General features: G+C 39.5%; 4 protein-coding genes and 1 non-coding gene across 5 annotated transcripts in view; 1 reads left to right on the forward strand and 4 right to left on the reverse strand.

Moving 5' to 3' along the window:
• foxo3b (forkhead box O3b) overlaps window positions 1-33,327 on the reverse strand; it is a 62,403-nt gene extending 29,076 nt beyond the window's left edge. Inside the window, exons 1-2 of the mRNA XM_084737601.1 lie at window positions 32,878-33,327; window positions 31,874-32,585 (exon numbers count right to left, since the gene is read on the reverse strand). Coding sequence (XP_084593727.1) covers window positions 31,874-32,428 — 555 coding nt within the window. The 5' untranslated portion in view covers window positions 32,429-32,585; window positions 32,878-33,327. The remainder of the gene's footprint in view (window positions 1-31,873; window positions 32,586-32,877) is intronic.
• Window positions 33,328-42,582: 9,255 nt separating this feature from the next.
• On the reverse strand, window positions 42,583-86,151 carry afg1lb (AFG1 like ATPase b). Its single transcript, XM_084738036.1, has 13 exons — window positions 86,015-86,151; window positions 85,412-85,791; window positions 81,250-81,304; window positions 80,076-80,177; window positions 79,687-79,814; window positions 72,301-72,400; window positions 66,901-66,959; window positions 50,626-50,708; window positions 49,888-49,958; window positions 49,271-49,371; window positions 47,182-47,322; window positions 44,933-45,040; window positions 42,583-42,819 (listed from the first exon to the last, which is right to left on the reverse strand). Exons 1-13 carry the CDS (start codon window positions 86,127-86,129, stop codon window positions 42,673-42,675), a joined length of 1,590 nt encoding a protein of 529 aa, XP_084594162.1. The 5' UTR covers window positions 86,130-86,151; the 3' UTR covers window positions 42,583-42,672.
• A 1,213-nt stretch (window positions 86,152-87,364) lies between these two features.
• snx3 (sorting nexin 3) lies at window positions 87,365-106,810 on the forward strand. Its single transcript, XM_084737759.1, has 4 exons — window positions 87,365-87,572; window positions 100,799-100,894; window positions 101,478-101,602; window positions 105,923-106,810. Exons 1-4 carry the CDS (start codon window positions 87,411-87,413, stop codon window positions 106,026-106,028), a joined length of 489 nt encoding a protein of 162 aa, XP_084593885.1. The 5' UTR covers window positions 87,365-87,410; the 3' UTR covers window positions 106,029-106,810.
• A 2,906-nt stretch (window positions 106,811-109,716) lies between these two features.
• nr2e1 (nuclear receptor subfamily 2, group E, member 1) lies at window positions 109,717-121,412 on the reverse strand. The gene is made up of 9 exons (XM_084737598.1): window positions 120,728-121,412; window positions 117,916-118,061; window positions 116,892-116,979; window positions 116,138-116,373; window positions 114,442-114,588; window positions 113,092-113,188; window positions 112,837-112,986; window positions 112,047-112,152; window positions 109,717-110,815 (listed from the first exon to the last, which is right to left on the reverse strand). The coding sequence occupies exons 1-9, from the start codon at window positions 120,786-120,788 to the stop codon at window positions 110,653-110,655; spliced, it is 1,194 nt and encodes a 397-aa protein (XP_084593724.1). The 5' UTR covers window positions 120,789-121,412; the 3' UTR covers window positions 109,717-110,652.
• trnae-cuc (transfer RNA glutamic acid (anticodon CUC)) lies at window positions 114,069-114,140 on the reverse strand. Its single transcript has one exon. It is a non-coding gene; the product is annotated as a tRNA-Glu (tRNA).
• Window positions 121,413-128,565: the final 7,153 nt, after the last annotated feature.

Below are 128,565 nucleotides of genomic sequence, written 5' to 3' on the forward strand. Positions count from 1 at the left end.
CAAGATCGCAGATGCACTCTCATTCTTTCTCAAATAAATAGACCAAGGGAGGCCTCTTTGTATCGTTGTTTCAACTTTAATGCCACTGCGTTTTTTACCACATCCCCTGCTGCCTCCCAACACCACAGCCTGAACGCACTACCCCCTTCAAAATTAATGAGATAACTGTTTTTTTTTTTTTTGGCACAACGCCTGATTCTGTCTGAATGTGGCCTTATTGTATCTTGCTGAACTCAGTTTTTTAGACACTCTTTTAAAATACATTTTCAGTTGATGAAACAAAAATCAGACACATTTTACTTTACACAACTGGCTCAAGTGAATGATATACTTTTAACAGATTCTATAAAGGAGGCCCAGGTTTTAATATATCTGTCCCAGGAGCTTTTCTGATTGTTTCTCAACCTTTTTAACAGGAAATCATTGAGAGTACTTCCTTGACCCTGTGCTCCGTTTTTACATAGCTTTATTTTGCTGTATTCGGTTTACCATCTTTTTACCTCACCGTTTCAATCTCTTGTTTTCATAAAAGCTCTCCTAGGGATGACTGTTGTAAATTAAAACCTCCTATAACTGTTATGATACTTCCATTGGATAGTTGTTTACAGTTTATTTATGTATACTGTATCTGTCTCTATCAAATAGACCAGAAATAAATAAGCAGTGATGCAAATTAAACTCCATATTTATGTTCATATTCTGAAGGTCATCATTATTTTTCATTGCCTGGCTCAATCCACCCTCCACACACACGCACATACACACACACACACACACATACACCTCCTGTGTGTCCTCGCTGCTTGACGTGAGCTTCAATGCCATGGCGACTGTGGTGGAATTTCATTAGCAGTGTCCAAGCAGACTGTATGTTGTTATCAGGTCTCAGTATTTATTTTGAGCCTGACGGCGACGTGAACTTAAATATCTCCATGCTATAGGGGGTTATTTGGGGGTACGAGTATGGGCATCTGGGGCCCTCGTTTACCCCGAGCAGAGAAGGTTCAATGAGGACACAGGAGGCCCTCTGATGCCTTCTCTTTGTCCTAACTCTTTGAGGCGCTCACGGCTTACTGCTCATACATTACAATACACACACACACAAACACACTTATTACTCTTCACAGGCCGGGCTGGTATTTCCTTACACTCACTAGCATGTTGTCCACATCCTTGAGGACGCACACACACACAGTCAGGTGAACAGTGGCCTCTATTGAATCGCAGAGTGTCCCCTCCCTTCCCTCCTCACCACGTCACCTCAGCCTCCCTCCAGTCAAGCTCTTTTCCCCACACGCAGCACTTTGTATTTATATTACCTCGCTATTAATAGACCACTGGCAACCACACAGCCACCCCTTCTGTCTTCTGTAAGTGTGTATTTTGTGTATTTTTGCCACCCAAAGTCTTTTTTCAGCCCCCACTATGTTTAAGTTTTAGATTCAGAGGTTCCTCATTTTGACATGCACGCGCCTGCATTTGTGTTGGCACGACAGAAAACACTGGTCTCACAGAAGCAGGTAAGTGCCACATCTAAGCTGTCGGCGTTGCCCAAGATCCCCAGCTAGTGACACAGTGACATCAGTGCACTTCCCCTGACCTCAACGGGGGAGACAAAAAAGCTGCAGGGTGTGCCTAAGTGGAAGCCTGCATGTAAAATTAAGTGTTAAAGTTTCTTTGTGACCTTTTAGTGGAGCCTAAACTGGGCTTGAGGGAGTGTTCTGATACTCAAGATGTTTCAAACCCTCATAGTCTTGGTCTTGACTCGGCCTTGCTCTGCCTTGGTCTTGGTCTTGACTCAGTCTCAACCGCTCAAAGTCTTGGTCTTTCCCTGCATTAGTGTCAGTCTTGGCTTGGTTTCAATCCTTGAAAAAGTCTTGGTCTCGACTTGGGCTTGCCCTGCCTTGGTCTTGGTCTTGACTTGGTCTCAAGCCTTTAAAGTCTTCTTGACTTGTTCTCGATACACTCTGGTGTCGGTCATGAGTTGGTCTCAGTTTTGGTGGTCTTGACACACTGGTGACGGGGATTGTAAAGAAGGATGGAGGGATAGATAGAAGGGCAGAAGGGTGTAGCTTTGGCCTGATCTCTTTAATCTACTGTACAGGCCCATGAATGAGTCTCTATCATCTGGTCTAAAGCCTCCTCCCACTCCTCATTTTTCTCCTTTCTCATTATTTGTCTGTCCTCTCCCTTACAGCTGCCTTTTGTAATGATTTTTCCTCCCATTTTGCCCCCTTCTCCTCTTGCTCTGACGTTCTCTCATTGCCCGTTTTTCTGTATTTCTCTGTCATCTCCCACTCTTTTCTCTGCCTCTCTGAAAGGTCCTTTCTAAGTCAACTCTCCGCACAAAAGCTGTATGGCACTAGTTGGCCGTGGGCCAAAACCCTGCTCTCTGACTCTCTTTCTCCCTCTCTGTGTTGGTGAGCAGCAATCACTCAATCTGCCTCCCCCCCTCTCCTCCAACTCTCCTCTTTCCACCTCTCTTTTTGTTTTTCCTCCTCTACTTTCTTTTCTCTGAGTGGGTAGAAAGTGTGAGATCTCGAATGCTCTTGCTCAAATGTTCCCTTTCACACACACACACACACACACACACACACACACACGCACACTGTGAGGTGACTGAGGAGCTGTAGGGCTCAGTGCTTCTGAAAGGGGTGTGTCTGGTAATCCTTTGGAGCTTGTGTGCGAAGGCCTTGTAAACCGGAGAGGGGAAAAAAGAAAGAGGGGAGACGAGTGGAGGAGGAAAAAAAAATTAGAAAAAGAAAGCGCTGACAGGCTTTTCAGCCGAGCGAGCTGGCCTCTTTCTGATAGTAGCCTCAGCACCACAGCTTCAACATGCTAATAAAAAAAAAGCACACAAATGCACACATATGCTCACGCACCACGCTGACCTTAGAGTGTGTGAACCTTTCGAGGAGCCCTCCTCAGAGAAACCTCACCTCAAAGCTGATTGACAGAGCTCACAGTAATGAAAGACTTGCGCATGAAAGCTAGTCACGCAAAAGGTTCACACTGCTTAAGAGTCTACAAGGAAGTAGACCGAAGAGAAAGAGGGTGAAAGGGGGCACGATGACAACAAAAACTGGTGACTGGCAACACAGAACATACTGCAGCCTGTGCAAGTTTCAAGTGTCCAATATGCAAAATCCAACTTGTGACTTCTGTCCCTCTGAACTCACATGCTGACCTCACCCCAGTCAGTCACTACACAGCGTGGCACGAGCAGTCAGCAGCCGCCGCTGGCCTCAAACCGACTGAAATAACCATAGGAAAAGGGAAGTGGTGGTGTTACATTAGTTGGTCGGTCTGTCACTTGCTCGTCTTGTCACGAGATCAAGGTGGAAGAAAGAGCTGAACTGGCTCTAGCTGCTGCAGTTCTCCTGTGTTGTAACATAAAGAGCTCCAGTTTTCCTGAGTTGGATGATGTCTGTGTGTCTTTCTGTCTGTGAAATCATGAAATAATATATTCGGCGCCATTTCTATTGGTGAACAGCTGTGCTGCATAATGATCAGAGTGTGTTTAAGTTTCAAGGTGTGGTCACAGTCTATATATATATATTGCAAGCTTTGTGGGGCGTATGCATATTTGTAAGACTGTTTCTATATGCTGAACTATATCCTCTACACTTATGAGGGTGAAAGAAGTGGCTAGAAATTAAAGAAAAAATTCAACATTTTGGGAAATACTCTTATTTGCTTTCTTGCAGAGAAAACAGGAATGGACCAAAATCTGAATATGCAAATAATGCGATCAAAATGGATATTTCTTCTATTATTATTATTTCTCGCAAAACATCAGCTCCATGATTAAGGGTATTTTCATGTACTTATATCTTGTAGATATAAGTATATCTGTAGAGTTTCTGTCTCCAGTGCAGAAGCATTTTATTATTTTTTATTTTTTATTTTTTTTAGTTTCTGATTTTTCAGTGTTCCTCAGTTAAAAGGGAGGCAGCAGTGGGCTTCAGACAGTTCATAAAATTTGGTTTAGCTAAAAATAAAAAGAGAGAGAGACGACAAGTACAGCAGGAGAATATATTTCATAATTATTTACTTATATGCCAAAATTAAATAGTTTTATGCCCTTTTAGGCACAGCAGTTGTGTTGCCAATGAATACACAATTAGAAGAGTCAACATTTGCCTGATTTAACATGACTTCTCATGTAAATCCTCTGGTCTTCGATCTGAACACAGATACAGAGATAGATCATTTTGTTTGTTGAAAATAATGATGTCTCTGTGCATTTCTAAGAGAAAGATACCACTCTCATGTCTGAGCTGGAGACAGCAGCTGTTAAGCTTAGCTTAGCATAAAGACTGGAAACAGGAGGAAACAGCTAAGCCTGACTTTGACAAAATCTAAAAAAAAAAAAAAAATACCCACACCACTACCTCTAAAATTCACAAAGTAACACATTATTTTTAGTTTGTTAAATTTGTACAAAAATAGAAGGACAAAAACAACAATTTGTAGTTTTATAGGGGGTTATGTGCCAGACTTTTTTTTTGGCTGGGAGCAGTGACTTCCTGGAGAGTGCTTTGGTTGCCTGGCAACCTCAAAGTGAACACAAGACTCACAAGGAAGTCACTGCCAAGAAGAAACAGTCTGGTACATAACCACCCATTAAACCACAAATTGTTGTTTTTGCATTTTGAGTTTTGTACAGATTAAACAAACACAAAATTCACATACCTTAATGTATTGTTCATTTGATTAATTTGATTAAACTTTAAATATTGTTTACATTGTTTGCTATGTGTGGTCTCTCTCTTCCTCCAGGTATGCTGATGTGTCAAATGTTGACACCACTCGTCCAACCAGTATGGGACGTCTCGATGGCACCACAGCAGACTGTGCGTTCCATCGTCTGCATGATCAGACTCTGAGTAAGCATGTCCACTGTACGTGTGTGTGTGTGTCTGTCTGTCTGTGTGCGTGCATATATATGTGTTTGTGTATATGAGTATATGTGCATCTTTTGTTGTTTTTAGCTTAGTTTTCCCAGAGTGCCCTGGAGTAAAAAGCCTGCTGTCCGTCTGGTGCGTTACTCCACACTAAATGGGTCAGTGGCTGGCTGAGTAAGAGGGTAAAGTCAGGCTAAAGTCACTCAGCGTGAGTGTGTGTGTGTGTGTGTGTGCATGTGATTGTGGGTGGGTGGGGAAGAGTCGCCTTCATCCACCATAATAAGTTCAAAGCTGGGGCAGAGTGAGAAGAAGACAAGAGAGACAAGGCGAGATTTAAAAAAGGAAATAGAGAAAGCCAGACAGGCAGGAATGTGCTTTACCTCATGTGGGCCGGGCTACCTCTGAAATGCAATGAGCGCCGCTACTGTACGAAATGAGGGGTTTCTAATAAAAGAAAACGCAGGCGGGTGTAAAAGAGCGAGATGTGTAGATAGAGAGACAGACAGACATGGAAAGGGAGGGGATGCAGAGCACACAAACTGCTGCGGGGTGCTTTTAATGTGAAGTATGCAGACAGACATGGCTGCAGAGGGAGTAGTAAAGTGAAGTGTACAAGACTTTATTTTGTCTGCTTTTCACAGTCTGCTTGTCTGGGTTAGACTACTATGGGCAACGCCTAGGGACCACCACTTACGGGGGGTGCTTGAGTGTGTGTGTGTGTGTGTGTGTGTGTAGGAGCACTTAGGGGTAGAGTAAGCACTGTAGAAGAATTTGGGTTAGCGTGAATTATTCACTGGAGTAGCCGAGTACAGCAGCAGACATCTACCTCGGGCGGCACACTCACTTTAAGAGCTGGAATAGGACGCTGTAGCAGGATTGCTGTGCGTATCAATGGGTTTACTGTGTCCACAAAGTCACAACCCGGCAGATTAGATAACCAAACAAGCCTCTATCCGAGGCGCTTGTGGTCCACGACCCTGTGCAGAGTGTCTGGGTGGCGAACCAGCAGCTGAGAAACTCACAGGGTTTGAAATAGTAGAAAATAAAGCCCATTCTGTTTCCCCTTTTCTGTCTTTCGTGCCACTTTTTATTCATGATGCTCTTTCCCTTCTCTCCTTCATCTCTTCTCACATTCAAACAGAGAGAAAATAAACACCCTGAGCTGCTATATTCGCCAGGAGTCGTCTGTTTGGATAGTGTGTGTGTCTGACTGACTAACACACTGTACTATTGCACCGTAGAGTGCAACAGGGCACCCCATGTTAAATCATTCCCTCCCCCCACCTATGCTCCTCTGCCCTCTTCCTTCTCCTCCCCCCTCGCCTCTTCAACTTCCCTTCCTCTTTTAACCTCCCTGCTTTATTCCCCCTTTCCTCCCTTGCCTCAAGTCTCTCTGGGTTTGAAAGTTGGAACGTGGCCAATTAACACAACAGCCGGTTCACCAAACCGAGGTGGTGGAGGAGGGGAACAGAGCGAGAGAGGAGGCTCACATCGCTACACACTGACCTACATACACTTCCACCCAGCTGATTGAATCTTACGTTGAGGCCTGCGGCCAATCACGAGTGGGGGTGGAGTGCCAGCCAGCCAATGGCATGGGCCGCTCTCCGCGGAGCTCTTGCACTGTCTCCATACAGTTTTCAGTAATCATACAGGGGCAGAAAGAATGAGGGAGACAGGGAGAGAAAAGGGTGAGCTTGACAGATGAGAGTCACAGAAAATGAGCGAAAGAAAGAAAGAGACAGAAGGGGGTGAGGCTGAGAGAGAGAGAAGAAGTAAAAAGGCAAGAGCGCGGAGGCAAAATGTGGCTCAGACGGACAAAAATAAACGGTTGCTCCTTCCTCGTACGCTCTCCGCCTCACTGTCTCATGGCACTACAACTGCAGACAGATGAAGGCTAATACTGGCTAATGTTAAAGAGTGGATTAGTGCCCCATATTTGTCCTTGCTCCTTTCCCGGCCCGAGGCCCAGGCTGGCCTTTTCTGAGCCTGACCGGTCTGTGCTCCACCTCCTCGCTCAAAAATAGTCCCTTAATGTCATTAGGAGACACTCGCAAAAATATCAAAAGTGGCAGAATTTATTGCTGCAGTCTCTCCAAACATCTCGTGATTCAAAGTTTTGGTGATTTTCATGTTTTTGCTTGAACTTGACCTCTTGACTTATATGAAAGTCAGTCAAAACCTGTAATTAAACTCTGGGTTGGATAACTTGACAAATATATCGGCTATTGTAAATTAGCTGAGTCCATCCATGGTTGGTTTTTTTGGAGGAGTGATTTTTTGGGCTACTTTTGTCATTTTATTTGGCTTATTTAATGATGTACATGAGTGAGTGCTGCTGCTCAGCAACAACTCATTCAGCAGCACATATAATTCACATCCACTGAGCTGAAGGACGACAAGAAAGCAGCCTTTAAAGCCAGAAATATTTCACACCTAACACACTGAATTAAGGATTTATTTCAACCAAACTGCAGTTGGAGCAGCTGAAAGACTGACCAAGATGGTTTTGTTGAGTTTTACTTTGTTCTTCTGTTGAATTTGGATAAAGTGTGTTTTATAGTTTGCTAACAAGGTAATTAAACTTGTCTTAGTTCTGTTATTTTGTTTATTTATTGGGTGCAGCATATGTATATAGCACACATACTGTGGGGATCTCCCCACACACACACACAACTCCACAAACTGGGGCGACAGTAGCTGATAAAACTCATAATCCCTCGATAAAGACGGGAGCTGTTACTACATGAGATCTTCTGTTATTATCTGCACTTGGTTGTTACTCTTGTACATGTAAGAAAAAAAATGTGGACTTTGTGCCAGATAACACAATCAATAAAAGTGTACAAGATTTACTGTAGATGTCTGGGAGTGAGACTGACAAGAGAAAGACTGAGCTCATCTAAACACAGCCTGAAGACAGAGACGCTGAGATAACTCTCGCCCACAAACACACGCACCAAACTACACACATCGTGCACGTCCAACACACACACACAAACACCTTTGACAGCGTGATGCTACCACTGAGAGGATGAGGGCATCCCTGGCAACAAGCGAAATGGAAAGTTCAACCTGCAGCCAAGTAACGGCAGGCTCTCTGAGAAAACCTTACATAAGTGTTTATATTTAAGTCTAATGCGTTTCTCTTCTATTCTGTCCTGTTCTATGTGCAGTCGTTCTGCTGTGGTGGCAAAAAATTAGGAAGGAAGGAAAAGGAGTCGCACAAGCAAGACAATAAAAAAGCCAAGAAAGGCAAGCTGAAGGAAAAAGAGGGGGCAGCGTGAGGCACACTAACCCATATTTAAAGAGATGGAGGCTTATAGAGCTCCCACAACAGAGCCAACACTCTGGAAATGATGGATTATGGCAAAGAGAGAAAAGACAAAAAGCTATAATATGCTGCCCAGGGACAAGATGGGATTTGAATTATTGGGTGTGCAAAGACAAACACATTTTAAACATGTACACACATGCACGGTGTAGGTTAAGCACATATATATTCACGTGCAAAGACACTCTTGCACACCAGCAGATCTGTATCAGGTTCACACACACACACACACACACATGCAAACACACACTGTACATTAATCAGACTAAAAGCCTTTCAACCACACAGTGATGTCACCGCACAGCAATAATCCATCCCCGAGGATACAGTGGTCAGCACAGGTCTGTCTCACACTCGCCGTCCATACATGGCGTCCCACCCCCCATCCCCTGCGTGTCTCCGTCTTTTTCAGTGGACAGCTGAGCCAATCAGGGGTGATGGGTCTTCATGAATAATGCACACATTGACTCAAGAGCTCATATGAAAATGGATTCCTGACCAATATTGACCCGTCTACTTGAAGCAAAAGAACGAGCAGCACTCAAGGTGGAGTGAGGTGTCCGTGATAATTATACTGTATTGTGAAAGTGAGAGGGGCGGAGGGCTGCGGTGACCCTCCAGTCTGAACGCTGCACCGTAACAGAACACTCTCATGGCGAAACAAGAGGGTCGGACCATAGTGTTCACGTAGAGTGTGTGGGAGTTAATATGTTTCAAATGAAGTGATTGTTGGAATAACAAACCTCGTCTGAATTCAGCTGTGTCTGACAGTTAATGAAACTTTTGTGTGTTTTACATGTACTGGGATAGGAACCTACAAACTGATTTTTCATCCTTAAATTAGTAACTTCACTTTTCACAGTTAGCTTGGTACATACTGGTAATAGTATTTACCATTTGTTTTGCATGTAATGTTTTTTTTTTTGACATTTTGATAATCACCTCAGTGATAGATAACTGTTAACAATGTTAGCTAGCTAGCTAGCATTGTCATTTTCATTTCACAGAAACAAAACTCACCAAAAATGTCTTTTCACTTTTCCACTTTTTCAACAATCACCAACTCTTGTTTGGTCCAAAGAAACACTTAATTCACTGCATTAGATGTGAAAATATTCTGGCTGCATTTCTCCCCGCTGATTCTCTGATGTCCAACCAACGTCTCACTCCTAGCCTGATATTTTCACATCTAATGTTTAGTTTATATCAACCAAACCAGAGTTGGTGATTGTTGGAGCTTTGGTGAGACAAGCTAAGATGTTTTTGTTGAGTTTTATTTTCTTTCTGTTGAGTTTCAATGAAGAAGACGATGCTAGCTAGCTAACGTTGCTGTGATCTAAGACACTGATGTGATTAAAATGCTCAAAAAGTATTTACAAAGTGAATGGGAAACACTGTTAACAATATGTACCAAGCTAATTGTGAAAAGTGGTGAAGCTAACGTGTTTAGGCGAAAGTAATGTTATAGTTGGGTTGACAGGAAGTAAACAGACATGCAGCTTGTAACATTGATACATCGTATTAGATTGTGCAAGTAGAGAACTGGCAGTGTGTGGAGGTTAGAAAGTAAGCAGAGAGACTGTCTGAAAGTGTGCAATGTTATCTTCATTTGTAAAATTATCACGCCTGACCTCTCCTCTAGTTAGACTTTTGACCCCACCTTCAAGCGTGGACAGTTGGAGCAGCTTGCTCGGACAACACTTCTCACAATCACGAACTGAACTTCAACTAGTTCGTGTCAAGCACGGCCCAGCCTTAACAGATGACACTAAAAATGTATCAGGGCAAAATAAAGCAGCCAGCATATCAGAATGGCAGCTGCTGACAATGCACACTGGAGCTAGACCAATAAATGAGCCAAGCCAATACAACAGCTGATATCAGCATACTTTAGATATATCGCTATCACCATTTGTATCGGTCTCTCTGGTACATAGTTTGTCCAACTGGTCATAATTAAAAATCAAAACAAAAACAAATCTAAGGGGTCTGTATCAAGATTGTTTATGTTAAAAAACTTGTTATCTTCCGATTTATAGTCATCACATTTTTAAACTCTCAATATCAAAAATCTACTTTTGACTGGGCCCATCACTTAAATAGCACCACTGTCAGTGCAATATGTTAATTATTCGGTTAGTTATTTCCTACATTTCCCATAATCCATTTTGACACTCAAAACAGAATGCGCCTGAACTTTTCTCTTTCCCATGCAAGTGTAGATAGCAGTGCAATATTGATATCGATGAAGCAAAAAGAGTTGAGAGGAGGTGACCTTTGTTCAGAATGGCTGTGATGCATTCTGTTCTTGTTGCTGGACAAAAAAAAACTAAGAATAAAAGTCTCCTGTTTTGTGTTCTACAAGCTTTTATTATGAGGCAGTAGGATCAGGAAATGTTGTGTGTCCATCAGCAGTAACTCAATATGACTCTATCAGCTGGTAGCCAACATCAACCAGTTAACTAGAGCAGATACATGAAAGTATAAACAGAAACGCAGGAGAGAAACTAAACTTCAAAACACAGAGATTCAGTTAGACGCTTGAAAAGTACTGAGAGCTGAACACAGGGACTTTTAACAATCTCTGTCTCTCTCCTTTCCTGAGTTCAGTCTCAACTTTCTGGCGCATATCAGAAAAAAAAAAACAGACAGGGAAATGGATCTACTTGCAATGATTAAAAAAATGGTCAGCTGCCCACTTTTAGCAGGTTTAGCCGTCCTTAAAAAATATTTGTTTCTTCTACGATGGATCTCCTGTATGACTGTTAAACATACTACTCAAGATAACCAAATGCTGATGATTCAACTCTCAGGGACTCACAACAAAAAAAATCAAAATTTCCATGCATATTTTAGATAAATCACGTTTTCTCCATCCAAAAAGCTTGTTCTCAACAGGATCAAGAACAAAACACCACTAAGAGACTAAATACTCCCACAGATGTACAGTATATCAGTGTATAGCTGCTCATACACTGATAGTAACAGTGTAACAGGGTGGGACTGCTCATGCTGTCTGCTCACTTGACTCTCAAAGCCAGATCACATGAGCTCCAACACTGTACGTACCCTTCCCCCACCACCACCAACACGCTGAGGGAATGACAGAAGAAATGGAGGGAGATACAGAGGAAGAGGAGGAGGAGGAGAGGGCAGAGGGCGAGAGGCCCACTTTCTTCTTCTCCACTCTGTTGCTTTAAGTCGTAACGCATCACGGTGACCTGAAGGCTTCCTCCAGAAAGGAAAGCAGCAGAGAAAGTTGGCCGTGCAGGGAAAGTGAGGATCTCTCTGGGGGGGAATGTACAACAACAGATGAGGCCAGGGCTTTCCCCTGCATTAGCCCAGCCCCCTCTGAGTATAGTACTGTGCACACACACACACACACACACACACACACACACACACACACACACACACACACACACACACACACGTGCCTATATATTCAAAGTGAACACAAAGCCCTTACTATATGAGGGCCCCTCCATATTCAAATGCCTGGAGCAGAGCATGGAAATAAGAAATGTTCCCTTCCTCCTTTGCAATGTGTGCTACTCCAGTTTTATGCGTGTGTGTGTGCATATTGTATATACAGTATACTGGCACATGCTTGTTTCCCTCCAAATGTTCATGTGTGTTTATGTGAGTGTTCTGTCCTTGCTGCAGAGCCATTTTGAGACCCTCCAGGTCTTGAGGTCAGCGTCTCTGGGTATCAGTTACCCTCCTCAGCAGCACAGAGGGACTAAGTGATTGATGGACAGATGGCTCGCTGGTTGGGATGAAGGTCGCCGTGGGAACAGAGGGATGAGCTACAAGTTGAGAGGAATCACACATGCATGCGACCCATAATGCCAACAAAGACACCACCACACCACACAGGGTGAAGGAGACGAAGGAAGGGCTAAAACAGAGAGGAAGACTCTGTGTCTGGGTAGAGCGGTGCCCAATGTGCCTTGGGGCTTTGGAGCGATTTCATGCCCCCATAAGCAATGAAACACACAGACCCAGACACACACAAACACACACACACCCACACACACTCACTGCTGGGCATTCTCTCTGCCCAGCTACCCGCATCAGATGAAAAAAAAAGCATGGCACGTGGTGAGGGACAGAAGAACAAAGATAAGCAAAGAGACAAATCTGCTACAACATGGATTCACTAATGGCTGCAGCAGAGCACTCCGACTATTCATACAGCATTTGCCTTTCAGTGTTATTGGCTAAAGAGTGCATATTCAGCTTCCCTGGGTCAACGTGAAAAGTCTTGAGTAATTATTTCTGAGAAAGCAGTTTATGGGTTTTTTTTAACCGTTGCAAAGAAACTCTTGAAAACCTGCAAGCAACGGCTAGATTAGTCAGTCTGAGAGTTCAGTTTAGAGAACCAAATTTAATTTGTACAGCATAAAATTACGTACTGTATTTCTTAAAAGTTCCTATGAAGTCAAAATCAATGTTTAAGTGTTTTTATCACATATGTATTGCACTATATGTCACCTATCTGCTGGTATCTTGCCCAACAGTAGCAAAAAAGTTGTTTTGCAGATGTTATCAGGTATTCTTTCTGGTACTTCAAACTTTGTCTTTTCCTGGAAAACTTGCATCCGTTTGCATCCAATGAAATGCCTTCTCGCTCATGACGCAGTACAAAAGCACAACTTTAAAACTTTATTCACTGTTTTGGGTCTAACTGTGTCTTATTTTAAGGAGACAATGTTCTGGTCGTCCCTCTGAAGTCAGGGACTGGCAGCTCTCAGCCAAGAATCAGCCAATAGGACAGCTCTCTTTTCTAAATCCATCAACTATTTGCATGGCTTCACTGTCAAGTTCACAAAAATTAGTGGGTGAAGATGACCATCCTGAATTTATAAATACATTTTGGAAAATGGACTCTAGTGACTGCATGGATGTAGAGAGTATAATTTTGGTTTTAGAGCTTTCAAGCTCTCAAAGAACATGAAGAAAAAGACCTTTACACAATTCAGTGGGCTAGGCTATATCCCCAGTTTTCCACTGTTTCTCATATATGCCCAGCTGGTCCTGGGATTTGACCTGATGACCTTGGTCACATATCCTTAGTGTACCATCTATGTTTTAGACCTGGACATCAAATGCAACACTCTCTTGTTGAATTTCAACAGAGCAGCATATGCAGGAGAAGGTGGATGAGGTTCATTGCTTTCAGCTGTTGGTTTGTAGGTGAGACGTCCTACAGAAACCATTCTCTCTGGGTTATTGGACCAGCAGTCAAGTTTTGACCTTTCCCTTCGTCAGATTAAGGTAGATATGCCCCCGCCCACAACCCCGGAGTCAGATTTCACTAACTCCACACTCTCAAACTCAACCTTAAAAGAGCTGAATTCATTTGAAAGATCCTCCTGTCAGCTCTTCGGCTCTCAAGACTTTTCCTCAATAAAACAAACTTGTCCAAAAATTATTTGGCTAAAGGTCAAGTCAGTTTGTGCTCTGTCAGCAAACACATACAGGCATGCTTATTAGATTGACCTGTATCTGTTGCTGCTGCTGCTGCTCTGCAGGAATATCTGCCGCCTCTTATCAGCCCCCCACCCTCCCCCACTCTCTCTTATAAAACCCAGGTGTGCAAACACAACGGTTTACCTAGGCCTCATAAACGATAACAGATAAGACGAGAGGAGGGGAGAAATGAAAAGCTCCTCAGATCCACAGTGACCTCCTGATCTGGGTTGTGACTTGGCCTAGTTTTTTATCCCAAGATGACAAGGATCATAAAATCTGGAAGTTCTTACACAGATACAAGGTCGTTTATTGCCTCATCCTCTCTCATAGGTTGAAGTTATGATTATGGTGATAGGAGCTTGATCAGGTAAAAGAGGCGACAACCATCTGGTATCTACTTTGTCAGAAGGTCACAGACTGGAATAGAATCTAAGGAAGCAGATCAGCTAGTTCTCAACATGTCTTGGGTCATATTCAGACTGCTAGCCTAAATCCATTTTTTATATCAAGATTGATTTTTTAAAGTCTAGACAGCAAAAAAACTATATGACATGCATCTTTTACAAACTGGATGCAAGGCACATTTGGAGGTGGTTCTCTCTTTTGTGTCACTTGGAATGCATCAACAGCAACGTCAAATCCAGAGTGAGGGAAGTGCATCAATAGCGAGAGTTTGTCTGGTGCGATGGAGGAGTTCTGCAACCCAACTTGACCGCGCGATTGTTTGGAGGTTGAGATGATGGATGTTCATTTCTCACGCCACTGCATTGGAAAGCCGCGTCACCAGTGTACGAGGTTACCGACGGCTATGCTGTTACCACAGCAACCCATGCAAACAAATGTGTTTTGCCTGCAGTCTGAAAAAAAGTCTGAGTCTACAAAAGCTCGAGACTGTCAGGCTGTTCTTAAGAACAGTGGTGCTTTGAGCTAAATGCTAATGCTGAAAGTTAACCAAAGTCAATGTAATTCATCCAGTGGCGAACCTGAATGTCTGCACCGAATTGCAAGGTTGTTGAGATATTTCTCTCGTAAACATGTCAACCTCATGATGACGCCAGAGGAAAAGTCAGATCCATCACCTGTCAGTACCAAAAATCAACCAATTTGTATGTTGAGATATTTTACGGGATAACTGAAAAGTATGAAAAGTGTATGGCTTGACCGACCCAAAAGATGAGAAACAGTGAGTGGATGCAATAGATCTCCGTGTATAGGGCACCAGAGCAGATGGATTCCAGCCTTTTAAAGAGCGACTTGAGAAAGAAAAAATTGTCTAATTGATATTCTATCCCTTGCATGTTTTCTCTGTACCGTCTTGTGCAAGCAGGCGAAGAAAACCCTGAAAACGCTGACATCTACACATGTGATACATGTGGAGAACATAAATCACAAACAAACAAAAGGGATTTTCCTCTTTTGTGCTCATGTAAAACCTTTCAGCGTCTTCAGATGCACACATAAACACGCATGAACTCTTTGATGTAACTTCAGCTGCTGCCATCAGTGTTTCAGTGTTCGGTGGCTAAAGCGAGCTCAACAAAGGCTCGCCTTCATCCAAGAGTAACCCGCCTCCACACACTCACACATACACACACACACACACACACACACACACACACACACACACACACACACACACACACACACACACACACACACACACACACACATAATCTCTGAAGTCCATGGCCATAGTTGTGACTTCATGAAGAGTGGGATTAATGCTAAGAGGCTGGAGTGTGTGGGACCTTGGGGCCGACTAACACAATGGACTGTGAACCGCCGGCTACATGCAAACATCTGAGTAGGCCTTGAAAACACACACACACACACAAACAGACACAAAGAGGCTGTATTCTGTGCAGAGAAATCACCACAGGGACATTATGGGAACTATTATCAGATGCCCAGAAAGAACTGAAAACATCATTCCCTTGTTTTAATGGCGCATGGACGATGTGGAACATTGGAGCCCAGTGTGAGTACGGCAACACATCTTGAGCTATGTAATTCATACCAGAACCTGACACGCTTTGCATGTGTGACTCTGACCTATAGGATTTCACAGAGACAAGAGAATCCTGTGTGTCCTCATAGAAGGCCTGTGCGTTGAACAGGTGGCTGGCAGGCTGGCTGCTCGATGGCACTCTCAATCTTTGCTTATCAAATCTGGGAGTGCCGTCTCTGTGGTTGGAGAGCTTCCAGGGAGAATGTAAAACTGCACACTGGCTTCTGCACTGTGGGAATCAGTTTAAATGTCTATGAACACTTGTCGAGTTCTTGGAAAGCGACAACTTCCTGCAACAGCTTCTGATCATCAGTTAATGCTGGGGTTGGAAGTTTATTTTTGGCACCAGTGTGCAAAAGTTCCATAATAACTTTTAAGAATACTGTAATTCAAGTAGTTTGACAGAAAGCTCAAGGCCTCTTTGGCCAATCATAGGTAGGTAAAATGGTTAACTGTTGAGTCTCATTCCTGGGATGTCAGTATTTCACAGCCTGGGAAACACAACAATCCATGAACTTAAAGACACTAATCCAAAGTGTTAGTAATTCGACTGGAAATGAGACTCAACAATCAGTCTTTCTCCAGAACCACTTACTGTGTCTTAATTGGTTTAGGTAAGTCTTCAACCAAAGATTTGCTTGCAAATCTGAATAATTCCTGCCTTTCTGTGTCTCATGCAATAAAAATTTAACAATTTAAGGTTTTGGCGTAAACTAGAAATCAATCAATTATTCAGTTAGCTGATCTAAAGAAAATTAATCTGTGCATGTTGTTAACTTAACGACTGATCAATTGTTTTGAGTCATTTTTTGGGACTAGTGTGTAGGATTTAGTGGCACATTGTGGCGAGGTTACAGATTGCAAACATCTGGTGTCAACCTCTCCTTTCAAGCGTGTAGGAGAACCTACAGTGGCCGCAAAACTCAAAATATTTTGTGGTTCCAGATTATCAAATATGCAGATGTGGTGATTTTGTGCTGGTTGGACAAAAGACATTTCAACAAGTCTGGTTGGACTGAGATTGACATTCTTCACTATTTTATGACATTTTAATGACAAAACCATTTAAGGTTCAGTTAGTGGTTCTGGTTATTAAAGCTCATCTTGGTGCGGTAAAAGAAAAAAAATTTCAGAAGGTGATTGCAAAAATTAGATGTAAGAATATTTCCTTTCTTGACACTTTGTGAGTTCATTTTGTTTATTTATTGGAATGTTAAGGGATTTTTGCAATGAATGATGTTTGTAGCAAAATAAAATGTAATTTTTGAAGTAATAAAGCATATTACTGCTGTAAAATGAGTAAATATTTTTAAATTAATCATGCAAAATGTAATGATTCTTTGCTTTTTTCACAAAACAGACTAGCTGGAAACTATAATATATTAAGTAAATCTACACAGTGATAATATTTTAATGATGTCTGCTAAATAGACAAGTTAAAAGACTTTTTGGAGATAAGGAGAAATAATATACAGTTTTATTCCAGCAAGAAATTAGTATGTCCAGACTTTGCTAGTGTTGTCTGTACATCATCACTCCAGTGACTTTTGAAAGGAAAGTACCTAAACTATTGACAAGTGCTATAAAAGCAAATCTTTGTTATATCAGCAACACATCACTTTCCCCCCCACCCCACATTCACAACCTTTCTTCTTCTTCTGTCTCCCTCCTCCTCCGACGACACAGAAAGCTTTATTGTAGTCAATTAAATCTTAATCAGGAACAGTAGCTCAGCCCGTCCTTTGCAGACTCACTGATGCCAGATAGGTGGAGTGGTGTAATTGAAAGAGACAGGCTCAGAAGAAAACAAATTAAAGTTTAAAAGCTGAGAGTCGCATCGGCGAGCCAAATTCAGAGATGATCACTTCAAATCAGCTACACGCAGATGACTGTTGACAGAGTTCGAGTGACGATGACGGGGGGGAAGGAGAAGGAGGTGCTCACACACTCACCTGCCTCTACATCCCCCAAAATACACAGAAAACACTGACTCCTGCATCAAATAATGCATGCATCATTAATGAAAATATGCCTGTGCAACACACACACAGAGGGTGTGTGTATGGTGTGTGTGTGTGTGTGTGTGGTGGTGGAGAGAGTCGATTACAGAGGAGGAGGCGGCCGAGAGGCAAGGGGCCCACTTCAGCAATGTGGTTATCGGAGAAACTGAGAAGCAAGGCCAGAATGGGAGGTATGTGCAGTCTGACTGTGTGTGTGTGTGTGTGTGTGTGTGTGTGTGTGTGTGTGTATATAAGCTAAAGGGGAGGGGAGATGTGTTCAGTGGGTCAGTCTGTTATCAGCTGTCATTCAAACTGTGAGTCGTCCCCCCACCTGCTTGACAAGTTATCAGTTGCTATGGAGATAAACAAGTAACAGCCCCTCTCCCTTTCCTTGTCCACACATGTACGCATGCCTCTATGCATACACACATATATGTACACACATGCATAAAGTCGTCATTAACTGTACTCTTTGAAAGAATCTCCTTTTCTGCCCAGTGAAACGTCCGGCGCTCCGCTGCCCACTTCCTGCATAATATAAACAAAATATTTCCTTCACTGGATTCAATCCCACTGTTTTGTTTGCTGTATTGATACATAAATGGGTTGAATAGCAACTGGTGGAGGAGGACAGCAGACAAAGAAGGAAGAGAAAATACAGATGACATAATCGATGTAAGCCAACTATTGTTCTCTCCAAACTAACCATAAATCAGTCATTTTACCTCGCAGAAAACAGGAGTTGCTGGTCTACTGCTGCCTCAATCTGTTTGTTTCTGGTATTGTGCAATTTTGGGGAATGTGAACTATCCTTTTAAAATACCGAAGTCACACGATAACACATGTAAACTAGCCAATCAAAGCAGCAGTAGACCAGCAGCTCTGGATAAAATGAATGATTTCACCCATGGAGTTTTGGAGAGAGCGACATTTGGCTTTTATAATGGTGGTTTTACTCATAACACTGGATACTATGTTGCATTTTTTATAAAATAAAGTTTGAGATTAATTTAAGCCCTAACCTGGTTCTGCCCAAAGATAGACAAATCAAAATGCAAAAATAGAAAGTTGCTAGTTTATGAGGGTTATGTGCTTGTTTCTCAGACTGGAGAGGTCAAAAGTCCAGCAACAGGCCCATGTTGGCTTGTGGCCTACATCAAGGTCATGATGAGGACTAGAAACAGGGTAGGTGTTTCTGGGACAACTTCACCTACGTCCAAGGTCCAGTGGAGACCCTGACCAGCCACAAGCTGAAAGGCAATGGTCCAACAATAAAGTTGTTCTATATACTACAAGTGTTGCTGGACTTTTGACCTCTGAAGCCCTTTTTTCCTTCTCCATGCACCTTAAACCCCTATTCTGGACCATCGACTAAACCATGTTGGAGTCTCTGATGTTTGCTGGGTACCAGCCAAAAAATGTTCCGGTACATAATCTCCCATAAACCCACATCTTCTCATTTACAGACTAATGTTTTTGTACAGATTAAACAAATGAGATACAACATGTTAATTATTGAGCTTTAGAGGTGATAACAGGTGGATTTTGTTATCTTTCGACGAAGCCAAGCGAACTGTTTGCCCTTGTTTCCAGTCTTCACACTAAGCTCCATATGTGGCTCCACCAAAATGTCAACTATCAATATTTATACATTTTCTATAGGAGAAAGTCCGCAGCACTGAGTCCCTGGAGAACGTGAGCACTGATGGTAAAACATCCTACAGAAATTAGAGCTGCAACAATTAGTCGATTAATCAATTAGTTTTAAACTATCAGATTAATTGCCATTTTGATAATCGATTAATTAATTAAGTCTAAATTTTCTGATTTCAGCTTCTCACATTCATTACTTCTTCACATTTCTTTACTTTCCTCCTCGACAACAGTAACTGAATATCTCTGGGTTGTGGACAAAACAAGACATTTGAGGGCGTCATTTTGGGATCCTGTAATCAATATTTTTCATCATTTTATGACATTTTCTGGGCCAAACAACTAAATAAGAAGGTTGTCTACAGATTAATCGATAACAAAAATAATCATTGTTTGCAGCCCTAACAGACAACATGCTGGCCTCTTCAGTCACAGTTCAAACTGCCTGTAACTCTAAAATAAACTAAAATAAAATAACTTATATATATTTATACAGCAATGGTGATGTATCAATGTAATGCTCAGCAAATTCACTTTCACTTAAGTATGTGTGCAGGCATGTTAGGTGGCCACAAATGTTTGTTTAATAAATACTGGAGTTTTTTTTTTTTTTTTTAACCACAACTGACTGATATATACCTCAGACAAAAATACACTTCTGCAAATACAGCGTGAGCAGAAGTGTAACAGAGGTTTTTTTTTTTTTTTTGCCCATCAGCACTTTTATTTTGCATGTGTGTATTTGCAGAGATATCATATTTAGACAGAGCAAACAGGGCAAAAGGTGAGGTGTAAATGTTGGTTTACCTCCATGTTTCATTTATTTTTTCAGCAGCGGACACGTAGTAGGTCTCAGAGCGACATGTCCACAGCATGATTTTCCAGTCGGACTGGTGTTTCTGACATAACTAAAGGTCAAAGATCAACTACAGAACAGCAAGGCTGGAACTTGGAAGAACACAGTGACTTTAACCCTGGTGCTCCAGTTAAAGACTAGTCTCTAACCACCACACAAACCACTATAGTCCTCTACTCTGCCACACTGAGCTGGTATGTTTGTCCAAAGTGTTAAAAAGAGATACACACTTTCCGTGCATTCCCATTTTGTTTTGTGTTTCTGGGGAATTTCTGTCATTACCAAGCATTTCTTACCCACAGGTTTTCCCAGTCACCGGCTCTTGAAGAATTCTTGCGACTTCAGCTGTGCTCTTTGCTTTGGTTATCTGGCTGGAACACCAGTTTGGTGCACCAACAGTTGGAAAAGATCAGTGTAATCTGATGTTGTATAAACTGCTGAGCAATTGTTTTGCAGTGTGAGGGTGCTTTGATAGCGGGATCACAAATGTTGGTGGTTCAACAGGCCCTGGAAAGATACCGAAACACGATAGTTTTTACAGACCCAGTTTTCTACAGTAATGAATAAGTTTAAGTTAATCTTCTGGGAAAATTCCAGCTCTGATTTGTTATCATGCCGACTGCAGAAAAATACAGCATCAGCATGTGAGCAGTCAGGCTCACTATTACTAATAAATGGAGAAGGCCCATTACACAATGTGGTATTTTTCCTGCAGGACTGAAACGGGATTTGAACTGAAGCACAGAGATGAATAAAGCAGCTAATATACCTCATTACTGCCTCCAATGCTGTATCCAGTTCTCCTTTATAAATCCACGGTCATAGGCTATGATGCTTGCGGCTCTTTCTGACAGAACCTGTCAGTATGTTAACGGTTAGCTGTCATGCTGTAGAAAAAGTCTGCCTTTTCTAAAGAGCTCCAGGAGGTTCACTCCTTCCTTCATAAAGTACCCAGCAACGAAAATCCCCACATCCTGATCGTGCATACATAAGCACATACATGTGTGCGTGCAAGAACATGCAGTACACTTAAGGGTCACGGTTTGGGGGTTTGAAAACATAATCACCCTACACTACGCGAAAAGTTAGATGAGAAGATTGATACCACTTGCATGTTTGCACCATAAATATGCAGCTATACCCTCAACAGTCAGTTAGCTTAACTGGAAACGGAGGGGAAACAGCTCTGTTGAGACGCACATGCTCTTGTAAAACTACAATCTGCTGATGAGGACAGAGTCAAGCTTGCTGTTTCTCTATATTTCTGTTTCGTCTTCATGCTAAAATAAGCAAGCTAGGCTGTTTGCTGTGGCTTCAATTGGCAGCAAAGACATGAGAGTGATATCAATCTTCTCATGTAACTCTTGGTAAGAAAGCCAATATGCATATTTCCCCAAATTTAGAACTAATCCTTTAAGTTACTGTATATCCTACAAGAATTTACAGCAATTACAATAAAGGAACACCTTATCTTACTGTACATGAGGCTCCCACTTTTATCATGTAATCAGTGTGTGGGACACAAGTGTTTGTACATGCCCAGTTCTTGATAGCATCTAAAATGCAAACAACTGGTTTCTCTTTGGACCTGTGTCTTTTGAACACACTCAGACACACACTGCCCTTAACTATCATCATCATGTAGAGCAAGTGTCTAAAATCTGCCTCGATCTCCAGGATTTCTACACACAGCTCGGACCAGCTGGCCCATATCGAGGTTTTAGGACTTCTCATTTCTTTTACAATGTGCATATTTTCACAGCAACAACGACAGCGTGGCCATAATGTCTCAAGTGTCTCTACAGAAAACGTTGCGGAGCTGCCATGATGGCCACAAAAAGACGAGAAGGAGTCAAGGGAGTGTGGAGTGAAACACGAGCAGAGGCCCAAGATTTATCTCCATTCATTAGAGCCTACAACAGATTTCAAGAGTCGGGCTGCAGAGCAGCTGGAGGGGGACGGCTTGTTTTTGCTCACCACAGTGTTTTACATCCAGACAAATGAGGGAGCTGGCAGGAAAATAATGAGGGATGGCATGGGAGAAAAAGAGTGGAGCGAAAAAAGAGGAGTTAGAGACAGAAACTGTGAGAGAGGGTTAGCCTTTAGCCAAGAACAGGCTCTTAAAAATTAATACAGTGATCTGAATTCATCCCGAGCGCATTGAATAATTGAGAAGTGTCTTTGAGGAGAACAGATCGTGCCGAGTGTGACATGGTTGGGATGGTGAGGACGAGGAAAAATGACGGGAAAACCAATGAGAGAAACAAAAATCGACTTTTTTTTTTCCTCTTGCAGATACTTTCATACACAAACACACAGGAGACTTCAAAACAGAGTAGTCAACTAGATTATCATATGTCTGCAAGTTTCAAAGCCTGGACTGTTATGATAGAAGATTTCACCACATACTTATATAAACGTTTGTATGCCTTGAAAGTATATTCACTTCCTTTCTTGCAAAGAGTCAAATGTGGCGATTGATACCACTCACATGTCTGTACACTAAATATGAAGCTAACACCATCAGTTTGCTTACCTCTGTCATCAGTTATATATAGTTTTTATATAAGTTTTTCAAGGTTATAGCAAGGAAGTTATAGCAACTAGCAACTAGCTAGCAGGAAACGAACCTTACCTTAAATAAATTAACGATTTGTCTGCGTTTGAACTTACTTGAAACATTTGGGATAATCTCTGTACACAACTCAACAAAATATAAATAATAAGTCTAGTGTTTCTAGACGTTTTAATGTGGAAATGTTAAATATTATAGCTTCAGACAAATAAGATATAGTACGTAGGGTTGTTAGTTTTGTGTATTTTCTTGAACAGTTTTTTCTTCCCTCAATTGTTTTTTCTTAAGTTGAAGTTACTAAACAAAAACAAAGAAATGTCAAAATGACTAACATTTCTAGACTATTGCTAAATTAGCAATTAATACACTTTTGCATTGGGTTAAATTCTAATTAATTTGATTAATGATTTAACATTAACATCCCTAATGGCATGTTAATTACTGAGCTTTTTACCTTTGGACAAAGCCAGGCTGGCTGTTCTCCCCTGTTTCCAGTCTTTATGCTAAGCTAAGCTAAACTAACTGGCTGCTGGCAGTAGCTTCATGGTTAACATACAAACATTAGAGCAGTATTGATCCTCTTCCTAACTCCTGCAAAGAACAGTTTGCTCCCAACATTGTAGCAACAGTTTGGTAAGGAACCTTTCATGCTTCAACATGGCAGTGCCCCCGTGCATTAAGAGAGGTCCATACAGAAATGGTTTTCTACTCCACCTCAACCCTATCCAGCATCAGGCGTTATCATCCAACACCGTGGCCGACCCCGCTACAGCTTTTGGAGCTGAAAGGGAGAAAATCGCTGCAGCCAGGATCTCAAAAATCTCGTGGAAAGCCTTCAAAGAAGAGCGGAGACTGTTATAGCTGCACATTAACTGAGATGAGGTGTTTCACAGTCACATTAGAGCGTAATGCTAATGTGTCTACATACTTCTGACCACACGGAGTAATTTTCAGATGCAGTTAAACTCCTTGGGCATCCAAAGGAAATATGTGTCCATTGATTGGAAATGGAAGTAGAACGGAGCCTCGGGGGGTTGACTGCTCAGGGTGACACTATTCAGACTTGGAGGGGTGTCTGGAGCTGGTGGGTTCCCATAACCCATCGCCCCCTTTAGCCTCACACACCCACAATCCCCTCCATTGGGAATCACAGCCAGAGGGCAGTTGTAATACACCAATTTGGAGCAAAGCTTGTTAATTTACTCCCTCTGCTCCCCCACCTCCCTCCCTTCTCCTCCTTCTACTGTCTTCACGCGCCCCCCCCCCCCCCCCCCCCTCCCCTTTTTTATTGCCTTTTTGCTTCAGTTCCTTGCGCTTGGCACAGTGCCAGCTCCATCTGAGAGAGGGGCCTCCAGATTGTTTTCTGAGTACCTGAATGCTCTCACACACACACACACACACACACACACACACACACACACACACACACACACACACACACACACACACACACACACACACCCCTGTTTAGCGTTTTCTTCAGTACTATAGGAATTTCCTCACAAATCGCTCATCTAACACACAGTGAAGTGGGGTTGTATAAGGTACTTATTCATGGTGTCTTACCAGTTACCACCTAACAGTGTATTACCTACAGTATAAAATATAAAAAAAATCTATAAGCCAAATATCTCTCCATCCAAACCAACCACAGGCGAAATCAGTCATTTTACTTCACAGAACATGAGCGTTGCTGGTCTACCCTGTGTTAGTTTGTTGTGTTTGTTTGTTTGTTGTTCGTTGTGACTTATTTGTTACACACAAACAAACTAAGAGATCGAGGCGGTGGTGAGCCAGCAGCTCCTTTGTTCTGCGAGGTAAAATGGCTGATTTCGCATTTTGAGTTTGGCTGGTTTGGAGAGAGCGATATTTGGCTTATGTAACGGTGGTTTCCAGTCAGAAAAGGCTGTTTAACTTTGGTCCCGAGATGAGATCAATAATGGATTTGGACATTTTCTGGACTTTCTGGACCTGAACATTTATGGCCCTGAGACTTCATCATAAATTATGGACTGTTAAGTTATTGTTACCATAAATTCTGTCACTGGTTTTGCACTTTTTTGTTTGTCTGTTATGTTTTCTTTACTTTTAGTTGTTGTTTTCTCTTCCTTCCCTTATTTGCTCTTTTGCTTACTAGTCTTTTTTGTTTACTTGGGTGTGTGTGTGTGGGGGGGAGGATGAGGAACACGAGGAAACTCAGTGTACTCTGTTATGCTTATTTGTTTACATGTTTACGGTGCAGGTTTATGATACATTCTTTGGAAATAAAAAGATGTTTAAAAAAGTTAAGGCTTTCTGATGAGAAAGTTAAGTGGTGAAAATATTCTAAATAAAATGTAAACTCAAACTGATTCTGATTTTTTTAGTTTGACCTTTTGTGAGTGGCTAAAATACCTTTTGTTGCTGACCCCGTCCACAGCATCTACTGTAGGTAATAAACTGACTATAGATAAGAACCTCATACAACCCTCACACATCAAATAATACAAACTATCCCTTTAAAATACAGCCACTAGTGGCGATGTCTTGCAGGGATATTCATGTCTGACTCTGGGATCTTATCACACACATAATAAAGCTCAACACACACTCTGCATTGATTGACAGCCAATGAAAAGCTTAATGTTGTTTTTTCTTTCTTTTGGCAGCCCCTTCCCTTTTGTCAACCTCCGTCCCGCTCGGATAGGAACAATAAATAATTTCAACCCCAAAGAATCAACACTTTGAGCTTGCTAGGCCATTAAAATGATAATCAACATGCCCGGCAGGCTTATGAGGGCCTGTTTTCCATACGCCTCCAGACAAAGTCAGATGGGGGAATGTGCGGAGGGTGGCGCGGTAGCCTCTGTGTGCATGTATCTGCTAGTGTGAAGGTTGCGCCATGCACTAGAGCTTCAATGATTAGTGGAGTAATTGATTAGTTCTCAACTATTGAGCCCCTGCAGGATTTTGTTGCAACCTAAAATGGCAACTTTTATAAAAAGCTGTGATGAATCTTGGTTGTTTTTAGCCTTTTTTTGCAATTAAAGTGGGAGAGCAAGTGAAAATTGCACAAAAAAAAGGTTGTAATTTTTTTGTACGTTTCATTAAAAATCAAAGGCAACTTGTTTCAGTGAGAATAAAACTTCGCTCTGTTCTGAGTGTTCAAAGTAACCTTACCAAAAAGGCTCAAGATTATATATATTTTAACACAGTATAGGCCTAGTTTATTTGTAAATGAAGAAGTGAACCTGGAGGGTATTCCACAAAGAAGAAAAATCTTTCTGGAGTTCAAACTCAGCCAAAAATTAAGTATTAAAGACAATATTTGAGTAATTTTTTAAATCAAAAATATCTAAATTCTCTGATTTCTTCACTCAGCTTTTGGCAAACATTTTCACCACTATCTAACATTTTATTGACTAAACAACTAATTGATTAATCTACAATATAATTAACAGATTAATATATAATGAAAATAATCATTAGTTGCAGCCCCACCATGGATGAACCAATGCTTTTTGGCCTGTTTGTAAAGTGACACATCAAATGAGATGAGGTGTGTTTAACACTTGCGGTCATGACTCAGTGTTTGGTGGTTTGAGCCGAACATGAAGTACCTGCAAATAGCCGTCAATTAAACAGCGACATTAAGATTAATGTATGTGTTAAACAACAGCCTCGTGCTGACAACGATCACGTCTCGTTGCAACCCCAGGGGGTCTTACAGATTAATCTCATGAATGACTGAAGGCCCGTGTATAAATTAAGACCTGCAGCAGACACTCACAGCCAGTCTGAACCCTGGTGATAAGCCCGAACATGACCGGGCGAACGCTCCGTGTATGTCTGAGCATGTCTGTCTGTGCGGGAATGTATAGCAGGTTTAAAAACACACAAGCCGTCAGCTTTATCTGACATGTAAAGAACTGTATGTACAGTTAATGTGAGTATGTGTATGTGGCCGTTAAAACTTGTGTGAGACGCTGTGACATAACTGGGTCTGGGCCTGTGATGGGCAGCTGCTGGGAAGAGAGAGAGAGCCTGTTACAGCAGGGTTAAGTAACACTGGAGCACAAAGTTCACCGCAGCCAGGAATACATACTTACACACACACACACACACACACACACACACACACACAAATGCCTGCACACTTGCACTGAAATACACACAGGTGCACCTAATCTTTCGATTATGCAAAGACGCACAGGTGAAATACACACACACACACACACTGAGAGGGTTAGAGGCGTGTTTACAGGTGCTATTTTGGGATGCAGCCCGTCACTCCCTCACCACACCAAAGCTTCTCTTAGCACACATTTCAGCAGACCTGCCCCACAAGAACAAAACTCCTGCTGGAGAACTCTTTAGGACTTGTTTCTACCTCATTATTTTTATTTGTTTTCTTTTAAAATCTGACTTGTCTCTTTTAACTTGTTAACTTAGGACTATGAAATTATTAAAGGAGCTATTTGTAACAATTTAGCATCCAGAAATGAGCACAGCTGTCAAAAAAGTGAGTCATAGCCACTGAAAAGGTTGAAATCCTATTTAATATACAGTTTATGTTTTAAGCAAGTTGTTTCTCCCCACCCCCTGCTCCCCAGCCTTGAGGATGCTCAGGCAGGTTGCAGGAACGCTCCAGGAGCGCAAGACGAGCGCAACAAGTAATAACAAGTGACGACCAGTCATACACTGTAAGTTGATCAGCTGTTTATAACTGTCAATTGCCCACTGCTATGAAAATTCACACTCTAGACTTTGAGTTCAGTGGCTGTCTGCCTTACTGCCTGCCAAACTCCATTACTATTTTTCTCAATTTAACCGTTATAAACAACTACTCCTTCTTAAAGATTATTAATGATTTCTTACGACTCACAATCAGATACTCACTCATAATGCGAACATTCAGCATTAATTTTAACTCTAATTCAAATGTTAAATTCAATTTTAAAACGAGCCTGTATACAAGAACTTTGCCTTAATGAAACAGTCTAAATCATGAACTAGTATGATTACGAATGTGAGCAGACGTTTGATACCAGGTGACAGTACTGACTGAGCTCAGGTACAAATCATGGCTGACACACTGTATACCGAGGTGTTCGTTATGTAAGAACAAATAAAAGACCAAACATTGTGTTACTATTAAAAGCTCAGGCAGTGACTTCTATATGATAAAAGATTTCCTCATGTTATGCTCAGCTGAGTTAACCTACTTTTACCAGGGCTAATGGTTAACTGACAAAGATATGAAATAGAATGACGTAAGTGGGAACCTGGGAGAGAAACCCAGGGGGATTACTAGGATTTGCTCAGCAAATCTCCTCAACAAAGGTGCCCTGACTGCATGAAACTGTAGGTGTTCAGAGCCAGCTCTGCGTGGAGGTGAAACCTAAGAGTCTCTGAGAGTGAAATGGAGAGAGAATGGCCTCTGAAAACAGTCCTTATACAGAGGTAGTCCTCTGAACACCTGGCTCTGCAGGCTGTATTTGGTTTCACAGGCTTTTTACTAAAACCTAACTGCAGCTTGTGGCATGCTTGGGCCTTAAAGGGACAGTTCGGATTATTTGAAGTGGGGTTGTATGAGGTACTTAGTAATAATCAGTGTATTACCTACAGTAGATGGCGGCCGACACACCCCCAGTTTGGGAAAGCAGCAGGAGTACTGGTGTAAGAAGGTATGCTATGAACTACTATGGACAGGGTAAGCAGCAAAACATATTTTAGCAACTTAAAAAAATCTATTTACAGTATTTTTAAGGCTTTACCTTGTCATCACACAGGCTTTTCCAATGGGAAACTGCCATTATATAAGCCAAAAATTGCTCTCCCCAAACCTACCAGACTCCATTGGCAAAATCCATGATTTTATCTTGCAGAACATGGGAGTTAAATGTTCACAAGCTGCCTCAATCTGTAAATTTGTCTGTGTTATCATGTGACTTTGGTGTTTTAAAAGATGAGTCTAAATTCACCAAAGTCACACAATAACACAAACTAACTGCTCAACCTAGGCAGCGGTAGACCAGCAACACCTGTGTTCTGTGAGGTAAAAATCAAAGCTTTTGTCTATGGTGTTTGGTTGCTGAGGAGAGAGCAATATTTGGCTTAAATAACTGGAGCTTCTCACCAAAAAATGCTGTCAAAAAAAAAAAAACCTTCAAAAAACCTGAACTATCCCTTTAATGCTGAGAAACCTGCTCGTCAGTTTGGAGCTGCAGAGATCTGTCATCCTGCAGAAAGGTCTGTGTAACTTGTGCTTCAACTGAACTGTACTCGTTTGTGTTGCCACACCTCTGTGTTTGAAGAAGAAACAACTCAAGTGTGTAATGAAAAGAGTCTCTTATAAGAAAACTAAAAAAGGCATCGAGGCCGTGAGCTACAGCCCAGATTTATTGACAGACCACGGGTAACACTAAACCACCGACAGCCTGGCCCTCATGCCCGAAATTCCAGGAGTAACAGCCCTGCATGGTGACGGTGAACCCGGCCTTGACTTGGAGGGGCTACACACACACAACCTCCCTCTTTGCTCTTCACTGAAGCATATCACATAACAAAACTTGAGAAGGCCTGACAGAATATGGCCTATAGGCACTACGCCCCCATGGGACTGGTCCCTCAGCCTGTGACGGGTGTTAATCTCTGCTCTGTGACCTTCTGCGCCTCTCTGCGCGGGTCCCATATGTCTTTAGGGTGACCAGATAGCCACCTTTAAAAAAAAAAAAAGAAAAAAGAAAAGCTTTACCCTTAACAGCTCACCCAAACTCATGGCAACCCAGTGGTTATGTAATTCCCCCATGACAGGATCAGCAACCTTGGCAGTTGCCTACCTGACCCAAGAGACTGACAGATCCCTGCCAAGGTTTACATAACAAATGGCAAACAGGGCAATGCTGCTGTGGTTACAGTAGCATGACGGAAATTTTGCCTCTAAAGGTGGATTGCACCAACAAGCATTAATTTTTAAACCTGATTAAATCATGGTTTAACTTTACCTTCATGCTGCACCAAACTTGTAAAGTAAGAAAGATTAAATTTAAACATCAGTGTAGTTTTTACTCTATAAACCTAGATTAATTTAATTCTGTTCCACCAAACCTTTAATTTAAAACATGATCCAGTTTTAACTTTACAAGTTGCAAGTTACAACTGAGGAGGTTTAATTTTTAAAACGCCCTTCCTTTTTGAAGCATCTCTTCTCTCTTTCACTCCAGTTGATAATTCAGCCACAAGTTTTTCTCAAAGGAGCAGAAATTAGAGCTTCTCTGCTGTGTCATCATGAGTATGTTAACTAACTTTTAAGCTATAACATGTAGTTAGGCTAACTTTTTAGTTAGCTAGCGAATAATATAATGTTTAGTTCGCCTGAATCTTATAATGCTAATGCTAGCTATCTCAAACAATATAACATTTGTTAAGCCTAGCTTTTTAACTAGCTACCAAACAATAACATTACATTTTAGCAAGCTAGCAAACAATGTAACATTTCATTAACTTTTATTAATTAATTTCATTAACATTAGCTATCTACCAAACAATATAACTTACACTTAAAAACAAAACATTTTAGCTAGCTAGCAAACCATGTAAAGCTTGGTTAGCCTATCTTTTTAAGGTTGCTAACAAACAATATTTTTTTTAACTAGCTAGCAAATAATGTAACATTTCATTAACTTTTTGGCTAGCTAGCAAACAATATAACCAGTTTAAAAAAACATTTTATCTAGCTAGCAAACAATATGGCAGTTCTTTTAACTTTATAGATACCTAGCAGACAATATGATGTTTGGTTAGTTTAGCTCTTTAGCTAGCTAGAAAACAATACAAAGTTTAGTTAGCCAAACTTTTTAGCAAGCTAGCAAACATAAGCATTGTCTTTAATTTTTAGCTAGCTAGCTAGCACACAGTATAATGTTTGGTTAGCCTAACTTTTAAGCTAATTAGTAAACAATGTAACATTAAGGAATTCAGAGCAGTTGGAAGTTAACAGTTCCCTTCCTCTTTTATACTTACTGGTACCAAAAAGCACTTGAATTCATTTTTAATAGTTTTAATTTGGGTAAGCAAGCATCTCCACATTGATTAAACAATATTTGATTTTGGTTGACATTATGAAACTTGGATTTACTAAATGAAGATTCATTTTATTTGTGCAACAGACCACTGCTTAATTTCAAATCTGATTAAATTAATCTTTGTTGGTGCAACACACTCTAAATATCAAAACACAAAGTGATAAAACCATATTGTGGCAGTAATCTCATTGTTCACATCCACAGAAAGACTCAATGACCTCATGAATTCAGCTTACAGTGGAGGTTAGATGCCTTCAGATGTCTTCTCAGGTCAGGATTCACACTATGTCTTCCAGGCAGCTTTATTGTTAAATCGTTTTGTTTACATCCAGCAGCTCCTTGTCCTATTAGTGGATTAGCTGCTATTCAGTAAACTGTCTTATGTAATTGTATCATTCTCTGAGTCTTAAACTGGAGTTGCGTCACTCAAAATAGGCCACTATGTTTCCAGACAAACCGGTTACAACGTTTCTGTTTGCTCTAATTCCAGCCATGTGACCGTGACTGCGCTCTCAGAGGAATATTATGCGCATAACTCATCATCAGAAATAAAAAAGACAAAGGGAGAGCATCTGATTTCAACCTTATTTGTCTATTAAATGTCTGGAAATCACGTTTTTTTGCTCGATTTAAAGGATAATTACGTGTAGGTCACCAAACCCCACGCTGCTTAAAGAGATTAATGATCCTAAATGTCTCCCTGATGTGATTTTTTCTCATTTGCTCCACGTTTTCGGGACTGATCTGTAATTTCCATTAGAATGATAATGAGAGGAATAATGAGTGCCAGACTTTCCAAATAGACGCTCGTAAAAAACGCGCTGGCATAATTGTGTGTGTGTGTGTGTGTCTGTCTGTGTGTGTGTGTGTGTGAGAGAGAGAGAGAGAGTGTACGTCAGTGGGTTTACAAGCCACATGCTTTTTGTTTTTGTTTTGATGGAGGAAGGAGGGGGGCTGCCTAGCTGCCTGGCTGGTGGGTTGGTGGGTGACTCTTACCTTCCATCCTGCAGAGCTGTTGCTGTCGCCTTTGTCTTTGAAGTAGGGGATGGATCTGACCATCCAGTCATAGATTTGGGACAGTGTCAGTCTCTTGTCCGGTGCGCTCTCTATGGCTTTGGTTATCAGGTCGGCGTATGAGAGGTTGCCCCAGGCGTTACGGCGAGATGAAGCCTTCCGCGGGGTCTGCTGGGCGGCCAGGCTGCTGGGGGTCAGCGCGCCGGAGGTGGCCGTCGGGGAGTGCGTGGAGAGCGGGGAGCCTCCGCTCTCCTGTCCGGGGGAGGAGAGCGCTCCATCGGCTCCAGCGGGGCTGCTGCTGCTGCTCTGGTCCTCTGTCGCCAAGCCCGAGCCGTTGACACCGATGGCCGTCGGGGTGGCACTGTCCTCCTCATCGTCCTCTTCCTCGGGGATAATGTCTGTGTCGTGGCTCTCCGGTTTCACCGCGCTGGAGTCCGGTCGGGGCAGCGGCCAGGTGCAAGATCTGGGCCGCTTCTGGGGCTCGAAGTCCGGGTCGATGGCCACGTCCAGCGGGTCGGGGAGCGGAGCCTCGGCCATGATCTCCAGCTCCGGTCACAATCCAGGTGAATAAAGTTACAAGAGAAGAAATGAAGAGCTGTCAAAGAAGTCGCGTCCCATGAATGCGCGCTCCCGTCCTTTGTTGCTGTTCCACACTGAGTCCCAACAGGGCCAGGAGCAACTTATTTATTAACGCCTGTTGAGGACATAAAGACAGAAGACATCAACCCAACACATTCAGTGACAAAACAGCCTGAAATACACAAATACGGCAGCTGGGAGTGTCGATTTAACCAATTTCTGTCATTAAACTACTTAAATGAGGCGATTCTGAGCTTCACTTCATTATAAAACACTACAGAAATCCCGTCCTGGTGCAAAAAGGTCTGAATCCACCCACTGGAGCTGAATGGCACACGGGAGAAAGTGCTCAAACCCCCCCCTCTCTGTGGGAAATAAATCCGCTTCGAACACTTTAAATGAAATACCTTGCACGGACAGTCACTTGCGCTCCAAAAAAGAAAATAAAAATAGACCCAGAAGAAGAGGGCTAGATCCCGGAGCGTCCACGGTGACTTCTTCTTCCAGATGCCATCTTGACTCTCTCCTCTTTTCGCTCTTCAAGTGCGCTCTGACTGCGATACAGAGACAGACAGACTGCTGGATGTGTGCAGGGCAAGTCAGTGTCGATGTGGAATAAGACTGCCACCTCACTCCGCTGGGTTACTACTGTATCTCGATCTGCTCTCCACACACACACACACTCACACACACACACACACACTCACTCACTCACACACACACACGTAGACACACGCACGCTGCAAGTCGATCAAGGGCCAGCCCCCTGGATCCTGTGCATGGGATCGCCTTTTAAAGAGACACGACAGTCCAGCAGGACGGAGCGGGTCTGAGCGCAGGTGGAGGCTGGGACACGTCCTGACATGTTACTGATAGAAATAGAGGGACACCAAAGAAGAAATCAATGTATTAGTTTTACAAAGATTTTTAATTTTTATTTTATTTTTCATTTATCACCCACTCTTGAGAATTTAGACAAATGATGCCCTCAGAAAAAACTTTTAAAATTATTAATACCAACCTTAAATTCCAATTGGTGAAAATTTCCCCTTTAATGATTTATATATATGAGACATATGTCAGTTTTGGTTTGTCTTATTTTTTTTTATTTTCTAAACTTGCTCTGTGCCAGAAAACACCCTTGTCACAGAGAAAATTCACATCTTAAAACAATTAAAGAATGTGTGTTAAAAGCCTTCAAAATCAAAACTAACAATACTTACTCAAAATGTGCTATTATAATCACCTTTGTTTTCCAATCGATTTTTAATTAAAACGTTGGCTGTTTAAAGTTGTGCTCCACATTTCGGTCAGCTTTGTCAGATTTTTACAAAAACATGATTTAATCAGGCATAAAAAGGTTTAGCTGTGCCTTAAGGACCCCTGTCTCACTTCCTGGTTACAAAAAGGTGGGAATACTGCTCAACCACTGGGATGTTTTCAATTTCTCAACAATTTCTTTTAATAATATTGCTATCAGATCTGTCTCAACTATAACAAGTCAGGTCTGTAGCCCTGCTAAATCAAAACTAAATAAGAATTATGGGTTTAAAAATGTGTATTTTGATTTGCATTAAGAGAAGTCTGAGCAACTTTAAAAATAAAATGGCTTTTCACTACTACTATGCTGTTAAAAAAAAGAAAGTAATGTTTTTTGAGAGCCGACAGATTTTCTGTCTGACTTAGTTAATTAAAAATGTTATCATCAGGAGTTTGTCCCATTACAAGGTTATAGTTTTAGACTGATTTTTTAAAATATATTTTCCAGCATGACTGAAGAGTAAAAATCAAAAAATTCTCAAAATATGTTGTTATGGAAATTCTCAAGAATGGGTGTTCTATTTATTTATCTATTTATTTATTTATTTTACTGTCAAAGCCAAACTGTGCTCATAAAAGAGATGTATAAATGTCAAACTTTAGTGTACAGGGTTCACCTTGGTGTAACTGGCAGTGCTGTAGGTTTTTGCTTTATCAGAAACCACTAATTTTGATACAACCAGCACATTATTTTCATGATTAATTAATCAGTCAGTTATTTTCTCAATTGCTAGATTGTTTGGTTCATAAAATGTCAGACAATAATAAAAAACTGGTTGCCAACCCTTTGTGTTTACCAACATTTTGATTAGTAACTGCAATTTAATTGCATATTTTTTTTCTCAGTAACTGTAACAAATTAAATTTACATTTATTTTGTGATTTAATTACATATAACTAGTTACTCTACAACAGCCTTATTTTAGCCTACCAGTTGTTGATGACGTGCAGATCAGACTGATTAAAGGTATATGTTACATTTCTACATTAAAATCTCTGCTTGACATATGTGTTATATATTTTGTTGAGTTGTTTGTGTAGATAATTCCGAATGTTTCCAACAATGTTCAAATGCAGAGAATTCCATAATTAATTCAAAGTAGCAGTGTTTCCTGCTAGTTGTTGCTAGCTAGTTGCTTAATATTTAAGTTTTATTTATGTTACGTTTAGTCAGTTACTCTCTGTTATAGCCTGTAACATAGCAGCTAGCAACTAGCTAGCAACAGCTATCAGGAAATACACTGTTACCTTGAATAAATTACAGATTTCTTGGAAACATTTTAAATAATAAGTAAGAACACAACTAAACAAAATCTATAACATGTGTCATGCATTTTTAGACATTTTAATGCAAAAATTTTACGTATTATAGCTTTAAACTCCTACGCTGCTAGTAGGTGAGCCTTGTTTTTAGCCTAGCAGTTGTTAATTACATGCAGCCCCTAACGGCTGCTTAAGAGAAGAGAGGGGTTAACAGTCGGTATAGTTTAGATACAGATATATAGATTGTATAGACTGTAAATTTTTCAGGATTATATCAATTAGTTATAGTACCTAGCAACTAGCAATAAAAAAAATATAAAAAATGATTCAGAATTACATCAGTTGGCACGTTGTTAGACAGTTAAGGATCAATATGTAGTATTTAGTGGCATCCAATGGTGAACATTAGAGACTGCAAACACCTTGTTTCACTTTCCCCTTTCTAGTGTGAAGGAGAAGCTCACTGCCAGACAAACTCATGAAAAACATGGAAGGTCGTATCTAGAGTCACTGCCACTACAACATGGCAACCTTGAGGACCCGCACCTTCTGTAAACGGGTCATCCTAAGGTAACGAAAACACAATCATTCTTATTTTCAGGTTATTAAACAGAAATGAAAACATACTTATGAATATTATATCCAATTTTTGTGATCTTCTGCTAATAAATCCACATAAATCTTACACACTGGACATTGTAATAGCAAGGGAGACAAAGAAAACTAGCAAATACTCACAGTAGAGAGACAACAACGAGTGAAATCTGGACATTTTTGCTTAAAAATGACTCAAAATAGTGTTTTGTTTTTTTTGTCAAAAATTGGGTATTTGTTTCACATCTGAAGACAATTTAAACAGTTAATCACACTGACAGAATGGAAACTGTGCTTTAAAAATTATTAACATTTTCCACATTTTTCCACAAGAGTTAGGTAAATATTAAATATATTATTGCACAATTTCACATAATTATAAATAATTTAATTTTGTGGCCTGTTTTGTGTATGTATTTATCACATGTCAGCAAAAGAAGTGGTTTTAAATGTAAATAGCATTTTGAATATAATATCACACGCTCTGTCTGAAAAGTATTTTCATTCATATCACTCTCTCATTGCAATGGTTGATTGTGCCTTTAATCAGCGAACCAGGTTTGTCAATCACGGCGCTCAGACCACGCCCCCTCTCTGGAGCCCGTTCCGCCTCGTTCAGAATGACGTCATACCGTTTATTAGCCAGAGAGAGAGGGAGAGGGAGAGAGAGAAGGAGGGAGAAATCCTAGATGGTCCTCCATCCTGTAAGTGATGCTCTGGACCTTCCCCCACCTCCTCCTCCTCTTCCTCCTCCTCCTCCTCCTCCTCCTCCAGATCAAAACAGCCTCGTCCACATCTTCTTTGTTCCACCGAGGGAGCAAGGTGCGCGTCCACCTGCGTGTGCTCGCGAGGCTTCTGTGCAGGAATGCGCATTCACAGCTGACCATAACAAGATATATCTCTTCAATATTATTGCATGGATTCATGTTGTGTTTATGGTACTCATATGTATATTTTATTTTTGATTTGACACAATATATTATTATTATTATTATTATTATTATTATTATTATTATTAGTAGTAGTAGTAGTAGTAGTAGTAGTATGGTATTATTTTATTTTTAATAGTGTTTTAGTATATCATATTGTGTAGTTTTTGTTTTGAGTGAGCACATTTCTTGCATTGTTCTCTGCTAAAAACATTTGAGTGTGTCCTATCAATAAATCAGTATATTTGTGTAAAAGATGGATGTTTATGAGATGCATTGTTGTCAAGTACCATGCAAAACTATGTCTGTTTTTGTTACTATGATTATATGTATCAGTACATACATAAAAATCATGTATCGCTGCAGTTATGACCTGCAATATGCTGGCTGAAGATGCACTTTGCAAGCCTCTGCATGGATTTTAGGCCATTTTCCGTCACATTCCTTTGTATTTTCTGATTGTATTTTTTTTAAAATTGTCTATATGTGTAACTCACAATAAATGAACAGTATATCACAGTATATTTTACCACCCTGTGTTTTATCTTCCTCATAGTATTCACCATCAGACACACTCTATAAAGGCTGGACATTATTGTTTAACTGTGTTCATTGACACACATATTAAACACACACACACACACACACACACACACACACACACACACACACACACACACACACACACACACACTCATTTGCAGCAGTAGTCTGGAGTGCGCACTGTACAGGATTACAGGAGATAGTCAGTGTACACGTACACACATTGTGATGTGATGGTTTTTGTTCCCTTCACATCAAAGAGAATACCTGATGCAGCAGTTTGGTTCCTGCAGAGAACTATAGAGTTAACTGATCGCTGGATGTGCACAGAGAGGTTAGGATGTCAGAGTGTGTGTGTGTGTGTGTGTGTGTGTGTGTGTGTGTGTGTGTGTGTGTGTGTGTGTGCAGAAATACTGTATGTAGATAACTGGTATAGATATTTCATCTATAAATTACTTTGCATCATATTGAATGGAATAAATTCTAATTTAGGATGGACACCAACACTAACCCCAAATAAATCTTGATTTACCTTTAGTTTATGTTGCACCAAACTTTTAAAGTATCTTAAAATACGGAAAGATTAAGTTTAAACCTGTGATCCAGTATTAACTTTAAATTTTCCATTGAAATGGCTTAACTTTAAAAATGGCTGCCTTCTTAAGATGGATTGAGCAAAATAATTCTCTTCTGAGCATCATGAGTAGGCTAACTAGGCTAAGCAACACTTTAGCTAGCTAGCTAGCAAGCAAGGAATGTTAAGTTTTGTTAACTTTTTAGCTAGCCAGCAAACAAAATAACATTGTTTCTTTATTTCTTTTTTTTTTTTTTTTTTTTTTTAGCAAACTAACAAACAATGTAACTTATAGAAAATATTTTAGCTAGCTTGCAAACAATGTAGCATTTTTAAAAGACTTTCATTGAGGTAGGAAACAATGTAATGTCTACCAGCTAGAATTCAATATAACCTTTTGTTTTTGTTGTTTTTGTTTTTGTTTGTTTTTGTTTTTCCTTTTTTTGGCTAGCTAACAAACAGTGTAACAAAAAACATGTTAGCTAGCTAACAAACAATGTAATGTTTTGTAAACTTTCGATCTACCTAGCAAACTGTAAGGAATACAGAACAGGGAAGCCCCCCCCCCCCCACCCCTCTTTTATACTTAAAAGGTCCCAACACTACTTAAAATTATTTTAATGTATCTATTTCTTTTTCATTTTGGTATGCAGGTGTCTCCATATTGCTTAAAATATTTAGTTTTGGTTTACATCACTAGCCCTGATTAATTTTAAACCTAGTTTTGTTAAACTCTAATCACGTTGTCACGTTTACGTGAGAAAAGTTTAAGTAAGATTTTCTGTACAGATTTGCTTTTTTGCTGCTTGTGATCATTCAGTTAAGCATGATTCCTTTTAAATTCATTATTAGAAGGCCTGCAAAGGTTGACACCATTTAAAAAAAAATATCTCATGACAAAGCCATGTCACTGATAACTGTATTTAATAAAAATCCAAATTGCTTCTGCTTGAAGTGTTTTTGAAAATTTCAACCACTTTTATTCAAGACTTACTCAATATTTTTCTGCCTGTTTGGACATTTTTTATGTCTCTTTGTATAGACCACAACACTGACTTTCATTTGCTTTTTCCTCTGCGTACACATATTCACCTGTACTTTTAAAATATTTAGTAGGCTAATATTTTTTCCCCCGACGGTCCTGACAAGGTCAATTAAGCAAGGTGATCCATGTCACGTGACACAAAATAAGGGTCAGACGTGTCCCTTCAATACCCTGCTGCAGTACATCTTGCATTTGGACACTTTATTGTGTACAAAGATAAGCCTGCTTTACCTTAGATGCCCCTGTGAGAGCCACAATGGCGATGTACAAGGGCACGTTCAGGCACACAAGCAAGCAAACACAGACACGCACGCAACCTCAAACGACCCCAAACAATTTATATTATTACTCTTACTCTTTACAAAGCACACATTCAACCCAACACTTCAAAACTCCTTCAAGGCTGAAGCCAGGTGACATAATGCAGTGGCCTGAATACCTGCTGGAACAACTATATCAGGACAATGTCTGGGTTTCATTCAGTATTCAACATGTTGGTTTTGTCAAGTATGTTTCTGTCAAAACTTGATTTCATCTGTGTTTACCAGACCTTCTAACATCTGAGGCTTACAACCATATAACCTACACATAACGCACAATTTAAAGGACCAGTGCGCAGGATTTCGTGGCATCTAACAGTGAGATTGCAGATTACAAACACATCGTCTTACTCTCCCCTTCCCAGCTGACAAAGTTTGGTTCTAAAAATGTTCTAAGAACATGGTGGGTGGGTGTTCCCACAATATTCCGGAAAGATTCAGTTAATATTAACATGTGTCAAGGTTTCCCTCAGTAATGGTTATGTTCTGGAAAGGTTAGTTGAACGTACTGGGAATGTTCAATTGAACAAAAACATCAGTGAACATTCTAAGAACATTGCAAGAAGATTACCCAAAAGGCAACCAGAGGGGAACCTCAAGGGAACTTCACAAAAATTGCCCTCAAAAAATGATACTTCATGTGGTTACTGGAACCTTTAGGGAATATTTTCTTGAACTGAAGTCACCTTTATGATCTGGGATGGTTAGTTGAACGTTTTCGTAATGTTTCCTTGAACAAAAACATGGGAGGGTTACACGAAAGCCAACAAGCGGGGAACCTCAGGGGAACGTTACAGAAATTACCCTCATGTGGTTACTGAAACCTTTAGGCAATGTTTTTCTTGAACAAAAACATTTACCAAACATTCTTAAGACATTGTGGGGGGGATTACAAAATAGAAGCCTTGAAGGAACGTTGCAGGTATGTTATGGGTTACATGTGTCAGCTAGGTTCCTGTCATGTAGGAGAACCTACAGTGGCTGTGAAACCTGCAAAAGAAAATTTAAAGGCCTTCTCCAGAGCTAGTGTTTGGTTTGTCCATTCTACTGTACACTCTTAGAATAAAGGTGCCAAGTGGAACCACAAAGGGTTCTTCAGCTTGACCACCCCTCCAAGCCAGCGTGAATCATCCAATTAAGACAATCACAAAGCACGGCGGCCATCTCTGTTTGTGTCTGATGTTTCCCCCCAAACAGCATAACGCTCTGATTGGATTAGGGGCCTCGGCATAGGGCGTGATTGATTTTTCTTTAATTGAGAGCTATGGTGGGATAGACTCGGGGTCTCGCTGCAGACTCAAGCACTTTTCAATGATTCGTGCCACATGCATGTGTGTGCACACCCACACACCTGCACACACACACACACACACACACACACACAGACTGACCACTGAGCCATTTCTTGTGGCTTGAATCTACTGGGATTATATATCCACTCTGTTGTTTTTGTACTTGTGTCTGCGTGGACACTTGGTACGAGCTCAGTATCTTATATAACGCGCCTGGTTTGGATACTGTAGGTGCTGCACACTGTTCTGACTGTAGCTGTCAGGGCGGGCTGGTCCAGGCTGGAGTGGTGCACTAGGATGACCTCATCCCTACACGGACGCAATAACAAACCTTGAAGCGATTGGTTGCCCTCTGCTGCCACCTACAGGCACACATGAGGAAGTTCCAAAACACCACAGAGAGGAAAAAACGTCTGTCTGCTCTTTAATTCTAAGTACATCAGTGGTTTTCAAACCGGGACGACGTCCTTATCAGAGACGTCCCTGCTAATTTCCAGTGAGACCATGCAAAGACACATTCTGCACATGTTAGAACAGCGTGGCTTCATAGTAAAAGAGTTCAGGCACTAGACTGACCCGTCTGCAGTCCAGAAATGTCTCCCACTGAAAATGTGTGGTGCGTTATGAAGCACAAAACACAACAACAGAGACCCCGGACTGCTGAGCACCTTAAACTGTATATCAAGCAAGAATGAGAAAGAATCTCAATTTCAAAACTTCAAGAACTAGTGTCCTCAGTTCCCAAACACTTACTGAGTGTAAAAGAAAAGGTGATGTACCACAGTAGTAAATACGCTCCTGTCACAACTATTTTGGACCGTGCTGCAGGCATCAAATAAAGACTTACTGTATATTTACAAAAAAAAATCAATAAAGTTCATCAGTTTGAACATTAAATATCTTGTGGGAAAATGTAGGTCATAAAGGATTTGCGAATCCCTGCGTTCTGTTTTTATTTACATTTTATACAGCATCACAGCTTTTGTTGGACTGAGGTTTGTAAAATATTTTCTTTTCCCACGGCTAAACTGTTGCCCCATCTCAGAAAAAAATGCCTGCACCTTGACAAAAAAGTGGCTTTATAGACAACTTTGTGACGTTTTGCATGTACAGTAAACTTTTGCAGGGGCTTTTTACATCTCAAGAGTTTCTTTTATTTTTGGGACCTTCATTTTGTGTATTTTGAAAAATCAGATTTGACAGCTGGTCGAAAGACAACCAGTTGCCAACTATTTCGGCAGTTGATTCATGGTTTCAATCATTTTTCATGCAAAAATGTCAAACATTTGGTGGTTCCAGCTTCTTAAATGTAAGGATTTGCTGCTTTTTTTGTCATTTATGTTAATAAGTAAATAGACTTAGGGTTTTGGGCTGTTAGTTGGACAAAAGAAGGAATCTGAAGACAATTTTTTTTTTCATATTTTATGCGATTAATTGTTAAAATGATGGGCAGATTAATCAATAATGAAAATAATTGTTAGTTGCAACCCAGTTATCTTCACATCCACATGATATCACTTCTCAAAAAGTCTGGATTCGAGGTGCACACCGCCTTCACAATTTTATTACACTGAAATGTTTCAACGCAGTTTGCAGTTGTGTATGACATTGCATGTAACAGTGCTGGACAAATCTCTTGTTCCCATAGTAACGAAATACAGCGTTTGAAACAACAACTGCTGTCAAACTCAGGATCAAAATAAAGACCAGTTCTACTTGATAAACACCTGGAACACATGAGCTGAACATAAAGACGTCCCAACATTTCCCTAAATTCTTATCTTATTCATTATATACATGAATTAATATGAAGCATAAGATTTTAAATTTACACCGGATTTTATACAGCTGTTTCATTCAAAACCCACAGAGATAAAAAACAGAAACAGCTCAAGAATATTTTACCCCTTTCACATTCACCCACTAGAGGGCAGCAGCCAGCTTCTCAGAGAGACACTTGTTCCTCTTTCTTTTTGTGAAGTGAGCACCTGTTTGCCTTGTGGTTCACTCATGCTGGAGAGGTTTTTCATATTCTTTGAAATAAAACAGTCCACAAGGGGGAGAGAGCACACCTCACAGAGGAGGAACAGACAGTAAACGAGTAGAGCACACATGCATAAGATGACAGGAAGTCAGATCCAAATCAAAAACAGGTATCTGGTGTTGCATATTTACTGTGGATATCAGGTTTTTCATGGATATATTGGAGCAAACCGCTGCTTATTCCCTTCGGTCCTTTGTAGTTCTCTTATGCAGTGTCAGTAGTTACTGAGGTAATGTGTTGTTTAAATATGCTTATCATCAGGCAGTCAGCAGTGGGTGTTAGGTGCTCATGTGTCTCTCGCTGCGACTGCGGTCTCCCTCCATCCAGTACGACTCCGTCTGCATCTCCGTCAGTCTGGAGACGGTCCTCTGGAAGGCAAAGATCTCCTCCTCAGCTGTGAACAGAGTCAGGCGCTCCGCCGCCTCCTGAGGAGAGGAGCCAACAGGAGCAGGGTCAGCTGCAGATACTCTTGAAATCCAGTTTTAAAATCAAACACGTTTAGACTGGAGACAAAAGGTCAGGGAAACAGGATTAAAGACCAAAAGGCTGTCTGTCTGATTCCTGGATCTGCAGGATCTATGTGTGTGTGTGTGTGTGTGTGTGACATTCTAGTTCAGTTGTTATTTTTTTGCCGACAAGACGAGGTTTGAGAGTAAGACAAATAATGGCAGGATTGCAGATTCTGTCTTTGAGTTTGATCATTAAAACTGAAAGCTCATTTTTATGGATTTTTGATTTAATATTAAAATTGTGACACAACTAGTAATTACTCACTGACTTCAGAAACAACACGCATTTCTTAAACTTAGAAAAAACTTGCCTTTTTAATATTGGACTTCCTTGAACTTTAAATATATTTAAACTGAAAAAGAAATCATTTTAAAAAGTCTTTCAATAATTATAATAATACAATAATCAGAAATTTATTTAATATATGATGTGTGTACTATAATGTTGTTTTTTATTTGGTGTATAAAATGTGAGACAGGATTACTGAAATATGACACTTTTGTCTTTTTGGCCGCTCCAAGCACCACTACCATCACAGCTCAGACAGATGTGCGTCAAAATCCAAGCAGCAGCTGTTTGACTTTGTTTTCGTGAATGAAGGGTCACTTGACCACAACGAGCTAAACTACACATGCCACAGCCTGACTGGCAGGGAGTCGAAAGCGACTTAAAACACAAGACGAAATGAAAGCATCAAAAATATAAAAATACATAAAAATATGAAAAAAAAATATGTATCTGATTTATCTTGCGTTCATGATCACTGGAAGCCAAAATTGTATTTCAAAATAAATTTGATTAATCGCCCCGCCCTATCAAAAAATATAAAACGAAATTAAATGAAACATAAAATTAAATTTGGATGATAAACTTCCAACACCTCAACAACGATGTACAATGTTAAACAATTTGTTTTCAAAACACAATAAGAAAATGACATGTGACACAACAAATTAAATAACATCTTGCTCTATATATTTTTTTTTTCATTAGAACCTTTGGTAACACTTAATAACAGCCATCACTAATAAATGGTAAATTGATAGTTAATTAAAATTTACAGTTAACAGTTATTTTGCTGTTAACGTCAAATAATGCTTATATATGCTTTATAAACAATTTATTACGCAACTGCAAAGATTTATAAACCTCAGTTACAACTTTATAATAGACACACACAAATACAGCAGGCTGGTCAAAGGCCATGACGTCATGGTTTGTATCCTCTAACTTCAGTTTTTCATGTACAGGGTCAGCGGTCGAGTGACTTTCAAAATAAAGGCAACAAAACTACTTAGGCAGGTTTAGGACAAGTTCATGCTTTGGGTTAAAGTAAGTACAGCATGCAACTTAATGTATGTAACTTACATATTGTAAGATATTATACTCAGTTGCAACTTGATCATATCCAGTTATATTTATAATGTTTATAGATCGTTGACAGACAAATTTTTAAACATTAGCAAAGTGTTAAATATATTTGGTCCATTTCTCCATGTAGTGATTTTTAAAAGGTTTTCAAATCATCAACAAAAACTAAATATAGTATATAAAATGTTACATGTGCTATAAGTGAAACAATAAACTGTAAAATTACTAATTTAATCAGAATGTAATTGTGATGGTCTCTTATCAGCTTTGGTAAAATATATAATTTATAAACCATTAAAACTGATGATAAAACAACATAAATTATAGCATTGCTAATAATGAGTTAACATAATTTATTATCATTTTTAACAGTGAAATGACTATTAACTAAAGTTTAATTGACTGTCAATTAACCATTTATTATTGATGGATATTATAAAGTGTTACCAAAATGTAAGTTGAATTTATACTCTCATTTGTCAGCTTAAAGTTAAACTTGTGAATATTAAGTTTGTAATCCATAAACTAAACAATCCGGTGATTTGTTTTTAATCACCAAGCTGTCACTCAAAGACAAAGCACTGCCGTGATTTTTTACAAATTTTCATATTCTGTTGTAGCAGGTGTGTGTGTGTGTGTGTGTGTGGTTTTTTTTACCCCGCTGAGGCCCAGGTCATCCAGCAGCTGTCTGTCCCTCTCGTCCTCCCCTCCAGAGTGGACGAACAGACGGTCCAGAGGAGCCGCTGCCAGCAGCACCACTCTCACCTGGGAGTTTTTAAAAAAGAAACAGAGGGCTCAGATAACACGGGAATGTCGAGTTTATTTATGGAGTTTACTTCCTACACCATTAATGATTAAGTATCTGTTTCCCGTGATCGATATTAAACGATAGCGGTTAACCATTCAATCATAGTCTCCTTGAAATGTTGGTACTTATATCATATATATTCCTGGTCGGCTTGAGGTGTTTTATTGCATCTCTGAGATGATTTAAGGGAATATTGATTCTTTTTTTAAACAGAAATAATTTCCTCTTCGACACAATAAAGAATCAGTTGATAAAATTATAGTTTTAGTCACAGGTAGTGAGCTCACATGAGGCTGGTTCTCAGCTTTAAACGCAAAGGTTATATAATGGAGTATTGTTACTTTTTCCAGTGTATTTACTATTTAAATTTCAGTGGCAACATTTCAGTCACCAACAGTCACTTCTGTCATCAGACGCTTTACTTTTTCATTATGTTTTGGAGGCTATTTTTTGCCTTTATTGCAGTGGGACCCTGTGACAATCCAGCGGGTACGTGAAAATTTTCCAGATTCATTCATTAAAATTATCATGTAAAAACACTGTCTAAAAATATTTATTTATTTTCTTTCAAAAAGCTTCACAGTTCAACAAATAGTATTTTAATTTTTAACACATTCATACATCATTTTCTAATCTAACAATCTATGACTCTTCATAAAAATAAACATATAAATTGTCCTGCATGCGTCTTGCACATGTAACCCGCTGGAAACATTTCTCTTGTGTTCTTATTATTCTATGTTTTCCGTTCTTAAAGGGTCCTTGGCTCACAAAGAGCTGCCGGCACTTTGTGGTTAATGGTTTGTGTCACCAGGGCAACCCATGTGCTTTACATATTCGACTTAACTAAATATAATGAAAATTACATAAATATTATACCCCATCTTGAATTTGAACTCATTTGTAAAACAATCCACCATCCATTCAGTTGATGTGCACGTCCACACTAAATAATACAGCACACAAAGTTGCTGCGACACAGGTCTCTTAAAGGGACAGTTCAACCCAAAATCAAAAATATCAATAAAAGTTTCCTCATACCTGCAGTATTATTTATCCATCTACACTGTTTTGTGTGAGTTGCCTAATTGTGGAGATACTGGCTGCAGAGACGTCTCCTCTCTACCCCATAAAAAAAAAAAATTGAAATGTGACCCGGTTACTAATCCACAGACCTGTTTGTGAGCAGTTTTATGCAGGGACTACTTTCTTCATAGCAAACTACGCCTGCCAACCAGTGCTCACAGAAAAAAGTGTGCATCTACTGATGGAGAAGAGGCCTGTCTTCATGACAGCGCGGGATGTAAACATTACTGGCATTACATGGCCTTCTCAGCTGAGCTGTAACCTTTCATCCATGTGTAGATGCACGCTTCTTTCTGCACAGTGACATGGCTGGTGGGTGTAGTTTGGTAGAAAATAGTTCCTACATAAAACTGCTCACAACAAGGTCTCTGATCTGATTATTATCATTTTTAATATCAGCGCTGCAAATTTTATTGATTTATTTATTGATTGCAGTCAATCTCATGTTGACATCTTTTAATACATCATGGATCGGTGCTGTCTCACGTCTCCAAAAAAGACCCTGCAGTTCAAGGCTGGATTAGAAAGCTTCTGAAAGGGATATGATCGCACAAGAGTCAATATTGTTAAGATACGACATTAGCGTTAGCATTAGATTAATGTTGGCCTTCTTTGCTCAGCTTACTTTGGGACTAACTTGCTTAAATTTTCTATGAAAACTTCATTTGGTCTTGAGAAGCTGCAGCGTTTATTAACCCGAACTGTACATTTACTGCCAGACTGACAACTTCCTAGTCCACTATGGGCATCTCCATCGCTCTCACGCTCTGTTGCGCACTTTCACTCACTTATGAGCCCAAAAGCACTACCCTACTCTTTAAAGGACCTATGCTAATCTTATGACAGTGTGAGAAGGCAGACATCTCTATGGCTGATATCTCAAAACTCACTCCACACTATCTAGATGGATAAATTGCACTACAGGTAAGAGGAGAAACATGTATTTTTAAATTTTGGGGTGAGCTGTCCCTTTAAGCATGTTGCACTCATGATACTCTAGTTTGTCAGATACCTTGTTGTCGTAAAAGTTGTCTATGAGGGTGGTGAAGCGGCGGGCCTGGTCCTTCAGGGTCAGCGTCAGCATGGGAACATGGCGGATGAATACAGTGTCAAAGAGCCGTGCCATTTCCAGGTAGTCACTGGCACCCAAAGGCTGGAAAACAACAGAGCAGGTTAAGATGCTGTCAGACTTCTGATCTAAAGCAGCGCCTCACATCGAAGAGGGTTAAAAGTTTCAGTGCAGCATCTTTGCACATCTGCCTCATAAATACAAACAGATACAATTTGCACCCTGGATGTTGCAGTCTGTATGTTTGGCTCAGACTGATGTCGTTTTAGTCTCCGTCCTTGGGTCTCTGCCATTCAGGATGATTGCTCTTGAAATCAATGTGGACTTGCCAACATATGTCAGATGGAGGAAGAAGCCTTGAAGCTCAAATCGGTGGAAAACCTCACCCCTGTCCATCAGGCTTCAGACTTTGCGCACACACTGCAGATTACCGCGCTGCTTTATCTGAGGCACAACGGGCTCAACTATTCACTAAATTGTCAATAGACTTGCTTTTTGACATTGAGCAAAAAATAGGGCTGGGATGGAGGGAAAGAAACAGAACGCAGAGGCAATAAAGAGAAGTGCTTTGAATTTGAGCAGTTTTGATTAGTGCTGAGTGGATTCTGTATGTGAGAGCGTACTGTATGTATTTGTGTTTGTGTGTGTGTGTGTGTGTATGTGTGTATGTGTGTGTCTTGGAAAGAGACTGGAAGACCTTCCAATGCTCAGGTGGTTTAAAATACATACTAAATGGGATATCTGTGGTTTGAGTCTGGCCATTAATCATACACCATGTTTCATGTCACTCTACACTGTAAAACAGTGAAATAAAGGCAAAATGCTCCCAAAAAGTAACTTCAAAGGCATAGTTTGAATTATTTGAAGTGGGGTTGCATGAGGTTCTTATCCATAGTTAGTGTGTTACCTACAGTAGATGCCGATCAGCATGCCTTGAGTTACGAGAAGCAGAGAGGGGCACCAGCATGGAAGCAATGAGCTGGACAGGCAGCAAAATGTATTTTAGCCCCTTTAAAAACAATATCATAGTGTATAATATATTTTGAGTATTTTCATCACTTTATCTACACGTCAGACAGCTTTTTGTGACGGGAGTCCGCCGTTATATAAGCCATATATCGCTCTCTCCAAGCCAACCAAACTCCATAGGCGAAATCAGTAATTTAACGAGTGTTGCAGGCCTACCACTGCATCGATCTGTTAGTTTCTTTGTATCATTGTGTGACTGTGATGTTTTAAAGGGTTTCTTGAAACTCACCAAGGTCACACAATAGCATAAACAAACTAACAGGTCAAGGCAGCGGTAGACCAGAAACTTCTGTATTCTGTAAGATAAAATAACTAACTTTGCCTCTAGAGTTTGGTTGGTTTGAAGGGAGCTATATTTGGCTTATGTAAGTGGTTTCTCATCCGAAACGGCTGCTGGAGAGGGAAGTAAAGTGGTAAAATATTCTAAATATATAAATGTATAATTAAACAGATGTTGATATTTTTGTGTGGGCCTTTCAAAGCTACTAGAAGGGATTTTGTTGATTTTGGAGGTCCCAAAAGCATTACAGTTTCCACTGCAATAACCTCACAATATAATATGAAAAGTAAAATTATCTAAATAAAAATCTCCTCCAGCTTTCTTTTAAATGGCTAATGGATTATTCCCTGTGACTCTTGTGAGGGAAAATATAAAAACGGGTTTGAGTCATCTGATTTCATGGAGAGTCCAACCTGGTGGCAAGCATTAAGAATAACTATGCAGAAGCAGACAATCTTCAAACAGATAGTCTCATTAACTTATGCAGGTTCTCCTCTCTGCTTCTCCAAACTGTTCGCCACCCGCCATCTAATATAGCTAATACACTGTCTACTGCTCATACAACCCCATGTTAAATAATCTGAACTATCCCTTTAAAATGGGATAAACTCTTGTATTGTAACTTTAAAACTTAGGAGAAACAGCTGACTTGGACGTCAATAAAACAAACTAAGGTTTGTGATGACATTGATGGAAAAAACAAACCAGGACAAAAACACTCACTCTGGCACACAGCTCATCAAAAGTACAGTCGGCGATGGAGCCACAGGTCTTTTCCAGAGTCACGTCTCTGCCCAGCACTGTGAGCACCCGGGGGCCTGTAACTATGGAAACGCACACCAAACAATATAACTAATCATCACATCATACAGTTTTCACCATCATGTTTACAGCTGAATCATGATATTAAAAGAATATCTATGACAGAATGAAATTAAAAGATAATGAAAAATATTGTTATATACAGTGTGTCCATAAATGTTAATAAAATTGTGTTTTTGTCACGATTTTATATTGAATTTGGGAAACGGGAAAAGATATTATAATGATAACGACTGCATAATAATAACATAGTATGAGTAACATTATTTCTTAGTTAACTGCACAAACAAGTAACTACAGCAGGGTTTGGCGTCAGGGTGGAGGAGGAAGTAACATTTACTTAATCATCATTAAAGTTCGTCATTAAAAATTTCCGTCCGGATTAATAAAGTTCTATCTTATCCTGTGCTGAAAGTGTTGTGATGCTGCGTCTTATTAAATGATATACTGTGACGGAGCAGGCTGACTGGTGGACAAATCTTCCCATAAGTCTGTGTTTTTCATTAACTTCCTCTTACCGCTCTTTTGTCTTACAGCCAGCTCTTCAAACAGTGCGTCCAAAAAGGCCTCTGCACCGGGCTCCCCTGTGCTGAGCAACACAACACAACACACACAACACACACACACACACACAGGCAATGAAACAGGGAAGGAAAAATAGGATATGAAATTAATAATGGTGAAGTGGTCACATCAAACGGTGGCAGCGAGGAGTGGGGCTACTTAGCTTTTCACTCCGTCAGTAAAAAACAGGATGTTAGGCTCTAAACACAAGCATCAGCCTGTGAATGTACGTCAAAATGAGAGTGTAAAGTGTGTGTGTTTATGTCTGTGTGTGTGCTTGTGTTTTAACTCCAGGTAAAAGGGTGTGATGTGCTTTATTTACATACAGTGAAAAGACGAAAGCACTTGAAAGCTCCAATACAGCGATGAGCAGCAGCAGTGTCATTCATACCTTGTTTGTCAGCGCGTGTGTGTTCCTCACAGCGTATATGTAATGAGGAAAATAGAAAACTAGCTTTTAAAGCTCTGCCATTTTCTCATATTCTATTGATTCCTCTTTCACTCTTTTCATGGGTCTCTCAAGGTAATGTAGGTCTTTATAAATCTCCAAGTCTGCTTCTACCCATTTATACATCTGTTTGCCTTTTCTTTCTGTCTAACTCAATGTTGTGCACAAACATTTCCTGTGTGTGTGTGTAAATGTTGTGGATGCAGGTTAATGGGACCAATATTAGGGTGTGTGTGTGTCTTACAGGTAGTAGAGTTTCCCTGCTGCAGCCTGTTCCAGCCTCCTGTAGTCAATCCCAGAGTCCAGGCAGATTGTGTGGCAGTACTCCTGCACACACACACAAACAAAAACACAACAGAGGGACAAATTAAACGGCGCTCTAAGAGCAAATTACAGTCCAGATAAAAAGAAGAAAGCATTTTAACCATTTTAGATCCCATCCCCAGTCATATTGTGCAACTGTTTAATAATATAAGCCAAAAAACAAAACAAAAAGACCTTACAAAATACACATTTTTTTTTTCAAAATTAAAAAAAGACCTTATTAAAGACAAATGGATATACAAAAGACCTTACAAAATGCAGAAAATTTCAGAAAATGGCCATACAAAATACAAAAAGACTTTAAAAATATACAAAAAATAAAAATACAAAACCAGAAATAGCTGTACTTCTCTATTCAAAGCAACCAGACTCCATTGACAAAAACGGTAATTTTACTTCTCTGATCTACCACTGCCTCTATCAGTTTTTAACCCTTTAAAACAGCAAGAGTCACACAATAACACCAACAAACTAATCGATCAAGGCAGTGGTAGACCAAAGAGGTTACATACTGTTTCTGTAAATGGAGTCTAGTTGCTTTGGACAGAGCAAAACAGTGCCTGCTTCTGATCAAACAAAAATGATCCTCCTCTTAAAAAAAAGGTCTATCTGTAGGGATATTTTCCATAATTCTGTCAGACACTTCTTATAACAATCTGAGCATGCAAGTGGCAAAAACAAACACTTTTAGCGGACGTACTTTTATGGTACACAATTGCCTGGACCAGTTTCAAAAACTGTTGGCCACCTTAGTCACTTAAACACAAAAAACGTGGGGGATTCGGTCTGGGTTCAAAAATACAAAAGTTATCTGGATGGTCCAGCTGTCACGACTTCCATGATCTAAACTGTGGACTCACGGAAATCTTGACTGAGTTTTGTTTTTGTTGTTGTGAGTTACATGATACATTATGTTTGATTCTTGTACATGCTCCCTTTATGGAACAGCGTCTATTGCCGTAAACTTCTCATGTGAAAAGACGACGATGAGAGCTTTGTGTCACAGCTTCCTTCTCAGTATATATAAGAGGAAAAACTTGAACAACAGGGCAACACAGAAGGCAGCAGACATCTTCCTCTCCTCTGACAGCGCTGGGATTTCGTGTCACTGCTTCATGGTTTATTGAGCTGCTCTATTGTTCCCGCAGCTATTCAAGTGTGTTACAGCAGGGGTGAACTTGTGATGCAGAGTTCAAACTTTTCCCCATAGTGTAAAACGTCAACAGGATTCATGTCAGGGAGTACAGCACAAACTATAATCATCATCTCCACCATTCTATCAAAGAAAAGAAAGGAATTGCATATCATCCCATCCGAGCCATCGCCGGATGACTGAGTATTCGCCGACAGCTCCAGTAAATTATGAAATCAGTGAATTTCTGCCACTGGCCTCCTTAAGCTGCAGGATAATTAGTAATCATCACAAAGCAAGGGGACGGAAATACTCTATTCTTCTCCGCTGTCAACTTTTTATCTCCGTGTCCGCTCACACAAACGGGGTTCCCACTCTGAGCCAATTGGCTGAATCAGGCTTAATAACAACCTGACAAACTCGCCCTCCCCCACGCACAAAAGGGAGGTGTCATTTCATCAACCTACTGTGACCCCACCAACGGGTAAATAGTCCCTCCAAAATGGAAAAAAAAAAAAGAGGAAGAAAAAAAAACTTGTCACTATCGCCGCCACATCATTAGAAGCTCAGTTTGTCTTTTCTCCTGCCATCTTCTGCTCCCTCCCTTTATGAACCTGCGGTGAAGACTGATGGCTGCTGCGTTTCTTCACGGAGGAGCGAGGTACAAAGAAGGAGGAATGGAAACACAATCAGTGATGATGATTCCATTGGTTATTTATAATCAGATGAGGCTGAGGCCTCGCGGGTCATTACTTGATTATCCATCTTGAGAGGATTGTCAAGTTCTCACTCCTCCAAGATTTCATCCGCCTACACATTGTGGTCTTGTCCCCCTCCTCCACCACCACGCTCCTCTCAGACTCCAGTGCTAGTCAGTGTTACTTTACAACTTACAGTCTCAATCTCCAGCTGTCCTCTCAGCTCATGCTGTATATCTGTCTGTACAGTGAGCGCTAACCGTTGATTTTTTAGAGCTGCACGATTTGGTAAAAAAGTCATATTGTGATTATTTTGACTGAAATTGCAACTGCGATAAGATTAGTGGAAATGATCAGTTTTGCATCACAATTGTCATGTTCACTGAAAAAAAAAAAAAACTATTAAAACCGTGATGATGTGATATTTGTTGAGGTCTGTACAAATCAAACATGTTTTCTTTTATCTGGAGAGTTTTAGGTCAGGTCATTTAGGCCATTTAGTGCTGGTTCTGCAATTTGGATATTGCGCTTGGACATATTGCGATTTTACTGTCATTGTGATTAATTGTGCAGCCCTACTTGATTTAAAGTTGAAGACTGGTTGAAATTTGGTCTGAGTGTCTGAGACCAGCTAAAACAGCATCAACGTGTCATAAAACGCAATTTTGTTTGATCATCTTGGCAGTTTGTTCAGCTGTAGGTTCAAAGAGAGACAATATTGATTAGTACGAGGGCATTTCTTCAAACTGGAAGGTGAAATCTGGTCTCCACAAAGAGGTAATTTCAAAGCATTTAATGTTTCAGATAAAATGTCATAAAGATGATCTATATAAGCCGTGTACTGCAAACAAAAAGCCTCCAGGACATCATAACAGGAGAAGTGCTTAACGTAATATAAGAAATTGCTCTTACTGCTGGAGCCTAATGTGCACGCACAAGCACTTCGGTGTGACTTTTACTCTTTGGTGTATGCATAAGGATGTTGCATAAAAAGCAACAAAGAAACGTTAATGGATGGGAAGTTGTGGTGGATGAGGGGGTTAAACTCAGGACTTTCATCCAGGCAACTGAGGTCCTGTAAATTTCTTTCGTGTAGTTTCTTTGTGACGGTCTAGAGTGATGATAGACTGCTGCACATTGTAGAGCAGGGGTGTCAAAATCATTTTATTTCATGGGCCACATACAGCCAAATCTGATCTTAAGTGAGCTGGACCAGTAAAACAAGTGCATAATTATTACCTATAAATAATAACAATACTAGGATTGCAACTAATGTTTATTTATTTTATTAATCTGTCGATCATTTTCTCAAATGTCTTGTTTTGTCCTCAGTTTATGGTCACAGAGGACTAAAGAACCAGAAAATATTCACATTTGAGAAGCTGAAATCAGACAATATGGTAATTTTTGCCTTAAAAAAAACTTGATTTATTGATTTAGTTGACAACCAATCGACTAATTGTTGCAGCCCTGAACTAAACCTCCAAAGTTTTCCCTTTTTTCTAGTGTAAAGAAATAAACCACTGAAAACATTCACAGGGTTTGCAGAACAGAATAGCCTGAGATGAGTGCAGGCTCAGCCATTTAAATCAGGACTAGCTGTGCATTTCAGTGAAAAATCGGAATAAATGACTCATCTGTAATTTTCTTTGCAAAGTCATCCAGTGGGCCCGATCGAAATGTTAAAGTTCAACAGATATCTTCAGACTGTCAGTGAAAAAACTAACACTTGTGAACCAATTTTGAATGTCTTTTCACCAGTGATCATAGTTTTCAACAGAGAAATGCTCACCAGTTGCACACAGTTGCACAACAACAATCCAATATATACACTCTAACAAACAATTAATTGATTGACATATTTTGATAAAGTCGCTTTGAGCAAAAATGACAAAGGTTTTCTGCTTCCAGTAGTGGTGGGCAATCTGGCCAATCACAATCTATTAATCACAATCATGATCCACGATCTAAAATTTTTTTTTGCACTTTTTGACATACTATAGGCTGATCAATTGATCGGTTAATGAAGAAATGAAGGAACAGATGATTAAATAATGAAAATAATCTGTAGCTCCAGACCTAGGCGTGGAATAAAAGCAAGTCCTTAAGTTCTCTGTGCCACTCTTCACTATAATAACCAAAATCTATACTTCAAAAACATCTGGGATACTGTAGTACAAAGACACTAATAAGGTAAATCAGAATTGGGCTGCAACTAATGGTTAATCTGTTGATTACATTCCAATTAATCGATTAGTGCCTCAAATGTCCTCACATGTCTCGTTTAATCCTCAATCTAAAGATATTCAGTTTGCTGGTATAGAGGAATAACAAAACCAGAAAATACTGACATAGATTTAAAAAAAAAAAGATCCAACTGATTAATCGGATCGATCAAAATAGTTGGTGATTAATTTAATATCCGACAATCGATTAATCACTACTGCTTTGAATCAGTGCAGTTTTTCATGGTTTTTTCTTACCCAAATGCTGGGATTTATGTCAGACAAAAAATATTTTACATAAGCTATTTCTTTTTTTTATTACAGTTCTCAAGTTTCTGTGATAGCATCTGTCCTTCCTTTGCACTTGAGGTCACTTTTGTAATTCCTGGAAGATTCTTCTACCTCACTAATGGCTCCAAAGAACCGTACGATCTATCTGTTGACCTTGGGTGTGATCTGAGCGATGAGGAATGGTTCAAATACAAGGAAATACAGAAATGAGACGAGGGTGGAATTTACACAAGTTTCTATTTTACTCCTGAGCTCCACAGGACGAGGGGCTCGCTGACCAATTAATGTTGGGAGAGAAACAGGAACATTTTTACATGCAATCTGGGAAAGTAAGCTAGTTTATGCATTTTGGGAAAAAGTACTAGAACACATAGGAACTAGTTATGTTGTGTAGACTATGTCTAATGGGGGATGAAAACAGGACTGCCCAATATATTAAAACATGACATTGTAGTGATGAATATCATGGTTGTCACAACTACCTGAATGTTTTTAAAAAATGTATGGAGTCAAAAAGATGCTGCAGTTCAGGACTGGACTTCAAAGCTACAATGCTAGTGTTAGCTTTAGCATTAGCTTTTCTCAGCCTCCTTTGGGGCAAATCCTCATCATTTTTTTCAACAATTGAGAAATAACAGACGAGCATTTTTTTGTCTGAAGAAGCTGCAGCTTTTAAGAACTGACACACTGTTACCTGAACTGTACATTTTTTTTTGCCAAACTGACAACTTATTGCTAAGTTTAAGTTTCGGCTCTGCTATGAGCAGCACCGTCATTCAGTCTGCTGCTTGCTCTACCTCACTTACACGTTGCGCACTGCCCTATTCCTTAAAAAAGCTGTTTTTACATTTATGACACTATCCTTTAATAAAGTCCAATAAAATGCAATTATTTAGGCAGTCGCGGTAAACCGCCATCCTGCAGAAATATGTTACTTGGTCACTGCGGTACAAAAACATTTGTCACACCTCAAATTCTGAGCAACACTTTTCATTATTTTTGAGATTTCTAAGACTTACCTATTAATTAAAAATAACTGACAGATTAAATTGATGAGAAAAATAATCATTAGTTGCAGCTCTTGTTTAATTATCACCATGAGTCACGCTACAATGTTAGCCTTTTGTACTCGTGGTGTAAAAACTTGTCCTATGTGTTGCTGACTCTCAGAAAAGCAGCATGGGAGCACTGCGACAGCAAATTAAAGAGTTTCACCACTCGCACAGATGCATTCACGGACTCACAGACACAAGAAGGGGAGGGAGCGACAAGACAGAGATGACAGACATGAGAATCAGAGTCTCTTTAGAAGAAAGTCATCCAAACACATGTAGCTCCAATCATGTCATTGTCCAAGCTGTCCACTGCTCTCTCTGGACAGCCGTTTAGCATAAAAACAGAGTGGCTTTTTTTTTTTTTTTTAGTGGCTGCCTCTGCTCCCCTCTGCGCCCGCTCCCTCCACGCCATATCTTTCTCTATCCTTTACTCCTCAAAAAGTTGCTTTTGAGTTTTTCAAAGAGCGCGGTGCCATTGAGCTGCAACAAAAGCCAAGGATAGCTGACTATTGGGCCCTGATGAGGTCCACTCCCTCATTACCCAGCAGCAGAAAACATTTGATGCTTTTTTTGTTTGGCCCGGAGAATTGACCAGGCCTCAAAGAAATGCGGGGTGGGAAGGCTGAAAAAGAGACGAAGGGGGGAGAGAGCGGCAGAGGGGGAGGAGGGGAAAGGTTGTCGTTCATTCAACCATGTGTGTCTTACAGCCTTGTGTGGAGGGGACAGAAGAAAAGAGGGAGGGAGGGATGGAGGGGTCGAGGAGAGAGAAGAGACGGGGGAGAAAAGAGAGAAAGCTTAAAACACTGCCTTTATGCTGGCAAGTTCTGGACGACTCTTCTGACATCAAAGTGTTTTCACTAACTGGGGAGCTGCTGTGTGTGTGTGAGAGTGTGTGTGAGTGCGAGTGGGGGGGGGTGTATCTGGTGATTTTATTCATTCTTGGGCAGCCGGGGGGGGTACATGACAATGTGAACACCCTAATTACACCTAATGATCTATTCCCTTAAAGTGTGACCGCCTTGGGCCAGCGATGGTTTGTTCGGAGAGGTCGTTCTCACAACCTCCCCCTGCCTCGGCTGCTCCTCTTGGGGAAACATCTTTTGAGTCGGAGGCCCCACCTTTCGTGATCCAGGACCCCACTGGACCCCCCACTCGGCCTCAACCCCTCTTGAGCTCTGCTAAGGCCCAAACCTGAACCGCTCCAAAACCCGGTGGAGTCTGTGCTACCTGCACCTGGCCAACAGAGGCTCCACGAGTCGGTGGCAACACACAGACAGCAGAGATGGACTCTATGCAGTGGAGCAGCTCATTATTTCTGTACTAAAAGTGCTGCACTGACTACAAGAGAGAAGATTTTAAAATACAGCCAACATGTATTAAATCATGTATTAAATTTCCCACTGATACTCTGGTATCAACTCACCAAATCTTTAAAGGAGTTTCTGACTGATTTAGTATTTTACTCCTATAACACTGACAAAACTCGCCGTCTATTTTGCCCACAATGCAACCCGACTGCTGACTTTTTGGGTTGAGATGTCAATACCTGATAGATACGTCCTGCCAATCTGTACTGAGCATGTGCAACAAGTTAAATAAAATATATAATGCTTTTAATGTATTAACATAAAATATTAAAAACAGTCTTCTAAGTATCTTTGCATCGTCACATTGGTGCAAAATCCATAGAGAAAAACAATTTCAGCTCAAAAATAACCATACTGGTAACTGGTGAAGGTTTCTCCTCTAAAATTAGTATCAAAAATCCCATACTGCTCAGACTCTAGCGTTTAATTCAGAATGGAATTGATAAAGACATTTTTTTAAAACAAGTTTTAAGGTCTTCTAGATGCAGTTTGAAGAGGTATAAAAATAGATTCTCCTTTTTTATGTAGTGCAGCTTGCTATATTTCTCTGGCAGGTAGCTTCAGTGTGGTTTAATGCAGAGGAACTGGCAGCCGAGCTCACTACCGTTTTCAAAAAACAAAAACCTTAATCAATAACATTCTGAATTAAACACAATGAAATGCAGTGAAAGATGGCGCTGCAATAGCGGCAGCTTATTGCAGCAGCTCTTGTCCTCACTCCCTTCTGGTTTTGTCTTTTTTATTCCTTTTTAACAAATTATAAAATATTTGTGCTTTTGAATGTTCAGTGCCTATTTTTAAATTTACTCTTCTTGTTCATATTTTTTATATATTTTTTTATGCTTCTTTATATTTTTGCTATCTACTTTGCAGCTGTAACAGTTTCTCCATTGTGGATTAATAAAGGAATATCTTATCTTGTTGGTTTTTCCAGACTGATGACAGAGATGAATGATGAGTGAAGAACCTGTACTTCTATCTCTGTTGAGAGTTGCACATGCACTGTTCCGATCGGGCAGTGAGTACACTAGATTTGACTGTGTTATGCTCGTAGCAGCTAGTGTAGCTTCAAGATGCAAGCTACAAGCAGAGATGAGAAGCGGGCTACAGAGGTCTGGTGAGCTCACTTCTTTTAAACCCCCAGATTTTTTTCATTTTTAATCTTGTAGTCTTCCGACCCAATTGACACCGACTGAAGTTACTTTACTAAAGGTGATTTATCAGACTTCACATGTAGTTGGACAGTCTTTGATGTGTAAAATCCAAGGGGTCACCCTTTAAGATCAGCAAGCGCTGCTCTACATCGATTAAAAGCTCTCGTAAGACTGATCATTTTAAACCAACCCATGATCTTTCCCTGACCCTATCAAAGTGTTTTAACTTCAGCAGATCTTAATCACAGCACTGTTGCATTATAAAACATAATTAATTTGTACACAATGAAGAAACAACACATAAATCTTGCAATAGTTTTGCAAATATAGGGTTACCATCTAGTCTAAATCCAAATGTGGGGAAGCTACTCTATGTTGCACAGCACAACTTAAGGAAGATTTGGGACGAGGGATGAGCAGAGCGCTACCTTAAGTATCAATGCAGATTTTTGTTTTGAATATTGATGGTAGCGTCAACAGGATACCAAAATAAAAAAAAAGTCGGCCTCAGGTTAGATCATGTTCTGGGCTCACAAACACTCGTTAGTAGCGCACTCTCAGTTTCACTGCTGCTGTTTCTATTGTTGTTGCATCAATGCATGGAGTTATCCTCTCGTTATTTCAAAGAATTCACACAATAAACCTTTTGTCATTCACCTTTAAAAACCTTTGTGTTTTAACATGCATGTAATTAACAGAGAATAGTAAAAAAGCTAAGCCTGATTACTGGCAAATCCCCAGCGATAATGAAAATATATTGAGAGACCTATTAATGATGTATTGTGCCCATAAAACATAATACAGTACATTAGCTACTTCTAATAATAAAAAGGTATCATGAATATGGTATTACTTGATATCAAACCTGAATGCAGTTTGGGCTCAAGAGCTACGCTATAGATCTAATTTTTGTTGTTTAGTCTGATTATTCTAAACAACTTCCCCATATAAAGTTGTTCTGCTTTAGGTCAACACTAATAGCATCAACACTGTATTGCTTGAAGGAGCAATATGTAGTAATTGTGCATCCAAAATTTAGTACAGCAGTCCAATTAACGACTCGAGAGGAAGCTCAGGCAGTCTGCAAGAATGCTGCAGGAGTGTAAGACGTGTGCAACGTTGTAGCTTGACAGTAACAAGCAACGACGCGTCCAACACTGTAAGCTGATCAGCTGTTTAGAATGGTCGACTGTCTGACAATGAAAAGTTCAGCCTGTTATCCCAAAAAATAAAAGCCCACTGCTCTGAAAAGACACACTCTGGAGTTGGAGTTCAGTGACTGTCTGTCTTACTGCCTGCCAGACTCTATTAAAATATTGTTCAATTTAACCGTTACAAACATCTAAGCCTTCTAAAAGATTATTAATTATTTTTTATGACTCATAAACAGACACTTACTAATTCTGCTAACATTCGGCATCAATTAACATGAAAGGGTCAAACAATGACACAAGTTACGGACTGGAATAGAAATTTCAATCAAGGTGGGCACTGCAGCTTTAGTGCTGTTGTCAGAAAAGTGAATATTTCAGCTTAACATGTTTCATTGATCTCTGATGGCACATCATGGTCATTTTGTGATTTATCAGAGCACATATGTCAGATTTTTCCTGTAAGTATAAAAACCCGTTCAGTTTGGTTTATTTGACAAAGAATCAGATAAAATAGTAAAAGAAGTACGAGCGTATATGACATTGTCAAGGATGACACGATTAAGTCCAAGGCTTATTTCCACTGTGGTCCCTGATGTTCAATCAAACTGTCCTCGCCACAACAAGATGGAGCCAGTCATAAAACGTCCATGACAGGAGAGCTGCCAACACATCACGTCAGTACAACAATCCACCTACAAATAAGAATGCCAATAAAAGAATCATTTCTACATAGCATATATCAACATGTGTATTTTTTAAAACCAGTCATAGTGTATTAAAAATGTCCATGACCTTATTTGGAGATGTTATCTAACATCCTCCGTTTGATCTTTTTCTCCACAGGCTTGTGGGTCCTGCACCTTTTTTTATTGCAAGAGGCAGTCTGCTCCGCTCTGTGGCTCCAGCATAAATAAATAAAACGTTGCTCATCATAGCTTTAAATTTATATGGGTACAGCTGAGCTACCATAACTTAGGCATTGCGATTAAAGACTTCTTCTAACTTCTGAAAGTAGATGTCAAGGTAACTAGGAGGTCTGCGATTTAAGATCCTGTGGACCATATTAAGTTTTATCTGGCGCTCTCTGTGCCATTTGTGCATAAGGTAAACAAGTCAGTGACTCCCCATAGCTTCATAAAAGACGCTGTCTGAGAACCTATTTCCATTCATAACACCTAAACACCAGCCGTCTTTTCAGCCTCATGATATCGCAAATGTGAATAGAGGGCAGAGCATCAAGAGGCGAGCGTGTTCATCACGAGGCGGAGTGTCGAAAAGTGGCTTTAAATGTACATGTTAGTGAAGTTATGAGTGAATAAAGTGTTGCCTTCAGTTTGTGGGTGGCCTGCATTACAAATGAACACCTACAGCACAGTGTGCATGTAGTGTATGCATGGTAAAACACACCTGACGCATGTAGACATGAATAACAAAACACTGAAAAACATCAGTTAGGCAGCAGAAAATAACAAGCCAAGGTGATGGTATCAATTAAAAATTCATTCCTCATGTTCAAAAGGAGCAAAATCGATTTGTCCTTTATTGATTGTTCAGTTTCGTGGAAGTGAGACACTGGTATGAAAGAAGTGAGGTATGCCCTCGAGGCATGCAGTGAGTGGCACTGCCCTGCCATTAAATGCACTGGAAGACAATGACAGTCATCAAACATCAACATCCATTTGATTTGAGCTGGCAGGCTGCCGGCTCTTCACAGGCAGTCCTTCTCACCAAGGTCTCCACTGGAGGACCACGTCCCTCTCATTCGTCAATTTTTCCTTTCTCTATCGTCCAGGTTTTATTTATATATTTCTTTTTCTTCTCTCATCACCAACTGCACAGCACATGGCAAATTATTAACAATGACACACGAAAAATGAGGGAAGGAGAGCCGATCAAAAGAAGGGTTAAAGACAGCAGGAAACCCAGAGATACTCAAAGTTGCCTCAGGGTTGTCGTCATGTTTCCCCCCCCCTTCGGCAGCATTGTGCGCAACTGCAATCGAACAAGCGGAGGGAAAATAAAGTCACTATTCTGCTACCAAAATAAAGGGACCTGACCTTGGGTGAGTAAAGCCAGCGAGCAGAACAGGATAGTAATAGAACAAAGAGCGGGCATACAGGGGTAGAGAGAGGATGGGTGATGAAAAGTGGAGTGGAGAGGGAGGACAGTTTGTGTGAGAGAAAGAGTGTCTTAGTTACAATACTGGCAGTGTCCATTAAAAAAAAGCCCTTAAACCCTGTATTTTACAGAACTCTGAGCTTTGCCATGGCTACAAAGAAAAGAAGCCTAAACAACTGAATAGATTCCCTGATGGAGTCTACAGAGATGCTAAAAAGGACAAGAAATTACAAATGACTGAGTGAATGAGAAAACTAGTAAACAAACTAAAAAGTGAAAAGCAGTCAGGGACTTCTAGGTTCAGTGGAGCTGTGCGCTTTCCATGTCTGGCAAGGGTATCTGCACTCAACAAAAATATGAATGCAACATTTTGTTTTTACTCCCATTTTTCATGAGTTGAAGCAAAAACAAACAACAACAAAAAAAAACATCTAAGACTTTTTCTGTGCACACAAAAGGTTTCTTTCTCTCAAATTCTGTTCACAATTTTGTGAAAATCTGCGTTTGTGAGTTTGCCATGATAATCCGTCCACAGGTGTGCCTTGGACTGGTCACAATACAGGGCCTCTCTAAAATGTGCAGTTTTATCTTGAAAAAAAAAAAGACATTTATTAGGCACTGAACTATGGCCGTTTCACAGAGAGCTACGGATAATGATTTTTTTTTTGAAGGAGAGCAGAGTCATGGCCCGCCGTACTCTGCCTCTGATTAGCTTACCCTGATATTCCTACCCTCACCCTGACCAACCACTCCTCATGTCTAAACCGCAACAACCCAACCAAGCAACAAGTACTAACCATTTAGAGGCAGAGTAGGGCAGGTCCTGACTTCGTTGGCCGGGTTGGTTAGGCTTGGGCAGGAGCACTGACTGGGCAGGGTTAGGTTAAGAATATCAGGGTAAGTCGATCTGAAGCGGAGTAAGACGGGTCATGACTTTGCCCTCCTGAGAAAATATATCTCATCTGCAGCCCTATGTCAAATAGCCATAGTTCAGTGCCTAAAATATGTCTTTTTAAAGATAAAACTGCACATTTACAGGGGTATTTTATACCATATGTATGTATGTATGTACCATGTGTACACCAAAATTAACATGTGTATGCAGTTTTTTTTTAATCTGGCTAAATCCGCTAAAAATAAGTAAATGACCCTTTTTCCTCTGCCAGTGGACAAATTACTTTTGTAGCTTTTAACTGAATCATTGTGGTTGGAAGTGTAGTGTCTCTGTGTCGCTGTCGCTTTCAGCTGCACAGAAGTCATGTCAAGTTAGTGCCGATGAAAACCCAACATTTCCAGATTTTGCTGCTTCATAATAAAAGCTGCTAAACGACAAAATGTTATTGTGAAGAATTTCTATGAAATAAAATGTTAATCTACCGTACTACAGAAGCTTGACTAAAGACGAGCACTTTATTAGTAAATACACACCTTCACAACTCCACTGAATTGACATGAAGCACCATGTCAAACGGAGTCAAGCCAAGCAGTAAAGGAGCAGAAATCACTGTCAGAGGTGACAGGCTTTCATCGTCTCTGCTGGAAAACGGGTGAATATTAGCGTGTCCACCCAGGTGTCACGTTTCCATCACTGCCAATGGGAGCCGGGGCCGATAAATCCCGTGACCACTGCACAGTCATTTGACCCAGGAGTGAATGCCGATTGTACCATTTCCGACCGAAGACGAAAGACAGATGTTAGTGGGCGTTAGTGGGTTTTTGGCCAGTGGCAAAGGGCCTTTTATCGTGACCAGTCCAGGGCACACCTGTGCGACAATCATGCTTCTTAATAAGCATCTCTATATGTCACACCTGTCAGCTGACTAACTCTGATTTTAATAAATTTGTGAACATTTTTTGAGAGAAATAAATCTTTTTGTGCGCACGGAAGATTTTGATTATTTTACTTCATGGAAAATGGGAGCAAAAACAGAAGTGTTATGTTCATTTTTTGTTGCGTGTACTTAAAAGTTTGTAGTCCTAATGATTTCTTATTTTCAACATTAGGAAACTGGTTGATTTAAGGGGATCAGGAGCTGAGGAAAAAGGGGTTCCCAACTAATCAGAAGTCAATAGTTAAATAAAGACGTCAACCCAGGCGGATAGAGGCGGTGGATTAACCTCTACCACTCCAGCTCAGGTGATAGGGAGGAGAGGTCAGGGGCTATTTTCTTACTTTTTAACACCCTCATTCACTCCCTCACTCGCCATAGAAACACACTCAGTCACGCACATACGAGAGCGAGCTGCTCCAGGGAGGAGGACCCGCACCGCCGCTCCCTGCAAGCATTAATTCAATCTATTAAGGGTCAGCTAGTTAGCAGCGTGACCCCGCTAAAACACGCTTTAACTTTACAGAGCAGGCCGCTATAGAGGAGGCATCGCACCCCCCAAAAAACCCCGACCCCCGAAAACCAGATGGCCTCACAAAGGGGAACATGGGACCCTGAAAGAGAGGAGGTAGCGCGGGGCAGAGAGGGACAACAGGCATTCAGGACCTTGATGAGGGTGGATTAGAGAGGGCAAGGGTGCTGCTGGGAGAGTGGGTGGGGAACAGGGTGACTCTAAGGCCTCCCTGGTTGTAGTGCATTTAGTGCGAGCCTTCGTGTGTGTGCACATGAAGATACAGTGCAGCTCTGATGTCCCAGCGTGCTGCAGATCAACCACACTGCGCTTGTTCAAGCACTTGTGTTGTTATTTCAAAGTGGGAGACTCAGTGATTGGAAGGGAAAAAATCATCACATTAGTCAAAAGGCGATAACATCTAATAGCCTAAATGTGTGTAATTTGGCTAAAGAAATATATCAGACAATAGTTTTGGGGGATTTTACTGTTTTTACCAGAGTCAGGGACACTTTTTTTTAATGTACTTGGTGTAGTTATATTAAACAGTATTATGAGGCTATTTTAGCTCAATTGTTGAGTGTCTGTGGGGTCAAATAACATAAACATGATCCCACAGACTCCCAACAGATAATTTACAGAAACACATTAAAATGTTTGCATTTACAAGTGAGACTGCAGCTACACAAGTAGAATCTTTTAAAATGTTCAAATTAAATAAAGTAACTTAATATTTTTGGAGCTCATTCCATTTGTGTGCAGCAAAGTATTTGAACCCAGTTTAGAGGTCGACTGATGGCAGTACTAATTATTATTACTTAAGGAAATAAATGTGATACTTGGAACTGATATATATTTGCAGTCAAACTGAAACTCCTGGTGTCAGGAACTGAAACTGAACTGTGTTTAAATGTCTTCAAAGACATGTGTAATTAAAATACAACTTTTCAACAATGTCTTCAAACAAAAATTGCAGGGTGCTGCCAGCACCATTTCTAAAAGTTTCCAAAAACTTCTAATACATAGACAAAATAGCTTGACAAAGTCTTATAAAATAAATAAAATGAAAATAAATAAAACTGCAAAATCTTTGTACTAAAGTAAAGCATTTTTAAAGGGAGGAAGCCCATAGTGATTATAACTTTATAACTTTGTAACTTTATAACTGACTTTTGTATATAAATATGGTTGTTCATTTATCTATCTATATTATATATAGAGGTATATATATATCTATTTAGCAAATATTTATTTAGCATATTTCAGAGGAAAGATTACTAAAAATAGCCCAGAGTAGTCAAGTAACACCAGTGAATTTGTGTAGTCTCACATATCAATTTTTTCAGTGAACTGTTTCATTGAGGTAACTTCTATAATCCAGCTTAATGTTTACTAAATCAGTAAACATTTGAGAATCTCTCTTGTAAGCTGTGAAACCAGGAAATGTTACTGATCAAATAATGCCAGCTGAGAACTGTCATAATGCATCTGTTCTATCATACTAATGTATGTTTAAAGTCACAATATGTTAAGTAAATCAACTATTAGTGATGGTATTTCATATCAGAGCCTGATATTAGCTGATATCATCTGCTTGATACTGACAAGCATGCTTTTGTAAAATCTGTAGTTATTTACAATTATTTATAATCATAAAAATGCCTGTGAACATTGACAGTTTCAAGGATCTGATGTCTTTTTGAAAAATAAGGTTTATTGTTAAAATGTAAAATATCCTCCCTCCATCTTTTAAAAGCACAATTAAGGGATAATTGCAATATTGGCCAATACAGTGATATTTAGAATTTCTTTACTCCCTGATATTGTTTATCAGCATCAACCCCAAAACTCCAGCATTAGTTGGGCTCTACTTCATATCCACCTAATTATGCCTTTGTGTGTGTGTTTATATTTTTGAGATGTGGACAGAATGAGTGGCCCTGTGAGTAAAATAAAACCTTTCTCTGTTGGTTGTTGTTTGCCTCTACATTATTTCTCATGAACAGTGAAGAATAATCAATGCGTTTGTGGCCTAACGCAGAGCAGTTGGACGTTGCTCACTTTTACTATTTGGACTAAATACCAATAAAACGTGCAAGAATGCTGTCCTCCTCTGTTGCAAAATGCATGACAACAAATTATTATGCAATTATTTATGATCATGATCACTCCAAACACATCAATGATCATCTGAGATGCAGGCAGGATAATGGTGCTACCTGCTTGAAATTGCAAAGTAGATTTTTCGCTGAAAATGCTAACCACCACAGCGCCCCTCTCCTCTCCTCTCCCCCACCTCTCCTCGCCCCCTACACCCACCTTACTTTTGAAATGCAAGCAGTCTGGGTCAGTCACTCAGCTCGTCCGCCCATCTCTCATTCACATTACCTGTGCTCACACACGCTCTTTTCCATCTCCCCCTACCTTTTCTCTCTGCGCGAGTCTTTTCACCGTGCCCTGGTATGATCAAAGACAGCTTTGTGACACTGTGCGAGGCATCCAGGAAGCAGAAAACATCAAACCACTAAAGAGCAACTTGCAAAAAGACAGACACAGAAGGACACGGGCGCACATGCAAGAGTGTGTATGTGTGTTTAGGTGTGTGTGATAAACAAATGAATAAATTAACAAGACAAGAGAGAGGGATGACTTTGTCTCTACCTTCAGCACGTCGATGAAAGGTAGGAAGGTGTCCCTCTGAAGTCCGTTTTTGTACAGATCTGAAAGAGGAGGGGAGGGCCTGTATTAGAGCTGCTGTTTAGCCTCCTAATAATGTCATTCCCCCGCCGCAGATTGGCAGATAAAGTGGCTATTGATGAACTGAAGGATGGGTGGGGAGGCACGACAAAAGGACTGGGACCAGGAGAGAAAAATGGATTTCTCTACCGGCAGCGGCAGCAACATAAAATTCATTACATTCCCAAACAATGGTGGCGGGAGAAAGGACTGTCGCCTTTTCAGCGCGGACAATGTCCACAGCAGCTCGCTGAATAGAGGTTTCAATTAGCTCGGCTGGAACAAATTACATCTGAAGTAGCATCCCTGATAGACAGATAAAACAGATAGGGATGCACACACAAACACAGACAAAGACACACACACATACACACACACTGAGGCTTAAGCTCTCTCTCTCCAGCTGCAAACAAGTGCTCGTTGTTGATGTTTGGGCTTAAGCTCGCTACAGCGGGACCTGACACACGAATAACACTCGCCTGATAACTCCTATACTGTAATGGACTGTGTGTGCCGTGTACGGGACATGACTACTGCAAAGGTTAAAGGAACAGTTCAATATTTTGGGACGCGCTCCGAGAGGTTTTTTCAGGATATCGACGCCACTCTGATGTCTGTGCAGCAAATATGAAGCTGGAAACAGGAGCAAGTTAGCTTAGCTTAGCACAAAGACATGAAATTAGCTAGCTTGGCTCTGTGCAAAGGTTATAAAGCCTCCCTACACCTCTTGACGTTAACAGATTAAAACATTACATATCTTGCGTGCTTAAAACGAATGAAAACCAACATGTAAAAATAACATGTTGCAGTTTTACAGGAGGTTGTGTCCCAGAGCAGCGAATTCCTGGAAATGGTCCACCATAATGTATACCATAAAACCACACAGTCCTTTTTACACTTCTGTTTTTCTACTGATTAAACAAGCAAGACATAACGTGTTAATAAGTGAGTTTTAGAGGCAGATCTAACACAGATTTGTCACCTTTGGAAGAGCCAATCTAGCAGTTTACCTTTTACAAGTCTCGGTGCTAAGCTCATAATGGTACTTTCACATTTACAGTTCAGATCCCAGAGCAAGTGTTTCCCCTAGATTGTTTTTCATGCCTGGTGTTATGCACTGAAAAAACCCTAAACAGCACCTTAGCTTAGGTCTGATGGCACAGCAGGCAGTCTGCAATTTATATCTTGATTTAAGTTTTTGTTTGCTTGGCATATTCCCTACTTCAAGTTGATCAAGTTGAAATTATTGTATAAATGTGAGCTGTGTATCATATGGCCATTGCAAAATGTTAGCAAATCATGAACACAGTATGCATGATTCCTTGCTGCACTTGAAGAGAAATGCCACTGTGGCTTCATAATATGTACATTTTGCAAACATAAAGAAACCCAATTTGGACAAAAATGCAAACTGAGCACATTTCCATTTGTTTTACAAGCATGTGACATCAACACTTGTATCCAAGAGTTTCCAAAGCAACGACGCTGAGGTTGACTCGAATTTTGTAACAGTGTTATGCAGAGATCCCCACATATACAATTCAATGATTTCCACATAAATCCCTCTGATGGGCATCGTTCAGTAGTGTGCTGCAGCCAAATTTGGTTGGCAAAGGCATGACCCACCCTACTCTGCGGGTACATCAGGAGTGGATAGGGTAAGAGTATCAGGGTAGGTCAATCAGAAGTAGAGTACGGTTGGTCACGGCATTTTCTTCGGCCTCCTATCATCAAAAAATATTGCCTGATAATCTCTGACTGAAACACCCATTTTTGGATTACTTAAACACGCAGTAGTCTCTCATGTCACTGCTTATAACAACAGGTGTTTATCTGCTGCTAGAAGGGCCACTTTAAAAAGAAACTATGGCATTAAATTGAGAGTATACCCACTTCTCCAGTCACCACTACACCGCGGTGCTCAACTAACTCACAGCAAGAAGGCGAGTAAACATATTTCTCTGAATGTCAAACTGTTCCTTTAACACAGCAATGGTGTCATGTGTGCTTTGAAAAGTGAGCTAAACCACAACAGTCCACAAATCTGCCATCTATGTGTAGATGTCAAAGAAACCTAGTACTGGAACTTGAAGAACTCAAACTCCAGAGTTTGTATTTTCAGAGCAATGGACTTTTGTTTTCAGGATAATAGGCTTAACGTTACATTGACAGACAACTGGCAGTTATAAACAGCTGATAAGTTTACAGCGGAGGACTCGCTGTCAAATCACAATGTTGCGCTCATCTTGAACTCCTGCACTGCTCCTGCAGCCTGCCTGAGTTTCCTGAAGTCTGGGAAGGTGGGGGCGAGAGAAAACAACTTGCTTCAACCACGGACCGTATATTAAATAGGATTTAAACCTATTTAAATTAGAGCCTGTAAATCCAACTCGCTACTTTGACTGCAGTGTTTGTTTTTGGACAGTTTCTCCTTTTGTGTTATTAAGTTAATCAAAATAAGCTCACACAGACCCCATTAATGTAAACTGCATGTGAGATCCAGTACACAGAAGCTGTAGCACTCCAAAAAGACACCATTTATCCCCCTAACCCTCCTTAATATCATTAAACTCCATCAGTGTTTAAAAATAACAACATGCTACTTTAGCTGTTCTAGTAAAAACTCTGCCTCATCACACATCCAGGGCTTTTTGATAGCAGCATCTCCACATCAATAAAGATGGAAAATGTACGCCTTTCATGTCCAGTTGTCTCTTACGGCTTTCAGTGTTCCATTAACCATGTAATTAATACCAAGTAGGCTCTCTATCAAGTTTGCATGGTTTGGCGCTTTGTTCTTAATAGCTAGTAAATATCAGAGACGCGCGTCTTTGTCTACGAGGGCCATCTTTCTGCCATCCACTCTGTACCCACTCGAGACTTTCAGACATCAACATCTTCCCGAGGAAAAAGAGGCATCAGATAGTACATCATGCATTTATCTCTACCTTGATCACTGCCTTGCTCATTCTTTTCTCCAACCTTGCTCCGCTGGCACTAAATGTAACATCAAAGACTGTTTAAAACATGTTTGTATCATGTCAGTGAACGCTGTACCAAATGTTCCTTGCTTTTTATCTCTGGTTAATTGCTTTACAGGTGTGGTCTCCTAAAGCTAAATTGATTCTGGCTGGAGACAAGCACTTTGGGATAAAAGTATTAAGTGAATAATGTAGATGTATGTAAAGTAGCTGAGAAATCTGCTGGAGGAGGAGAAGCAAACATTGTGATGTTCCTGGAATACTACTTATCGTCTCAGCTGCAGGTGGATGGTGTAGTTGTTGCTGAGTAGTTAAATGGACCATCAGAGCTTCAGGCAATATTTTATTATTAGCCTTTTGCATTCTCAGTCCTTCTGAGCAGAGCTTTCAACAAGCCCAGTTCCAAAAAGCTGGGATGTTGTGTAAAATGTAAATTAAAAAGAGAATGCAATGATTTGCAAATCATTTTCAAGTGGTATTCAATTGAAAAGACAAGATATTTGATGTTCAAACTGATTAACTTTATTGTTTTTCATAAATATATACTAAATCTGAATTTGATGCCTCCAACACGTTTCAAAAAACGGTACAGGTGACAGTATCATGATTGGGTATTAAAGGGGCATCCTTGAAAGGCTGAGTCATTGGGGTGGATGGGGTAAGACTCACCACTCTGTGAAAAACTGCGTCGGTGAATAGTCCAACACCTTACGAACATTTCTCAACACAAAACTGCAGAAATTCATGGATGGATTTCACCACCTACAATCCATAATATCATTACAAGATTAGGAGAATCCAGAGAAATCTCCGCATGTAAGGAGGCAAACCCAAAAACAAACATTAAATGCCTGCAACCTTTGACCCCTCAGGCAGCCCTACGTTAAAAAAAACATAAAATTGTGTAAAGGATACTAAATGGGCTTTGGAAAACTAGTTAGCATAACTGTCACATCTGTTAAGGCCCCATTAATGCTGGGTTTTGGAGCAACATATGCTGCCATCCAGACGATGACTTTTTCAGAGACGTCCCTGCTTATTTCAACAAGACGATGCCAAAACACAGTCTGCATGTGTTACAACAGCGTGGCTTCGTAGTAAAATAATTCAGGCACCTGTCTCCCACTGAAAATGTTCGGTGCATTATGAAGCACAAAATACAACAACACAGTCCCTCGCCTGTTGAGCACTTATACAAGCAAGACTGAGAAAGAAGTTCACAAGTTTATCAGTTTGAACATTAAATGTCTTATATTTTGCCTTTTTCAACTGAATATGGCTTGAAAAATTTTTGCAAGTTGCATTGCATTCTGTTTTTATTTACATTTTACACAACGTCCCAACTTTTTTGGAGTTGGGTTTCTATATAATGACTAAATAGTGTGCAATATTCATGTTTTTTTGTGTTAATTTGAATGGCCAGGATAACTTTGTTATTATCTACAATTTACAAAAGTTTGACAATGTTTTAAAATGCAGCCGACAGCAAACTTTAACACCAACGTACACCAGAGAGATGAAGAGGGAGAGGGGCAGTTCAGATCATTTATAATGAATAAAGCAGCGCTGTGAGGATACAGAGGAGACGAGCATAATGCAGTTCTGTCTGTTCGTCACTGTTAGCAGAGATCCAGTCTGCAGTGTAATTCACATTTCACTGATAAGCCACAAAACTATACAGTAACACTTGGATTCATGGTTTTAAAGAAAAAAATTAATATCACATCAATTCTTCTGTCCATATTCACATGCTGCGTCCTCTCCCTCTCTCTCTGCTGTGAGTCTGATGCCTTTTTTTTTTAAATTTCTTTTAACTCTCCCCAAACAGGTACTGCAGCTGCAAGAAAAAAAGCTTTGGGCCTCATTCGATGCTCCAAAATCAAAACAAAGTTGGAGTAGAGGAGCCATGGCGGTTTGAGGATAATACTTTCAGTGTGAGTTTACAACGACAGGTGTTCTACAAAACGTCAGACGCTTTCGGAAAGTTTGGGCCTTCAGTTTCAAGTTATTCCGATTCCAATTTCTTCCATTTAATCTTTCTTATCAAGGATTTGTCAACATTACAAATAAATAAAAGTAAGTGAAAGAGTTACAAAGTTAAAAACTACCATATCCATTTTATTCCTTTGTTTTTAACTATGTTTTAGTGTCTTTTCCTTCTGTTTTAATGGTTTCTGTTTGGCCTTTCTGTTGCCATAATGCCTCCTGGGCGTCCTGTTCTTTTGGTTTGTCTGTTAAAGCACTTTGTATATCTTTTTTTTTAAGAGGTGCTATATAAATAAAGTTATTATTCATTTTCAAAAAACAATTTATACGGTGCAATGTGTATGTGGTCTTGTCGTACCATCAGGGGGTCTGTTGGAGGTGGCCACCACCACCACTCCGGTCTTGAACAGCGTCTCGAACAGCTGCTTCAGGATCATGGCGTCAGCGATATCGGTCACCTGACAGAACAGAGCAGAACCAGAGAAGAAGAGAGACACATTCATGCGCTGTATAATTCACCTTTTCTCGCCACACCACATGTGTGTGCATCTGAGGTCAAACCATGCTGTCAACACTCCATGTTAATTAGTGTCATTCAGGTGTGCTCATTCAATCCTTTGTGTCTGGTCATGGCCATTCACACTCCATCCACACGCACGCACGCACACACACACACACACACACACACACACACACCTAAACCACTTGAACTGACTGCAAATGGTCACGAAGCGGCTTTCTGCTGAGGACAAGTAGCTGAGGCAAGGCAGCAGTCCCGAGGTAATCAACGGAGCAGACGTGAGAATGACTGAACGCAGGCGAGAAATAAAGAGGAAGAAAAGAATAATGAAAACGGAGCAATGCGAATCCAGACTGGGGTCACGATGGCAGACAAAGCCTCTATCCAAGATGGCCATATAAAGGCACAGAAAGGTGCGCGCGTGTGTGTTGCATGATCTCGACACAAGGCTACGAGGTTATAATACATAAATCCAATTCAACTGTTTGCTGCCTTTTCATCTCCATCATTTCCATGAGTCCACAATAAACAAAGGTCAATAACAACGCTGCAGCAAGGACGCTCATGAAGAGCTCTGACCTTTCTATTTGTAATCCAGTGCTCTCACTTTTGTTCTTATTCTCTTATCTCTCTCCCTCGCTTCACCTCTGTTGTTCTTTTGAACATCCACAGAGAGAGACATCATGTCAGCCTGTGATGCACAGCACGTATATAACACACCTGATTAAACATAATGACTGATATGAGCACATTGTCAAAGAAAATGAATTATTTCCGACTACTGTTGTCGCTCACAGTCGTCATTCTCATGCTCTTTGTCATTTACATGTAATGTTTAAATGTACTATAAAGAGTTTTTTTTTGACTGGTTATGTCTCAATTTTACACTAATGCCTCTGTATAAACAAAATTAGCAAAAGACGCCAGAGCAAACAGAAGATTGGCTATTTCTATTTAGTCATTCTTAATGCCGGCCATCAGATTCTTCTAGACACCATGTAAAACAATTTACTGCATGCAGATCAGAAGAGCCAAGTTAAAAGGCAGCAGGGACCACATAACTGAAACTCTATTTTAAGCCTTAAGTTAAGATAGGAAGCATCTAAGATAGGATTTTTCCCAATTTGGTGTTACAGAAGTAAATCCGAACTACCTTTAGGAATCCAGTCTTATCTTACTTCATCCTTTATCTCAGGTTGTACGTCTGTTACTTAGCAACCAACGCTACTTTTCTCATCTTGCAGAGCTTAACAACTTTGTAACTGTAGTGGCATTTGTGGAGAGACGTAATCCAGTTAAAAAAAAAAACATTTACTGAAGAAAAAGTTGAAAATTTCATTCTGTCACACTGTAGAAAACTTATGTGCTCCCATGGCTGACACTTATACACTGCCCGTGTAAACACAATGAATAAAAATTAAGAATTTAACTTCAATACTCACATTGTTGTTTTTACAGTAACTGTTGGTTTTTAATCACTGCAACATACAGTACATGGATGCCTACAGACAAGAATGGTGAAAAAGCAAAAATGGGCACTTCTGACAGATGTGTTAGCAGCGTTGGTAACATCTGTAGCGAAATCTGTAGAAAATGTTCTTTTTGGAAAATTACAAACAATGCTAACACATTTTCTTCACCATATCCACCAACCATTGCGTAAAAGCAATAAAAAACAGTCATTAGTTAGCAAGTTAGCTTAGACTACTATTAGCTACTGTTAACAAACACTACTGTTAGCTTAGCCAACACAACTGTTAGCTATTGTTAGCAAACACCACCATTAGTTACTGTTAACACACACTACCGTTAGCTACTGTTAATGAACACTACTATTAGCAAACATTAGCAAAACCGTTAACTAACGATAGGGAACACTCTTGTTAGCTACAGTCCTATTAGTGAGAATAACCATTTTGTGGTTATGGTGGTGAAAATTGCTACAATTAGCAAACATAACCATTAGCTAGTAAGTAAGTTAGCTACTACTACATTTTGAAAAGTGGAAATTAGCACAGGTTAACAGTTATCCTAAAGTTAGGAGCATTTATTCAAGATTTTGTGAAGTTAGGATGCTTTTGGAACACTAACTTGGGAACTGTTCTGGCTTATCAGTTCCTAAACTGAATTACCATGGTTCCATAACAGTTAAGATAGGATATCCAAGTTATGAAGTTTCAGCTTACGACCGCTAAAAAGCCCTTCCCTTTCAAAATTAAAAATTATTTCCCAGCACACAATCCACATTTCAAGTAAACCCTGAGATACATTACAAACCATCATCTTACAGAAAGGACATGAAACCTGCTTAAGAACTAGAGTGTCTTGAATAAAAGAAAGACTTCCGTCCCGCCCTCTCCTCTTACTGCCTCTTACCTACTTTCCTGTCTATAACAGGCACTTCTGATGGCCATACCCACAGCATATGCCTCCTTTCATACTCTGGAGAGTCTTCTGCTTTTGCATATTAGCCCCACTGCCCTTGCCAATACTTGATTAACATTTGTGTTAAAGCCTTGATTTCGCTAAGGAGAGGTGGCTAGGGGCATCAAATTAGTGTGTGGACGTGTGTGTGTGTGTGTGTGTGTTAGAGAGTGATTGTGTGTGCGCGTAATGAGAATCAACAGAAAGCCAAGGCTCTGTGTCTCTCTGAAGGGGCCCCCATTTCCTCCGACCGCAGGATTTTATTTTCATTTCAAAAGAATCATTTAAAAATGACCTTTTATACAACCTGGATTTGTTTATTCATGTGCCCTCAACATGGGCATAGTATGAGGGGCAATATTGATTGCTGAATGAGCAGGGGGAGAGGGAAAGAGAATGGGTACCCACAGAATGAGAAAGGTGGAGGGGGACTGATGTAGCACTTGTGGAACACAAAAATAATGGTGCAATCTCCGTCAGCCAATGCCGATATTTAAATGAGCATCCAATTACTCCAGCGGCTGTCAGTTTACAGCGAGGCCCACGGGTGCCAAATTAAACCTCTTTTGATGTTACACCTCTTTATGTACACAACCTATGAGCAATTTCACAGAGGCTGCACAGTGACTGAGGCCCTGAGACAATGACGCTCAAGCGTTTTCTTCTCACTCTTCTTCTTCCCTTCTCGCTCTCTCCCCATCTTTCCATCTCGGACCTCTCAATGGCGAGTATTCATTAGGGGAGCCGGGTGGGGGCCGTAAAAGGAGGGAGGGGGGCTACAAATTACTGATAATGGCACGGCGCTAATGAAGAGAATGGAGAAATGTCATTAGCATTTAAGAGGATAAGATCCATCTGACCCGCCGCCGCCAGTCGCTTTCTAGCTCCACTCACTTAAGGAAGCAGGAGAGTGCGACTGATACCCAGAGCCTCATTTGCATGGCTGAGTGGAGGAGGATGCTGATTGGTATAGACCCCCCACCACCACCACCACTACCACCACCCCACACCACCTCCCTCCATCCCCAACTCTCCCAACCTCGCAACCTCTTGTTTATGCATCACAAACAACGCGCACATGTCTGCTTGTTTCCCCTCCATTCACCGGTAGCAACAGTCGACAAGCGAAAACAGCAAAGCTGGCGACGGCAAACAAAACAAATCAATGAGAATGCACAAACAGCGCCGCAGTTTAAAATGTGAAAGACGGGCGGATGAAAGGAGCAGCTCTTGATCCTCGCAGATGCATAGAGAGTGATTAGAGGGAGCAAGCGCACCTTCTGTGACCTTTGACCTGCTGGCATTAACTGTAATGATATCAGTAAGAGGAGCATCATTGTGCTGCTAACAGATGTGTTTGGCTAATGATAAAGACAGAAGCACACGTCTCTCTCTACCGCGCTGAATGACTTACAGAGAATACACAGAGCCTCAGCAGTGGCTCGCTCCTTTGACACCGAAGGCTAAAATAATGAGAATTTCTGCAGCACTAATGGCTGAAAGCTGCTTTTTAGTTTTGTAAATCCAGTGTGCAAAAACTATGCATGACTTGGCTGTAATGGTTTGGAGGCAAACAAGGTAATGATAACAGAGCTACAACGATTAGTCGATTAATCACCAGCTATTAAATGAATCCCAAACCATTTTGCTAATTGTTCTGAGTAAATCTGTAATATATTTACAGTAAGAAATTATAAAATGACAATAATATACAAGTTGAAATACTCACTTCTCACTTCCTCTTTTGACATTTACTGTCAAAGTTACTGTTTGCCAATTTCACGTCATTCAGAGTTCAAATTAATTAATGTTCACTGAATGAGTAAGTGTCTGTTTATGAGTTGCAAGAAATCATCTAATCTTGCAGAAGGAGTCGATGTTTATAACAGTTAAATTGAGCAAATTGTTAATGGAGTCTTGCAGGCAGTGAGACAACTTGTGTATTTTCAGAGCAGTGGGCTTTTATTTTCAGAAGAGTTGCAAACAATTACTCGCTGAATCCATTATTAGCCAGCTGTTGAGTTAATCACCAACTATTTTGATAATCGAATATCGTTCTGTGTCATTTTAAGGAAAAAAATATCCAAATTCCATGATTTTGGCTTCTCAAATGTAAATATTTTTGGTTTCTTTACTACTCTATGGCAGTAAACCGAATATATTTGGGTTGTGGTTAAAACAAGACATTTGAGGACGCCATCTTGGACTTTTGGGAGACAGTGATCAACATTTTTCACAATTTTTTGACATTCGGCGGACCAAACAACTAATAGATTAATCAAGAAAATAACTGTCAGATTAATCGCTAATGAAAATAATCTTTAGTTGCTGCCCTCGTTTTTGGGAAAACAGTCTGAGCTTCACATCGACAGACAATAGCTTACAGCGCAGGAATTATTGTCACTTGTTATTGTCTTGTGCTCCTGCAGTGTTCCTGCAGCCTGCCTGAGCTTCCTGGAGTCTGGGGAGGAGGGAAACAACTCGCTTCAACAATAAATGCGATTTCGGCGTATTTTACATACCGCCTATGGCTCCAACTTGCTATTTGGACTGCAGCACTCATTTTTGGACATGCATTTATTACATATTGCTCTGACTTCAGATTCTCAAATGTGAATATTTTCTGTTTCTTTAGTCTTCTGTGACAGTAAAATGAAAACACCCCACACTGGGCTTCGGGAAACAAGGATTATTTTACGAATCAAATAACTAATCGATTAATTGAGAAAACGGATCAACAGATAATCAAAATAATCATTAGTGGCAGCTCTAAATGAAAATTAAATGTTAAACTACACACGTGTTTACTACTACTGTTCTGATACTTTACTAAATACTGAGGAGAGAGAATGTTTCAAATACAGCCACGTATATCCTGCGATATTTAAACACTGCACATCCTTGTAAAATACAGACATGTCTATTGTTGTTTATTTATTAGATCCCCAGTAGCTACTGTATTATAACAGCAGCTACTCTTCCTGGGGTCCTCACTGTCATGTCAACATGTCAATATGTAAATATACACAGTACAACAGAATCCGTTTACCCTATTCATTCAGTAATCCTACTTGCATCATATGCTGCCAATACATTCCTCTGAGTGATATATTTTACTGTATGCAGTCATGTTTTTGCTGTATATCTTTTTCCTGTATTTAAAGTAGGTATATATTTGCTTTTAATTTCTTTGTTGCTGTTTCTGTTTGCTGCAGTTGTTCCAGCTGCCAAAAGGATCCTTTATTCACCTGTGCGATTAAAGTGACTCTGATTCTGACTCTGATTGCCACTGGAAGTCATTTTACATTTGTGCTATGTTCAAAAAAGGCCACTAGGTGTCCCCAGTCTTGTTTTAGTGGGAATATCGAGATCAGAGGCACTCAGTTGTCCAGCGAGGAAAGACACTGGCTGATCACAGACTGAACACTCAACACTGAACTCAGAATACACACAGTGCAATATTTAACATGTTTTAACCATCGCTGGTCCAGCAAGACTGAAGGTAAAACATAAAGGAGTTACTAACACCCACAAAAGAAAATAAAACTGTGATATATCACTTCATTCATGTTTAGTTTCTATTCTTTTGTTTAGCCTATACAACTCTTATTATTTATTTTCACTGTCTCTGTTTATGTGTGCATAATGCTGTCCTTGTTCTGCTACATCAATCAAATTTCCCTGCTGAGGATCAATAAAGATTTATCTTATGTTAATATCCCAATAGCTACCCTATTTGTATCTGTTTTTACAGAACATATAATGCAGAACATGATGCTCAGGTTGATTTAAATTTAGTACAACTGTGAACATTTATGAGGAAAAGAGGAGCTCCCTGGCAGGTGTAAATGCTGAGAAGCCATGACTTTTATTTTATAACCTTCCCCCTAACTGACTGCCAGTATTAAAATGTTCAGCAGGTCACCGATGCCGATCGATACTTTTATTTTCTCTGTTTTTATTTCTAGAATTGGTTGACAATTATTGAAGGTAAATAAGTTAAATATTCTTGTTAACATGATTAATTAAGTTTTTTGTTTAAGAAAGCAACCTTCTGAGTACTTTTGTATAGTAATTTTGGTGCAAAATGGGTGCATAATCTATTTCATTCCAGTTTAAGAATTCACTATATCAGCCACCATATCGGTAATCTGTGAATTGCCCCGCCCAAAATCAGCATCAGTGTCAAAAATACCATGTGCCTTGGACTCCAGTCAGAATAATGTACAAATAATCACTTTTGCATATACTGAAACACAAACATGACCACTTCTTGTCAAACTTGCAACATATTGATTGATGTAAACATGCAAAATTAGTTTTATCCGGAAGAGTATTTGACATATTAAGTTTTAAACATGAATATTGTACTGCATCCTAACTGCTGGGATGTTTCTCTTTGCAAACCTGTTTAAACCTTTAAAATTAAACAGGCATTATCTATACTATACGCTCCAAAAGATTTGGTTTACATCTCTGGCACGTTTTAAGGGTATTTATGTAATCATCCCACCCAAATGGTATTTTTTACATTAGCCTACCTAAGCATCAGCATGCCGTTATCATACAGAGTTCTACTAGCAGTATATTAACCTGTTATTTAGTTATTCATTAGTAACGTTTAGGCAAATTTATGCAGCTGATATTTGAAGTATTAAAACACACGACAGTATGCAGAATTCTTATTGTCTAGTTTGCTTCATGTGTCTAATGTTCAAGCAGGTTTTTAAGAACAGACACACACACACACACTCACACACACGCACGCACGCACGCACACACACACACACACACGCTCACCTGAAACTCGTCAAAACACAGGAGGCAGGTTTCATTGCTGATCTCCATGGCAACCGGTGATATGGGGTCATAGGTGAACATTTTCCCTAGCCTTCGTTTTGGCAGGCTTTGTTTCCTCCGATGGATCCCTTTAAGCAGTACACAAACGTCAGGCACACATCTTAAAGCACACCTGCGTCTGCAAACCCCAAACCCCAAACGACAATGCTGAATAAAGCGGTAATTTCACCTGTATGCATAATGGAAGACAATTAGCAGGAGGGCTTCAGGACAAACACGGAGATAAATATAGGATCTCTGCGGCGCACGAGGAGTCAGAAAACTTCCTGAAAGTCATGCAAAGCCAGCATGCAGCAGTTAGAAGAACAGAGTGGGAGGATTATACTAACTTTTGTGGATGTCCAACATGAAGCCATTGAAGTGGACTCGTTTTTTACGAGTGTTTTCCACGCGGGAGTAAAACAGATCCATGAGCATGGTCTTCCCTGTGCCTGAAAGAGAGATTAAAGAAAAAATTACAACTTCTGTCCTGATCTCAGACATCTGGTAGAGAAGCCACTCCCAAACTTAAGAACCCCAAGGTCCAATTTGAAATCTGAAAATCGTTTGCTGCCCTTTAATCACAACTCTGATCAACAAACAAGACTAATCCTGTCAATGATTTGATATATTTGATTTGATATGTTCCGGTGTTAATGTAACAGGTCACCAAATATGGTGTAACGCCTGTTAAACTAGGCCAGATAAATAAAGAATAACATGTATTACTTTTTAAAAATGAATCATGAATACCTTATGGTGATTTCAAACTTACAAAATTGAAATTTAATTTTTTAAAATATTTTCTATGATAAAAAGAAAGACCTTTTGTCTTTTTTTGGGGGGACAATGCATTGATTTTTCAACTGAGCCAGACAATATATCGTTCAGCTGATATAATCTGCTGATATTTGTCCAACACAGTTATATCGATCTATATCGGAATCGGGGCAATTTTTTTTAAAGAAAATACGACGATTATATATAATAATCAGCGGATATATTGATAGGTCAGGCCCTATTTTACATCGTACAAATGTCAGGGTTATTATTCAGCATTTTACACTTTAAGTTTTTATGTCCCACAGACCCAATTATTCTCTGTCTTATGCTGCGTTCACGACAACTCAGAATTCCTAAATTTACTACCTCATATTAGAGAAAGTGCAATGGAACGCAACTTAAAATCGGAGTTCTTACTTGTAAACAACCCCGACTTCATGAGAAAGTCATTTTCTAACGTCACACAACAGCAGCACTCACTGAAGCCTAAAAAAAATAATGCATGTTGCATATTTAAGCACAAAAAACAGGAGAGGAGAAAGTTGACCAACGCACCAAGTTTGCTAAATGGTCACTGGAGCAAAGAGGGAAAAGGGGCGGGACTTAGGAAGGGCCAGACGTAGGTGCAACAGATTTGTTCAAGTTAAGTTGTATACAAGTTTAGCAATATCATTTGTGAGTCTAATGGAATATTTACAAACAGAATGATAAAAAAAAGACTTTTTCTATATGTGATCTTACCAACATCTCCATAGATATAGAAGCCTTTGGGTGGTGGTGGTGGAACAGGTTCCTCCTTTGGGGGTAAGAGAGGAAAAATGAGGAAATGACTGTAGCATGTTTGATTTTTATTAAATATTTTACCAGCTGCTTCTCATCATAAACAATAACAGACTACAGTTAAGCACAAATCAAAAGCACTATTCAGAAATTAATGCTTTCCTTATTAAAATCACAAAACCCTATAGCCGGTGACCTAAATAAACTTCGTTATATTCATTACCATATAAGACTGAATCATCGTTTAATAAACAAAGTATGCTGAGGCATTAAGCCACCACTACAGTGTGAGGTTTCACATTCTCCAGACTAGCCCACTGCAGGGGAGGAAGACAAAGGGGATCTAATCAACAAGACAAGCCAGGGTTCCCACGAAAGAAAAGCATCATCAGAGGAACAATGGGGGGATTTGTCAGACAAAACGGAGAGGACTGGATGAGGCTCCATACGAGATGGAGTGGACTTGTCTGTGCAGCCTGTTTAGCGCTGCTAATTGTGATACGGTACTGTTGCATTGAGGTGCTGCTGGAAGTCATTGTGCTGCCTGCCTCCTATCATCAAAAGGTCCTTGCTTCAAAAAAACACGTCTTCTGTGTGACCGGGCTGAGAATATCGAGTAAAGCCAAATATCTCTAAAGAGAGCCCGAGCCATGTGAACGCATATGTCATCAGTTTAATCGTGATAATCTGAAACATATTGGTATATAGGAGGACGGATGATAGATGTTTCATCAGGGTTTAACAACGGCGTGGTTAAGGATTGTCCGCCCCTGTAACCGGGCAACGGCAAATAGCTTTGGAATTAACTCAGCACTAAATAGAAAGGTTTGTCCTCTTAAAATTTAATTTAGCAACTATTTCATGGAGACCGTACTCAGTGTCCACTGCACTTGGTGTCCACTGCACAAGGAGCACTTGACTCTGGTAAATGCACACAATGGCCAATTGAAAACTAAATGAAAAAACAAACTTGTTACCCATCCTCTCTCTCCCCACTCCTCCTCCTCCTCCTCCTCCTCCTCCTCTTCTCTACCCCCTTCATCCCTCCGTCCCCGCCCGTCCCGTTTCTCCCGTCCTGTGCTGGAGTGAAATACTGGAAGAGCAACAAGCCTTTCCTGTCTGCTCTGGCATAACAGTGTGTGACTTCTCCCTGACTTCCCAAGCTGCCCTCTGGCATGGCGGGGTAATTGTCAGCGGTGGCTGGAGGCCATTCTGCCACGGCAGAGTGGAGAAGGACAAGGCTGTCCCTCAGCCACTCTGTCTAGCTGAGCCCTGTGGCCTTGTCTCACCTCATGGCGGAGGATATAGACTGGCACATGAGTGGAAAAGTTCACACGCAGAACATGGCCACTTTGGCTTTGAGATGTCTTGAGGAAAAAAAAACGCTTTTGAACATGTTTATCTGCAGCCAGAGATGTCTCGTCTCTCACAAACAGAAGTTAATGGAGGGACTGTGGGAGTCTCGGTTGGGGTTAACTGGTGTAACTGTCCTTGTGGAGACCTACGATGTACAGGAGGACTCTATGATGCAGGTCTGACTTGAAGAGGGTGGCTCCCTCAAAACAATGGCCCATTGTTAGCCGACCATCCGCAAAACCACGCCACATTGGGTCAATATTAAGTCAAGTGTACTCTCCTCACAGACTTGGTCAGTTAGTGAGGACAATGGCGGCACTTTCACAGAGAGAACAGACACCGAAAGGACAGTGGTATGACCTGATTCAAACCAGAATAATTGCGTAAGTACTCCAGTCAGTGTGTATGTGTGTGTGAGAGACAGAGCAAGAAATAAGGTGCAAAGGGAGAGGGGGGGGGGGCGGGGGCGGTGGTGTTGATAGCCTAACACCAAAGTATTTGTCAGAGTCCCGAATCAAAAGCAAAAAGGACAAGAATGGCCCAGACAATGGGGATCCCCTCATTACTGCATGGGGACGGTGAGAGTGTGAGAGGGGTGCCGGGACGGGCCCAGCGGGAGGTCTGCCCTGCTGCCTTCCAAAATCTCTGCCTAACCCTATGTGTCTGTGCCAGCCAACCAGCAAAAAAAAAAAAAAAAGACTCCCACCACAAAAATACTAGACAGTCAGCTCCCCTGACCTAAAAACAACAACAGCCCCCCTACATTACGCCGTTCCAAAACTCACATGCACAATACACTTCCCAGACCCCTACCCTCCCTTTGACCTGAGCCCCACGGCCACCATCAATGATACGGCTGCAGTACAGTGCAGCGGACTCTGTGAAGTCCCTCCATATGTTAGACGTCAATGGGCCTCTCTAACAGAATGAGAGTCCAGATGCCACTCAGTAAAAGGCTTTAAACAGATCCGCCATTTAAATTGTAAACAGTGTAGGGGTCGACTGATTATCAGCTACAATATTCAGCATTTTTATATTTATTGGAATTGTTTCTTTTTATAGAATTACCAACAAAATAAATTACAACCCCGATTCTGAAAAAGTTGTGACATTGTGTAAAACATAAATAAAAAACAGAATACAGTGATTTGCAAATAATTTTTGACATATATTCAATTGAATTTCAACGGTACAAAGACAAGATATTTAACTATTAAACTAACAGCTGGACAGTAAAAGTTTGGACGGGGGCAACAAAAGACTGGGAAAGTTGTGTAATGCTCGAGAAATACCTGATTGGAACATTCAACAGGTAAACAGGTTAATTGGTAACATGATCATGAAAGGGGCGTCCTCAAAAGGCTCAGTCATTCACAGGCATGGAAGGGGTGGGGCTCACCACTTTGAGGAAAAACTGAACAGCGGTTCTCAACTCAAAACTGCAAAAATGTAGGCATTTCACAATCTACAATCTACAATCCATAATATCATTGAAAGATTCTGAGAATCTGGACAAATCTGTGCCCATAAGGGGTGAGGTCTGTGAACTTTGACCCATCAAGCGGCACAGCATTAAAAATCCACATAATTGTACACAGGATATTATGACATGGGCTCAGGAACACTTTGGAAAACTGTTGCCGGTAAACAGTTTATCGCTGCATCCAAGATTCTACCATGCAAAGTTAAAACCATATATCAACAACATCCAGAAAGTCTCCTCACTTCTCTGTGCCTGAGCTCATCTGAGACGGACTGATGGAAGTAAAACGGTGTGCTGCGACCCGATGAGTTCATATTTCAGACTGTTTTTGGAGATCATGGACATTGAGACCTCCAGGATAAAGAGGAAAAGGACAATTCAAATTCTTAGCAGCACAGACTTCAAAAGCCAGCATCTGTGATGGTAGGTGTGTTACTGCCCATGGCATCATGGGTAACTGTCACATCTGTGAGGGTTCCATTAATGCTGAAAGGTACATACAGGTTTTGGAGCAACCAGATGACATCTTTTTCATAAATGTCCCTGCTTATTTCAGCAAGACAATGCCAAGACACATCCTGCATGTGAAAAAAAATTGAAGAAACTTTTAAAACTGAATATAGGTTGAAAAGTATTTGCAAATTATTGCATTCTATTTTTATTTATGTTTTATGCAACGTCCCAACTTTTTTGGAATTGGAGTTTGTAGATTAACTTGCTATTTAGCTAGCAGTCTACTCTGTGGCAAAACTCTAGGTATTTATTTTTCTGGAAACATTATACATTTTCAGAAAGGCTTGTTATTTTAGAGTCTCTGCGCTGAGGAGAATTATTGATTATCTTTATTTTTCATCATTGTCTACCACCTTCCCAAAATCAAGGCCACTTTCAAACTAATTGGATGGAACAACAACACATAGAAAAGACAATTCATTTGTGTATCCATCAGTGCAACAAGGCAAACATGAAATAAAAGACATAACAAGACAAAACAGACACAACTATCTGCACTTCTACTTGAGTAAATAATATGTGTACTTTTGTCACCTCTGGGGACTAGTTAAATGTCCAAAATCCATAAATACCAATTTTATACAGACTTAATTTAGCTCAAAATATTTGATATATTAGTGTTTAGTAAGAATCAGGCATGGGTTGCATAACAAGTTTGAAAAAAAATCTGATTTTAATTCATGGGAGATCATTTGTTTGTATAAGTAAATTGTATTCTATTGAAGAGTGTTGAGGATTTGATTATCAGAACATGCATAGTTGTGTTATGACACCTAATGCCAATATAATTAACCTCTTTACCTGAGTAACGGATCCATCCTCTTTGGTGTCAGCTGATGTAAGGTGGGGGTCTTTATCTTTTGGAAGCTGACTGTTGTCATCTTTTGAGTTCAGCCTTACAGGTGGAGGTGGGTTCAGGTACACGCTGTTACTGTAGTTATTCAGGGTTTGGTGCAGCTGAGCCAGCTGCAGGACGACATTTCTCTGCTGTGCGTCTGCCCTCAGGGAGCCACACTGAACCAGGCGATCATAGTGTCCAATAGTCTCACTGGAGGGACAAATACCTGCTGCTGCTGCTGCTGCTGCTGCTGCTGGAGCCTCAGAGGAGCAGGATGATGAAGATGAACTGCACGTCCTCCAACTGGTGTAGCCTTAATTGCAGCAAAGGTTATCTATGTTATTCGTTACACTTGCACAAATACCTTGATTCTATCAGATACAATGAAACCGCTACCGTCAAGTGTAAATCAGAGGTGATGGGTGATGCAGCCAGCAAAGTTACGAAAACATTTATTACCTAAGAAGACATGCTGTCACATTATATCTCGCCCAACCTGTAGGACATTAACTACAAAATGACGGAGACACACAAACCTTTTCCCGTGCAGCTGGCTGACAGGCGGCAAACTTTATTTGAGCTCAGAACAGCGTCTTTTAGCAAGAATTTTATTGAGCATCTGACAGCAGCGGTGACCGTGGGCGCCGCCATGATGTTTCAAAACGAGAAAACTTTATTGAGAGTCATTGGACACATGTAAGCGGCACGACGCAGACATGAAGGGGACTTAACTGAGTAAAATTAACCAGATATAATCAAATGTCTTGATTATTTCTTTACAATTAAGCTTGTAAAAACTAGATAATATGATTGTTAATTAATATTAAAATAAAAATCCCGTTCACTTCAACAACATTGAACTTCAGATCATGTGTTTTAAATTTAAGCAGCAATTACTTGTTATCTTTCTTCACTGGACACATATTAAAGAACATATGGGAGCTCAGACATAAAATACAAATTAAACGTTATCAAAAAAGATTTAGAAGATAGAATCGTACAAAAATTATAGGGAAATATATACAGTGATTTCTTACTCACTTGGCATAGATAAAGAAAAGGTACATAGGAGCAATTAGGACATAAATCAAAATATGAAACGATAAATATTCTCAAATCTTCATAGACACATACAAAATGTGAGAAATGTCAAAAGTCGGGATGCCATTTACCTCAAGTGCAGGGATGTAGGAAATAGGTGGGTAAAGTGCGGTTTTAGTTGCTGTAAATGAGTAAACCCTCAGCCTCATTTCAAAGAGGGGGATAAACTGAATTTACTTGGGCTTACTCTTCACTACGCTCCTGATTAAGCGCTATGCAGTCTTTTATCCCACCAAAATCCTTTGGTTGCAGGGCATTATATAAGCACGTTTCGTCGGTCAAATTACAAAAGGTACAAACGCCACTTCAAACATGAACCTTTTTTAGAGGTTCTCTGCAGTCAGATAAACCTTATGCATTATTTTGAAATGAATTTAGCAGCAGTTACTTTATGTGGCGGAGTAAGTTACAAGTCGTGATTGGGGTCAAGGTACCCGCTGGCGGGGTTGTAAACAAACCGAGCAGCAGGTGGCCGAGAAGTGTCAGCTGAACCTCAGCTGATCGGAAGTGTGGCGCACTGGCCTTTGAAGTTAACGACAGCGGCATACAGAGCAATACCGGATCTCTGGTGACTCACCTTCAAAATAAAACTTACAGTCACACTTTTCGGCTGTGTAAAAGACAGAATCGGTTGGAAAAATGCTAGACTAGATATGTAACATTAGCAAACACAGACGATCTTCTATAGCAGTGCCACTTTTCACTATTTTTTTTATTAAGCGGTCGCAACATTCATCACGTCTTTTATTTTGAAGGTTACCAAAGGAACTTACACGTTCACATTCAGGCTAACTTAACACTATCACTGGCTGCTAGAAGGACGGGAGAGAAATGGCTGAGACCATAGCCGATACAAGAAGGCTCTTCAGTAAGCCTCAGAACCTAAATGACGCTTATGGACCCCCGAGTAATTTTCTAGAGATTGACGTGAGCAACCCTGAGACCGTCGGGATGGGCAGGAACAGATACACCACGTATGAAGTCAGACTGAAGGTGAGCCTGCACTAACAAGTAAAGCTAATGACGTTAGCTTTTAGGCTAGCTGTACCTGAGCTAAGGAACGTCTTTCCTGTAGTCAAATAAACTTATGACTTATTGACATTAGTATGGCCACAGTCAAAAAGACGCGACATACAATTACAGAGTCAATATTTAGCTAAATGTGTATGTGACTATCTTAGAAGAGAAAGACGTTATGTACGAAACGAGTTTGCTAACGCTAGCTAAACTAGTGGGCTAGCAACACTCGTCAAAACTAGCTAATACTGGTTAGCTGTGTGATATTAAACTAACGAATTAACGCCATTTAACGATGCTAGCGTTTAGCTTAAGTTATTAGAGTGGACTTTAACCAGTAAGTCATCGAGAGATTTTCACAACAATCATGACAAGTACAGTGAACCTACTGCTAATGTTGGCTCTAACGGCAACCGTTAGCTTACTGGGAATTTGTTTACATTAGTCTCAAGTGTTTTTCCACTGTTGTGTTTCCACAGCTGCTTTATCAATTCACTCATACGTCGTAGGTCTACAAATAAGTTGGAGTTACATAACCTCTGTATTAAGCTGCATAAAAGATTATGAAATAACTCCTCCAAAAAGTTGAAACCTCCCCGCATCATAGTTGAAAGTTGAACTCCAGCCACACCCCATTTTCTGACTGCAAAGAATAGATAACAGTTTTGGTCACACTTAATGACCAGTCTAACATAATGGTAGACGTGTGTGACCAGATACTCAGCTCTCTCCTTCCATGTACACATCATATTATGATATCAGAGGTGGCAAAAGTACACGTATGCTTTGCTTATGTGAAAGTACAGATCTGTAGAAGAAGAACTTACTCAACTTCTGTATTTATGTAAAATGAAAAAGTTCAGACTCTGAAATGTTCTCAAAGTACAAAAGTAAAAGGTAGTCCTGTAAGTAGGGCCGAATGACATGGCTTATAAATAGTATCTCAAAACTTACTCCTCCATTCCAGAATAAAAATATAGTATAGCTATGCTACTATATTTTCTCTAAAAATAACATACCGTAAATTCTCAAATAGTGTAAACATATGATGATCTTATAGAATGTGATGCTTTGCTGTACACTGTACACACACACACACACACACACACACACACACACACACACATTTTTTTATATGTACTTTATTATCAGCATCTCTGCAGGACTACCACAATCTTTTGTTCTTTTCTTTTGTTGCATCAGTATTGACTCCATTTCTGTACTGGTACTTTGTTACTTCCCATCTCTATATAATATTTCTTAAGTGGGTGATTTTGGTTGGTTTATACTGTCCTGACTTGACTGATTACTCGTCAAAATCCATCCAAAGTAGTGTATTCCAGTAACTGGCCACAGGAGAACAAAACTCAGCAATTCAGCTTCTCTGGAACTGTAGACAGGATGCACCATGCTGCCTGATCCTCTCCAGTCTCGCCCACTCCCCCTCACGACACATTTCCTTCCTCCTACTCTACTGAAAAACTTGTAGAGGAGAACAAATGCTTTTCTTCTTAGAGGAGGTCCTATCATTTGTTTATGTGCTAGTTGATAGTTGGTCTAAATGCTTGTGTAAAGAAACATGTAAGATTGTTATCTAAATGCCTGTTAAATGTGACATTTCATGTGCATGTTAGACTGTTGGCTTATACTGTCCGGAAATGTGGCATTATTGAGCAATCTGTAAGGAGAGTAACAGTTAGACAATCCTAGCTGTTGCAACACAGATCCTGTGTATTTTTCCTCTGTGTCATAGAACTACTAAATCATCATGCTGAATCAGCTTAAAAATGTTTTAGACCACTTTTATGCTAGTTGTATAGGGCTGCAACCAGCTTTTTCTGTCATTGTTGATTACTTTGCCAGTTATTTCCATTGTTAATCAATTAATTGTTTTATTTATTGTTTTTTTAAATGTCAAAAAAAGTGAAAAATGCTTGTTACATTAACCAACCCATGCCAACAGTCCAAAAGCCAAAAACTCTTCATTTACTGTCATACATGACAAAGGAGAGCAGCACATCTTCATATTTAAGAGGCTGGAACAAGCAAATGTATGACATTTATGCTTGGAAAAATTATTTAATCAATTTATCAATTACAAAAATAGTTGGCAATTAATTTTCTTTTGATCAACTAATTTATTAAGAGCCTAATCTTTGCGGCTCTAGTTCTGTACTTTAATCAGTGAACACATGGCAGACGATGATCATACTAAATTATTTGGAGGAAAAGATGTCAAGGTCCTCTCCTCTCTTGTTCCAGAGCTTTTGACCGAATTACACGGTCTTCACCAGCAGATGGGCAGTTGCTCAGTTGTTATTTGAAATGTGTGTTCAAATGTGGCCAGTGTGGATAAGAAATCCCTCGGATACTAAGAACAATGGAACATTTGAACATCTACAGTTTGATGACAAGTCAGCAGACTCTATGTGCTGATGAAGACCGTGTGATATGGTTGAAGTATGTTTTTTTTTTTTTTTTTTTTTTCTCTCAACTGCTTGATTCCACCAGACATGGCTGCGTTGTGTTGCTGCTGGCCACCGGACCTGATCACAGCCAAACTACACAATGCCTGTGATTCCAAATTCCAACAAGTTGCCACTCTGCTCCGCAGAGAATTTGTGTTGAGTCTGTTTTTGAAAGATGCTGTGTCAGTCCGCACAAAGCAGATCGAGTAGGCAGGAAGTCAGACACAGAAACAGCATAGAGAATCCAGGCAATTTTCAAAATAAAAGACCCTGTGCAGACTTACCCACAGCGGAGGAAGAAAAAGCAAAGACAAATGACCAAACCAACTAAATCTGAGCAAGTCAGCATATTCAGGTAGACAAAACCCTCCGTCTCTGAAATGCTGCTGGTGAAGCATGAAACTGTAGGGGGGGACGGATCAAAACTATGACACAGATGTGATGTGCCCGCTGGAATCAAGGAGTAAGGTTTAAAATGAAGTGACAAGCTTAAATTAGCCATTGTTTCATCGCTCTTTTACAGTATGATCAGCAGGGTCCAAAATTAGCTCTAGCCAAATGCTGTTAAAATTTGCGAGCAGCTGATAGACTTGCTTCAATCACTAGTCAAAAAACAATGGTAATCTATTGAGTGGCTGATAAAATTTGAACTCTCACTAGTTATTTTGCTGGTGTGCAAAAAAAAGTTAATTTTGAACACTGATGGTCTGGCATTTAGAGTCTTTATCCATCTAGTAGGTAGCTGGTAAAAACACAAAGGAAACTGGTATTTTTCTTTAAAATGGCACCAATTCAGAATTTGACAAAAACTTTTTTCAAAGACATTTGTGCATTTCATTTTTTGTCATGTCTGTCACCACACACAATTTGTGTAAATTAAGCCATTGCAGGACTTAACTGTCTGTGTCTTTAATGTGCAGGCTGTGTTGAGTCTGAAATTGTCAGGCAGTCACTCGTCTCATCTGATTGCCTCATCTTTTATCTTTAAATTGTCATTTCAGCTGACTGACACCCCTGTAGTTAGTGGCCTGGAGTATTTAGATTGGAGAGCAACCCTAAAGTATTTATAGTTTCCCTTTAGCTTAAAGAAATGGGTTGAGGGAAGAGAAGCCGTCTCCAGGAATTAGCGTTGAATATAAGGCTACTGTACTTGATTAGCGTGTAATAATTAGCATATGCGTGTAATCAGCATTATTGTGCACCTCATAGCCCTGTGTGACCCTGCTTTGCATAAGACCACAGAATAAGTGGCGCATCCCTCACTTCTCAACAAATGTGGTGTCAACTTTGCTTTGCTTCTCTCCTTCTCCTTTCTTCAGCTTTCTTTAGAAGCATTTTACTCCATCTCCAGCATGTTAAGAGCGTTAGCCACAATGCCTCGGCCTGGAATGCACAGCCAATGCTTTGCTCTTTTTGTTTCCATCTTACTTATAATATTTCAGAGTGCTTTAATTTCATCTAATTATGCTATACAGTTCATGTTTATAACTCATTCCCTTGTCTGCCGTTCTCACTGCTGTCCCGTTATCCATCCGAAATCGAGAGAGCCCTTGTGGCCGCACTGAGAGAGCCTGCCTAATCCCCTCATTGAGAGAAGAGAAGAATGAAACAGGCCAGGGTGTGTGGGGGAGCTGGAGCGTTTATTCCCCATCCTTACCCCACCACCCCCCACCCATGGGAGGGCAGAAAGCCACCCCCTCACCAGCCCTTCACCCCATTGCCCACTTATCCCATTTCACTCCCAGCTGTGTGCAGTCAGTTGCCCTCGTAGCTCATAGCATGGTTATTGAAGTCCCTGTGATAACTATATATCATTTACCATATGTAGTTGTAAACACTAGGGCTGGGACTATGTACTTACCTCCAGATTTGATACTATCACGATACTTGGGTACTGATTCAATATGTACTGCAATTCTTAAGTATTTCAGTTAATTATTACAATTTATTGCAATTTTTGTGAGCTTTTTAAATGCTAGTCCATGTGAAAAAGTTGAATCATACACTTCTAGAGACTGTATCCCATGCCTGATTTATCCGAGAACAATCTATATCACATGTCAATAGTAAATAAAACATTCTTCACTTATGAAATTAAACTTTGAAAGTGTGAAGTTTGAGTTGTGAGTGTGGACAGCAGCTATTAATTTGCTTCCACAGATCAGAGGAAATGTATGCCTCAAAGTCTGAGCACATTAGTCTTTTTATATTAAGCATGTGAAGTAAAATGGATCCATTAAGATATTACTGTGATCACAATTTCCGTCGGTGGCGCGTCAATGGGAATCACATTTATGAGTTAGCATTTAGCTAACTGACTTAGCTCTACTTATTTATATGTAAAAAAAATCAACTCAGCAATCAAAACATTGATTCAGGAATCATTAAAAAAAGAAGTATGTTACAAAAGAGAATCAATTCTGTTTCCCACCTCTAGAAAATGCAAACATAGACTTGTCTTGTAATGCATATGATACAGAGGCATTGGTAAAAAATTGAGACAGTTTGATAACCATTTAAAAACTCCTTGTAGTAGCATTAAAATGAATGCCAACTAGCGTTTGGCTTGCGAGTGTTTGGTCTGAATGTTTGTGAAACATGAAACAAACCGTATAAAGATTGGATTATCAACTGGTTGCAGCAGTGGCTGTGAGGCAGGTTACACAGTCACTTGTTCACTACCAGGAATGCATTTTGAGCTTAAAATCAATGGGATCAATCTGCTTCTTTCAGTCGAAGTGGAAGCTAAGTTCATACTGAAAGGAGGCGGATATCTCATTTTGCCTGAGCGGACTTGTAATGTCCAGGGTCGCGTTGAAACAATGGATTTTTGTTCTAATCTAAATCCCTTCATTTTAAGTGTAGTTTTTGTGATGGCTTATAGACCACAAGGAGCTGGTCAGGTTTTCTTTCTCTGCCTCTTTTCTGCACATGTTTTTCATGGCTAATGGACAGAGTTATTCTGCAGAGTCCTATCATATCACCTTAATGTTTTTTTTTAGTTGTTCTTGGTTTGAGAGGACCCCCTCAAGCAGAAAAGTGTATTTGTTTGGACCCTCAGCAAACAGGGGCTTGGAGTTGGTGTGTCTGTGTGTGATGGGGGAGGAGGGGATGTTGGGTATTATCAAAATTTCTTGTCTTTAGTCGGTTCCCATCTCATCCAGAGAGCACATTCAGGGGAGCGAACTTTGGGATCTCACTTTGTTTATGGATAGGAGTACATAAAAGGCCTCTTATAGCTCTGTCGCTCAGTCTTCTACCCCTCCTCTTCTCTACTCCCATAGCTTCTCCCTCCTCTCTTTCTTTCTCTTTTTCCATTTGGGCATCGGGGCGGGGGCCTTTTGGTCATTAATAAAATGGGGAGAGATGGGGAGTGGGTGTGTGTGTGGGGGGGCGCTTGTCAGGCACAGTCAAGTGTAATCCAAAGTCTACAGCATCCTCTTCGACAACTATTTTAATGGAAATAGGGAACATATTGTATCAAGGCTACCATATCCTACTTGAAATGACAGTATCAAAAGTGGGAGTTGATACTATGGCAACAAAGCAGCTTTTTGCCAGCTAGGCGAGTCGGAGAGAGGGTAGGCTGTCAGGCCGCAGGGGCCGGCAAAGCGAGAGAACGAGTGTGAGAGTACATGGAGAGGCGAGAGCAAAAGACCTATAGCCCCAACGCTTTTGTTCCCTGTCTTTTTTTTTCCCCATTTTGGAATATGATGCAATGAGATGGTATTATGTTGCCATTTTTTATGCTATTATTCTGAAAGGAGAGCATATGGGAGGGGTAAGAAAGGGGGCATGGGGGAGGTTTAGGATGCGCACTCTCAAACTTGACTTAATCCATCCTGCTAAAAGCTAATGCATGGTGGCCTTGAACTATTCTCTCAGGAGATGAGTGATCTTTGTCCCCCTCTCTTCTTTCTTTCTCTGTCTCGCTGTTTTTAAGGGTTCTGCCTCTTTTCAACCCATTTTCAATGAGCCTAAGGTATTGTGTCGCAGACATTATGAATCACATGCTCTTCCTATGGAGCGTAGATTGCACCTCACGCACTCATAATGGAAAGTGAAGCTAGGAGAATACTTTGAAGGAGGTACATGTAGCTTTTTGCTCTGTCCTTTATAGAGATGCAGCGTTTTCTCTTTTACACCTGCTTTTAAAGCGAATACAAGGAACTTTAATATTTTGTTGATTTTGGAGGCCCCTGTGGACAAAAGCGGTAGTGTTTCGACCATTTTACCACAAAATGTAACATAAAAAATAAAATTATCTTAATAGAAATCTCTAGGGCTGCCCCTCACTAAAGAATTTCCTAGTCAACTAGTCTCCGTCAGTTCAAGCCAATAGTTGACTAGTAGTGTCACATTTATGATTTTAATTTAATTATTTAAATATATTTTGGGGCACAAAGTGAGCTGCCAGTGAAATGCGAACAGCTATAAAGGTAATTACTCAATGTATTGTAACAAACAGCAAGGAAATTGAACATATTGTTAATTTATTTCAGCACAGTCAAAAGTCTCGTTGTTTAAAACACAGGAATAAATAACTTTCATCTAAACAAAAGCAAATACTCGTGGGCTTATCAACACAATGGTCTGTACTTACAAGTTGACGCTAAGTTGCAGACTCCCTCCTCAAATGCTTTTACGCCTCCTGTTGTTGCCTGAACCCGCCGTGTCTTCATCATCTCTGGAGTCAGAGTCCAGTCAGAGTTGCTACAATGTTAAGTACCATCAGGTGCTGTATTCCCTGTGAAACCAGCTTCCATTGGTCTTGCAGGCTATATCCCACAGAATCGCTAATCTGAGCTAACTTGTTAATGGCAGCTACAGCATAGTTAGCAGTAGTGCACCAGAAAAGAGGAGGTTCATGTTGCAATGGTCCTCCGAGCCTAACGATAAGGAGCAGCACCCTTTTTTTTTTTTTTCCCCTGGGACTAACGGATAAATTTAAGCATGGCTGATTAAGATTTTTTTCACCATCTAACAGTAAGTCAACCATTATGAGGCAGCCCTAGAAATCTCTTCTTTCTGTTCTACTGGCTAACGTACACTTCACTAGAACTTTGCCTAGAAAAATGTAAACGTAGGCTTGTTTCATCTGATTTCAATGAGAGTCCGGCCCAGTGGCAAGCAGTAAGAATGACTATACAGATATAACCAGTCTCCTCGCTAATGGTCTTGTTTGCCTATGAAGGTCATATCGAGGCATCAGCATTAAATTGGGACTGTTTCATAATCTGTTAAAAAATTCTTGAAGTAGCTTTAATCTAACCATTAATTTCTTATTTGTATGCTTATTTTGCTTTCTCTTATTTTTAGAGAAATTTTGCTAACTTTCCCCTTCCTCTCCCTCCTTTCTTCATCTTCTATTCTGTTCCTAAGAAGGTGAAAGAGGCAAAGTGTGCCTTTTTTAGACAATTAATGAAATGCTAAGACCCGACTGGGTGTGGGCCGGTCCCATGTCCCCAATCACTGCAGGGGCCAGTAAGTTGAGACTCCCAGGCCCTAACCTCTAACCAGCCGTGAAGAGAACAGAGGCCAAGGGAAACCTGATCTTTGACTCGTAGAGCTCTCACGCACCGCCTCTTTCTGTGTGTGTGTATGAGAGAGAAGGAGTGAGTGAGACCTCTCATTTTTCAGTTCTGTCGTTTTTGTTCCTCCCTTTGTCCTGCGAGGCCAATCTCTTAATCACAGGGTTTGAGAGGGCGAGAGGATTGAAAGGCCAGGTGACTTTCTTTCCTTACACTCGCACTGCTAGCCTCATTGTGTGCAGATGAGTGGTCGGGTTTGGCTGTGTGTGTACAAACAGGCTTGAATGATTTGGGCTATTATATTTACATTGTCGACTGTGTGACTGGTCAAATCTTTGTACTTAACACCTGTGCGTGCATACTTTATGTACGTCAGTGTGTGCTTGCGCGTGGTTAAGTGTTTTCTGTGTGCACATGATGGGATTAGAGTCACGGCGGTGGCAGATTACCTGTAACTGTGATCTGTTGTGGTCGGGGATTAACTTTGCGGTGCTCCATGCTGTGAGGTAACATGACGCAGCAGGGACAGACCACAGTGAGGGGAGAGTGGAGTTAATGCTACAGCACCGGGGTGATAAAGCTAAGATAATCCACTTCTCCTGTGACCTGAGAAAGAGGAGGAGTGAGGGGCTCATTGACAACTTCACCTGGAGAGAACTTGAAATAAGTGGGAAAAGGAAGTTTTCAGGGCATAAAAACGCAGTGGGAAAGGGGGAGTGTCAGTGAGTGTACTGACAACCATTTCATTATAAGCTGAGTAAGGAAATACTGTCATCTTAAACAGGTTATTTCACCAGCGTTAAGGCTGTAATCACAGGAAACATGACATAGTCTGCACTTGTATTAATTATTTTTTGCATGTCTGCAGCAAAGTCTGGTTTCTGTTTGTTTTTTGATTCTGTGCATATACCAGAAAGGTCACAGAGGTAACTGGATGCAAAATGGTTTGTCTGGGTAGAAAAAGGGCTGCGAGGCTAGTGGTGGTGAAAAAACAAAACTCCTGTCGTGGGGTGAGAGAGAAACAGCTTTCATGTTACAGCTAACAGTTAGGGCCTGATTACCTAACAAATTCTGACATCAGGTGACATCATGCAAAAGGATAACAATTATTAGCTGCTAAATCACAAAGCAAAATAAAAAAATAAATATTAAAAGTACAGGTTAATATTGTATTTACATTGCAAACTAGGCGTTATTTAGACTATTGAATGTTTGTCTCTGACACACCTCTCTCTCTCACTTTATCGTCTTCTTTACATGCCCACAATTTGAATTGACGTAATTTCCTTTGTGATATCAATGTCGTCATTGACACATATCAAACCTGTGTTGACTGTTGCTGACTTGGGTTGATGCTGAACAGTATTCAAGAATAGACACTGATATTTTTAAGCATTGAACGCCCCAAAACCTGGCGGCCAAGGTACATTTGTAGTGACCCAAATGTAAACTTATGTAAAAACAATGCAGAAAAGGCAATTTAATGCATCTTAACACAGCCTTCACACTTGATGACACTAGTGTTGTCCACTTTTACCATGAATTGTGGTATGGTGTTTCCTGAAGTATAGGGATAAAACTTGGTGGCCACAGGGGGACACCTATATGACATATTTGGTGGGTGCAGTCTAAATTTTTGTGGCTACAGGCTGTGGTTAATGTTGAACCCTTGTATTAACTTTGAAGTTTTTTTTTTCCAAAGTACAGTAATCAAACACAGCTTTAATGATAAGCAGACCTTGAAGTGGTAATACTAATCATCAGGAATTTTGCCCTGGTTTATTGTGAAACCGGTATCATCCCTGATTCTGATATGGGCCAATAGACCTTAAAGAGCATTGTAGCATTTTCTGATTAAGGCATCTGGAATCTGCCGATATTACTGGGGTTTTAGGAGCATTCTTTGGACATGGACACAGCGGATTTGGACAGCACGGAAAAATCCTACTGATTCTTTCAAGCAGCGATGTTTGGTCAGGATACTTGAATATATCAAACAGGCTTTAGACTTATTAGGATGTCCCTGTTTCTGTTTATCCCCTGATTTTCAGAGGGGAAGTCTGGGTAAATTGACCCTAATATCTTGTAATACGACTCTAGTGTAATAGTACTTGTGCTGAGCTGCACAGTAAATTTACCACAATACTAAAATCACCGATATTAAAATCCCTCCATTTTTCTTATTGCATATCTTCTATTTGACCATGGGCTACCATTCACACTTTTTCAAAATTAAACACCTGAATCAAACTATATTTGTAAACTGTATTATCTTACAATAAAGAACAATCTAAAAAATAACTCAAATTCGGGGTCTGGGTGTCAAAACAGTCCGTAATTATTTTGTGGACTCAAGTAAAAATGTTGTATGAAATATTCACTCAGATGCCAGTTTATTAGGTACACCAAGGTAATACTAATGCTGACTAATACAACAGTACTACTTACAGTTATAATGTTCAATTTTAGAGAGCTGTTGACATGAATGATCATTTTAGAGGATGTAGCCTTCCTTCATAGATGTAGTGTGGTGAATAAAACAATGGAAACACCTGTTACCACAATGGAGTCCAGTTCAACAGCACCACAAACTGCATCTTCCAAATTCACTGTACCGTTACATCAGTACCTCTCTAAATCAGTTTCATCAAAAGCTGAACCTTATGACCTTCATGAACAGTGGATTTATTGCAAGACTGCATTTGTTTTAGTTAGGTGTCCCTAACAAATTGGCTACTCGGTGTATGTTGAGACAGAAACCAGGATTCTCTCTTAATAATTTCCCTGGTTGTTGTTTGTTTTATTGTCAGGCATGAAATCACAGTCATTTTGGTTGACAGGCAGCTCTCGTTGTCATTCTAAAGATTTTTATCAAATTAGTTTGCAGTTTCCCACCAAATCTGAGCAGGATCCATAATCATGAAGACAGAGGAGAGTAGAGAGCAAAGAGGGAAGCAAACGAATGCCTGAATTTTGCCCATTGAACAGTCATAAGAGTCTCAAGGGCAGAAAATCTGACTTATTATCGCAGAGCAAGGGAAATAAAGAGGAAAAAGACTGAAAAGGAGAGACCATGAGAGCGAAAAGACCACTCCTGCTCTCCCTCCTCCTCAATTAGTCCCGCACAGACCAGATGAAGCTCCCAACCTCTCCAGTTTCTCTGCTCTTCCTTTATGACCACGTACACCCACTCCTTTCTCTTTTGTTCAGCCATTTACTCAGCCTTCTAGTTAACTCTGCATCCCCACTACTGCACACAGTCACAGTCGTGTGCTCATCGATCAGTCTGCTGCTGCTCACACTGTATTCATGCTGCACCTACTTGCTCAATTGCTTTGCTCTTGTGATTCCTTCTTCCATGAATTCTGACCTTCTGTGAATGTGGCCCACCAATGAAATGCTCATTCACTCCCTCCTTGTTTGTACATTGTCATGGGATGGCCATGTGCTGTCAGGACTAGTGAAGAGGTTTGGCATTGTGCCGTAATGTGCTGTTTGCTCAATGTTTTCTGTCAATGTCGAAACATCTCCGCTTTTTAATATGAAATTCACTCTCAAGTGCTTGTCAACAGCAACCTGGAATTACGCACACATCTGTGCATCGGCGTACACAAGCACACACGAAAAAATGGCAATAGATAAATGCGACAGACCTTGGTGAGCAAAACATAAGTGAACTTTTTTTTTTTTGCCTGGAGGCCAATTACAATTTTTCTATTCAGTTTGGTTCAAATTGAAGGAGTCTTTGTTTTTTTTGTTCTTTCTCCTCCTCTTTTCCTTCAATAAAGTCAGAGTAGATAACACAAGGCTATGCCCAAAACCAATGCAATATAAAACCTCTCACTCTGTCTTTTTCTTGAAGTTGGCACACTCTCTGCTTCCTTGTGAGAATTTGTGGTTATTTATACCATTTGCACAAGAAATACACCCCCTGACTGGCTGGTAGTTATCTTTTAAAAGTCTATATTTTGGCAATTCTTTTTTTTTTTTTAACATCAACCCTTTAAGCACTGTTTTAAATCTTAAATCTGGTAACTATAGCAACAAGACTAGGTGGAAACCTTGGATATGGCTGGATATGGTCGGTCATTGTGTAACATTGCGGTTAGATAAATGTTTTCAGGCTGCAAATAACTAAACTAATTTGTTGATCATTTTTTTTAAATAATCGATTAGTTGTTTGGTCCATAAATGTCACTGTCAATGTTGATTACTGTTTCAGAAAGCTGAATTCAGAGACTTTTTTCTTAAAAAAAAAAAAAATCTGTAGGGCTCGACAATAAGAATTGCATGCAGCAGGTAAAGTGCTGTGTCTTGCCTAACAAGTAATAAAAAAGAATTAAGTTACTTTGATAATTGATTAATGGTTTAGGTTTTCTGTCATTTTTTTAGGCCAAAAATGGCAGAAAAGGCTGTTTTCAGCCTCTCAAATATGGAGATTTTCCACTCTATTCGTTTATTATCATATTAATCTTAATGTCTTTGGGTTTTAGACTGACAAAACGAGACATTTACATGCATCACATTGGGCTTGGAAAACTGGGATGGACATTTTTCACTTTTTTCTGATATCTTATAAGCATCACATCACTAGATAAAATATGACAAATAACTTAAGTCCTTGTTGTTATTTGATAACTGCTAATAAATAAAACGGTTTGTACTCGTGGAAGTAAAAGTTGACTTAAGACATTTAGATTTCTGACTTGCTTGCCTGACCAGGGAAGTGAACAAAAACATTATTGCTGAACCCTGAATCACTTGGAAAGATTGATTATCAAATTAGTTGGCAATTAATTCGATAGCTGATAACTAATCGATTAGTTACATCATGCAACTTACATATGTTCACTTAAGTATGCTAAGTTAACATAATATACATACTTATTTTAACTCAAACCATGATCTTTATGAAAATAATAAATAGCACCAGCCCTTAATACACTACAGTAGATGGGAAAAAAAACATTTACACATACTTTATGATGCTGACTGGGATTCACAGCACTGACTGAACATGGATTCACAGAAATTAAGACAATTGGATTTATTAAAAATTCCTCAGTAAATCAAGGAAACACTGAAATGACACCTGTAACAGTTTGCGTGATGTGTGTGTGTGTGTGTGTGTGTGTGTGTGTGTGTGTGTGTGTGTGTGTGTGTGTGTGTGTGTGTGTGTGTGTGTGTGTGTGTGTATCCACAGACCAACCTACCCATCTTCAAGCTGAAGGAGTCTTGTGTACGGAGGCGGTACAGTGACTTCGAGTGGCTCCGAGCGGAGCTGGAGAGGGAGAGCAAGGTGAGCCATTGAGGTGAACGCGACACAAAGACCCTGGGTACTTGGCTGATCAAATCAGCAGACAACATTGACCACATCTGCAATGTTTTTGTATGCGAGAGAAAGTCATTAAAAGATCTTTTGTACGTTTACAGATTAAGGAAGATTTCATCTAGATGTGATCTATGTTTGTTACCCTGCTATTAAGAAGGACCATGAACTATCTGGTCATTAGCTTTAGAAATTACATAAAATGTTTGACTGTACACAATGACTACAGGATCAGAGTTTTGTGAGCTGCCGTTTTAGAAATGTTTTAGACTATTAAAAAATAAAAGAAATTTCATGGCAAAGCACTGCAATACATTATTGAGCTTTGACCTCACCTCAAACTATATTTTGAAATAAACTAGAAAAATATTTAATCTTTAGTTGGGATAATTCACTTTTCTTCTTTAGATAAACTTGAATCTTTCAGTTTTAGAAGCTCAAAAAAGTATTTCAAAAATTGGTCTCATGTTTTTGTTTTTTGTTTTTTTCGGGGGTTTTTTCTGCCTGTTTAATTGCTGCTGAAGGATTTCCATTTTCTTCTCTTTTATCTCAGGTGGTCGTCCCACCTCTCCCAGGAAAAGCTCTTTTCCGGCAGCTTCCGTTTCGAGGGGATGATGGGATATTTGATGACTCTTTCATCGAGGAGCGGAGACAGGGTCTGGAACAGTTTCTCAACAAGTAAGCCTTTCCACATCTTCTGCATCTTTCTCCGTTCTTCCACTACATTGCCACGGGGGGTTAAAACAATTTATTCTTTACAATTTTTTCTTTGTAGTCGCAACCGTTTGCAGCTTCTGCCTTAGCGCGGTATTATTTTAACTCTCAAGAACAATGAAACACTTTGTGCAATAAAGTAGATTCAACTTTTTCACTTCTCTTCATATTGTTAACAAACTGAACCTGCAGAGACAGACAGGTCTTTTTCTCACTATCCTTCTTAATTCTCTTTTATAATTACCTCGCAAAGGACAAGAACAACCAAAGAGGACTCAAGTGCGCACCCCCACAACATAATTTTTCCCACATTTGTTTTATTGTTGATGTGTAATTTATGATAATTGCAGCTCAAATTACAGCGCGTGGTTCTGTGGGATGGTGTGTGCACCTCTGCTTATTTTTGATCCAGCATGTCCCCGTTTTCAGCTGCCGAACAATAAAAGTTACAGTGTGATTGTAATTATTTGCTTTGATTGCAGACTTGGCCATTATCTTTGTTTCATGTGCAAATGCATCAATGTTTCCTGTTGGAATATTAAGTGCGCAAAGACAGTCTGGAAAATTAAAATCCATAAATATGTTTTTTTAACGAAGATGAGAATGTGTTAGTAATTAAGATTTTTTTTTTCCTGCCTTGCTTCCTATGAATGAAATGCTGCTGTTGATCATATCATTGTTCAGACTTAATACTGGCCGATGTGGCTGGCAGCATTGTTTAATCTGTGATTGAGAGCATTGTGAAGAGGAAATCTTTTTGGCACGGTAAACATGATTGTCGCTGTGAAACAAGTGAGAAGGAGGAGAGGAGATAACCATCACTTTTTGATTAGGCTAGTCAAACATAATTCATGTGCTTCAGGTAAAAAAAGAAGGGCTTACATCCCCACTTCAAAAAGCAAGCAAGGCCTTGAGATTTTAACATGCTTCTGCATTACCTTGTCCTCAATGTCAACATTTCCAAAAACCTATTAAACAGGGTTCTCCAGTGATTGCCCTGGTAGATGACCTGTGAATGCCTCTCACGGGCGGCTTAATTTGTCCAAAATATTTCCTGTTCGAGGTCAAGATGCGTGCATACGTATGATGTTGTCATGTTGATCTGGTCGGTGAAATTTACCGTTTCAGAAAAATGGGATGTTTTAGGGTCTCAGGTGCGCTGGCTCATTCTCGTTAAGCTCCTTTGCGTCATCTGAAGGGACATTCAGCAAAGCCTGATGTCAAAGTGGCTTCAACAGAGCAAAAAAACAGGCTCAAATACAGATTCAGTAACTCATACCAGAATATAAGTGTAGTTGTTGAAGAACACATTGACCCAAGAAAAAGCTGATTGACTTCAACTTGTCCTTTTAATTGTGATCTTCCTCACCTGCTACCCCAAATGTGATTTCACATTGACTACATTTACATGCACAAAATATTCCAGTTTTTGCCCTTATTATGAAAAAGATATTCCTACTAAAATACTACATATCTAATGAAAATGACCATTCCACTAATTTTTAGGGGTGTGAGGAAGAAATTGATTTTCTTTACTAAGTCGGTCATTAGGCAGTTTTTTTGTTTTACTTATTTTAATTCCTGAATCAATTTCTCATACATGTAAAAATAACTAGCACTTAGTCCATTAGCTTGATGCTAACACATAATTGGAATTCCCATAAACATGCTAACAGAAATTAACAGTGCATTTGCTATAATATTATCTTAACTCAGTCTGTTACTCTGGCTTTGGCACTCCACGCTGACCAGCTGTAGCAGCCTTAAAGGGTCAAAACTCAAACTCAGAATTAACTGTTTCAAACCTCATTTTCATGCCTGAAGGATGTTAATTTAAAGTCTCTTTGTGCTGTGTGCAGTTTCAGGGGCCCAATTCGTTTTTTGTTATGTTCTAATGGCACCAGCTTGATGAGCAGGAACAGATCGTTTACTTCAAAAAGTGTTTTATTTACTACTTTTACCTGCAGTATAGAAGTGATGCTGCTGAAATAAAACTCAAAGACACGAAATGCTTGGTTTTCTTGCAATAAAATCATAATGTCAAATCGCAATACTCCAGAATGGCAATAGATCCCCAGGTATCATGATAGTATCAAACTTAAGGATAAATGTATCCTCCCAGCCCCGATATATATCCTAAAATGTCAATAGGGCACTTCATAAGTAACATAATGACTCAGACCATCATGCAGAGTTGCAGACTTTTATCTGTATCACCATTAACTTGATTACCGATTATTCTCTCTTTTCGCAATCATTAAAAACCCACAGTTTCAGAGTGTCTTTGTAGCCTAGAGGTTAAGATGAAAACATCAAATGTCCAAACAGGAACATTTTTGTTTGTCGTGTTGTTCTAAAATTTGCTCCAAAAAGTCTGCATGTATACTAAAAAAAATCCATAGATTTTTTTTTATTCAGCAGTTTATTTTAGACAGTAGAGAGATGACAGGAAATGAGCAGAGACAGAGATGACGGGCAACAAAGGTCCTCAACAATTCATGGTCGGTGCTTTAAACTGCGGTTTTTTGAGTATGCTGTTGATGGACGCTGTTCTTCCACAATGCCTTGCACAAAGGAAATGGAGAAGAATAAAACTAATTGTGGATGTCACAGAAATATCTCCGGAAACCCCACTGAAATTACAATATAACTATTATATTTTGGAAAACACATTAATTGATAGGCACTCTAGTGTCACAGTTTGTTTGGCATCTGAGTATTGTATAATTTCCTGTTCATATAAAGCCCCTTTTGGCATGTTTATATTTTGTATACTGCAAAAAGTATGTTGGAACAAGAAGTATAAAATAGTAATTAACAGTTAGTATGTAACATGGGATTGGAACACAACTGGACAAAAAAAAAGATCTGCAGGAAAGGTGAAAGTTTTTATTTTTTAAAGTGTGCGTGGAGTAAAGAGTACTGTGTTTTTATATAATTTTTGATTTATGTGACAGGAGGACACTGAGCATAATTTCAGACCTTGGATCAAAGCAATATCAGAGTGCAAAAATAAGAATTACCCACTTGTACAGGGCAAGTGAAATGCTGTGTCAGGCAAGTAAATCTGGCAACTCACTTGTCTGACTGGGCAAGTGGTAAAAAGGAATTAAGCTATATTGATTATCGATTAATTGCTAAAGTAAATTTTCATGTAAAAATAGTAGAAAATGCAGTTGTTTCAGCTGTTTCATGTTTCATGTTTTCAGCATCTCAGACATGGAGATTTCCTGCTTTTCTCCAAACGAGACATTTAAAGACATCACTTAGGACTTAGAAAATAATAATAAATGTCTATCCCAGTTTTGCAAACATTGCAGCCCTAAATTAAACATGGCAATTAATTTTAGTCTTTGCTGTTATTTGACAACCACTATTAAATAAAACAGTTTGTACAGGGACAACTCAAACGAACTTGTAGTAGATTTTGACCCACTTGATGGTCCAGCAAGTGAAAAAAAATCATTAATGTTGAACTCTGAACATGTTGACATATAGGACTGACACTGGAAGAAGCTGGTGGTGGTTGTTTAATTGTGCGTCCTGCGTGATTAATCGATTAGTCCAGGGATCAGCATCATGCGTCTTTGGAGCATATGCTTCTCTTTTTCCTCACTTTGGTGGCTCCCTGTGGCTTTGACAATAAATTATTTGGAAATTAATAAAGGTTCTGTTTTTTGACATTTTAATTTTCATTTGTTTCGTAGGCCAAAGGTAATTCTTTCGTGCATTAGTTAGAAAAATGTATAGCCTATACAATATATAATAAAGTTTTATATTTTATCATCTACATTGTCTGTCATAGCCTACATATGTGGCTCTGCACATTTTCCTCTACATTTTCTAGCTATGGATGCAAAATTCAAAATGTACAAAAAGTCTCAGGGGAAAATAGAGAATTGAATAGTTGTGACTCCAGATAGAATTTGCTGATTTTCTTTGTCGTTGTCATTTATGACAGATAACGATAATAATCGTTTGTTGCGGCCTTAAGACTTTGGTTCGCAAATCGGCGAAATAAAGCCTCAGATGAGGAAGGAATAAAGGAATAAATTATCTTAATGTAAATCTGTAGAGTGTGGAAGGGGCTTTCAAACATAAAAAAAAAAAAACATACAAAAGTCAGTGGGTGATGGGGTACACAATTGCGAAAAGTATGGAAAACACTGTTCTGTGATATGGTGAGATTCCTAAACTTGTTTTGCTCCCCAGTTTCTCCATTAATTCTGAATCTTTCCCAGTTTTCCCTTACCTTACCTTTTCCTTTTCCCTTGTGTGTTTCAGAGTGGCCGGTCACCCTCTAGCTCAGAACGAACGATGCCTGCACATGTTTCTACAGGACGAGTCTGTGGACAAGAGCTACACCCCGTCCAAAATCAGACAAGCCTGAAAGAAAAAGATGGCTCTGCTTGGCCTGACCTGGCTCGGCCCGACAACCCAAAGCTCTCTTCACTGCTCCAGGTTTCTCTCAGACAATAAACATTTCAATGAAAACTTCCTTCCCGCCCCCCAGCCCTCCCCCCCAAAAGTAATATTGTTCACTGCCTCTTTTAGTTGAATTAGTGACCCTGATTGGTGTTTGTTTTCACTTCTAATTGGAGTCAAGAATGTTCGACACATAACTGTGGTTCAAAGTAATTTATAGTAATTTCTCTTTATGTCTGGAAATGCCACTAACATGGATATATTATGTATTTATCATTTAGCTATGTCTTGAATATATTCATTTATATAGTAACATTGAATGAGCGTTCTATGTATGCAAAGCTCTCATAAAGACCCACAGCATTTCCCATCATATATATCCAGTACTGGCATGTTGCTCACCATAACTAGCAGCTAAACACACGCACGCACACACACACACACACACACACACACACACACACACACACACACACACACACACACACACACACACACACACATTTTTGATGGGCCTTGACTTAAAATCACACTGAGTTGATCCCGTCTTTCAAACGGAAGCATGTGTGTGTGTATATCAACCAGCACCTGCCCAGTTATCACAATGATTTTCTAGCAAGAAAGAAGAAGTAATTTACACAGAGGGAACTGCAGTATTTCTACTGGCTATATGCATTTTGAGATTTGTATACTGCTGTGCCATTTTTGTTTATTTTGAAGATTTTCCAATAAAATAGGTGAAATGTCTCCACGCATAATTACATTTGTTGATCTGGACTGTTCTCCACACGCCACATGGATGTTCAGCTACTGCAAGCTGCGGTCCTTAATATAATTATTATATTTACAGGGTTCCCACACCGTATGAAATTTGATTTTAGTCATTTCTAAGCCTGGATAAATATGGAAAAAAAAGAAAAGAGGTTATGGAAAATATATCTGTTCGAAGGCTGTTGCACAGTTTTTTTTTTCTAAAATATAAAATTCCGAATTCTGCAGCAGGCAGCACAGCCAAAATGTTGACCACTGCATGTCATTTCCAAGGACGCAGTAAATAAACAAGGCTGTACACACCCAAAATTTAATTATTTAACTTTTTTCAATTGGTTCTTGTTCCTAAAAAAGACTACAAAATATTTGGGGAACAATGAAATGATATTATTTAATCATATATAGGGAGAAACCAGTGAGTGTGCTTCCTCTTTCGGCAGACGTTTGACAGTGTAACGTCATCCAGCTTTCGGTGTACAGGTCTGGACTAAACGGCTACAAAGTTGTCTGAGGGCTGGCTTGATATGAATCCTAACTGGCTAAGGATTCCCAAAGGAAAATAAAGGTAGATACCAACTTAGGGCTGGGTATCGTTTGAAAATTTTTCATACCAATACCTTGGCTTCAGTACTAGTTTTTGAATGATACCTTTTTTCATAACAAATCCATTTTAACAAAAGGAAAATACATTACTGTACAGTTACTCACTTTAAAGGATAAGGTATTCAAAGCCCTGGTGGAAAACAACACAAAACAATTATCCCTATCTGCTGCACACTTCTGTGATGTATGTTAGAAAGCCAGTCACCAGCGTTATTAGATCTTGGCACAAGGATGCGTGTACCTATCGCTCACTGATGCTGATGAGATTTACTCATTAGATATCAAAATTTGATATAGATTGACAAAGCATTTACTTGATACTTGAAGCAATTCGGTCAATGCCATAAAAGTATCAAAGTTTGATATCCAGCCCTTAAACTTTGTGTAAAAACTTTCAGTATCTCTTTCACTGGGTAGGTGGCACCAAGAAATCTTAGTCTGGTAAAGTATTGGAGAAAAATGGAAGATGTGTAGGAACCCTGTATGTATTCAATAAATACATAACGTCTTCATTAGAAAAATAAATAGGCCTGGCTAATCAGAGAGTTTAATCAAACTTGAGATGCAAAGATTTACTGGCCCTGCATCAGTGTCCGCCCCTGAGACGACATTCACTTATGGCAGTGGCCGATGTTTATCTGTTGTGTTGTAAACGTTGTGCTCACTACATCTTGTGTTGTTTATTTGTGATTGGACTGAGACAGAAGTCGCGAGCATACCGAGCTTCTGTTTCAGAGAAGAAGCCGCTGGCTGGACACAACTCTGGTGTGATGTAAGAGTACAAGGAGTGCCGTGTTTTTCCGAATGATTTCTTTGTTTCCCAGACACAAAAGAGGGAATACTTAACAACATAAACAAAATAAAACCAACCACAAAAACTGTCATTTTAAACTTCAGTATCAGCCCAGAATTTCACAATTTCAATTTCATTGTTGCTTTCCTAATCAAACAAGCCTGAGTTTTTATTAGGGGTGTCACAAATTCAATATTAAATCAAAAGTTGGGCAAAATGAGCTTTAACTTGGAAAGGCAGAATCTGAGATTTTCACAGTATTTGTTTTTTTTTCTCCACCCCGCCTACTTGTGGCATCTGGTGTTTCCATAGAAAAAACCCAACGCTTCAAAGACGACGCAGCGTAGCTTGCTGGCCGTTACATCACATTTCATACCATATAGATTCTTTAAAGAAAATATAAACAACGGTAGAGCCATCAGTGCTAAAAACTGTTTAAATTGAATGGATTAATGACCTTAACATAAAAAATTATTGAATCGTAGATTTGGAAAAACATGACACCCCTGGTTTTTATTTATAATAGAGCAGGTTACTTATGAAGCGTGCATGCTGTTGTAATGCATAACTAAATTTCATTGCTGACCAATGAATACCACCTATCTCCAAAATGACAACTCTTCAGCAGCTAAAAAACAACCATGGTTTCGGCTTTATGGCAGTGCATTTTTCTGATTATCCAGTGTTTTGCTTAAGAAATAGGAGGATAGTCTTAACTAATAAAGGACCATTTCCTCCTACAGTTTTATCAAAGGTATTGTGGTTTTCACAGGACAGCGACATAGTGTTTGACTTCACCTAATGCATGAAGTAATGCAAGATGTGTCATGATGACTTGTGGTGTTATTTATTCATCTAGATTGTGCGATTCCAGAAACTCTGACCCACTTACTCAAGATAATCCACAGACTTTGTTGTGAGCAGTTTCATGTAGGAACTACTTTCTTTCTACAAGAAAGGAAGTAGTTCCTAGAAAGGAGCAACCACTAGAAAGTAAGAAGTTCCTACATTAAACTGCTGACAACAAAGTCTGTGGATTATCTTGAGTAACCGAGTCAAAGACATGGCTATTAAGTTTTCCAATCTGTTTTTTGGCGTTTAGAGCACCACAAACTGAGCGCCATCTAGTTCCATTATACTGGAGAGAAGGCAGGCATCTCTACAGCTGATATCTCCAAGACTCTGCAACTCACACCAAAACAATCAAGATGAATAAATAGCACTACAGGTAAAAGGAAAAATACGTATTTTTGATTTTGGGGTGAGCAATAGGAATTCATGGTATATCCTGTATTTAATCATCATGAGTCTTCCGTTAGTTATTAATTACCTAAGCATGTGATTTGTACCCTTATTTTAAAGTGTTACAGGTAAATGTTTTAAAATTGATCTTAAGATTAATATCAGAGAAGAGCATTGTCATTATTTTCAATGATATGTGTTACAAACAGCTGGCAGTTTTATATCTGGGTTATCTGAAGACAGATGAATTCAGTCTCTTTTATTCTCTTGGTTACAACTCTAAATAGTTATAACTCCAAATATTTACAACAGACTAAAAACATCACAGGCCACAGAAACATTTCCAAGTGCTGAATATTATTTTATCCAGTGTTAGTGTCTAACTTCACAAAGTCGACCTAAACATTTTTAATGCTGCGCCTCAGACAGGACACACTGACACAAACAGGACAGTAACCACTTAAATACAAACACCGTCTTCAGATGAATGTAGTTTTACAGTCAGGAGGCAATGCGAGCTTATATCCTTTAAAAGTCTTTTTCCTTCCCTAATTCTTCTTCATAGAATTTGCACATTGTCTTCATCATGATCATCTTCTTCTTCTTCTTCGTTGCCCCGTGCGTTTGGTTTCAGCACCGGATTGAGGGACAGCGATTCACATCCCCCGTTACACATCTTTTTTTTTTTTTTTCTTTTTTGGTTTCCTCCGTTGGGATTGAACACAGCAACAAAAGACTGAATTGGTCGTCAAGCTCATTGGTCTCACAGACACTCGAAAAACTTCTTAATATATAACATTTCTTTGTCAGACATACTTGGCAGGTGCTCGACAGAGTCTTTAGGCGATATTTGAACACTGCAGGCTGTCTGTGCCCACACCAGAGATTGCAGTTTTTTCTGTATCATACAGGTAAATCTATCATGAAAGTTACAGGCTAATCCTTTAACTAGAGCAACTGTTAACAGGCTACTTGGTGTGAGGCTGTGTCGCAGTCTTTGTTTCGATGGAGCCTACAGGCCTAAATAGGCTATTGAAAGACAGCCTACAGGATTTTGTGCTCAGCAAAAATTGAACCCATTGTTTACGCCTGCTATGATTTGACATTCTGTCGACTGCTGGGTGGGTCTCTGGGCCTTCAGCTCAAGTCTTTTCCATGCGCCTGGACAGATGGCAGGAATTCATATATCGCTGGACTTGTACATGTCGGAGAGGAGCCTGGTGATGGGAACGTTGCCGATGGTCTTCTTGAAGAACACCTCCTCTATGGTGGACGGGCCGACCGAGCGGAGCGCCGGCAGGAGCAGCAACAGCTTCCCAAAACGACAGGGCTGAGTCGGGTACCTGGAAGACACACCAGCGGGGGTCAGAAAGTCAAGTCAGATCTTACTGATATTGTCCAAAAATGCAAAGTGGGTGCTTTACTGTACAGCATGACACCCTCTGTCCTCACTGTGCATTTATGTCAGTTCCTTTAGGATGTTGCAAATGTTTTGGGGGTTGTTGCAGCCTAAAATACCTGATTTCAGGGCAGCTTTTCTAAAGAGAAAAACTGATGCATGTTGCAATGTTTTTAGCAACAACATTGCTGGAAATTGCAAATAAAACATTGCCCTTTATGTATAAGATTGAGTTGTAAAAAGGCAACTTGTTCCAGGGAGAATAAAACTGCACTCTGCTCTGACTGTTCAGAGTAACCTTACCAAAAAGGCCAAGGATTACAAAATTCAAACTCAGTCAAAACAGCTAGCACAAAATGATAAAATATAAAAAAAAGCATTGATACATGTCAATAACAACAACAAACCGTGGTGTTAGAATAATTGGAAAAATTAGTTCCTAACTTGTGTTATACGCCAAGTTGTCTATAGATGTCATATATGCAGAAACATAGCGGATGATAGTAACTGTTTGGTCGATAACTTTTTATTAATTCATATCATAATCATATAAAGTTTTTGCTGATATGCAATTTGTAATATAATACTAGGTTGTGAGCGTAGAAACTTTGTTTATTAGCGTTAACTCTGACAACAAGTCAGGTAAAGCAATATTTTAGTAGTTTAAGGGAATGTACTGGTGCAGCCACCATGCTGTTTCTAAATTATGATTTAAAAGCTCATGAACACACTTAAGTTGGAAGAACGACTTCCCAGTGTGGGAAATGGGAGCATCTGAAGAGCATGTGAATGCAGCATTAGACCCTCAGTATTCCTCAAAAGACCCTTTTAAAACAAAAAAACAGCCACGTTTTGTGTTTCTGTCTGACGCAGCCTATCCAATTCATGCACACCTGTGACAAATAGCTGCTAATTAAAAACGAGGTTCGACTGTTGCACCTGTGCACAATTACAGGAGACTACAGTGGCTTATTGCCTCATTAACTTTATAATGAATCTGGCTGCTAATAGTTACCTGCTGGAGACGTGCAACATGTGTGAAACGTACGAGCTCAGAATACAGGACTTTACTCGTAGTGGAGTATTTTTGCGGTGTTGTATCAATTTTTACTCAAGTAAAGCATCTGATTGCTTCTTTCACTGCTGATTGACCGGCTGATTCACTTGACTCTTACCTGGTGTGTATGTAGCTGTTGAGAGTGAGCTGTGCCTCGTCTTGTAGTGCAGCGATGGCGCTGGCGTTGCGGAAACTTCTTAACTCAGTGTTGCCATGTGTAGGAACTGTAAGACAGAGGCAGGAGTTTAACTATAAACACAGAGGTGCCCAAACTTTTTTCTTAAGGGACCCCTTTTCTGTTCTGAGAGATGAGTTTTCCTGATATTTTTGGGATTTTTTTAATCAATTCTGTCTGTATTATGTATTTTTTTTAATTTTCAACAATCATATGTACTTTATAGACTCCGTATCTGACAAACTGTTTTCCTGTCCCTGATGATTGGCCTTTTCTAATGCAGGATGAGGCTGTTTAGCAGAGAGTGAAGACTGACTCTGTGAATAAAGTTTGCACTTACACCGTGAGATTATTTTTTACCTTTATACCTTAAATAATAATCTAAACTTTTAAAGTAAGTTTCATTTAGTTTATCTTACAGAAATGAATGCAATGCTGATGAAGAGGCTGGATAAAGAGGCCTTTCAACCCTCCATGAAGCTTTTGCTGCCTCTAGTAGAGGTTGAGTCCCCAGGTTGGGAACCAGTGGCGTAATACATAAATAATGACATACAATTAACTGAGCTGCTCTCTCTCCAAATTGGGTTTAGGCAGCAGAGCAGCTTCAGTTTGCTCAAGGGCACTTTAGTAGAAATAATGGCTTTTGTAAAAGACTTTGAGAGCTTGTTTGGGTTAAATGAGAATACTGTAAAAAAACCAAAAAAAAACTGTGAGATAAAACAGTGGTACTGACCGGCTTTGAATGTCACGATGCATTTCAAACAGGCAAACTCTGTGGCATCGAGGCGCATCTGTCTGAATCTGGTGACCACCTCCTGAAGTGCTTGTATCTCAGACATGATCTTATTCATCCGCTGAGACTCTGTGTTTTCAGTGTTCATTCCTGTGAAGAAATACAGAGAACGTGTCATCATGCATGTTAAAACCATAGACCGGACACAGGCCTGTCGGTGTACTCAGATAACATCTCCAGTGCCTTGTTACATACCGGAAACAGCAAGAAGAGTATTGGAGTCCACAGGAATGGCCCACTGCGCGATGCCCAGAACAAATAATTCCCTCCAAGCGTCCTCCAACAGAATCAGCTGCAAACAGGAAACATTTCACTGTTAAACAATGCACAACATGAAACAATGATTTACTCCGCTTATTATACTTAATTAATCCCAATAGGGGAAACAGATTTTTTTTCAATTTGTTATTATTTGTTCAAATACACACAGGCCTGAAATATTCACATGCACAAACAGGACCCTTGACAGTGATACTCAACTTGTGACCCCTTGTGAAATTAAATTGATTCACGCTTGTTTTCCCAGGACAGAGGGACAGACATGTCAGTTTTGTATGATCTTTGTGTGAGCGCAGTAGGATCACAGACAGCGAGCGCTGCAGGGCAAGACGACTACCAGCTGGAGAGGAGCAGAAGTTACGCAGAAAATGCGATAAATCTGATCCCATAAATGTCTATTTCACATTAAAAGAGCTTAAATATGCTATTAATTTTGCTCCTGGTAGGAGCAGCTTATGTTTAGAGTTATGTTATCTTATGTTTATAATGATTATAGTCTCCAACTTCTCAATGACTGCATGACTCTGTCAAATGTTTACAAACCTTCTACTACTAAAATGCAGTAAAATATCTTATACATAAATGGTAACTCTCAAAGTTCATTTAGTTAACGAGTTAAGTTAATCAGTCATTTAATTTGAAATTATAAAGAATTTCAGAGAATGATGAGTATGGACCTTTAAATGTTCATTCATTTTATTTGATAAATAATATAATCATTGATGTTTGTTTATCAACTCCGCTCCAGCTGCCTGTTGGATGGTACCATGCTCACGCATGCTTCATCAGTGACCAGGAGGTTTAGTGCCATCAGAAGATACAGTGAATACTTTGGTGTCCACCTTTTGGCTCTTGAGTCAAGATTGAGCCTTCAGTACCCACTAAAACACTTGTTCCCTGACCGGGAATCGAACCCGGGCCGCGGCGGTGAGAGCGCCGAATCCTAACCACTAGACCACCAGGGACTGCTCATGTGAGATAAAATTGGTATATCGATCCAGGAATATCTTTCGTTGATTAAGTTATTAAGTTGGTTAAATTATTGAGTTAATGTTTATGAAGTTCCATTAACTTAATCCTCGCTTTGTGTGTTTCGGGTAAAAACGCACCAACATAAACATTTACGCAAACTGCGCATGAAGTTTTTTGCCAGTGTGAACAGGGAAGTAGTCTTAGATCTAACTTGTGTTTGCCTTGGCTGCTGTTCGTGTGTTAAAAGGCCCTGCAGGAGAAGCCCAGTGTTTACTCGATGGATGTGAGGAGCACCTGGTCAGATAAGGGCAGGGTGGAGAAGGCGGGGACACTTTTCGCCCACTTGATGCTCATGAAGAGGAGTCGCGCCGCGGACTCGCACACGGACTCCGTCGCCACCTCGTACAGGTACATGGGCGTCCCGCTGACTTCATGAGGATACTGGGGGAGAGAGTGGAGAAAGGCGTCCAAACACAGTTCAGAAAATGGTCAACAACAAAGGTCAAATTCCAAGCCCCAGCACCTGGTTTTATAATCATTAGTGTTGCTTGTGGTGGATTTACTGTGAGAAATCTAATAGGCGGATTTGTGGCTCTTACAGGCTGCTAAATCTGGACAAGAATTTCAACTTCTAACCCTTAACGAAAAACTTCAATCCTTTAATAACATTTGGGAAGGCTATAATATAAATATCCACGAAATATCATAAACTTTTCACTGAATTGTTAAAAAAAAAAGACATTAAATGCTATAGATGGTCAGTAAAAACTCTAAACAAACATTTTACACTGTAAAATAACTAATCCACTTTAAAAAGTTAGTGTCCAGACTGCCTTAAAATTTTAAGGTGACTTAATTTGAAAAGACAAGTTGAGATAATTTTGCATTTATTCAAAACATAGATAATCCTGGTATTCCTGAGTATTTATAGGTGGTTTAGTGTGAGAAATGTGGCCTAAATCAGGGGTTTCCAAACTTTTTCATGTCAAGGACCCCCACAAATTATACCAGAGACATCCGGTTTGAAAGGATTTTTTACCAAAGAATCTCTAAAGTAAAACAAAAAACAAACAGACAAGCAAACAAATATTTGTTTTAACTTAAAAAGTTAATGTTCAGACTGCCTTAAAATTTTAAATTGACTGAATTTGAAAAGACAAGTTGATAATGATTCGAACAACTAACCATTTCCAGTCAAATAAACTTGATATAAATTCATTTGTACTTAAGATTTAAAGAAAGTTTAATTTAATGACTTTATTGAACTCTGTACAGTAGATTCATTCAACAGGTCAAGATACTTCAAATTAAAAGTATTTTGCTACATGTCAGCATTAATATAATAATTACAATTTTGGACATAGCAAGAAAAAAGTGACTGAATTTGAAAAGACAAGTTTAGGTAATTTTGTAATGATTCAAAACAAAACAAAAACATATATAGTCAAATAAACTTAATATTAATTCAGTTGCATTGGTTGAACTCTGCAGTATTCAATAAACTTTTTTCAACTCAAATATTTGAACTTGAAAGAACTCATGGTTATAAGTTTTTTAGCTCTAAATACCTGTGAAATTTTACAGTTTTATGATTTTAAAAAAGGAGGGTCTCAGGAGAGCTTAAACTCTCACACAATGCATGCTGGGAAGTCTGTTCATATGCTGATCATGTTTCTTTAGAAACTTAATGTAATGAGTTGATTGAACTCTGTACAGTACATTCATTCAACACATCATTTCAAGTCAAAAGACTTCAAATTAGAAAAACTGTTAATAAGCTCTGAAGTTCTGAAAATAAATAAGCTACTAGAAATGTTAAGTTTAATTAACTTGAACAAATAAAACTTGTATATTTAGGCTACTTTATGTTACTGAGAAAGGGGTAGTTGATTCCACTAAATACCTGCTTTATTTTTACAGTGATGGTTGAAAACTTCTTAAAATCCAAGCAGCATTTATTTTATTTTCTAAAAAACATCCCAGAATATACCTTAGGCGTGGGCTGTGCCAGACCCACGATGGCTTGTCTCTCCGGTGTGGTGGCCACTGCGCTCATCTCCAGGTTGTGGGGCTCCAGTTGCGTGACCGTGGTGAAGAAGGGAGGGCCGGGCAGGGAGGATCCCGGGAAATGGGTCGACGATCCGTTCACCTCTTTGTGGCCTCGGAAATATAGGGCGACCTGTTTGCGGATGGTGGACGTCCGGGGCCCCCTCTCGTGCTGGACGGCTGTGAAACGGGACAGCAGGGACACAGAGTGAAGGAATGGCTTATTTATTTAATTTGTGTATCCCCCCTTTTTTTCTCAGTGACTACAGCTGTCAGTTTATTTTTCTCATTTTTAATAATCATTTATTTATTCTTTCTATTGGATTCAGGTAGAGTCCCCTGGTCAAGACGTTTTTTGTACGTTTTTTACATATGAAGTTGCTCCTTTTTAATATTAATGAGTAAATAAATCAAATTTTATTGAACTCATCTAAAACTACTTCCAAAATTAAGGATTCAAAGTGCACATTTTGTTTGTCTAAAAGAAAAAATAATTGGCTATAATGAGCTGTAATCTATGAAAGCTCCCACAGAGAATAAAAAAGATCCCCTTCAAAATAAAATAAGTAAAGAGCAGCTAATTATCAACTTCTTTTGAGCCTCGACTAACAGCCTTAGTACACTTTTCCATCCGAGTTGCCCACCTCACCGCATGGTGTGTCTATGGCCAAAGTGATAATTCAATTAAGCCCATTTACCGTCTTTATTCATGTTCACTTCCAGACACTTTTTCAAACGGCACGCTCGGCACTGGTTTCTGTGAGTTTTGTCGACGGGACAGCCACCCTGTTACAGAGAGACAGAGACAGACAGTTAGGGCTGGATTTCTCACGGCTTGCGCTGCAGAAAGCTTCTTGCTATTATCTTCCTGGGAGGCCGCTCTCCAGGTGAAAGATCGCGCTATTATCGTGTAGTTATTATCAACCTGCTCCCCTGCGGCTCCAGCGCGGCCTCATCCCGCAGGATAAGTACTCCATCCCGCCCTCTGCTGCCTAAATCCTCTCCTTCCAGTCATCACATTAGATTGGATTACACCTGCTATATTATAGCAGCGCGGTGTTTAGCCCCAATACTTAATGGTAGAGGCATGACACAATTAGGCTCATCAAGAGAGACTTAACACAGCAGCGCCACGAGGGAAAAGCAGATAGAGTTAGTGCGTAAAACGCGCACTCTCTGTGCGTAAAGCTGGTAATGGTTTATATATCATTTTGGAAAAAAACAAACAAACCAATGCACAGACTCATATAAAATAAACCCTTTCAAATAAACACTTTCAATCATCACTTATAGATACCCTTAAACCCAGAGACCCTTATTTTCTTATCATTTTGCTGTGAACGTTGGTATCTGACGCCCTGGGAATGAGAATCAACAATCAAATATCTTCCTGGTGCATTTACGGACAAATCCTACTGGTTCCACCTTTAAATCACGCTTTTAATGACTCACAGAAAACAAATCTCTCTTGGTAAAAGTGCAGAAACTCACTGATACGATATTACTGAGTGGACTTGACAGACTAACAGGTGCAAATTAGTGGAAAAGCACCCCCTTAAATTCCCTGGACTTGCTTTCATATCTACAGTGATGCAAAAACAACCTGATGAAAATGTACTTAATTACTGAAGTTGCTTAGCTTCTTCGTTTTCTGTGTGAAAATGAGGATCAAATGAGCCTGTAGGACTGACAAGATGTAATGAGGTGAGGAGGAGGCCTCACCTGGGAGCCAGATTTACACACGTAGGTCCTGTTTCTGCGGATGCTCCTCTTGAAGAATCCCGAGCAGCCGTCACAGGCGTAAACACCGTAGTGTTTCCCTGAGCTGCGGTCGCCGCACACTTTGCATGGGATGTCCAGAATCCGACCTGGTGGAGGCCCACATTTCAGTTAGACACCATTCCCAGAATCATCAAGCGCTGTGGTTCAATTTTAAACCGATAAAAATGTCACGGCCACTTGTCACGTTATCTTGAATATTAAAGCTCTGGATGGACAGTGTCCCAAGTTAGCACAAAACTTGAGAAGATCGTTGCTTTGCTGCTTATTTTGCAGTTTATTTCTGTAATTCGGTGAAGTGAGTTTCAGGTTAGCTGACTGACATACAGTAAACCCCAGAAATGAACTCGTTTTGGACAAATCGTCCCCCAAATGACTTGTTTTTGTCCGACAGCCCCTCACAGCGCACACACACACACACTGGCCAGCGCCCCGCGCCTCCACCGACCATGGGAATTCACGGGCGCACATTTCAAGAATAAAGTCCGGTGGGAAGCGTCATATCTGAGCTCTCTAAGACAATGGCCCGAGGGCGCACAATGGAGACATTAGGGGAAAGTGTTAACTTAATGATTTTCCCCCATTGAACCTCGTCTGACTGCCTGGATCTCGACAAGCTGCCAACTCCCCTTCATAATGGGACTCGACAGCTGCTTTATCCCGCAGGTCTATAGGCCCCAGGATTAGGGAGTGACACTGCACCATGAGAATAATGCGCACCAACTCGTTTCACCAACTCAAATGAAGTGTATGTAAATCGACCCCGGTGTAGATGAAAAAATTTGATTTTTTTTTTTCTTTTTTTGTGTGAAGATTTTGTATTGAAATCTATAGAAGTATATTTGTATGCATATGAGGAGGGAGTCTTTTTTATTCTGGAGGGAAAAGCCGACTATGTAATTACACTGACGTTTTGCCACCTGCTCATTGATTCGCCAGTGACCCGTCAAAAAGGGTAGCATGGGAATAACCAGTGAGCAGCAAAAACAATGACTTCAGGAGAGAGTTATAGGCCTTCAATTGGCAGATTATTAAGAATCAGAAGGCCATGTGGGCTTTTTAACTGCTGGTCACAGCCGTGTAATTGACGGAAAATAGAGAGAAGCAACTTTTTATGTAGCATTTAAGAGTTTCTGTGTGAGAAAGAGTTGGCCTGTTGAAAGTCATCATTTAATAAAATCAGCCTGCTGTATAATAAGTTTTATCCTCATCTGTACTGATCTATAGCTCACTTAGAATCCAGATTTTATTTTACTAATAATTAAAATGTCGGCTGCACTTACTGAAATCACCTACTGATTAAAAGATATTTAATAAAACAAAGTTAAGAGAGTCAAGTTCAATCGCGCACCCGCCAATAAAAGTTTTAAACCTGTTTAAATTGAAGATGAACGAAATAAGTGCGTAAAAGTTCAACAGTTTGATTTTTTTTTTAAAAATATATAAAACTGTCCATTGCTGAGAGTCAGTTAAATAAAATGACACACAATTTTGTTGTGAAGGGGGGAAAATGTATTTAACTTCCCGCTGTGGGGGTCCAATTCGTCTCCATTGTGTGCAGTAATTGCTTGAAGATATATGGCATATTCTATTAACGTAATCACCATCAAGGCGCAAACCTGCTACCAGAACTGGAAATTAAGTTTTACTGAGTGCAGGAAAAAATGTCTCCACTGACCACCCATCACGTGGGGATGAACTTGAATGGCATTAAGAAACAGTATAATGTTGTTTTATTTCATTTTAAACATGTTGCTCATCTGCAGCGACGTGAATACATGTGAGCACCTGAGGATAAAACAACAGAAGCAACAGTTTGACATGAACAGCACATAACGATACAGAAAGAAACACAAGCAAACGTTAATTTAACAGAAATGTTTTATCTTTTAAAACAGAAGAATAATCTAAATACAAGTGTGACATATGTCAGAGTATAATTTGAATGTAATTCTAATTTACCATGAGGCCTAAAAGAAGGATAACAGCTAAAATGGTAAGAAAAAAAAGACACCCACTTAAATTGAATCTAAAACCTTAAACCACAAGAAATAAACTCAACAATTTAATTTTAATAATCACTGAATACAGTCGTGATTAATTATATAAATTGAAGATTTTTTTTACAGTCATACAGAAACGCGCGCACGCACACAAAAAAACGTTTAATTGCTGTTTTTAAATTTGTCCAAAAGAGAAAATTAGCAGTGTATATCATATACAACCTTTAAAATCATATTAGTGATTAAAAATGTCACTGTTTACTGTATTATTATTCTTATAAAGACATTGCTCAGAGTGAAATTACAGGCAACAAGTGGCATCATGTGAAACGCAGGAGGAATATTCGGATCATGGACACAGATGATTGTTTCTTTACATATGAACTTTACAAAAAACACGTTTCTTAAATATTTCTTTATTATTTCTTGCTTTTTTTTCCCTTACATGTTTTCCAGTTAGGCTGAGGGCGACTTAATTGTCAGACATGGACACAAGTTTACGCAGCCAACTGCGTGTGTTTGTGCTCGGAAAAAAAAGACGCTGTTCCCCACGGATCACCGCTCACATTTCTGTGCGAACACGAGAAACGAACCGACTTAATTATTGTTGTAAATATCAAGTCGAGTACGTAGTTTATTTATTTACACTCCACGCCAGAGGGAGGCCTGTTAAACACGACTTATTGTAACACACCGGGCTGCTCTGCTCAATATTCCTCAGATGAACCAGGGAGGAGAAAAGCGACACTTACTTGATTTGACATTCAGAATATCCAGACAGCCACTTGTTGAGCCGGCGGGTTTGCTCATCATGGATACTCGACTTAATAACGAAGTTCAGGATGAAAAATGTCCTCTTTCTCGTCTTTTTTATGGTGACAAAACAATTTTAAAAAAAGCGTGAAACCGCAGCACTTCCCTTCAAGTCTTCAAGCCAGTGTCCCGAGTGTCCAAACTTGACAGATGTCCACGATCTACGACCCCAAATCGAGACACGCAGCTAGTTAAACATCGTATCAGTCAATCTTCGCCTCCGCTTCGATGTGCAGCCCGGGTCGGACCCTGCAGTGACCGGTTAACAGCAGCCCCACAGCCGGTGCGTAAAGTTGGAGCTGCAGCCTGGAGCGCATCCGACGGTGCCAACCCGGCGAGGAAAGAAGAATTAAAAATCAATTTTCTGATGCTCTGACAGGTGAAAAGCTCGTTAAAACCACGACGCGATGTGACTTTGTGCTGCGCGTTCCTCAAATAAGCCTCGGTAATATTTATGAGAAGTGTCACAGGGGGAGGCTGGAGGGTGGAGATCTCCACTTCCTTCATCCACTTGGCTTTCTACTCCAAACTCCAGCCTGACGTCACTGGCGTGTGAGGGAGTGTGTGTGTGTGACTAATGGTCTGAATGTGTGTGAAGTGCCTTGCTCATGGATCAAGAGGCATTGCAAACAAACAAAAAAAAAAAAAAACACGTGTTGCATGCGTGTGCGTGCAACATTTCAACTTGTTTTTAGCTCCAGATGCGAAGAAATGATGCTGGCTTCTTTTTTTTTTTTTTTTTGACTGATTGTAATTTATTGTGATCCTAGTTTAATCATTGATTACACTGTTAAAAAAAACCCACTGGTATTTAGTAAAATAAATAAATCTTCTCTCATTAAGTTAAAATAAATACACACGTTTTATTTGTTCAATTTAATTCAACTCAAATTTTTTACTATTTATTTTCAGAACATGTCAGAACTTATAAACATGACTTATTGCAATAATGAGTTGAATGAATCTGCTCTACAGAGTTCAGTCGACTTATTAAATTAAGTTTCTAAAGATGTAATCTGTGTTAAGAACTGACTCTTCAAACTGAGAAAATGTAAAAGGAAATCAAATTTGTTTGTAATGTTCAAATATTCATCGGTTTGACTGAAGACTTGTTGGTTCACCTTAATGTCTTAAGCTTACTGAACGTTTTTTTCTCAAATACAACTGAAGTAATATCAAGTTTATTTGATTAGAGAAGTGCATTTGTCCCAAATCATTACTTCAAATTACCTCAGATTGTCTTTTGAAATTCAGTCAACTTCTAAGCGTCCTGACACACTGTAAAAAAAAAAAAAAAAAAAAAAAAAAATCCTACAGGTGACCTTATAAACGTGAACTCTTCTAAGTTGAGGTCTTTTGACTTGAAATGATGAGTTGAATGAAAACACTGTACAGAGTTCAATCAACTCATTAACCCTAATGTAGAAGGAAATCAAAACTATCTGTAATGTTTGTCAGTGTCAGTAAAGAATTGTTGGTTTGATTTAATATCTTCAGATCAATAAACATGTTTTCTCAGTTACAACTCATTTGGCAAGAAAAAGCCAACTTGTCTTTCCAAATTCAGTCAGCTTAAAATTTTAAGAACAAACTTTTTTTTTTTTTTAATTAAAACAGTTACTTTTTACAGTGTATACTTTTATCTGCTTAAATAATAAATTTAACATCAAGTTTATTGGACTAGAAAATTTTTTTTAGTTATTTTATTAACTTGACTTTTCAAATTCAGTCAAGTTAAAACTTTTAAGGTGGCCTGCACACTAATCTTTTTTTTTTTTTTCTTTCTTTTTTGATTGCCTTATTATCTTCGCACCTAAAACTTGAACGAATACTCAGAGGGGATTTTTTAAGTTAAAAAACAAATCCTCTCAAATTGTGTGTCTGCTAATTTAATGTATTGTGGGGGTACTTGGCATGAAAAAGTTTGGGAACCCCTGATTTAGGCCACATTTCTCACAATAACCAACTCAAAAGACTCAGGAATCCCACAATTATCTAAGAACACAATTCAAAATATCACATCATGTATTCAGAATTAGAATCTCTCCATAATCTCTGGATTTAAGGCGGTGCTGCAGAAAACTTGCAGTCATGACCACTGTAAACACTATCAGGAATATTTAGGTATGTTACCATGAAGAGGATACTACATGCTGGGGGGGCTCATGCATAAAACAGTGTCATGCTCCTTATTTCTTTCACACACAAGCACAAAAACAATGGTGTCTGGTTACACATGCGCTCCTTATACGATTCAATGATAAGTGCTTGGGCCCCACTGACACTTATCAGTCAGAGCAACAGTTAAACAACTGAGCTAGATGTTTTTTTTTCTTATAGCTATGTTAAAAATACAGAATATTTAGTTATATCATAACAGATTAGAAATACCAAAAACAGAAAAAACATTCAGACTTATTGTAATAATGTAGAAATATTCCTCTTTGCTGCACTTTAGTTGTCTTAAAGGTTTATTTTAAAGTCATTTTGAGCCTCATTGAGCTCAGTGTTCTTCAACCTGTTGCAGGTGTTTTGACTGGGCTCTTATTTACTGGTGTCCATTCAAAGGATCTTTGATTTATTTAATTAATGTGGTCATTGTGACGTTAGAGCTCGTTAACTGGACAGTAATATACAGACGTACAAAGAGAGTACTGTGAGGCAAAAACAAGGCTCCTGGAACGTGATATAATGAATAATCAAAAGCCCTGAACTCTGGCTAATTTTTACCAGTGTTTACCATACTGCAAATGTTAAAGTTTCATCCTTTCTGCGTTTTAAACATTATAGTTTATATTGATAATTAAAATATATAAATGTAATTCTTTAGCTGCTCCTAAAAGGTTTGATAAAAACAATAATAACGGTTCACTTCCATTCATTTTTTGTTGACTTTTTTGTACAAGACAGATAAACACCCCTCCTGTGGTCCAACACTCTGATTCAAAATATTTTAATCTTAGATGTTACTTTTAACATTTTATTTTACATTTAACTCCCCACCTGTAAACATACACTGTTGTTTTCCTCTAATGCTCCTAACACTTTTGCCACTTTTACACCAAACCGATAATAACATTTCTCAACTAGAGAAAGCAGTTTCTGAAGGAAATTGCAGGTGTGAATGTTGAAAGGCTGATGCTGAACTGCAGTGCTTTAAAAGTTGAATAAAACAATAATGCAGGAAAGATGATTAATATTTTAGGGTTTGTTGAAAAGCTGACACTAAACTGAATTGTTGGCTTGGATTTGTATGTAGAAGCAGCTGACAGAGAATGAAAAGTGGGAAAGAGTCTAAAAAGTATGAATGGGATAATGATGTACAATTACAGAACATCATGCCCAGAGAACTGGTTTAATAATAAACTACAATGATAAAAAAGAATAAAATAAAATATTTCTTTTATCCTCATTACTTCATTTTCTGCACTGTAAAAAAAAGAGAGAAAACTTTTAAGGCAGCTGCCTTCACTAGATATTTGAGTTTTGACTCAAACTCAAACTCGTAAGTTGTTTTGCCGACCTACTATCCTTTATAGGTGATCCTTATAACTTACATTTCTTCTTTGGATAAACGTGAGTTGTGAGTTTTAGGGAAATAAAATTGCATTTCAAAAAATGTGAACCTGATTTGTGAATCTGACATTAATTTGATGCTTGAAAATTAAATACTTGCAACTAAAACTGTTAAAATATTCAGCATTATTCACTTTTCCTTCAATTGATTTTCTTGAAAGTTTTTGAAATTCAAATTATGGGGGTTTCTAAAACTTGAAAAGAAAAGTAAACGGTCTCAAGAAAACATCATTAGTTGGTAAAACTTTTTCAAAAACTCAGAAATATATCGAAGTAAGTTGCACTGAATTTTTTTGTTTTCTCAGCGTGTTCGTTTTTACAGTGTAACCATCTTTAACTGGTGGGTGGACTGGTTTCAGGTTGGGTTTACTGTCCACACCTCCCATCATGCCCTGCACTCAGAGATTTGTCCGTCAGTCCGGGGCTGCAGCCTTCAGGCCCCCAGCTCACTGACACCCTGACCTTGACAGCTTGCTGTGCTTTCGCCGGGTAACTCCAGAAATCCATATTCTGTTTTTAATTGTGTTCATTCCCACGGTGCACTGAAGGCCATATGGACTCACAAAAAGTGTCGATTTAAGCGGACAGACAGGGGCGAGGCGGAGAGGCGTAGTTAATTGCAATCAGCCATTGTTGTCTCTTTCAACCTGAACAGCCAGGGCTGGAGGCTAACAAGCCCGAGGAGGAGAAATCACCATAATATTCCTTTGATTTTTTTTCCTGCAGGGACACACAGAAAGCCTCAATAGGAAGTTTATATTGTGTTTTTTTTTAAACTCATATAAATGCCCCACATAATAAAGGCTACAATACACTTTTATTATGGAGACCATTTCACCATTTTCTCTTATTTTTAAAGGATTAGAAAGTCTTTGTCAAACTAACGACCACTTGTCTGTTTGGTGATTAATTCACGAAGTGAACAGTGATGGATGAAGTACTCAGATCGTATACTTAAGTAAAAGTAAGAGCATTACAGTGTAGAAATACTCTAAAAACCATGCATACCAATTTTGACTTAAGTGAAAGCGTAAAAGTATTGGTATAAAAAATATACTTAAAGTACCAAAAGTAAAATTATTCACTGTACAGGACTGGCCGTGTCAGGAAAATATATATTATTGAATTGTAATTGTCGCATTAATATGTTCACCGTTTTAATGTTGCAGCAGGTACATTTGGGACTAATTTTAATCATTTTATATACTTTATCTACTGGGCAGCTTGTGGATTTCAATAAAGTTTATATAGTTTACATAATAATTGATTTGTTGACTGTCTTTTGCATGATCAATCTTCATATGAAAAGTAATTAGTAACTAATATTATGAAATATATAATTCATTTGAGTAGAGTACAGTATTAGCCTCTGTAATGTATTGAAGTGGAAAGTATACCAAGAAAATACTCAAAGTCCAGGGACCTTAAACTTGTACTGTAAGTGGAGTAAGTACTCAGATCTCGTACTTAAGTAAAAGAGTAACACTTTACAATAAAGTAGTGATACAACAGTGTAGACATACTCTATTACAACTATTACAAGTAAAAGTGTATACCAACTTTTACTAAATTAGTAAAAGTTGTACAAAGTACAAAGAGTACAAAAGTATTGGCATCAAAATATACTAAAAGTAAAAGTACTCATTATGCAGGATGGCCAGTTTCAGGAAAATGTACATTATATTATTGGATTATAATCAGTGATGTGTTGAGGTCATAGTTGAAGGCTGCAGTTGGTGAGTGTGGAGATCATTTTTAAGGATTCAGTCAAATAATCAAGGTAATTTATTATCATTGGACAACACTGGGCTGTACAACGAAACTGTACTTATTTCATACTGCACAGCAAATACAACATACATAAATTAAATTCAGAATGGAATCGGATAAAAAATATAAAGCAAAAACTAAAATAAAAACAATATATACAGTTATTTGCATATACAGCAAACACCCACGAAATAGTAAAGATGATATGATCGACGTCTTGACTTAAAAAGTAAATAAACAAATAAAAAGTTCAACATCTGGTAAACACTGTCTATAATCGATGCATCGTCGATGTAAACACAAAGTCCGCTTCTCCTCATCCTAACAGAATCTGGTGTTGCCTTTAATTTAATTGTGTTTAATTACGTTAATCTCTCGCGCAGCTTCTAATTTATTTGTTGATTATCTTTTGCATTATCAATCTGAACACGACGAGTAAATAAAGTTATAAAAATAAATGTAGTGGAGTAAAAAGCACAACGTTTGCCTCTGAAATGTGTAGAAATAGGAGGCAGCGAACCAAATATTCAAGTAATCTGAGTGAAAATACTTAGTTACTTTCCACTGCTCAAAAATGAAACGCTGATTTCTCACAAATCAATAACATTTTCAGGTATTTCTAAGTGTGTGTGGTGCGTGTGTGCGTGCGTGCGTGCGTGTGTGTGTGTGTGTGTGTGTGTGTGTGTGGGTGGCTGCCGGGGCTGGGTGAATGGTGAATGTGTGACATAATCTCCTTAACTCGTCCTAATCCTCGTCATTCACTGATAGCCTTTACACAAATATAACCAACATCATGGTTGCCGGGGTTGCCTTCTTTCACTTTTTTTTGTATTAGTGACTCTCTTCTCCTCCAACAGTCAATGAAATGACGGTGACAAAGAGGGGCAGTGGATTGTGTATCTGTTTTTGTGGGGAGGGGAGCTCGACATCAGTATGCGGATACTTGACATGCTATAGGACAGACTTTAACAACCAGAGACGAGCCAGAGTCCAACAGAAGTCACTACACAACAATACAGACAGAGCAACCGGTCTGAACGTCCCGATACACTGTAAAAAATCACACAGGTGTTGAGTGGAATCAACTAACACCTTCTCATTAACTTAACGTGGATATGCAAGTTTTATTTCTTAATTAAACTTAAATTCTCTTCTTTTCTTTTTTCCAGAATACTTAAGAACATATAAACATGAGTTTTCTAACTTTTTTACTTGAAATGAGGACTTCAATTAATGTATTATACAGAGTTCAATCAACTCATTAAATTCAGTGTTAAGGGAAACAAAGTACATCAAGTACAACTGAATTATTATCAAGTTCATTTGGCTAGAAAACTTAATTTGCTTTGAATCATTACAAAATTCCCTCAGCTTGTCTTTTCAAATTCAGTCAGCTTAAAATTTTAAGGCACCTGGGAACTAACTTTTCAAAGTTAAAACAGTTTTTTTTCTACAGTGTATCCTTTATGGTAAATTTTAGACATTTGAGAAAACGCAAATCAGGTGTCTTTGGGTTTGTTGTCAATTTACACACCTGTTAATGATAACTCCTTTCTCCTTAACTTATTGTAAATGTGCAAGTTTTTGGTATTCAAGTTAATTGAACTTAAAATTTCTAGTAAATTTTTTTTGTCAGAACTTCAGAACTTACAAACATGAGTTCTTCTGAGTTAAAGTCTCGACATGATGAGTTGAATGAATGTTCCGGATACGGTTCAATCGACTTATTAAATTGAATTCTAAAGGAAATCGTGTTTGTAACGTTTATCAGTGTGACTGAAGAGTTGTTGGTTCAACTTAATATCCTCAGCTTATTTAACATGTTTTCTCAAGTAAAACTAAATTAATATCAAGTTTATTTGACAAGAAAAGTTTATTTATTTTGAGTCATCGCAAAATTCCCTCAACTTGTCTTTTAAAATTCAGCCAACTAAAAAATTTAAAGCAGCCCAGCCCAACTTATTAAAGTGAAAACAGAAGTTTTTTGTTTTTTTTTACTGTGTGTGCTGTACATTTTGCCCAATCCCTTAATTTTTTTCAAGTTAAAACAAATATATATATATATATTTTATATCACAGTGCACATTTTATGATATTTGGGTTGCTTGTCATTTTTCACACCTGTTGATTCTATTTTTTTTCCAGCTCAGGCTAACATTTTAATCATTATAACAACAACACTCATTCAATACAGTATTTAAATATTATAAATGTAACTGTTTTTGCCTTTTACAGTATAGTCAGGGTTAGGGTGTAGTCGTACTGCACTGTAAAAAAAAAAAAATCATACAGCTACTTAGTAGTGTCAACTAATCTTTTCTCATTAACTTATTGTAAATATAGAAATTTTATTTGTTCAAGTTAATTCTATCTATCCATCTATCCATCTATCCATCTATCTATCTATCTATCTATCTATCTATCTATCTAT

Source organism: Lutjanus erythropterus, chromosome 15, assembly GCF_056507025.1.
Source record: "Lutjanus erythropterus isolate fLutEry1 chromosome 15, fLutEry1.hap2, whole genome shotgun sequence".
Classification (NCBI taxonomy): Eukaryota; Metazoa; Chordata; class Actinopteri; order Lutjaniformes; family Lutjanidae; genus Lutjanus; species Lutjanus erythropterus.

Bases quoted from the DNA above. Each gene is read 5' to 3' on its own strand.
- afg1lb (XM_084738036.1), bottom strand. From the start codon at position 86,129: ATGGCGGCGCCCACGGTCACCGCTGCTGTCAGATGCTCAATAAAATTC. The intron at 50,709-66,900 runs GTAGAGACAAAG...GTGTGTGTGCAG, and splicing joins CTTTCATCGACGTGCTGAAG to GAGTACTGCCACACAATCTG. The intron at 47,323-49,270 runs GTGAGTGTTTTT...GTTGTTTTCCAG, and splicing joins TTGATGAGCTGTGTGCCAGA to CCTTTGGGTGCCAGTGACTA.
- snx3 (XM_084737759.1), top strand. From the start codon at position 87,411: ATGGCTGAGACCATAGCCGATACAAGAAGGCTCTTCAGTAAGCCTCAG. The intron at 100,895-101,477 runs GTGAGCCATTGA...CTTTTATCTCAG, and splicing joins AGCTGGAGAGGGAGAGCAAG to GTGGTCGTCCCACCTCTCCC. The intron at 101,603-105,922 runs GTAAGCCTTTCC...TGTGTGTTTCAG, and splicing joins CTGGAACAGTTTCTCAACAA to AGTGGCCGGTCACCCTCTAG.
- nr2e1 (XM_084737598.1), bottom strand. From the start codon at position 120,788: ATGATGAGCAAACCCGCCGGCTCAACAAGTGGCTGTCTGGATATTCTG. The intron at 118,062-120,727 runs GTAAGTGTCGCT...GGCCTCCACCAG, and splicing joins TATTCTGAATGTCAAATCAA to GTCGGATTCTGGACATCCCA. The intron at 114,589-116,137 runs GTATATTCTGGG...TCTCTCCCCCAG, and splicing joins TGGCACAGCCCACGCCTAAG to TATCCTCATGAAGTCAGCGG.